Source organism: Toxotes jaculatrix, chromosome 13 (assembly GCF_017976425.1).
Source record: "Toxotes jaculatrix isolate fToxJac2 chromosome 13, fToxJac2.pri, whole genome shotgun sequence".
Classification (NCBI taxonomy): Eukaryota; Metazoa; Chordata; class Actinopteri; family Toxotidae; genus Toxotes; species Toxotes jaculatrix.
Window position 1 is genome coordinate 24,904,964 of NC_054406.1, and position 144,179 is coordinate 25,049,142.

The 144,179-nt window shown below is 41.2% G+C and overlaps 3 protein-coding genes, 1 long non-coding RNA gene and 1 pseudogene across 4 annotated transcripts; 4 read left to right on the forward strand and 1 right to left on the reverse strand.

Moving 5' to 3' along the window:
* Positions 1-1,007: 1,007 nt before the first annotated feature.
* On the forward strand, positions 1,008-62,127 carry LOC121191844 (protein NLRC3-like; the record flags this gene model as incomplete). The annotated part of the gene is made up of 8 exons (XM_041053296.1): positions 1,008-1,070; positions 1,304-1,453; positions 2,208-2,327; positions 3,338-4,654; positions 28,821-28,837; positions 48,602-48,611; positions 56,841-57,311; positions 61,932-62,127. Coding segments are annotated over exons 2-8 (2,262 nt in total), but the record flags the coding sequence as incomplete, so codon positions are not given.
* Positions 27,106-27,224, forward strand: LOC121192529 (annotated as a pseudogene).
* LOC121191872 lies at positions 50,475-55,500 on the forward strand. Its single transcript, XR_005895155.1, has 3 exons — positions 50,475-50,517; positions 54,173-54,295; positions 55,443-55,500. It is a non-coding gene; the product is annotated as an uncharacterized LOC121191872 (long non-coding RNA).
* Positions 62,128-91,044: 28,917 nt separating the features above from the next.
* On the forward strand, positions 91,045-92,820 carry LOC121191849 (protein NLRC3-like; the record flags this gene model as incomplete). Its single annotated transcript, XM_041053301.1, has 1 exon — positions 91,045-92,820. A coding segment is annotated over one exon (1,776 nt), but the record flags the coding sequence as incomplete, so codon positions are not given.
* A 35,535-nt stretch (positions 92,821-128,355) lies between these two features.
* On the reverse strand, positions 128,356-132,615 carry LOC121191510. Its single transcript, XM_041052676.1, has one exon. The coding sequence runs from the start codon at positions 132,613-132,615 to the stop codon at positions 128,536-128,538; it is 4,080 nt and encodes a 1,359-aa protein (XP_040908610.1). The 3' UTR covers positions 128,356-128,535.
* Positions 132,616-144,179: the final 11,564 nt, after the last annotated feature.

The following is a 144,179-nucleotide window of genomic DNA, read 5'->3' on the forward strand; positions in this document are numbered from 1 at the left end:
CATGAAAGAAATATGGATTCAGTTTCCATTTGAAGTGACAGAGAATTCAGAGTTTGACCTAAAAATTGAATTTGTCATTTCTGTGTTTAATGACTCTTTGTCTTTCACAGATGTTTTGTATTTCACAGTTAACACAATAATTATTACGCTTTTTGATTTGATTGTGATTCATGTGATTGAAGTGAATATTAGGCAGATTCACACTGACATGAACATCTGATTGTTTTCATGCTGCATCCACTAAGTCATGAACTTTTTTATGTTGAATACAACAGGTCAATCAATGGATCAGTCAGTCAGACTTTATTTGTGTAGCACTTCTCATACAAGCACCTTGTAACACAAAGTGAAATAAAAAATAAATCTAAGTGTAGAAACACTAAGAAAATGCTAAAAGAGAGAAAAAGAGCTGAAGTGAGTAAAACAATAAATCCCCAAAATTGTGGTCTGTATCAGAGGAAGGTTTGTGTGATGAAACACAATGAACAGAAAATATAAACACATCAGGTTCATAGCAACTACCAACATTTTAACTAGGCTTTGTTTACGTATACAGGGTTAACAGTAATGTTCACACACACACACACACACACACACACACACATGCACATGCACAAACACAAACGTACATACACAGACAGATAAGATAAGATAAGATAAGATAAGATAAGATAAACCTTTAATAGTCCCACAATGGGGAAATTGCACTGTTACAGCAGCAGAAAAAACACTCAGGATTTACACAATAATACACAATAATAATAAATACTATAAACAGTAAACAGTATGAAAAAAGAAGAAGAAGAAGGCTGCACATAAAGCACCAGTTTTTAAGTCCAGAACAGAGTATGTGTGCAAGTGGTTTGTGTGCATGTGGTTTGCTCAGCACAGCTGGTTGTACAGTCTAACAGCCGCAGGAAGGAAGGACCTGCGATAACGCAGACCATGTGACTTCCTGTATACGTGTATACGGAGAGGGGAGGAGCAGCTAAAACTGAAAGTATTCAGTTAGTTCAGACTCCATTTTAACTAAACAGATCAGGAGGAGGAAAACTGAAGGCTGAGGCAGGGTGAGTGTTAATAAGACATTATTATTATTTTACTGTCAAAGTCTCTGTCAGTTTTGTCCCTGTGAACTGTAGAGAGAAGAAGACTCAGGATGAAATTCTATCCACACAAAGAGACAGAAAAGGAGGATGAGAATGTTGAGTGTGTTACTTCCTGTTCTCTCAGTCTTGCATGCGACTCTTGATCAGACTTGTGTGTCTGAGTTCACAGTCTGTTTTACTGGTTTCCTTCTCAGACTGACTGAAGTCAAGAAGATGAGTGTTCGTGTGAAGCGAGAGGACAGAGCAGAGTGTCCAGGATCCAGCTGTCTGTCTATGAAGAGTGACTGGTCCAAACAGTTTAATCCTCCATTCTTCAGTATTGAACCTGGACCCTCAGACACAAAGTAAGAGAACTGCTACAAACCTGTGAACCTCCAAACTTTGGGCTATAACAGTGTTTAGTGTGTTGAGGTCCTGCAGTTGTCGTCTCTGTCTGTAACAGCTGCTGTAGTGTCGACAGAAAATCAGTTCTTCCTGGTTCTTCTGGCTCATCAGTGTATTAATACTGACTGCTGAGGCTGCTTGTTTCTTTTGAAATGATCTGATTAAAGAACATTTTTACTTTCACTGATTTTCCATATTGTTCTTACTACCAATAAATCCCATATGCAGAGTCAAACCCACACAGAATGTGTATCACAGCCTGATAGATCTGATTCCTCTGAGCCAGGAAATATTAAAACACATCAGTGAACCACACTGTTACACTGGGTGACATGTTCCTTCATGTTCGTGAACACACACACACACACACACACACACACACACACACACACAAACAGTCCCCAAGAAATGCAATATTTGCTCCTGTTTCTCTGATAAAAACTACAGACAACAGGTGTCTTAGGAAATTAATGAGCCTTTTTAAAAAATAGTATTTATAAAGATTTTCATCTTCAGTATGAACATTTAATGATCAATTGACACAACAGTGTTGTTTATGGATGCTGGTGTGTTGCCTCCATCCTTCAGTATAGTGTTCAGTGCTACAATGGTGACGCTGCAGGACGTCAGCTGAGAGTTCCCAGAATGACTTTGTCCTCAGACAATTTATCAGTGATTGATGTGATATGAATAAAAATGTGTTTGTGTTTTCAGAGGTCAGGACCACAGACTAAGAGCAGAGTCTCCAGGATCCAGCTGTCCTATGAAGGGGGACTGGTCCACAGACTTAAATCCTCTAGACATCAGTAATGAACCTGGACCCTCAGACACAAAGTAAGAGACTGTTTCTAGTGTAAACTGACCTGAAGATGATTCAGTTCTCAGACATATTTGAAGGAAACAGGGAGACACCAGGGGCCAGATCCATAAAACTCTGTGTCCACACAAAGACAGAAATATGCACACACACTCTTTTCACCAGATTTATAAAGCAGAGCTTTCTCATGTTACTGTTTTATCAGTCTCAGTCGGTGTGAGAGTTGGTGTATGAACATGAGCCTGATTGCCACTTCCAGAGTCTGTAGACCTGTCACTGAAAAGAAGGACAAAGAAGAAACACAGTGTCTCCAGGTTGGAGGTTCCACTTTAATGATTTACACGTCCGAGCCTTTAACAGCTTCCAGACATTGTGAACCAAATCTGGATATTTGTTCACAACAATCAACAGAACATTTAGTGTCAGCACAGGTCGTGCTGCTAAAATCATTTGTTGTCAGGTTTCTGGGATTTAATGACTGTTGGAAAGGAGCAGAATGTCCTCACACTGGACTGTAGCTCCCAAAAAAGTTTGATTAGACTGAAAAAGGAAACACTTGAGTTAAATGGCCAACATGACAACGAGCTAATAGGACTCAATACATCATCAAGATAAAATACATTATCAGAGCCTGAAAGAATCCCAACAATCTCACAGTAATCCACCCAAAACATCCAAGAGTATTTCAGCAAGTTCAAATATTTGTTGGAAAATGTATAAGATATAAAATCTGAGAGAAAGATCCAGAACAAGAGCTGGACTGCAGACAGTCAGTCAGAGCAGCACTGTACAAAGTAAGACTGTACATCTGTCTGCTCATGTCATCATCTCTGAAAACAGGACCTGTGCTTTGATAGAGAGTCATTTGTTCTATCATACAGCTTTGACATTTAAGATGATTATAAATACAACAAAATGAAAAAGCTTTTCTTTGCTTGTCTTTAGTTTTTATGCAGCTGATGAAAGAAATGAGCAGATTCTCAGATTCTCTTTCTTTACTCTGACATTATTTCTTCTGTGTCAGCAGATTTTCAGCAGATAGTGGTCTGCAGGAGGTTTTAGATGAACATAAGATCAGTCTGAGGAGGAGATGTGAACGTGTGACTGAAGGAACTGAAGGAGCAGGAAGTGAAACCCTCCTCAACAGGATCTACACTGAGCTCTACATCACAGAGGGACAGAGTGAAGAGGTTAATACCCAACATGAGGTGAGGCAGCTGGAGACAGCTTCCAAGATGAAAACCTTCCATGACGCTCCAGTCAAGTGCCACGACATCTTTAAAGCCTTACCTGACCAACAGAGACGCATCAGAGTCGTTCTGACGAATGGCGTCGCTGGTGTTGGAAAAACCTTCTCAGTGCAGAAGTTCACTCTGGACTGGGCAGAGGGCTCTGAAAACCAAGACGTCAGTCTGCTGGTTCTGCTTTCGTTCAGGGAGCTGAACCTGATCAAAGATGAGCAGTACAGTCTTCTCATGCTGCTCCATGTTTTCCATCCAACATTAAAGAAGCTCACAGCAGAGAAGCTCGCTGACTGTAAAGTGTTGTTCATCTTTGACGGCCTGGATGAAAGCAGACTTTCACTGGATTTCAGCAACAGGGAGGTCGTGTCTGATGTCTCACAGAAGTCATCTGTCAACGTGCTGCTGACAAACCTCATCCAGGGGAATCTGCTTCCCTCTGCTCTGGTCTGGATAACTTCCCGACCTGCGGCAGCCAATCAGATCCCTCCTGCATGTGTTGACAGGATAACAGAAGTACGAGGCTTCACTGATGCCCAGAAGGAGGAGTACTTCAGGAGGAGATTCAGTGATGAAGAGCTGTCCAGAAGAATCATCTCACACATCAAGACGTCCAGGAGCCTCCACATCATGTGTCAGATCCCAGTCTTCTGCTGGATCTCTGCTACAGTTCTGGAGCACATGTTGACCACAGAGCAGAAAGGAGAGCTGCCCAAGACCCTGACTGACCTGTACTCACACTTCCTGCTGGTTCAGACAAAGAGGAAGAAGCACAAGTATGATGAAGGACATGAGACGAGTCCACAGGAGCTGACGAAGGCTGACAGGGACATTCTTCTGAAGCTGGGGAGGCTGGCGTTTGAACATCTGGAGAAAGGAAACATCATGTTCTACCAAGAAGACCTGGACCAGTGTGGTCTTGGTGTCACAGAGGCCTTGGTTTACTCAGGAGTTTGTACAGAGATCTTTAAAAGAGAGAGTGTGATCTTCCAGAAAACAGTCTACTGCTTTGTTCATCTGAGCATTCAGGAGTTTCTGGCTGCAGTCTACATGTTCCACTGTCACACAGAGAGGAAGACAAGAGAGCTGAGGACTTTCCTGGGACAAGACGACGAACAACAGGACTCAGACTCTTTTAGCTCGTTGAGACATATGAGACGTAGGAGACATATGGACGAATATTACTATAACAGCCACTCATCACTCGATGTCCTCCTGAGAGATGCCATGCGGAAATCCCTCCAAAGTAAAAATGGCCACCTGGACCTGTTTGTTCGCTTCCTTCATGGCCTGTCTCTGGAGTCCAACCAGAGACTCTTAGGAGGCCTTGTGGGTCAGACAGAGAACAGACCAGAAATCATCCAGAGAGCCATCGAAAATCTGAAGGAGAGGAACAGAGGTGATTTCTCTCCTGACAGAAGCATCAACATCTTCCTCTGTCTGATGGAGATGAACGACCGCTCAGTACATCAGGAGATCCAAGAGTTCCTGAAGTCAGAGAACAGATCAGAGAAGAGACTCTCTGAGATCCACTGTTCAGCTCTGGCCTACGTTCTGCAGATGTCAGAGGAGGTTCTGGATGAATTGGACCTGAACAAATACAACACATCAGAGGAGGGTCGACAGAGACTGATCCCAGCTGTGTGGAACTGCAGAAAGGCTGTGTAAGTCCAGACAGGATCTTTAACATTATCAGTCAGTGTAGATTAGTAGTTTAATTTTTCTCATATATGCACAGTATGAAATTATTCTCATTATTCTCATAATAGTTTTATAATCTTTAGGTCAGCTGTGTGTTTTTCTGGAGCTGTTTGTCAAACGTAGATTTTTCAGTTGGTTGTGATTATTCTTGTTAAGTTTTTCTGTTTATTTTTAAAAAACAGTTACATTCTACATTAATTTGTTAATTTATTCATGTTATTTTCAGTCTTTTTGTTTTCATGTAAACCTGATAAATCAAATTCACATTTCAGGTGATTCAACTCTACTGAAAACATAATTATGAATATTATCTTCCATTTCTGCCAATAGATCCCCCTAAATCCTCCACACTGCTCCTTTAAAGTCTTTCCATATTTTGTGTTAAATCAAATCAAATCAAATCAGGCTTTATTGTCATTTTGCTGTACATACAACTGTAGTGCAGACAAAATGAGACAGTGTTTCCTGGGTTCAGGAGAGTGAAGTTAAAAAAAAAGTTGTAATAATAAATACTAAGTGTGCTGTCTTTAAAAGTTAAAAATAAAATCTAAAGTTCATAAGTTAAAAGTGTTAAAAAGTATAAAAATGGAAAATATGTATTTTTCTTTAGTTCATAGAAATTGTATTAGAGTGAGTGTTCTGTACTTTTCTTGGTTTTTGGAAACAGCGACAGAGTGAGCGCTCTTTCCGTTAATATTCTAACTCGGATCTTTGCCGCTCCGCTCCGCTCTGCTCCGTTACTTCAGTCAACAAGTTAAGTCAGTAACGTAGACACGTGCTCATAAAGTTGGTTAATGTGGTTGCACACGCTTCAGCCTGAGAACATTACAGTCTGTAAGTATTGTGTGTGTGTGTGTGTGTAGTTTCCAAAGTGATATGTTTATTGTGTTGTGTTGTTAGCATTCTATGTTAGCAGCTACCAACAAACAAGCTAACTTGCGTATTATCTAGGTGTTTGTTTGCTAGCCCATTATATTTTGTAGTGAACAGTAGTGTAGTGATGTTTAACAGTCACAGTGTGTCTGTGACTTAAGTAAAAGCAAGAAAAGTCACACCTCACATTCTTCATTGGAGGACAGACCTTATCTGGCTGTCTAGCCTCATAAGGGTACGCGTGGTGAAGGCAGGACACTAAGTAAATAGAAAAGAAAAACACACTCAATCCCTGTGAACAGCCCCCTCCCCCTGACCCTCCACCTTCAAGACCCCACCCCGACTCCCCACATACCTCCCCTTATACAGTCTATGCTCCCCAAATATACTGCAAGATGCCCATTGTGCAAGATTGTCAGTAAATGTCCACAGCAGCAGACTGTCATTAAAGTGCCAGTGCTGAGCATTAAAGAGGCCAGTGCTGTCTTTGGGTTAGTAATGGTGGATATGTCTGTGATTCAGCTGTTCAGTGCTCTAACAGCTTGTGGTAGGAAGCTGTTGATGAGTCTGGAGGTTCTGCCTTTTATGCTCCAAGACATGTGTGTTTTCTCTCCTGGTGTAGAGGAGAGTAGAATCAGGAAACACAAACCTTCAGCCAAGAACAGAGGTCTGAATATATCAGAGCAGAATGAGAGAATTCACTATTCTTCTACACATTTGTCTGAGTCAGACTGATGAAGCTTCATTCAGCTGCAGCTGAACTCATGAAGTCATTTCTTACAGTGTAGTTGTGTTAGGAGGAGACCACTTCACAGTCAGTGTGGACCACAGGAAGGACGACTGCCACCAAAGACTCTTTAAATCAATGTGTGACATCTTACTGTTGGTTGAAGTCAAGAAATGTGAATTTGTCCTTTAATGTTGTTTAATTACACAAAGTTCAGGAAGAAGAAGGTCATGTAAAACCTTCAATGATGAAGAGGATTTGAGTCCAACATGTCTGATTTGATCTTTATCTTCTAATTCCAGACTTGACTGAGCTCAGCAGCATGTTATGAATCTGTGTTGACATGAATAGTTGTATGAATGTTGTGGTGACATTTGGATAATGTGTGTAGAAGGCTGACATTATGATGATCCACAATAAGAGAAGGACAAAGTCCCTCTACTCATGTTAGTGAAAGCTCATTGATTAGGACATATCTGATTGGATTAGAAATGATTTTTATCCACATGATTTATTCTTTATTCAGTTTGAGTTCCTGCAGTTTGTCAGAGATCAGCTGTGCTTCTCTGGCCTCAGCTCTGAAGTCCAACCCCTCCCATCTGAGACACCTGGACCTGAGGGACAACAAGCTGCAGGATTCAGGAGTGAAGCTGCTGTGTGGTTCTCTGGAGAGTCCACACTGTAGACTGGAGACTCTGAGGTCAGACTGAGAGACAGAAAGAAATGTTTCTTCTCTCTTTGCTTTATGATCTGTGATGTTTATAGTGACTGAAGTTAGGGGTGTGCGATATGACGATTTTAGATCGGGAAGACGATCTTGATGTTGACGATCTGCCAGAGGAGAGAGATCGTATTATCGTCTATAGGACACATTCTATTAATTGCAGCTCTATGCTTGCGCACAGAAGCACGAAATTTTTTTTTTTCCTTGGGCAACTAACAGCCTGCTTCACGTGAACATGACCAACCAATCATGGCAAAGTACGAGCAGTGCAGATTTTTTTTTTTTTTTTTTTTTTTAACTAGCCTCGCTGTTTTAGTCAAGCTGTAGCGGGTAGCCATGGCCGACTACGAAAGGTAAAGCTTGGAGTTGGTCCCCAAAAAGAACTCCAGTCGTATGGACAGTGTTGGGGAGTAACATCGTTCATTTAGAGAATAAATATAAACTCGTGAAACAAAGAAGTATCGTCACGTAATCCATTGATTTCAACAATGTAACTGTATTCTGAATACTATCTATTTAAACTGTAACTGTAATGGAATACAGTTACTCATAATGTGTATTCTAAATACGTAACGCCGTTACATGTATTCCGTTACTCCTCAACACTGCGTATGGAACTGGTTTGGGTTTTCTCCAAACGACAAAGCGCAAACACAACGAACCTCTTTAACCACCTGAAGAGGCAGCATCCGGAACAATTAGCTGAGAGCCAAGCAGCGAGGCCAACTACACATCAGCCAGTGGTAACGGCTAAAGACAATACACAGAAACAACCAACTATAACACAAGCCTTTGATAAAAGCACGCTGTGTGAGAGAAGTAGCAAACGGTGGAAAGAGGTGACTTTTTTGCCTTTAAGTTTTTACAAAGAAAATAGTTTGGTTCTAAATTAACTTCATTGTAAAAATGAACTGTGATAAAATCGTGATCGTGATTTTACCATTAAAAAATCGTGATGTGATATTTTTGCCATATCACCCACCCCTAACTGAAGTTAATGAGAGCTGTGTTTGACTTTTAGTATCTGACTGTTTTTAAGCTGCATCCTGTTGGTTCAGGTGTTTGGAGTTTCCATTTTCCAAACTTGTACATTCTCAACCTTCTTCAGCTCTGAACAGATGATGAAACACTCGACGCTTTCAAGCAGGAACTTTGTCTCCTAAACTCACATCTTTTATTCTTTATTCAGGTTGAGGGGCTGCAGTTTGTCAGAGATCAGCTGTGCTTCTCTGGCCTCAGCTCTGAAGTCCAACCCCTCCCATCTGAGACACCTGGACCTGAGTGGAAACTGGAACCTGCAGGATTCAGGAGTGAAGGATCTGTGTGGTTTTCTGCAGAGTCCAGACTGTGGACTGGAGACTCTGAGGTCAGACTCCATTGTTTACTTGTGTGCTGAGATGAATATGATGTGAAAGTTGTGCTTTATTCAGTATTTATTAGGTCAAATCTCCTTCAGAATTTCTAACATTCAAAGTGTGAAATGGTTGAAAGGAAGTTGTGAAAGTGCTGACTCTGATTTTCAAAGTGATTTTTAAAGCTTTGAAAATGATTTGGATTCTGACTCTTACAGTCCACATTGACAGTGTCAGCAGTTTGACTGAGTTGAGCTTGTGTTATTCACAAAGTCTCATTGAGATCAGGATGTTTGACAAGAACTGATCTGTACAACACGTGTGAGCAGGTCTGAAGGCACAAGTGTTCATAGCTGCTCCCAATGGCCTCACTCACAGGCACAGTGAAAAGCCTGCTGTCACAGAGAGGACACGTCACCATGGTTTAAATACGGAGAGGACATTTTCACACGGTGTCTCCTGAAGACATTCATAGAGCTACACTCAGCTGCTGAGCTGAACAGGGACACAAATATTTGTGGAAGCAATGAAAACAGAGCAGAGAGAGAAGTTCAAACCCTGGCTCCTTTCTCAGCTCCACACAGCCGACCAATCACTGAGCCCACTGGGTGTCAACGTCCCACTGTGTCTTTGTCACAGGGACACAAACTGTGGGACCCCCCCTCTAAGCTGACAGCCACCAGGAAGGTGGGGCCAGGAATCCCAGAATGCAATGCTGGAACAGCAGATTCAAATGTGTGAGCAGAGAGTGTTGGATGAAGCTGAACTTGCTTTGGACCAAAGACACATGACTGGAATGTGATGAAATGTCTCATTCAACACACTGCACATGTGCTGAATGTCTGCAGCTTCTCAAACTCTCAACACAAACTTCAGTCACACTCAAAACATCAAAGGCTCAAACTATGATTTCACACAATATGAAAGATTTCATTTGAAACCTTAGTGAACACTTTGAAAACTTTCTTCCAAACTGTTAAACCTGAGTGTGAATGTGGGACTTTTTGAAGGAGATTTGAGCTCAGAGATTTGATGCTGATCCACACTGAGCATCTTGTTCAGCTTCATATTTCAAACTCATTGAATGAAGATTGAAAATCCAACACTTGCTAATTGACTCTTTACTTTGGAACAATTTCATCTTCACCTTCAGTTGACTTTTATATTTCTTCACATACAAAGCAAATATTCCACATTAAGACAGAAAGAAATGTTTCTTCACTCTTTGCTTTATGATCTGTGATGTTTATAGTGACTGAAGTTAATGAGAGCTGTGTTTGACTTTTAGTATCTGACTGTTTTTAAGCTGCATCCTGTTGGTTCAGGTGTTTGGAGTTTCCATTTTCCAAACTTGTACATTCTCAACCTTCTTCAGCTCTGAACAGATGATGAAACACTCAACGCTTTCAAGCAGGAACTTTGTCTCCTAAACTCACATCTTTTATTCTTTATTCAGGTTGATTTACTGCAGGTTGTCAGAGATCAGCTGTGCTTCTCTGGTCTCAACTCTGAAGTCCAACCCCTCCCATCTGAGACACCTGGACCTGAGTGCAAACAAGCTGCAGGATTCAGGAGTGAAGGATCTGTGTGGTTTTCTGCAGAGTCCAGACTGTGGACTGGAGACTCTGAGGTCAGACTCCATTGTTTACTTGTGTGCTGAGATGAATATGATGTGAAAGTTGTGCTGACAGTAAAGTGCAGACATCACACTGATATTATACTGATCCACACTGAGGATCTTCATGGTAAAGTCTGTTTTCTTCTTCTGTGGTTTAGTCCACTGACTGTGGCAGAGCAATGTTGAGCTACAGATTTCAAAGCTTCATTTAACAAGAAAAAAGCTTCACTCTTTAAATCACATCCAAGTTTTTTCCACACTCACATCAACAAATATATATTCAGTATTTTCTTCTTCCAACACGACTAGAAAGTGATGAGACTAAAGTCAAAGTGACTCAGAAACAGCTCTGGAAAAAACTGAGAGACCACTGCAAATTCTTCTGAAATCAATATCTCTACAGGTATGACAGCCATTCCATTCCTGTGTATGTTGAATTCCAACACAAGCACACCTCAGTCTACTTAATGAGGTACTGATTAGGTGATCACCTGAACCAAATCCTATTTAATGAGGAAAAGTATAAAAACCACTGCTGTGGTCATCACTATGCTCTTGCAATAGGACTGGATGGATGGCACAAACAGTGCTGGTAGTACCTCAAAAGTAATAGCAATCAAAAAAATAACTATTGACCATGGCAAAACAGTTGAAAAGAAAAGTTTTGTTTGAGGAAAAGAGAGAAAAAAGAGGAAAATTCTGGCTTTACTGGCAGAGGGATACAGTGAGCGTCAGGTTGCTTCCATCCTTTAAATTTCTAAGTTGACTGTTCATAAGGACAAGGTCAAGCAGCAGACACTGGGGACAACAAAGCTACCGAGCTGAAGTCACTATGTCTTTATTGAAGCAGCAGCATGTTGTCATTAATATTAATGAGAGCTGTGTTTGACTTTTAGTATCTGACTGTTTTTAAGCTGCATCCTGTTGGTTCAGGTGTTTGGAGTTTCCATTTTCCAAACTTGTACATTCTCAACCTTCTTCAGCTCTGAACAGATGATGAAACACTCAACGCTTTCAAGCAGGAACTTTGTCTCCTAAACTCACATCTTTTATTCTTTATTCAGGTTGAGGGGCTGCAGTTTGTCAGAGATCATCTGTGCTTCTCTGGCCTCAGCTCTGAAGTCCAACCCCTCCCATCTGAGACACCTGGACCTGAGTGGAAACAAGCTGCAGGATTCAGGACTGAAGGATCTGTCTGATCTTGTGCAGAGTCCAGACTGTGGACTGGAGACTCTGAGGTCAGTAGAGGGTTGGAGTCAGTCCATGCTGCTTTCATCAGTATTGTACTAAACACAGTTCGTATCAAAGCAAAGATCCAGTGTCTCCTGTAAACCTCCAACCTTCTCAGTGGCTGCTTTCCTCATTGAAGCTGTGAGAGGAGAACGGGGACAGGCCTCAGGATGGGACAGAAAGACAGAGACACAGAGGACAGTCAGCCAATCACAGCAGCCACAAGCTAATTGTGATCTGTTGTTGTGTTCATGTCAACAGGAAATAAAGCTGGATCACAGCTGACAGCCTCACAGGATGTGTAGAGACAGTTGTCCTCATTGGTCCAACTGTCCTACCATCACATCTAATCTGAGACTGTTTGTTGTCTCATTTCAACACTAAAGAAGTGATGAGTTTGATCTTTGTCACAGCTCTGAGATCAGTCTGACTGCAGTCTGCAAATCACTGGCTCTGATTTCAGAGAAGCATCATGACATGTTGTCAGCATGTGGTCTGATACAGAGCAGAACCTCTGCTGAAGTCCAGTGATCACATCTGTATATCTGTCCATCTGTCAGATACTTTCAGTGACAGCCTCCATGTTTATTTGTCAGCTGATATTTCAGAAGCAGATCAGATGTTCATCAACACACAGAGACTCTTTCTTTAAATGGAACATGAGTTGACATGTAACAGCAGTGAATCCATCACTAAACTGTTTGTGCAGTAATGAAGCTTCATGACTCAGCAGTTTATTTCCACTGTGGACTTGAGTGAAATGTTCAGAGTAAACAGACTTGATGCTAAAAGTCTCTGCAGGTGTGTGAGCTTCCAGCTCAGTGTCTTCACTCCAATACGTTAACATGAGAGCTGAGAGGAAGCTGCTACACTACACAGCTGCTCCACTTCTGCTCTGAACAGGACTGAAGTCCCTGCTGCTCTTTATACTGGATGTGCTGCATCAGTGACTGACAGCTGATGAAGTGAGTCTCTGTAAACACTGATTTATCACCTCTGTTGTCTGTCTTCTTCTCTCAACAGATGGTGGTAATGATCTTTCCTAAAGGAGAGAGTGAAGAGGACGGTGTGTGTGTTGAGAGAGGACGAGCTGTGTCCTGATGATCCAGAGAGGTTGAAGCAGCAGCAGCTCTGATTGGTCCATGTTACTGGGAGGTAGAGTGGAGAGGAGAGCTTCATCCAGCAGTGACTGACAGAGGAACCAGAAGAAGTGGAGAAGACTCTCAGTGCTGCAGTCTGAACTGCTCTGAGAACAGCTCCACTGTCAAGTCCACCATCATCCCTGTGTGTTCCTCTGGATCTGAAAGAGAATCATCAGTGTATCTGGACTGCTCTGCTGCTGCTCTGTCCTTCTACACAGTCTCTGCAGACACACTGAGACTCCTCCACCTCCTCCACCCTCCACCTGGACTCTGTCTTTTTTTATTCACTCACAGATGCTGAACCCAAAGTGATAAATCAGATTAATCAGCTCCATCATGTGGTGTGATGGAGCAGATCTTGGAGGTTCATAGTTATGCAGTAAGTTGAGGCATCATTATGTGTCTGCTGTACAAAGTACACAAGACATATATTATTATTCACCATACTTCTTCTTCTTTAGTCCTGATGAACGTTCTAATGAAATATGTTTCAGTCTCTTTACCTTGCTCTGACTGACAGGCATTATGTTGGACCCGTGTGATGAACAAATGTCATGTAAACTGTCTTTTACATTACTGTTAGCAGCTGATGTTACTTCAGTGAAAGTCTGTAGCATTGTCAGCAAAATGTTCTTTAATTATCAAAGTAAAAGTAGGTAATGTGAAGGCAGCATTTAAATATTTTATTCAGCTGCATAGAACTATTTTTACTCATTTTATAAACTGCAAGGTGTTTTGTATAAATGTTAAAACTTCGTTTGTATATATCTTAATTTACTTGTAAAATACATATCAAAAGTCCTTGCGACTCAAATGTCTTCACAACAACAGTTAGCTGTTGAAAATGTATTCATGTGTGCACAAATGTGTTATATTAAAAATGTCTTCACTTATTTATGGATTTTATTCTGAATACTGAGACACTATGTTGTTAAAACAGAGAGAAGTCACATCTGTCCCAGAATGATTTTAGATCCCAGAGCTTCCACTTTGACTTCCTGGTATCATGTTGTTGAATGTGACAGACATCACTCACCTGTACTGATATGATATGATATGATATGATATGATATGATATGATATGCATCAGTGTTGGAAAGAAAGAGCTGCAGGTTAATGTAATAGAAACACATGTTTTTCTGTATGGTCCAGTCATTATTTGCATCTGTCACTGTAGCTTTTTTAGACCCATGGTGATAACTGACTTTTGTATGAATAAATCTGAAATAATGAGCTTACAGTGGGTATGGAAAGTATTCAGACCCCCTTAGATTTTTCACTCTTTGTTGCCATTAGCTCAAAAGCGTGCTTCTGCTAAATACTGAGCAAAGGGTCTGAATACTTATGGCCGTGTGATATTTCAGTTTTTCTTTTTTAATAAATCTGCAAAAAATTCCACAATTTTGTGTTTCTCTGTCAATATGGGGGCCTGTGTGTACATTAATGAGGGAAAAAAATGATGACCATGCTAATGATTTTAGCAAGTGGCTGCAATTTAACAAAGAGTAAAAAATATAAGGGGTTTTGAACACTTTCCGTACCCACTGTATGTTTTTATTGTCCTTGTTTCAGATCAGTGACTTCCAGGTGTTGGCTTTTAACTCTGAGGAAGCAAAAATGAAGGTTTCCAAGAAAAGATGAGAGAGAACGACTGAAACAGGAAAACAGAGTGGGTATTAACTGCAAGTCTCTGAAACGAATAGAACTATTTTCAATCATTTAAACCCACTGAGATTTAAAATCCCTTCTTTTTTTTTTTTTTTAGCAAGCAGAGCAATAAAGTGAACAATACAGGAAGTTACAGATGGACTGGTTGTTTATAACAAAAATAAACATACAATGTATATATGGGATATTGAATAGATTTAGGAGATCAGCTTGTGTAAAAAAATAAAAAAGTGAAATGTTGACTACACTTGATCAAACTATTGTATAAACTATTAGTAAACAAGTCAAATGAGAGACAGCAACAACAGGAAAAATACACATACAGGTAGACGCCTGTGCAACAGCTTCAAAAATGATGGTACTCATTCACATTTAATGGGATGAAAGTGTTGTGGCGAAGTGGGAAGCAACCGTGTTAACCAGGAAGGACCCAAATGCAGGACTCTGAGACAATGAAGTGCAGAGTTCACTTTTATTGAGAAAATGGCGTGGTGGGGAAGTGAGGCTGCTCTCGGCTGAGGCAAGGCAAAGTCCGTTGCAGGTAGAAGGTAATGGGTGGAATGGTTGATGGAGCGGGGGGAGCAGGTGTCCGGGAATGATTATCCTGGCAGTGGAGAATGGACAGGTGATCCTACAGGAACAGAGGGAGGACAAGATGAGTACAAGAATCAGAACAGCTGTGTCAATTACTGGTTGAGAACGTGACGTCCCCACGCTCAATCCTGGCAAGAGAGCCACACACACACACACACACACACACCACCGACCAAACAGACAAACGAGGACAAACAATACACACAAGGCAGGGGACATACAGGATACAAAAGGAAGGAGGAGGGAAACCTGAACTAGCCCTGAACAGAAAGGTGACAAATAAAAAATTCGGACTATGCTGTGTTAAAAAATGAGCCTTGTGTCCATATAGTACAAGAAAAAGAGACAAGCTGGAAACTTTTAAGGCTGAACTGCCAACCAGGCCAAGCAGGCTGCCCTATAGGTCCTCAGACCCTGAAACCCCCTTGTTTTGAAATGTGTGTCTCAGTTTTATAAATATCAAATGAAATGATGAGAGAGAGCCTCTCTATCATCTCTCTCTTTTTTGTAATGATCTTAAACTAACACACATCAAACCTGGGGCTTTGTAGTTTTCCATCATAAGATCACTAGTTGGTGTAGGACATATAGAGTGAGGTAAAGAGGACTCAGGTGGGGCCACACATCATTTTTGTCCCCACTGCCCAGAGTGACTTTATCCAGCCATGATCTCCCTTGATCTTCTTTGCAGGATAAACTTACCAGGAACATCACAGCCTCAGGTATTTAGTTTTTTAGTCAGGGTTACAGTCACTGTGCATGGTAAAGCCTTTAATGTGCCTCTGCATGAGCTGCTATGGTTGCTGTAAATTCACACAGAGTAATGGAACAAAAGTATCCTCCACAATCTGTTGTGTTACAGAAGCTCAGCATCATTTTATTGAACAAAGTCAAATCCATTGTTTTCTTTATACAAAGTTCCACACCACTTTTTTCTTTCCTTCATGTTTTAGTGCAAATCAATAGCGTAAGATGCAAAGCAAAAAAATCATTCAAACCCAATCAAAGCATAATATTCATTTCTTTTATTGAATTAAATGTAACCTTCAGACAGAAGTAACCCTGCCCAGCTGTCAACCTGCTTTTAAAGCAAACACATTCAGTGTTAGCTTGTTTAAGCTTCTTAGGGAAAAATCAGATCTTGCATATTGCACAGGTTTGCATTCATCCTCCACCTTCAGTAAATTGCTGCTTTTAAAGATACAGTAGTTTCCACTTTGAGCCGGACATTTTTCTGTAGATGAACCCACATTCATTATTTTATTGGCCAGTGTATAAGTGATGACTTTTTATGTTCTTGTTGTTTCTGTACTGTCAAGTTTTAATGTGACATTACAGCAATGAATAAAGAAATAAGCAGATAAATTAGGAAAGGAAAGAGAAAAAAAAGGGACATTTCCACACAGAGTAGAAAAATGTTTTTCTAATGAAGGGAAACATCAGTGAGCTCAGCAGGTTGAAGGGAGAAACACATTTATTGAGTGTTGAGTCAAAAATATGAGTTAAGCAGAGCCCCATCCTAAACTCTGTGTTAATGCTTCCAGATGTGTGCACCTGTCTTCAGTTTCTCTGGTTGTCCTGCAGACAGCTGTCCCACTGATTGTTTGTCCTCCTGATGCTGAACGGTTGTGCTGAGCGTGCATTTGGTTGGTCCTCAGTTGGTGCTTTATGCTAAGTGAACAGTAAGTTTGATGAGTGGCTGCTGTTCAGAGACCAGTGGGAGTGGTTGTATGTTGATGAGAGCTGTGGATGGTGGAAGTGTGGAGTGGAGGTGTGTGCTGGAGTGTTACATGTGTGATTTCCTTGGCTGTTGCTGTGAATGGGGGCTTTGTGGAGTGGGCTGTAGCAGGGCATTGTTTGGCCGAGGTGGTAAACCTCACTCGGTCTCATCTGGCGATCGAGCGAGTCAGTATTTGTCGTCCTGAGCAGCATCCACACTTGTTAAATATGTGGCGTTTGCTGTGTGTAACAGCACCTCTGCTCTTTTTCCTCAGAGCTTCGTGTTGAATCCACTGATGTTACAGCAGCAGTCTGAGAGGACTTTAAGTCAACTAGTTTGACCTGGACCTTGACTTTCTCGCTGTGTCCATCTCTGTAACAGGCTGCTGTATGCAGGAGGAGACCAAGGGAGCAGGAGACCAGCTCCAGAGCCCTCAGCAAGAAGACGCCATGAGACTCCTGCTGTCCTGTTGGACCAGAGCCCCAGCCCTCCACCTCTGCTCCACAGACCATACCAGACAGTGTCCCGCAGGACGTCAGTGCTCTAAATGTATAGACAAGTGTTGGTTTTCACCTGCCTCCTGTCTTTGTGTTGGTCAGAAGCATTTTATCCTGGCTCAGTGGTCACCACACTCATTTGTCCCACTTTGCTGCAGCAGTCTAAAGGGTGTAGCTGATCCAGTCTGACCTTCCTTCTCCTCCACTCTCTGTCTCTGTAAAATGATCCAGCCCAGAGTCCTCCCACAGCCTGTGGTCCACGTTCAGCAGGATGACGTCATGCACTTGTCCCTCTGGCCCGTCCCCCAGCCTGGTGCTCACCGTCCCTCTGCTTTTGATGCACTGGAGTTTCTCTCTTTTAGTATTTAAAAGTAATGTTTTTTTTCCAACTCCTTCTTTCAAACTTTCATTTTCTTCTACACTTTCCTAAAAAAAAAAAAGTGTATATGTTTATTGCATGTTAGTACATAGATGTAGTAGTAAGTTATGACTTTTTACTCTTTTTACTGTTTAGATAAGTTTCTAGTCTGTTTAGTGTGTAAGATACATTTTAACTCTTAATTGTATTTAATAACGCTTAATAAAAAAAGTCATGGTAAGTATTTACCCTGACTCTTTTTCCAAGTCCTTCCTTCAAACTTTGATTTTCTTCTAAAGTCAAAAAAAAAGGAAAAATGAATTAGCATTTAGCTGGTTGAAATACTTTGCTAAATACTTTGGGACTTATGTACTAAGATGCACAAAACCTGTATAAGTCCCAAAGTATTTAGAAAAGTATTTCAACCATTGAAAACATTTCTAAATGTAATAATTCTGTCGATTGAGACCAAATTGACTTCCATGACAGAGGTAAAAGGCAGTTCATATGTCAGTATAATGACAGAACATACACAACAGAAAATACTAATCAAAAGTACAATGCTTTTTTTGGGGATGATTTTTTATTCTTTTCTGACCTAATTTTTACTTTATCTAAAGAATTTTTCTTTTTCTTCATTTTCCTTTAAATTAATGTTTAAAATTCTAATGTACATTTATTAAGTGATGAATAAATTCAAACGTGCATTAGGTGTGTTATGTGAGAGCATGTCACACTGACTCCAGCCACTAGAGGTCAGGAGTGCACAGATTTAAAGTGCTCTGATTATGTCAGTTTCTGAGTCTCACAGTCTGAATTAATGTGAGTGATTTACAACCCAAACCTTCACATCTCCTGAGCTCTGGAGCCTGAAACCAGTGGAACACACATTCATTTAGCTGTCAGATGAATAAACAATGCAAGTGGTAACTGTAAGTGGTAACAGTTGGTCTAATGTCTGTAGTGATATTTCAGTATTTCAGCAGCTTTAGCAGCAGTTCTGTTTTTTCATCCATCACTGTGCTCACTTTTTCTCTTAAGTTTCCACAGACAGTTGAACCTGTTCAGCTCGTTGGAGTCTTATCTTCACCTAAACAGGGAGACTCAACTATTCTGAGCATCTGAACCTCGTAGACGGTCGGTCAGATTATCTATCACACACTCAGAGGAAAGATCCAGTGAAGCTGTTTAATTCTCTCTTGTCTCTCTTCTCAGATACACCATCACACACCAGCCTGATTCAGCATCACATGGATGTGGGGGATGCTCAGTATATTAACCACGTTCCTACTGGATGCTGGTAGGAAAGAGTCAACAGAGGGAAGAGCAGAGAGACGACATGTTAGAACATTTGATAGCTGAACCAGTGCTCTGCTGCGTCTGTCCATATCTGATGGTAGATAAGGCTGATGTGTCAGATAGGTAGATAGATAGGTAGATAGATAGATAGATAGATAGATAGACATCAGCTGGCTGCAGTGTCATGTACTGATAACCTCTTCATTCGTTTTTGTTTCCAGGTACAGAAAGGTCCCATTTTCTTCTTCTGTATCTTGAACAGGTGAGGAATCCCCTGAAGATGAGTTCATGCAGCTCCCACTCTGTCTGTGAGAAGCAGTGTTGGAGCTGGTCTGAGGAAGCACTCACTCAGCTCTCAGACTGCTTCTCACAGACAGAGTGGGAGCTCCTCAAACACGAGGACCTGGCTGAACACACAGAAGCTGTACTGAACTACATCAGGTTCTCTGTGGAACATGTGACAACAAAAAGACTCATCCAGGACTTCTCCAATCAGAAAGCCTGGATGAACACCCACATCTGGTCACTCCTCAGAGTCCCTGACTCCACCTTCAGGTCAGGTGATAGGGCATGGTACAGTGCCACTAGAGCTGACCTGAAGAGGGGGATTGATGTGGATTTTTCTGGTCAGGCTGTGGACCCCGCCAAGGGCCAGTTGAAGCTGAGTCCAAGTCTGGCCGAGTCCCCACACCTTACTCTTTTACTCTTCATTCTCTAAATCGTTTTCTTCCAAAAACTTCTAAGTATTCAAGTCTTCTGCTGAGAAAAAATTCACAAAGTCAATCAAATACAGGATTCATTTCTTTTTCAGTCTATTTACACGAAATTATCTAATCACTCAAAGGGCCTTACACTTAGGCCAGTTGCGTGTGGCAACTCTGGCATTGAGGCAGGGCTCCAATTCCTTAAAGATGGAGCATTATTTCTCACAGGACTAAGGTTAGAGGATTGAGATTTGGTCCTTGCTTTGTGGACTTTTCTTTTTGTCCTTCTTCTTTTTTTTGTGGGTTTTCTCCCACAGGGTTTCACACAATCAGCTAGAGGTCCAGTGTCAGTCCACAGTTGGTGGAGTCACAGACACAGACCAACAACAGGAGAACCTGGAGCTCCAGGAGTCATTAAGATCAGAGTGTAATAGTATCTGTGACTTTATGCATGTGAGTGACAATAATATTAACCAGTAACTGTGTGGTGGAATCTTTTCAAACTTCCAGTCTCTTCATACTCTTTAATCACAGTCATCTCTGCTGGTCTTGAAGTAAGAATTTGCTCCACATTCTCAAAAAGAAAACATTATAAACACATTTACAACTACACTTAGATCTATGTTGTAAGTAAATACATTCATCTAATACCTATTACATACATATTACTTGCATTTTTTAGGAATTATTTCAAATAATGATTAAAATCTAGCTGTATACAAGTTGGAAAACAATTGAATTTTTTGCAAGCACACTGTCCATCAAAGGCTGGCATCCAGAATCACTTGTGTCTCTGCTTAAAGTGCTTGAGACTGACAGTGTATCTGTCAGACTTGGAGAGGAGGAGCCTTCACACCCTTGCTGCAGGACACTTAGATCTGAAGATCACACACACACAAGTATAAGGCAAATAAAATCTAAAGTCCAGCACATTAAAACTATATCACAGACCTGGCTGGATATTACCTGTCTCAAGACAAAACATTACCATTACCTATAACTCTGCTTACCACAAGTAGTGAGGGTCACATATTCTGTCAGGTCTGAACCATCAGCCAGGTTCATAGATGCTTCAGTAGATGGGAGGTCTGAAATGCAGACAACACATACAGCTTAATATGAACTGATTAAATACTGTACTTTGGAATTCTTATCATCCACTTCTCACAATCACATATTTTTGTCTCTGTCAAGATACAAATCTCTCAAAATATAAGTGCAGCAAAATATGAATTTTTAAATGTCCTACCATCATCACTGTAGATGAAAAACACAGATCTTTGAAACATCCTCATCCACCTCTGCTCCCTGTTGATCTGTGACTTTCAGTGTTGTAGTCTCTGGGATAAGAAACTTCTGCTGGACTTCACCATAACAACTCCACGTTACAACATGTTTACATCTTTATTCATTTAATACTAAACATCTGACTGACCTGCACCGAGAAAATCTGAGAAGCAAGCCTCTTCCAGTTTAATGTACTTCTTCTTCCCTCCATGTTGTACTTTGATCAACATGTTGGTTTGACATAAATGAAGAAAATGTCATATGTCTGAGAATAACATGTTCAAATTAAAGTTTATCCAAACTACACACTGTTAAAATACACGTTTCTCACCGCTGTTCAAAACAGCAAGGCTAAATTATTCTCTTAAAACACCAACATGCGGTTGCATTGTTGGATGATTATTTCCAAAACAGTATTAATTACCTTCAAGATGCGCGTCGTCATTAATTTGTGAAGCTTATCAAACAGTTTGTCATTACCGTCATACAGACACATCACACGCCACAGACAGTATGGCCGACATTAACGTTTGAGTGAAAGCTAACAGCTCCACAATGGCAGCTAAGGACAGTTAGCTAACTAATGCTGTGGGAGCTACTTGCTCTAAATAATGGAGTAAAAGCAATGGGGTTACGTTCAACATCAAGTTCGCAGTCATTAGCGGTACTATGTAAGTAGATAAAGTGAGAACAATGACAAAATATCACACATTTAAAGTACTTTTTGATAAAAATCATGCTCTTACCAGCCTTGTGACGACGTTCCTTGTGCTGCTCATGCCGCGATAAAACGCGTCGTGAATTCCAGGGACAGAGTTAAAACCAGATCCTGAACACCAGGGAATAAACTCCAAAATTCAGCTCGGCCTGGGTGTACACCTTAACACAAACTGTAGTCAGAGTTATAAAATAAACTCCAGAAATGTAACTCTTTCACACTTTTTTGCCTGACTCCAGATTTTAGTACTTTGTGAATTTGCTGTGTGTTAGTACATGTAGTTGTGTACAGTTCAGCTGCTGCTGTCCTTGGTGCTGAATTCACCAACCCAGCTGAATGGTCCTGAGTGCTTATTGTTGTAATTCATTTGGTATTTTTGAGAAGATTGAATATCATTAGTATGGGTTATGTTTTGGTTAGTGTTAGGCTTCCAGTTATGATGTGTCCTCATAACTATATTAAGACAATGTGTGTGTGTGTGTGTGTGTGTGTGAGAGAGAGAGAGACTGTTTGTGTGTTTGTCCTTTGATGTCTTTGATGTATCAACATTCTACAGTCTGATGTCACAGGCTGCAGTAAGTGGACACACAGCCAGAGACAAGTTCAGAAGTCAAACAGGAGCAGAAACAGTTGGACTGGACAGGACTTGCTCATGATTTAGGAAGAAAGAAGCACTCAGATATTTCTGCACAATTATTGACAAGGAAGGGAGGAGCTACTGCTGTTACAAGGACAAGAGGAAACTACAGGAAAGTCCAGATCACCTCCAAGGTTTTCAGTAAGTCAGTACATGTTAGTAGTTCATGTCAGTGTCTAGTTTAGAAGTTAATGTTTTGAAATGTTTTGTCCAAATGATATGTTTGTGAAACTGTGACGGCAAGTAATCATACCCATACGCCCAGTGGTTTGATTGTGTGCTTATCATTCATGGACAATATTGTTTTTTTTTAATGCTGATCATGACTGTAAGATATTCTCATGGTTGCTCAACTTCTTAACTTTGTTTTGGTGTGATGCTCTGTAGTTTGTGTTAAAGGAAAGGATTTGTAGGAAGTCTGTACTGTCTGCAACAAGATCCTTTCTAAAGAAATTCTAATGGAAATGATGGAGTTGGATGTCACAGCACAAAGTGGAGAGTGCTGTGTGTTATTTTAGGAAGTTACGTCAATGTACTGTAGGTCAGGTCTGTGATGTATTATGATACTTGATGGAGGACTTCACTTTAAGTGCTGTGAACAGGAAACAGTTTGATGTGTTGGTAAAATCTTCTTATTTTCAATGTGTGAATCACTTTCATCATCTCTCAAGATTTGGCCCAAAAACAAAGAAGCACAGTTTAAGACTCAGGAGGAATAATCTCCCAGTCCAATGCAAACTAACCAGCACACACTGTTTCCACTTCTACAATCATCTACTTATTATTGTGCTTTAAAGTTTCAGCCTTCTTACATTTACCTATCACTGAGTCCACTTGTGTCTTATACTGAACACTAGGTTCAAATCTCCTTTTGGCTTTGAGCCTTGATTTTTAGTTCATTTCCAGTGCAATACAATTATGTCCTGTAGTAAATCTGCAGAATGAGTCGTAGGACTTAAAGCTGGATCAGCTGTTGCATGAAGTGTTTCAGGCTGTGTTCATGTTCACCCTCTTTGGTTAAGGGACAGTTAAACAATCAGTGATTTCCTCACTGTGGAGGAAATTTAGGCTGCTGAGAATTCTTCCTGCCTTTAAAACCTTAGTCCTGAAACTGGAATCTAAAATATGTTGATGTGTTTGAGGTGGCATGTGATGCATTTGCAGTGTTTTGAGTGTAGGAGGAAAACTGTTGATGACTGTGAGGACAGAATAAGTTTGGAAGTTTAACTCTGCCACTTTAGACTCTCAGCTCTGATTCTTGTTTTCTGCTCCATGCAGCTCATCTACAGGACTGTATTAAGTCCTAGTTGTTGAAGGATCTTAATCATTAAGCAGTGAAACTATTTCAAATGAGGAAATGGTACATTCATTTTTTGAAATGTTTGCTTTCTTCTGTTTCCTTGTCTTTTGATGATGGTCACTAAGCTCCAAATCTTGTAGCTGTTCAAAATTCAGCCCCCTATATTTTCCATGATGGTGTGTGTGTGTGTGATGGGAAAAGAAGGATGAAGGAAAAGTTCTCACTGCAGCAGCTGTAGAGTTTTATTATTATAACCACAATTACACCACAAGAGCCAGTTTGACTCTGTCATTTACAGGCTCTGTGTTTCCAGTTTACTATTAAACAAAATGATGTACTTTATTTCTTCATGATGACTCTTGAAAGTTTTTGAAGAGAGAGGAGAAATTTTCTTCTGTCATTTTTGCCTTTTTTTTCTCACAAAACTCGTTTTAAAGATTTTCATGATTTGAAGAAAAACACATTTTCTTGGTGGTCGGAGAAAATGAGGAACTGTTCCATCATTTATCCAGAAGTTTCTATAGTAATGTGATCATTATTCTGTGACTGTGACAGGAGGAGTTCAGTGAATTGATGTGACTCGTCTGTGCTCTTTCACTGCTCATTTTAATGAAGTATATATTCCCTTTCTGTATTATGATATTGGATTGTAACTCAGCTTTACCACAACACTGTCATTGTACACCTGTATGTTTTGTTCACCGTGTTGATCCATCTGTCTTCCTGTATTCATTCTCTCATGCCCTCGCTCACTACAACCACATACACTAAATACACTAAACTGTAGTAAACTGTGGAAAAGCAAATCCATTATGTGTGAAACATAATGTGGCTGGATGATGTTCAGAGGAAACAGAAGTTTATTAACAGCAGTGGAGGTGGGAGACTGGGGTTTGTATCCAGAGTCCACTCTGTGGTTAGGTTTGGTATTTACAGCTATTTAACAATACACACAAGCTAACTTGCATACGGCCTGATACAAATGTCACACACACACACATTTCATCAGAGAGAGCAGCTCTCAGAAATAAGTCCAGCAGTGGAGACAGTCCAACAGGCTCCACATGTTTCTGTGCTGAGAGGAGACTGTACTGAAGCTGTCAGCTGTACCATCAGCCTCTGTGTCACACACTGCTACTGTACATGAAGACTGCTGTCAGCTCGGCTCAGCTCCACTCATCACTAACTTCATTTAGAGCAAACAGAGCTCTGCTGTAACAGGAAGCAGCAGAAAGTCAGAGGCTTCGCCGTGAGGAGCGCAGACCTCTCTGTCATGTCAGGTGTTTTCAGGAAGGGACGTCACTTCACACACCTTCACAACTCGAGTCAGCATCAGACGGACACAGGAAAAACGCCAGGACATGAAATGAAAAGAGTCAAATGATCCTTTGCCTTGAAATCCAAAGAGGAAAGCGACGGCGGGGATCCACACGGTGTGTATCCAGAAGTAAAGCATGGTGTCATTTAATCAGGGGCAAAAGCTCCGCGCTCTTCCCGACGAAGCTCCGTGTCCAGCGGTTCATTTCCAGAAGAGAAAGCGCTGCAGATGAAGCCGAGCGGAGGAAGAAATCCCAGTGTGAACGCTGCTGATGAACACAAGAGCTGGAGACTCTGTCGCTGCTTCTTCTGCTGCTTTCACACGGACGGAACTTTTATCCAGAGAGGAAGAGACTGTGTGTGAGTCCTCTGTCTCTGTCTCTGTGTGTGTGCTCAGTATGTTGCTACTAAGGCAGCGTTTCATGGTTCAGGACTCACAGTGTGATAGATTGAAGATTTTTTTGATTGTCCATTCAGTGAGTACAGAAGCTCATTAAGCATTTAAACTGTTATTTAAAATTTCATTAAAATAGACAGTGACAGAAAATTCATTTATGATAATTCATGGCTATAAAGGTAAAAATGTCCTATTAAAAACGCAAAGTCATGTAGAAAAAGAGTGCAAATGGGTAAAAAAATGTAAAAATCCTGCAAAAGGGTTTAAAATGCTAAAAACAGTTCATGTGGATTTCAAAAACATGTAAAAAGGTTTAAGTATACCTACATTTACTGAATTAATCCATGATCGACTTGTTGATCCTTTGGGATTAAAAATCTGTTGTTGATTAGTTACGTCTGCGAGGTCCGACAGGGGGAGCTCTCGCCACGATGCTTCATTCTCGATCCTGCTGCCAGAGAGGAAGTTTCGTGTTTGAGAGTGTTTATAAGTATCTCCCCTTTTCAGGTAAAAAAAAATGAGTATTAATCCTCCCGAACTTTGACATATGTTTGCTGACACATATTTCTGATGTTCTCTTAGCCAGTTTGAGTGTTTGACTGTTAATTGAGGTACGGTGAGCAGGCAGCTAATTTCCGTTTCTGCAGTAGCTAGCACCGGAAGGCACGTGATTAGCACCGCTACAGCATATATTGTGCGCTGTTTGATTGTGCTCGACTTGATCTAGAGCATTAAGGTTAGTGTGTGGATAGTTTTTTAATCTTTGTGTGTTTTGAATATAGTATGCTCATTGTTCAAATGTGTAGCTGTGATAAGGAGCATATAGAAAACACACTATTGCAGATGTTTTATAGAATATTATTTTTTTTATCATTATTTGCAATACAGTAGAGTTTGATGGTGTCAGCTTATGTTTATTTGATTATAGATTCATTTTATAAATATTGACCTAGTGTTTTTTCCTGTTGAAAAGAAAGAGAAATGTTATTATATATGTTCTTTACTTACCTGTAAAAGCAATCTGGAAGAAAATAAGATTAAAAGAAAAGGTTAAATTTGAAATCATTGTAGAACTGTAAAGGAAACTGATAATTTTATTGTAATATGTAATATGTTGCATCTAAAGAGATCTTGTAACTTTGTGAACAATTTTGAAAACAATACAATTCTCGATCCTGCTGCCAGAGAGGAAGCTTCATGTTTGAGAGTCTTTATTAATATCTCCCCTTTTCAGGGTGTAACATAAGCACACGAGATCACGATGTTCAGCCCAAAAGTGTTTGGGCACACACACAAAAAGTAGCTGTTTTTAATATTTCCATCTTATCTGGAAAAAGGAGAACAGGGTAGAGCCTGGTTAGTACTTGGATGAGAGACCTCCTGGGAATACCAGGTGCTGTAAGCCTTTTACCTCCATCTTTGATTCAGAATAATCAAAAACCATCATCCCTAAACTAGTGTGGTTCATTTATGTCTTACTCAATGTTGGACAGGAATGGACCTATAAGTGATCAGACTCAGTAACATCCTTTATCAGACGATAGATAGTCAGAAAATTCTCGTCAGGTGGATAAGGTCATTTTTGATTGCTTCTTGTGCTTGTATTTGTAGAGAAATCCAGATGGTTAAACACTGGATTTGTTAGTGGCGTTTTAGCATGTATAAAGAGACTTTTTATATGGATTGGTGTTGCTTACGGCCATACCACCCTGGGCACACCTGATCTCGTCTGATCTCAGAAGATAAGTAGAGTAGGGCCTGGTTAGAACTTGGATGGGAGACCGCCTGGGAATACTAGGTTCTGTAAGCCTTTTATCTCCATTTTTGATTCAGAATAAACAAAAAACATCATCCCTAAACTAGTGTGGTTCTTTGTTTTTTCTCAGATCTTTCAGATAAACTGTGGCAGCATTTTAGTTTGAACTGAATCAGCTCAGTTGTCCCAAAATTCAGAGAAAAACACTGATGTTCATAATGATGCTTTTAATGTGAAAGGACAAGATCATGATTTGAATCTTAAAAAGTAAAAGTCAGCAACATTTTTCTCCTGTAATAATCGTAGCTTCCATCTTTAAAGGACTGGAAGAGGAAGAAGTTTACAAGGAATCATTTAGAAGAGTCTAACAAATAAACTGCTTTAATACATGAATCTGAAAAGGTGTGTGCGAGTGAAAGAGACAGACATGTACAGACTGAACTATCTGTTCAACAGTGAGAGAGTTTCTCTAACAGGAGGACACTCTCTCTGCTACACTCTACACAGAGACACTGAGGAACCAGATGACCAGAACCTGAACCCAAACCCAGGATACAGAGGTTCAGTGAATGTGCTGTTGAAGGTGTAGAGGTGGATCAGTGAGTCAGAGGAGACTCTGTAGAAGGACAGAGAGCCAGCAGGACAGTCCACATACACTGCAACTCGATGCGAGACAGAGGAAGATGATGAAGAGGAGGAGACAGGTGTCTCTCTGTTATTGTGCCAAACAGATTAACTACCATCAGAGCAGTACAGTCTCCAGGACTGATCGTTCCATCCAAACAAACAGTTTTCTCTGCCTCCTTTCCTTCTGATTCCTCTGTAACTCACTGATATATAAACTCCTCCTCTCCACTCGACCTCCCAGTAACAGCGACCAGTCAGACCATTACTACAGAGCAGCTGAGGCCACTGGTCAAATCTGTGGATGATCAGGATATGACTGATCCTCCTCCACATGTGTCACCTTCCTGTTGTTGTCAGACAGTTTGATCTTTCTGTTTACTGTGTTTGTGTCGATGGTGAGTTCACAGAAATCTGATGGAGAGAAGAAGACACAACACAGCTGCAGTTATTGATCTATCACCTGATCATTGATTGACACTTTGAAGATGGTTGAATGTGAGCTGCTTTGTTTTCAGGAATCAAATGAAAACCACACTTACACTTCCTCAGACCTGGTCTCAACCATCGGACTCCACCAGGCTCCACCCTGAAAGGAGGAGGGGGGTCAGACCAGCACGTTCTCTTTCGACATGCAAACATGGACATTACATGGCTCTCATACACAGATGGTTTGATTATTCTGTTCATTCAGCAAAGAGACAAAGTCCCTGGAGTCCTTATCTTGGAATTATACAGAGCAGGGAGGTGACATGGAGGAAAGATTTCATCATTTGTCTTCTCCATTTGATATCACTTTTGGTGTCAGACACAACAAAAGATCTCACAATGACAAGATCAGGATCTCAGAGAGGTTCAACTGATTATTGATCATGGATATTTTATATGACAGAGACATGATCAGAGACCTGATTTCATTTCCTCATTGGTTTGAGACACTGGCAGATGAATGTCTCTGAGCAGTGTAGTTGGTCTTATTATTGTTGGGATGTTATTATTAGTGTGTCAGGACTGAACATGTATCTAAAGTCTTTGGGGTTGTTGTGGTGAAAGCACTCTGAGTGCTCAAAGTGGCTCTGTTGGTTCAGGAGCAGTTCAACCAGCTGCAGCTCAAATGTTTCCATGCTGACTTTGTGCTGATGCAGCATGAAATCCAGTCTGAGAAAGTCCTGCTCAGGTCACAGAAAACAGCTGACCACACCTGATTTAATGATTGTCACATATTTTCTCTTATATATGACACAGTGAGTCATGATGAGATACTGAAGTCAGAATTAGAGAAAACCCCTCTTTGTGTTGTTGTTGAATTCAAAGTACTTCTGTAGAGATCTGTCATCAGCTGTGACACACTAAGTGTTCCCAGCTCTTCCTCCTCTATCACACACTGTCTCAGGCTGCAGCAGGCCTCTCCATACCTGAGGGTGTCCAGTCTCCAGCGTGGATCCTTCAGTCCAGCAGACAGCAGCTTCACTCTTGAGGCTCCTGGATGATTGTAGCTCAGGTCCAGCTCTCTCAGATGGGAGAGGTTGGAGCTCAGAGCTGAGGCCAGAGAAGCACAGCCTTCCTCTGTGATCAGACATCCTGACAGCCTGCAGACACACACAACATCACACAGGAACCCTTTGTCAACACCTGCTGATCTGTTTTGTTGTTCTTTTTTGTTCGTGTTTTTGTATTTGGCTCTAGTCCATTTTGGTCCAGGTTCAATGTATTTAAGACAAATTCCTTAAACATCATCGGTAGGATTAAAAAAAATCAACTGAATTGAAAACAAGAAAAAATGATGTATTCTGAGTCCAGAAAGTTCCCATCAACTTTAGTAAAATTTTCTTTGAACAAACCTACACAAGTTGGCTGTTTATATAAATCATATATGAGCAAATCATCAGCTAAAAAGGTTGATGGATCCTGACCTGAGAGTCTCCAGAGTACAGTGTGGACTCTTCAGTCCAGCAGACAGAAGCTTCATCCCTGAATCCTGCAGGTCATTGTTACTCAGGTCCAGGTGTCTCAGACTACAGGACTGGGAGCTGAGAACTGAGGACAGAGCTTTACAGCTTCTCTCTGAGAGGTTACAGGTGCTCAGTCTGAAGAGGAAACAATGAAGAAAAAGTCAAATAACATTTGTGTTGAAAGGACAATCAAAGGAACAAAACTCTGTTTGCTCTGCAGCTCACACCATCTTCTAGTTAAGCTGCTATAGGCTTAGACTGCCAGGGGACATCCCATCATGCACCAAGTTCCTCCCTCTCTCTCTCTCTCTCTATCTGTACTCATTCATTTACTCCCGTTAACACATGTTACTAACTCAACTTCTTCCCTTTTCTGTAGTTTTGTTCTTTCTATCCTCTCTTCTGCTGTCGCTCTCTGCAGGTTCATCTGCCCTCGGAGCTGTAGAGCCTGGATCTGCTGCTGTCTTTGCAATTTCAAGAGTGCTGTATCCCTCTGAAAGACTTTTTACAATTTTTGACTTTTCAGAGTCAGTTAAAGTTCTTTTTTGGCACAGTTTGCCTGAGGAAAAGAAGCAGCCTAATTAGTATGCACACCTTGATATAGGGTGCTGATCTGCTTAGGCCACACCCTCCCTCATTATACAAATACACATCAGCTGATATGCTTAAATCCAGTAATAATTTAAGTTTATACAGCTTGGAGTTGGAACATATGCATAAAACAGATGATATGGTCAAAAAACGCACTTGCCTAATAATTGTGCACACAGTGTAGTTCTTTTGTTGTTGTTGTTTGTATTACTAATAGTGCTGTTACTAATCATGCTATTGTTGTCTTATAAATTTTAATCTTGCTGTCTTCATGAAACTTGCATTGTCCTATGTTCTCTTTCCTCCCCTCCATCCTTCTTTCTCTCTCTCTTTCTCGACCCAACCTGTTCCTTTAATCCCAATGACATGTTCCAATCTTTGTAATAGAATATTGTGATCAATAGTGTCAAATGTAGCACTGAGATCAAGTAAATCTTACACTAAATATAAAATCTGTTTGTTATCTGAGTTTGTTTCACTTCATGTGTATTTGTCCAGTTACTTTTGAACCACTAAAAGGGCTGAATCTCTCATACAGTTCTTTCTATACTGATGTCAACCTGCTCACATTAAAGCTGAGACTTGGCTCTTTAATGTAGGATCCATTATTTTAATTCAGATTCAATGTGATGAAGCTCAGAGATGATGATAAGGAATTAAAGAAGAGAGGAATTTATTTTCCCTCCTGCTGAATAAAATACCAGAGTATATAATCATGAATCCAACTATCTATACACTTACAGAGCTTTGTTAGAGGCTTTGACAACTGGCAGCAGCTTCAGAAGAGCATCCTCTGAAGCAGAGTATTTCTTCAGGTCAAACACGTGCAGATCTTTTTCTGATGACAGTAAGATGAAGACCAGAGCTGACCATTGAGCAGGAGACAGTTTATCTGTGGAGAGACGTCCTGAACTCAGGGACCGTTGGATCTGCTCCACTAGAGAACAGTCATTCAGTTCATTCAGACAGTGGAACAGGTTGATGCTTTGCTCTGCAGAGGGAGTCTCTTCAATCTTCTTCTTGATGTACTGGACTGTTTGCTGATTGGTCTGTGAGCCACTTCCTGTCTGTGTCAGCAGACCTCGTAGGAGAGTCTGATTGGTCTGCAGTGAAAGACCCAGGAGGAAGCGGAGGAACAAGTCCAGGTGTCCATTTAGACTCTGTAAGGCCTTGTCCACAGCCCTCTGGTAGAGCTGAGTTGGATCAGGTTGGTATCTGAACAGTTTAGACCTGCTGAAGTTTGACTGTTCTTCTGACAGCAGATTGACTCCAGAGTTGATGAAGGTCAGATGGACATGAAGAGCAGCCAGAAACTCCTGAAGACTCAGATGGACGAAGCAGAACACCTTGTCCTGGTACAGTCCTCTCTCTTCTTTAAAGACCTGTGTGAACACTCCTGTGTACACTGAGGCTGCTCTGATATTGATGCCACACTCTGTCAGGTCTGATTCATAGAAGATCAGGTTTCCTTTCTGCAGCTGCTCAAAAGCCAGTTTTCCCAGGGACTCAATCATCTTCCTGGTCTCTGGACTCCAGTGTGGATCTGTCTCAGCTCCTCCATCATACTTGACGTTTTTCAGTTTGGACTGAACCACCAGGAAGTGGATGTACATCTCAGTCAGGGTCTTGGGCAGCCCTCCTCCCTCTCTGGTTTTCAACACATCCTCCAGAACTGTAGCAGTGATCCAGCAGAAGACCGGGATGTGGCACATGATGTGGAGGCTTCGTGAAGTCTTGATGTGGGAGATGATCCTTCTGGTCTGCTCCTCCTCTCTGAACCTCTTCCTGAAGTACTCCTCCTTCTGTGGGTCAGTGAACCCTCTGACCTCTGTCATCCTGTCAACACACTCAGGAGGGATCTGATTGGCTGCTGCAGGTCGAGTGGTTATCCAGAGGCGAGCAGAGGGAAGCAGTTTCCCCCTGATGAGGTTTGTCAGCAGCACATCCACTGAGGTGGACTCTGTAACATCAGTCAGGATCTCAGTGTTGTGGAAGTCCAGAGGAAGTCGACACTCATCCAGACCATCAAAGATGAACAGAACCTGGACCTCTTCAAACCTGCAGAGTCCTGCTTCTTTGGTTTCAGTAAAGAAGTGATAAACAAGTTCCACCAAGCTGAACTTTTTCTCTTTCAGCACATTCAGCTCTCTGAACGTGAATGGAAATGTGAAGTGTATGTCCTGATTGGCTTTGTCTTCAGCCCAGTCCAGAGTCAATTTCTGTGTTAAGACAGTTTTCCCAATGCCAGCCACTCCCTTTGTCATCACTGTTCTGATTGGTCCATCTCTTCCAGGTGAGACTTTAAAGATGTCTTCTCGTCTGATGCTTGTTTCTGGTCTGGCTGGTTTCCTGGATGCTGTTTCAATCTGTCTGACCTCATGTTCATCATTGACCTCTCCAGTCCCTCCCTCTGTGATGTAGAGCTCTGTGTAGATCTGATTCAGAAGGGTTGGGTTTCCTGCTTTAGAGATCCCCTCAAACACACACTGGAACTTCTTCTTCAGAGTAGATTTTAGTTTATGTTGACAAACTGGAGCAACATGTCCTGAATGAACAAACAAAAAACAACATCAATGACTGATTCATAAAGAAAACATGACATGTTCATCCCCCTAAAGAACACACATGAACATATTTCCCTCCATGTCTTGAGACGTTAATAAATGTCCCATTTGTCCATCATGTTGAATCTTTAGAGAAATCCTCTTACTGTACAGACAGTCAGCCAGCTCCTCCTGCTTCATTCTCCTCAGGAAGTTCACTGTGATCTTCACAAAAGCCTCTCTGCTGCTCCTCCTCTGCTCTTCATCCTCACCGTCCAACACATCCTCATCCTCCCTCTGACTCTGTGAGCATTCTGGGTAATCTGGACTCACAACCTTCTGAATCTTCTTCAGCTCCTTCTTCACAAAAGTGACAATGTTCTCCTCCAGCAGCTGAAACAGAAAACTATATGAATGACACAATCAAAGTAAAACCATGGAGCCAAACATCAGATCCATGTTGGACACACTGACAATCCACTGCTCTAAAAAGTGCAGCATGGAGATTATTGTCAACACAACAGATGTCAAAGTAGTTGTTGTCCATGTACAGACCATAAATATGGAGTCCAGGTGTGTTTGATGCTGCTGGGCAGACTGAGCACTGGGAACCTCTGAGCTCTCCTGGTCCACTCTGTGGAGGAATCATGAAGAATTAGCTCACATTATGTTTGCAGCATCTGTGAATGTTTTATGCTTTGTACACAAACAACAGCTGCTTTTATGTTCTGTGGTGACTGTCCTGATTAAAGCAAACACTACTGTGCTGTGACATTCTCAATGAGAGGAAACAAGCAATCAGTTCTGTACCTCATGACCTAGAGTCATCACAACAAGTCCACCTTTTAAATGATGAGTTTTAAGGACTCACACTGGGTTTGACAGAAGTCTCACCTCTGCTACAGGACACTAACACAAACACTGGAACTGGATAGGTGCTGAGTTACAGGGAGTTTTAGTTCTGATCTGAATGACACATATAAGAACATAAGAAGTGCTTTTCTTGAAAAGAGAAACATCAACTTTGCCACTAAAGCCTGTGTTTCAGCCTGATCATGTTCATATACTGTGTCATTCATGAAGCCTGGAGACAAAACACAATCACTTCATCTTTCATAGAAGACCAGTTATACAGGACAGCTGTCTGATACATTTTAAACTCAGCTGCAGCTCACTTCTTTGCAGCAGAGGGAGGCTGTCCTTTGAAATTAATGACATGATCCTTTGACCTGTCACTCTTCATGGACACACAGCTGGGTTCAGGTCCAGGGAAATCAGGTCTCTGATGGATCCTGGTGGACACAGAAATTAAGACCATCAGGGACATAGGGACAGGGACAACATATCTATTATTCATACAGTGTTCTCATAGTAAAGAAGAAAACATGTAGTCAGTTGCAGCTCACTTCTTTGCAGCAGAGGGAGGCTGTCCTTTGAAATTAATGAGGCCACCCTTTGACCTGTCACTCTTCATGGACACACAGCTGGGCTCAGGTCCATGTTCAGGTCCAGGTCCAGCAGAGTCTGGTGTGTGCTGCTGCTCTGGCCTTCAACACAACACACACAGAGCTTTGAGTGTGAATAATGATGGTGCAGTGATGTGAGTGCTGAGCTCTGACATGGAGAAGAGTCATGGACAGTTAGAGATCCTCATCTCACCTCTGAGCTTTGGTCTGGATCTCATGGTCCCCACACAGACTGCTTTTAGGGGGAGGGGCTCCCTCCTCTCTGTCCTCACACTGATTCATGATGCTGAATTCACATCCACATCAGCTCACACACACTTTCTACCTTCATCTGGAGAGAAAACACAAATCATTCATCTGCACATCAGCTGAAATCATCCTCTCCATCATTTGTCCTGTAGAAATATCAGCTGCTCCTCCACTGATTGGCTTTTCTTTCCTCTTTCATATCTTTCACACATGATTCAGAGGCGACCATTTCCATTTACTGACACACAGATGGACTGAGATCCACTGATTTTATCTGACAATCTGTTTGTCTGCAGTGTTTCTGTAGAAAATGACTTGATGAAACAAGCTGCAGGTGATTATTCCACACAAAACAACTGAGACTCAGTTCATTTCTCCTCAATATTATTCCAGGGGCCCTTTAAGTTGGGGCCCCTGGCACTTTCCTGCCTTTTCTAATTTAAATGTCTGAACAATATGAAGCAGCAACAACAAACCAAACCAGACCAAACAGCAGAGACACAGACAGACATCAATAAAAACAGCAAATATGTCCTGACAGACAGTTTCTCTGTTTGTACTGTGACCAGCCACAGAGATATAATCACCTATCAGAGTCGCTGAGATGCTTTATTGTGAGAGTATTTATGGATTTGGGTCTTTATCATCTAATTGATCAGGTAGAGTTTGTCCTGATAGGACCAGGAGGCCTCTGACTCTGTGGATGGAGTGTTAACTGTCTCTCTGAAAATCACATAGAGCCTGAAAAACCCTGTCAGCTCCTCTGAGCTCAGTCCCGTAGAGTTCATCTAATGACAGAGAAAGTCAGAGCTGTTCTCCAGCCGCTGTCCGGCCGAGCTCAGACCGCATTCAGCGGCTCAGACTGCGGGAGAGCAGCGGCTCAGGTCCGCCTCCTCCACAGGCTGATTCAGGCAGGAAAAGCTGCCTTCAGTCAGCAGTAAGTGGAGCCACAGACTAACAAAGGCTCCGTGTTCAGCTACTGACCATCAGCTCACTCTGCTTCTACTCTGACTCTTCTTCTTCTACTGCAAATATCCACACAACATGGTGGATTATGACGGCCCTCCTCCTGCCTCATTTACAGTGACAACTGAGTCTACGCAACTAAACACCACAACGCAGGATAAAAAAAACAAAACAAAACAATAAAACACTAAAAATTCGAACATCAAATAATTCCGGTAACTACAGAAAGTTCTGACGAGTAAAACATTAAAAGTGCATACATTTACCTTCAGACAGAACTCTGCACCACAAACGTCAGCGAAAGTGAAAGTAAATTTGCAGCAACCGTGGAGTACAGTGACGGGAATTCCGACTCTTTTCAGAGAGCCGGTTCTTGTGGCTCGGTTCACTTAAAAGAGCCGACTCTTTTGCATCAATGTGGCTCCTCAGTGTTTTTTTTATTTATTTATTTATTTAGCTGCCTAAATGAATTTATTACTAAAATAATGTAAAATTATGTGTAAAATGAATTAGTAATGTACAAAACATACATTATATCAAAAGTTTATTATTTATATGGCTTATTATACTCAAGCTACACAACAGAGCGCAACAAGAAATACATTTTAAGTACAAAAGCAAATCCCCATCTCAATTTGACAAAAAGATCCAATCTCTCCACAGAACCACAGAAGAAAATATGTATATATCAGCAACCAACAGTTTTAGCTTGTCTTTAGAGAAGATTGGCATTAAGAAAACTCTTCCCCTCCTGCTCTGTGCGGACACACAGACACCACCAGACATCATGTACTTGACCAATCACTTGCAGATTGAACAGAAAAAAAAAAAAAAAAAAAGCAGCTCCGGCTCCCAGGCAGGAGTCGGCTCCAGTTAACTTAAAAGATCGGGCTCTAAGAGCCATCACTGCTTCCTAACACTCACCTTCTTAAGAGCACTGTCTCATGTCTTTTGTCTTCGGATGTCAAAGCAGATAAGGACTGCATCAGTGTCAGAGTAGGACAGAGGACACACATTGTCATAGTTTCTTCAACTAAAGAAACATCAAGAAACATAAAGTCAGTTTATTTACTTTCTAGAAACATTGTTCCTCAGTGTAATCGAGGCATCATTCAGAGAAGTGACTCTAAAGTTTTTTTTCCTCATTCATTAGCACTTCAGCAGACTCAAACATTACTGTGATGTATGTGACAACATGGTAAAATCAGTCAGGGAAAACTGAACTGGATGTTGTGTCACACTCTAACCTCCACTCCTGTGTCTACTATAGTGGTGCTGGATTAACAAAGTCATTAGGATTCATCCTGCTGGGAAGGAAAATGTCTTCACCAAATTCTGTGACAATACATTGAATAGATGTGAAGATATGTGACTGGACAAACAAAACATTTGACCTACTAATGGCAGAGGAAACAGCAGAGTCATCAGGATTTATCCTCTAGAGACTATGAAAGAACAAACTTTGATGGAAATCCATCAGTTTAGCTATTTCATTCTGACTGACAGAGCAAGCAACACTGCCAACCCTCCAGCCTCACTGCCAGTGTCAATACCAACCACAGAAGAAGAGATATCACACCTACACCACTATGAGCACAGCTGCACCCACACACACCTGAGGAACAATGAGCCACAGTGAGGACCAAAGGGAAGTGGCTGCCACATGTATTCACTGTATATGAGCAGGGGCTGATTCATAGCACTGTCTCCTCTTAGCTGCAGAAATCAGACTGGTCATACATCCAGTCCTCCATGGAAAACCACCTCTCTCTGCTCCACAATGCTCACAACATCTTTGTTGCTCCAAAACATGGCTAGGATTACCTTCTGACACAACAGATCAGACTACAGACAGATCACTACAGGAAGCTGTACAGGACAAACCAAACTACCTGGAAAACTTTAGTATGAGTATTTAGTAAAAGGATAGGCCTGTTGTGAGTGACAGGGATCAGGAAAGTTGGATGTAAAGCAACAATCTAATAATAATACACCTCAGCCACCTGGAGGGGGGGTAGCTGCAGCCTCACCACCCCTACTTTTGGCCTCTGCTCAGACTGAGGAGCAGCTGTGTCTGACGTGCATCAACAAACAGTGAAAACTTTCCTCAGTGCTCCTGAAGGTTTTTCACATTCTGCAGTGAACACACAGACTGTTAATGTATCTCATTTTCTTCTTTTACTTGAAAAGTCATTTTGGGAGGTGTAGGGGTGTAATGGGGGGCACACAATGCTCCAATTCCAATCTGATTTGTTTATTGATGCTTCTCAGTCTTTAGTGTTGACTGAACAGGAGTCTTCTGCCCTCCAGTGGTCACTGTCAGTAACTACAACTCTGCACACAGCACTGACTGATACTGATGTTCACACTGACATTATTCCACATTTACTGACTTATTTTAGCTCTAATGTTCATCAGTCTGATAATGACTCTCTGTATGTGAACACACATATTATTACACTGCTATAAATACTAATGTCTGACTGATGGACAAATAATCAGAGAGGTTACTGCCCTCCAGTGGTCACACTGACAAGTGTCCAACAGGACTCACACTGATTATTAGGATCAATATGTACCAATCAGTATTGATGACATCAGCAGGAAGATGAGGACTGGTCATAGTTTGAATAATGTTCCATGTATCATTCCATCCATGTTTTCAGTACAAGCAGATACACTGTAAAAATGTGACAACTAAAATGATAAATAGGAGATGCACTGTCAAAAATTTTAACATTGATTATCAGGAAAGAATTTGTGTTGTAGAAGAATTTAATGAAGGCTGTGCACTGTGTAAAATGGAAACAAAGGTGACACAGGATACATCAAATAAAAAATTATGGTCATAGATGAGCTCTGGACTAACTTACAACCAGAGGATGAACTGTAAAATATTACAACAGTGTTATGAACATGTAAAAAATAAAAAGCAGCAGATGTATTGTGAAGTGGAAGTTAGGCTGCACTGTTAAAAACACAACAACCAGGGTGACAACATGGAAAACATCACAAGGGAAAGGACTGTCAGAAATATGTGATGCAGTGTGAAAATGAAAACAACAAATGAAAACATCAGCAGTAAAAGTACACAAGCAGGGACGGGCTGGGGTTGAAATTCAGCCTGGGAGCTTGGTTTGGAGAGGCCTTTTATCCGATTGCATGACGGACGCAAGCAGAACTGTGATTTTAACATGAATGCAGTATAAAAGTAATCGAATGATATACATGATATACAGTCAATAGAGTGTACTAAAGTAAGCTATATATGCTCACACATGCTATGCATATTCAAACACTAATTAAAACTACTGTGTGTGTGTGTGTGTGTGTGTGCAGAGAACAGAGGAAAAAAAAATTGGCAAAACTTTGTTCAATTTCTGCTTTATTTGGCAGCATGAAAACATGGAGAAGAAGATGCTCATTGACATTGGAAAGAATGTCTAATTCAGAAAGCCACTGACATCACTGCAGGAGTGGATAGGCTTATTGTTCTGTGTGACTGGAGTTGGAGCACCAACATATGACATCTTAATATCATTCTATGCAATGACCTACTGTATGGCCAACCCACTCCTGCACACTGCACCTGTACCTGTCACTGTTTTTTGGTGGTTCCTGCTCCACTTCCCTCCTTCTCCTTCTCCTCCTCCTCTTCCATCTCCTCCTCCTCCTTCTTCTGTCCCTCCTCCACCGTCTCCTCCTGACTGGCCTGTCCCTCTGCATCCACTACACTGGCCTTGTCAGTAATTAACAATTACAGCAACAATGATACATTTTTCTTGAGCTGGTACAAATGGCTTGTTGTATCCATATACTGAAACTACACCACAACACGGCCATATATTAATGTACAGACAGAGCAGGAGTACAGGATATGTAGCCTATATATTCAAATATGATCTTTTTAACTTTGAAACCAGACTCTCTCCTGAAATATGTTTTCTTTTACAATAAAGAAAAGTGTGTTTCTTTTGGTCAGCCACTATGGATTTTATTTTTAATTGATAAAGCAGATTAATGATTTATTCATGTATGGTGTATCATTGCTGAGAGGCTACCTTTAATGTTCTGTGTTTCCTAAACACATCAAGTCTGGGATGATAGGAACATGTGGGCAGTCCTTGATAACCTTCTGTGGCCATGCTGATCAGTTCTGCCACGGAAAAGCTCCGTCAATTTAGCGCGTTTGGCTGCAACCTGCGCTAACTGTTTTTTCTTTTTAGACCTGATTTTTTCAGCTCCATATTTCTGGCTTCTTTCTTAATTAACCCCATCTTTCTTGTTTTCTTTTGACAGTTTGATGACTGACTGAGCGGCTGAGCCAATCACATTTCAGTAGAAACAGGGATCAGCTCAAATTAGGAGGGGCCGCTCGTATCCCCCCTTAATATGCAAAATATTAGTTTGACCCAGTCCAGCGGTGCGGAATCATCCCGGTCTAACGTTAAGTTCCACTCTGTGCCACCGAGGACAAGCTGCTGCTTTACACTGATGCTGCATTTTAAGGGGTAAAAAAAGTTCCGACCACTGGCCGGGTCTCATTGAGACCTTCAAAGCAGCAGAAATTTTTTTGTACCCTTCCCCAGATTTGTGCCTCGAGACAATCCTGTCTCGGAGGTCTACAGACAATTCCTTTGTCTTCGTGCTTGGTTTGTGCTCTGACATGCACTGTCAACTGTGGGACAGGTGTGTGCCATTCCAAATCGTGTCCATTCAACTACCACAGGTGGACTCAAGTTAAGCTGTAGTAACATCTCAAGGATGATCAGTGGAAACAGGATAAACCTGAGCTCAATTTTGAGCTTTATGGCAAAGGCTGTGAATACTTGTGTACATGTGATTTCTTGATTTTTAATTTTTAATAAATTTGCAAACATTTCCAAAAAGTCTGTTTTCACATTGTCATTATGGGGTGGTGTGTGTAGAATTTTGTAGGAAAAAATGAATTTAATCCATTTTGGAATAAGGCTTTAACATAACGAAATGTGGAAAAAGTGAAGCGCTGTGATGCACTGTATCTCTTCCAGCACACTTACAATAACAACAACATCAAATATCATGATCAAACAGACGTTCACTTAACCTTACTTTAAAAACACCTGTTTTTTTTTTTTTAAACAAGATACTTACACTGGTCATTCCACTGCAAAAGACAAAACACCCCTCCCACTCTACCACACTTGGCTTCTTTCCTATTTAACCACTCCAGGTTTGGCTGGAGTGCACTAGAGACACACTAGAGTGGCCCCCTGCCAATAGAGACGCTGTGGCAGGGGGGTGCCTAGAAGGAGCCCGGGGAGCTGGGGTAGAACAGTGCCTTGCTCATGGCCACCACGCCATGGTCACAGAGGCGGGGGTTCTCCTTCAGCACCATCCATATCCAAGGAATCGAACCGGCGACCCTCCGATCTCCAGGCGGTCCAAAGTCCAAAGCAGCACGCTTAACTTGCTGCGCCATGGCCGCAAATTGAACTAAATACGGGATCGACATTCTGATAAAAAGAGCGAGAAAGACTGTGTAGAGTGCATGTGCCGTACTTTAGGGCACGGGGTCTCCCCATGACAACATTTTTAACACTAAACTCTTTCTAAATAATTTACATTTACTGCATGCACACATGCTAAACCTTACTTTATCTATACTGCATTGTTTATAAGTTTTTCATGTTCTTCACAGACATGACATTTTCTTCACCCTCAAAATTGCCATCAATGAACCACCCACATGTACAGGAAATCCGACAGGCTCTGCAGCTACTATATGTAAGTGCTTTCCTGTTTCTGCAGACTGATAAACTAGAACTATGACCCTTTCCTTGACACTTCTTCTAACTAATATTTGTTTGCTCCCAGGACACTGCATGTGACCCCCAGGTCTTTGAGCCTGAACTACAGAACAACATATACCAAACCTCAACTGATGTCATAAACAGCACAATCAGGCAGGCACAACTATTCACAGCACTATTCCTTTAGAAATGGAGGAAGACACACCAATGGACATGCCACATGCTGGAGAAAATGCCACTTCCACTGCAACAACCCACAGAAGGTAGAGTGGACTTGTGCTTTCTCCATTAAGATTAACATTAACATAAACAAAAATACTGTCACTCCAAACTCATGACCAACATCTCATCTGTCTAATTTTCCTTATAACCCACATCCTGAGATACACACACACTCATCTTCATCTCTCTCTGCTCTCTGTGCTTTGCACCACCTACATTACAACTTTGAGAAGAGTTTTTGTCCATCACATCTTTGTTTTTTGATCAATACAGTAACGTGCTCTTTCCTCACACTCTGGTTTTCCTGTGACTTTGCAGTAGACATTATTTTCTGTCTTCACCTCTTTATTGAAAGTGAGGAGTGATATTCACTATCTCTCCATTGCCACAGACAGTTTTAGTTGTTGTTTCTGCAACAGATCAGCTGCTGCACAGAGAATCATTTTGACTCATGTTTCTTTTAGATCTCGTTCAACTTATCTTGTGCTGTTAGACCTTAAATCCACAGAGTCCTGCTGTATGTTGGTCTCTTCTCTGCATCACACTGAGATAACAGTTACACCTGTCACCTGAATCAAGAAGGAAGCTGATGGTGAAAGTTAAAGCTGACACTATATCATCATGTTCTGGGAGTAGAAGCTGTAAAATAACCAGGCTGGATGGAAGGAGGAAGCATTTTTTTTCCTCCAACATTATTTCATCATTATTTTCAGTTACTGGTATTTTCTCAGTCTGGGTCCAGAAACAAAACTTTCTTTGTTTACTACAATGACTTTAAGGTGATTCTTCATCTGTTTGTAAGTTTGTGTTTTAATTGTATTTCTTTTATTTCTCTCTCTTCTGTTGTGGGGCTCCTGTCTCCTGATCTCCTTCATCCTGGATCTTCTTCTTCAGATCCTAAAACAATGACTTATTTTTATGCTGGTGTGAGAGTTTACATGCAAGTGTGTTTGTTAACTGTGAATCACATTGTGGTTAAGTTTGTGTTTGGGAGATTTCCTCCATGTGTTTATGGAAACAGATGAAGGTATCAGGTCATTCCATTATTTGATGATCTCTACCTGTTAAACCATCCAAAGCAGCTCTGCAGTGTTTCCATCTGTGTTCATGTTGCTGTTTGAGGGTTAAGACTTGGTTTCAGGGTTAGAATTGGGTTTTGGTTAGAGTTAGGGTAAGGAATGCATTATGTCAGCAAGTGTCCTCACAAAGACATAAGTACCAGTATGTGTGCATGAGTGTGTGTGTGTGTGTGTTTGTCCTTTGATGCCTTTGATGTTTCCATCTCTGCTCATGTTGATGGTATGGAGTGTCATGAATTGATGTAGTGTCAGTTAAACCTTGCTGAAAATCGTGCTGAGTTTAACATTGAGGAAACTTGATTTCACTTCAGCCCTGGTGGTACAACACTCTGCATTTTCAGCATATGAGGTAACTTCTAATAATAATAAGCAATATATATCTATCTATGTATATGTATATGTATATGTGTGTGTGTGTTTGTCCTTTGATGCCTTTGATGTATCAACATTCTACAGTCTGATGTCACAGGCTGCAGTAAGTGGACACACAGCCAGAGACAAGTTCACAAGTCAAACAGGAGCAGAAACAGTTGGACTGGACAGGACTTGCTCATGATTTAGGAAGAAAGAAGCACTCAGATATTTCTGCACAATTATTGACAAGGAAGGGAGGAGCTACTGCTGTTACAAGGACAAGAGGAAACTACAGGAAAGTCCTGATCACCTCCAAGGTTTTCAGTAAGTCAGTACATGTTAGTAGTTCATGTCAGTGTCTAGTTTAGAAGTTAATGTTTTGAAATGTTTTGTCCAAATGATATGTTTGTGAAACTGTGACGACAAGTAATCATACCCATAAGCCCAGTGGTTTGATTGTGTGCTTATCATTCATGGACAATATGGAGTTTTTTTTTTTAATGCTGATCATGATTGTGAGATATTGTCATGGTTGCTCAACTTCTTAACTTTGTTTTGGTGTGATGCACTGTAGTTTGTGTTAAAGGAAAGGATTTGTAGGAAGTCTGTACTGTCTGCAACAAGATCCTTTCTAAAGAAATTCTAATGGAAATGATAGAGTTGGATGTCATAGCACAAAGTGGAGTGTGCTGTGTGTTATTTTAGGAAGTTACGTCAATGTACTGTAGGTCAGGTCTGTGATGTATGATGATACTTGATGGAGGACTTCACTTTAAGTGCTGTGAACAGGAAACAGTTTGATGTGTTGGTAAAATCTTCTTATTTCCAATGTGTGAATCACTTTCATCATCTCTCAAGATTTGGCCCAAAAACAAAGAAGCACAGTTTAAGACTCAGGAGAAATAATCTCCCAGTCCAATGCAAACTAACCAGCACACACTGTTTCCACTTCTACAATCATCTACTTATTATTGTGCTTTAAAGTTTCAGCCTTCTTACATTTACCTATCACTGAGTCCACTTGTGTCTTATACTGAACACTAGGTTCAAATGTCCTTTTGGCTTTGAGCCTTGATTTTTAGTTCATTTCCAGTGCAATACAATTATGTCCTGTAGTAAATCTCCAGAATGAGTCATAGGACTTAAAGCTGGATCAGCTGTTGCATGAAGAGTTTCAGGCTGTGTTCATGTTTACCCTCTTTGGTTAAGGGACAGTAAAACAATCAGTGATTTCCTCACTGTGGAGTAAATTTAGGCTGCTGAGAATTCTTCCTGCCTTGAAAACCTTAGTCCTGAAACTGGAATCTAAAATATGCTGATGTGTTTGAGGTGGCATGTGATGCATTTGGATGAGTGTTCATTTGCAGTGTTTTGAGTGTAGGAGGAAAACTGTTGATGACTGTGAGGGCAGAATAAGTTTGGAAGTTTAACTCTGCCACTTTAGACTCTCAGCTCTGATTCTTGTTTTCTGCTCCATGCAGCTCACACAGCAAAAACTGGAGAGTTAAAATTTCAGGGTTAAACATTTAGGAGTTGATTTTAACTCCTAAAGTGTAATTTCAACACATTCAGAGTTAAACTACAACTTAATTAGTGAAGAGTTAACTTTAACAGTATTTCGCATGTAAGCTTAAAATGATAAAGAACTAAGGTTTATATATGCGATATCTTTGCTCAGTCACACCACAGACAAGTCTCTGATTTTCCAGAAGATGAGAAAGACCTTTCATTACTGTCAGAAGCTTGTTAGTGACCCAGGCAGAAGTGATGATATTCTCTCCACCTCCACCTTCTGAGGTTCCTGGATATCAAAGGATTGGTAAGTTTGGTGAGATGCTTAGAATGGCTTCAAATTTGAAAGCATTTTGGTAGTAATAATTTAATCATAAAGGTGGATCAAGACTTCACTCTCCTATTTGATGACAAGACGTCCGCCAGGCTGCTTCAGAAATGGGATGTGTTTTTCAAGTCATAAAAGAGGCTAAGCAGCTGACTTCCACACCAGAGCTGCGTTGCTTGGTGCAGTCAGCAGAAAGTCCCATAGGATGTGATCTTGACGAGGCATCAAGTGAGTTGTTGTTTAACTACTGTTTTAAATATGAACAATAGGTGGATGACTGTGTAAAACTATCTCACAATTTCTCCTTGTTCTCATTCAAACTTAAAATGTGTTATAGTTACAGTTTTCAGTTCATTCTTGTGACTCTTTGTTAAAAGCTTATGACCAAGAAATGGCCTCCCTGTTATTGCTGCTACATCTTCTGCCACCATCACCAGGGGGATCGAAGTCTCCAAAAATCAGTGCGTGCGATGCAACTGAGAGACTTGTAGTCTTTCATAAGGTAATTGTATTATGGTGATAATAATTTGCCACCTTCTTAGCTACAACTGTTGTTAAAAAGTTGATGAAATTAAAATGTCTTAATTAAATTAAAGACATTCTCCTCTTGCACGGAGAAGATGTTTGAATAGTCACTTCTTTGGTCTAATGTAGTTTTCCCTGTTGCTGCACATTATCATTATGTCTGATGTTGGGTTTCTTTATCTCAGTCCTAGTCATGCTGCAGTTTGGAGGAGCATCTCCGCAACCAGCAGAGTCGGTAGCTGTTGGACGTCAGAAGAACAAGATTGACAGCTTCTACATCACCATGGATAAGCACCTCATCCCATGCCAGGCAAACTGCTCCCTTGGGGCATGTGATAGGATAGGAACTTTATTGTCACTTGCACAGAAGTACAGGCGAAATTTCGTTAAGGAGTATAGCCTCCGGGCCGCAGCAAAATGTTTGCGCCGCCACACGCTTTCCTGAAAGTTAATTTGCAAGTTGCAATACATACATTTGACACACAGTCACATCATACATTATGACTTTTGTACACAGTACACGTGGAAACATGCTGGAATTTTTTCATGGACACATAGGGAGGGGAGGGGGGGGGGGGTTACAAAAGATAAGGTGCAGAGGCAGACGGTAGATGGGGGTGGGTAGGGCGGGGGAGTGTGTGTGCATCAGTCTATGAGAAGTGTTTGCGATTTGTATGACCTAGACTGCCAGGATGTTTACAGGTCAGTTCATCAGTTGTCCTTGAAGGGAGATACGAGCTGCTCATCATCCCCTGCAGATGCATGGAGTAGCTTCGACATCTCCTCAAGCTTGACAGACAGTCCCTTCACCGATCTCAACAGGTGTTCGGACTGTCTTCCGATGTTATCACTCCGTCTCTGTTCCTCCTCAGATCGGGCTGAGATGTCACTGATCAGTCCTTCGATCCGAGCTATCTTCTGATGGAATTCCGTCAGCCGAGTATCCATGAACCCGAGGTGCTGTTTTATCTCCGTGCTTAGCGGTAGTGCCAATCTGCCAGCAGCGGTTTTTCCAATTCTCCGATAGATCAGGGCAATACCCAGGCCAATCAGTAGTATCCCTGCTATCAATGTTCATTAAATAAATAGATCCTCCACGTCTTCCAGGGACAGCGCTTCCACGCATACCAGACGCCAGGAGTCCCAAGCATCTCGGACATACCCCGCAGCGAATGTCCCCTCAGGGCAGAGTGGTTCTCCCGGTGATTCTTTTCTTTGTGGGAAAATTTTGTCCAATGCACTGAGTGACCAGTTAATAAGCTCCATCTCAAAAAAATATATCCCAAGAGTAGCAGAGCAGGGTGCTCAGGAAAGAAAATCACAAAGACGAGGCAAGTTGCACTTGTGAATTTTTACACATTCCTACAGACAACAGTGTATAACATTGATGTGGGGAAAATGAAGGAGTCGCCCAGAGTTAGAGATGTGAGAGCCAGACTTCTTAGCCAGCCAGTTGCACTCTCACACTCTGAGTAGGAGGCTAAAATAATGCTGACCTGTTTCATGTGTCAGAAATTGTATCCCAGCAGTTGATTGTACATTTAAGGGTTGAACATGGTTACTATCCTGGACCCAAGTTCAAATTGTTAGATCGTTTGTTCTCAGCAAGGTTGTAGGCATCAGTTCCTAACATATGCAGGTTTTCGTAAGCAGGCACAAATCAGGCACATGCTGTGGAGGACAGGTTTATTCCACCAGATCCATGTAGCTCTTCTAGTACTTGTTCTGAGAGCAATGATTCAGGAGTTAGAAAAGATCCAGCTAAAGAAATGTGTGCATCTATTGTGGCCAAATTACAGGGTAGTGGGATTTCTAACAGTTTGGTGTCATTAATTGTTGGAGATTTGGAGGAACTAACAAGTGAGCTTTGCTCACAAGCAAAGCATACTGCTGTCTCAGCTTTATATGTAACTGACCCTAATACATCTGTGATAAATGAATCTTTTGAACATTTTGAAAACCCCTTCACAAATCTCAATACAGAATGGAAGCGAAATAAATACTTCACCCAAAAATGGTGAATTGTCGAGCCAGTAGAAATAACACTGGGCGTGAGATATGACAACAGGAGAAATAAAAAATCCAGTACTTATGATCAAGTATCTGTGAAGGATACTTTTGTATATGTGCCTATTTTGGAAACATTGAAGTTCATGTGCAGAAATCCAGACATTTGTGATTATCTAAAGAAAGAATGTAGATCAGAGCCTGACATTTACACTGACTTTTTTGATGGAAGTTATTGTTATGATTAGTCAAATTGTCTCGGCCTGGACCCAAAAGCAGACGAAGAGAGACTTAGCGATGAAAAAACAGTTTATTCTCAACGTTCAAACTAAATCAAAGAGGAGACAGAGGACAGGAGGAGTTCCAGGGCGGCGTGGTGGAGTCGGATGAAGCAGTGATGGTTGAGACGCTGGATGGGGAAACAGTGCGAGTCCGCAGGAGATGAGAGCACGGTGGTTAGTAGGTTCAGGTAATAATAATCCTCTAGAAAATCAGGCTAAGGCTACACAAGAGCAAAGCACTAGGAGCACAGAGTACTAGTCACCACCACTTTTCTGTCAACCCTCGCCAGATTGTTCCGTCATCTCAGACGGAACGATCTGGTGAGGGTTGACAGAAAAGCTGAGCCTCTTACACTCTTGTTGGGGAAGTAGATTGCTGCCAGACTGCACACAGGTGAGAGGAATCATCCTGATGAGGATGAGGGAGGAGCCGCCCTGGAATCCACACACCCACACAGAACACACACACCAACATGCCCACAGGAAGACAGCATGCAAACCCCAGAGGCAGCAGAGCTGCCTCATGACAGTTATTTTAAAACCCATCCTTTGTTTTCAACAAGAAGACATGCAATCCCAAGCCAATCCCCTTGGCTCCAAACGAGGAATTCACAAAATTGTCTTTATTTTGTAATAAGAAACTTGCCCCCAAAGTTTAATTCAGTTTTGATGAACATTCATTTGGTATCCCTTTTTCACACACAAGATCTGCACAAATATGGTTTTGATGTTATACTGGAGCCACTAATAAATGATGTGAGTAAACTGGAGAGCTAAGGGCTAAGTCTTCCATTTTCTGATGCACAGGTATATGGTACAATCTCACAGATCACCGGAGATAATCTAGGGATGCACACAATTCTTGGTTTTAATGAGTCATTCAGTAGCCAGTAGTCTGTCACCTTTGATTGAGAAGATAGATTCTCAAACCATATACAAGTCTGTATATGGTTTGAAAAAAAAAATCAACACTTAATTCACTGAAGTATTTCCATGTTAGTAATAACTATTCATTTGATATCATGCATGATCTTCTTGAGGGTGTGGCTCAGTATGAGATCAGATTGCTTTTTGGATATCTCACTCAGCACTTTATTTCAGAACAGGATTTGCTTTCCAATATTTATTTGCTTTGTGACATTATTCCTGCAGGAAACGAAAACTGGAATTTGTTACTGTTGTTACTTCAAATAATGAACATTGTGTTTTCACCTACTCTCACTCATGGTATGACAATATATTTAAAGCATTTGATTGCTGACCATCACAAACTGTTTAAACACTTATATCCACACAGAAATTTGATACCTAAACATCATTTTATGATCCATTACCCGTCTTGTATAAGCAACATTGGCCCCTTATTACATATGTGGTCTATGAAGTTTGAAGCAAAACAAAGTGTTTAAAGATTTTTTTTTTTTAAATTTCAAAAACATAACAAAATCACTTGCTAAGAAGCATCAGATGGCCATTGCATATTACTGGGAAACCTTCACTCGCAAAAAAACTGAGTACGGGCCAATGAAATCTTTTTCCCTCAGAGATGAGAATGTAGTCAACAATGAAGTGTTTCACATGATCTTATCATCAACAGAGGTTTTCTCATCGAGCTGGGCTAAAATCGATAGTGTAGAATATAGAGCTGGACTTGCCATATATAGTGCATTAGAAGAAGATATGCCAGTCTTTTGTCAAGTAATTGATGTACTTTTGGTTGAAGATCACATTTTTTTCTGACAAACAAACTATTCACAGAGAATTTTGATGACTATCATCACGCATTCAGAGTATTATGAAGTGAGGAAAGGTGTTTAATAAAAATATCTGCGCTTAAAATTCATAAACCATTTGATATTCAAAGCTCATACTGTGTTTCAGATGAATGTTTGTACATTATTCCTTTGTTCACAATGTATTAATTCAGTTGTGTCCAGGACTGCAAGGGAGAAAATAAATGTTATTAGTAAAGAATATTTGGTTGAACTCATTATTATTATTTTATATATTATTTTATATATTCATATGTTAACACTTTTGCAGTGTTAATAGCTTGCCAATTTCAGGAGTGAAATCAAACACTACCCAAATAGTGAAAAATGTAACTCTGACCAGGGTTATATGTCAAATCCCTGACAGAGTGTTGAATGTTTAACTATTTTGAAAGTGTTAATCTAACTCCAGAAAGTGTGGAGCCATATAAACCCTGGAAAAGTGTTGAAATCAACTCTGTGGGAGTTAATTTGACACTGGACTTTTTGCTGTGGAGGGTCAGAGGCTGAGATGAAAGGTTGTTCACCTTAATCCACTGTCACCTGTCCCACAGACAGATCCAAATCCACTGGATCAGCTGGGATCTTCTCTCCTATAATAGTGATAATAAACATCATTTATATTGTTTATTTTATAGTAAGTCTGTAAAAACACTAAGTTAAATCTGATTTAGTTGAAAGCACATGAAACATGATTTTTAACAAACAGAAATTACAACAAAGTGAAACACGTTCTAAACTTGTAAACAACACAGAAACACACACACAGACACAATGAAACACAGTGAACAGAAAACACATCAGGTTCATGGCAACTACCAACATTTAACCATAACTAGGCTTTGTTGATAATGTATACAGGGTTAACAGTAATGGTGATCTAAGGTTTGACACACACACATGCACATACACATACACACACACACACACACACACACATATACACACACACACACACACACAGACCATGTGACTTCCTGTAAATGGAGAGGAGAGGAGCAGGTGAAACTGAAAGTATTCAGTCAGTTCAGACTCCATTTTAACTGAACAGAGCAGGAGGAGGAAAACTGAAGGCTGAGGCAGGGTGAGTGTTAATACAACATTATTATTATTTTACTGTCAAAGTCTCTGTCAGATTTCTCCCTGTGTACTGTTTCAAACAAAGCAGGACTGTGGTTATGAGGTGGTTTTCAATTCATCACTTTTATTCTTGAAAGGAATCTTGATCCTGTTTGTTCCTTTTTCTTTGTCCTCTGAGATTTTAAACAGACTTGTTTAGCCCAGGGGATGTCAGACTGGAGTATATTCTCACACTGAACAATAGAGAGAGAATACAAATATATAGCTATATATTTTGTCTGTGTGTGTGAGGATAAGATGGCTGATGTGTGATTGGCCTCGCTGCTCACCAAATTGTTCCACGAAAACAAACGGAAATAAACGAGCTATTCGCCTGATCAGTCGGTCAGAATGGAGTCGGACGAGGAGCAGCAGGAGGGAGAGTTTGAGCCGCAGCCGGTAAAACAGAGCCGGGACAGGAATGCGTTGGCCAAGACAGAAACGAATACGTAACGCCGTTACATGTCTTCCGTTACTCCCCAACACTGTCCATACGACTGCAGTGGAGTTCTTTTTGGGGACCAACTCCAAGCTTTCACTTTCGTTGTCGGCCATGGCTACCCGCTACAGCTTGACTAAAACAGCGAGGCTAGTAAAAAAAAAAAAAAAAATCAGCACTGCTCGTACTTCGCCATGATTGGTTGGTCATGTTCACGTGAAGCGGGCTGTTAATTGCCCAAGGAAAAAAAAACCTTCTCGTGCGTCTGTGCGCAAGCATAGAGCTGCAATTAATAGAATGTGTCCTATAGACGATAATACGATCTCTCTCCTCTGGCAGATCAACATTTTCTAATCCTTCACGATCTAATATCGTCATATTGCACACCCCTAGTTCATATTAACAGAAATTCTTACCACGGGTGCCCAAACATTTGCATGCCACTGTATATATACATATGAAGAGAGTCAAAAAAAGGAAGGCAGGAAGCACTGTGTTGACTTGAAAGGGATGAAGTTTTGTTTTTTGTTTTTTTCTTTTTTGTTTTTCTTTTTTGGACAATGTGATCATATTATTGGTGAGAAAAGGATCAACAACTGTTACTGTTGTTTTTTTCTAATAAAAACCAGAATTGTGACACTGTGTAGTTCACTGTAGGAACATTACTTATGTCAGTACATTCACATTCCCACTTTACTGACATTATTACAACCCCAGCTCAGGGGGTGGGAACACAGGAGTAAACAGAGCCTGCTGGCTGAGAGGGACAGTGAGGAGGAGGGGAAGGAGGACGAGGAGGAGGAGGAGGAGGAGGAGGAGGAGGAAGGAGGAAGGAGCTTTCGTAGGTGGATCATGTGCTGCTGGTTGTATAGGAGGAGCTGGGTGACTGGGAGCTTCCTGACACAAGGAACAAAACAGGAGATACACAAACCACTACACAGACCATGATTAACATTTATAGCTGTAATTTGTCAACATGATTCCACTAAACTGGTACAAAGAATAAAGAGCCTTGGTTTGTTTTAATGTTTTGAATCAAATAGGTAACAAATTTCTGGCTCAATGAGATGAAACTCATGACTCATGAGACAAAAAAAAAAATCACATCAGCTGTAAAAGCTTCACAAACAGTGTGCCATTATTAAGATACACATTATTCGTTGTGTCCAACATTATACATGAGATTCAACATGTTGTAGCATGAAAGAAATATGGATTTTATTTCCATTTGAAGTGACAGAGAATTCAGAGTTTGACCTAAAAATCCATTTCAATCATCCAACAAAACCGAGAACTTCCTACATTTAGGATCATTTGAATTTGTCATTTCTGTGTTTTATGACTCTTTGTCTTTCAAACTCAGCAGATGTTTTGTATTTCACGGTTCAGTTAACACAATAATTATTATGCTTTTTGATTTGATTGTGATTCATGTGATTAAAGTGAATATTAGGCAGATTCACACTGACATGAACATCTGATTGTTTTCATGCTGCATCCACCAAGTCATGAACTTTTTCATGTTGAATACAAAAGGTCAATCAATGGATCAGTCAGACTTTATTTGTGTAGCACTTCTCATGCAAGCACTTTGTAACACAAAGTGAAATAAAAAATAAATCTAAGTGTGGAAACACTAAGAAAATGCTAAAAGAGAGAAAAAGAGCTGAAGTGAGTAAAATCATAAATCCCCAAAATTGTGGTCTGTATCAGAGGAAGGTTTGTGTGATGAAACACAATGAACAGAAAATATAAACACATCAGGTTCATAGCAACTACCAACATTTTAACTAGGCTTTGTTTACGTATACAGGGTTAACAGTAATGTTCACACACATACACACACACACGCACATGTACAAACACAAACGTACATACACAGACCATGTGACTTCCTGTATACGTGTATACGGAGAGGGGAGGAGCAGCTAAAACTGAAAGTATTTAGTCAGTTCAGATTCCATTTTAACTAAACAGAGCAGGAGGAGGAAAACTGAATGCTGAGGCAGGGTGAGTGTTAATAAGACATTATTATTATTTTACTGTCAAAGTCTCTGTCAGTTTTGTCCCTGTGGGCTGTAGAGAGAAGAAGACTCAGGATAAAATTCTATCCACACAAAGAGACAGAAAAGGAGGATGAGAATGTTGAGTGTGTTACTTCCTGTTCTCTCAAGCTTGCATGTGTCTCTTGATCAGACTTGTGTGTCCTGATTCTTTGTGTGTCTGAGCTCACAGTCTGTTTTACTGGTTTCCTTCTCAGACTGACTGAAGTCAAGAAGATGAGTGTTTGTGTGAAGCGAGAGGACAGAGCAGACTCTCCAGGATTCAGCTGTCTGTCTATGAATAGTGACAGCTCCAAAGAGAGAAATCCTCCAAAGTTCAGTAATGAACCTGGACCCTCAGACACAAAGTAAGAGAACTGCTACAAACCTGTGAACCTCCAAACTTTGGGCTATAACAGTGTTTAGAGTGTTGAGGTCCTGCAGTTGTCGTCTCTGCCTGTAACAGCTGCCGTAGTGTCGACAGAAAATCAATTCTTCCTGGTTCTTCTGGCTCATCAGTGTATTAATACTGACTGCTGAGGCTGCTTGTTTCTTTGTTTTCTTTGTTTCTGACTAAAGAACATTTTTACTTTCACTGATTTTCCATATTTTTCTTATTACCAATAAATCCCATGTGCAGAGTCAAACCCACAGAATGTGTATCACAGCCTGATAGATCTGATTCCTCTGAACCAGGAAATATTAAAACACATCAGTGAACCACACTGTTACACTGGGTGACATGATCCTTCATCTCCATCAACATATACACCTACACCTACACCTACACACACACACACACACACACACACACAAAACAGTCCCCAAGAAATGCAATATTTTCTCCTGTTTCTCTGATAAAAACTACAGACAACAGGTGTCTTAGGAAATTAATGAGCCTTTTTAAAAAATAGTATTTATAAAGATTTTCATCTTCAGTATGAACATTTAATGATCAACTGACACAACAGTGTTGTTTATGGATGCTGGTGTGTTGCCTCCATCCTTCAGTATAGTGTTCAGTGCTACATGGTAACGTTGCTGCAGGACGTCAGCTGAGAGTTCCCAGAATGACTTTGTCCTCAGACAATTTATCAGTGATTGATGTGATATGAATAAAAATGTGTTTGTGTTTTCAGAGGTCAGGACCACAGACTGAGAGCAGAGTCTCCAGGATCCAGCTGTCTGTCTGTGAAGGGGGACTGGTCCACAGAATTAAATCCTCTAGACTTCAGTAATGAACCTGGACCCTCAGACACAAAGTAAGAGACTGTTTCTAGTGTAAACTGATCTGAGGATGATTCAGTTCTCAGACATATTTGAAGGAAACAGGGGGACACCAGGGGCCAGATCCATAAAACTCTGTGTCCACACAAAGACAGAAATATGCACACACACTCTTTTCAGCAGATTTATAAAACAGAGCTTTCTCATGTTACTGTTTTATCAGTCTCAGTCGGTGTGAGAGTTGGTGTATGAACATGAGCCTGATTATCACTTCCAGAGTCTGTAGACCTGTCAATGAAAAGAAGGACAAAGAAGAAAGTGTCTCCATGTTGGAGGTTCCACTTTAATGATTTACACATCTGAGCCTTTAACAGCTTCTAGACATTGTGAACCAAATCTGGATATTTGTTCACAACAATCAACAGAACATTTAGTCTCAGCACAGGTCGTGCTGCTAAAATCATTTGTTGTCAGGTTTCTGGGATTTAATGACTGTTGGAAAGGAGCAGAATGTCCTCACACTGGACTGAAGCTCCCAAAAAAGTTTGATCAGACTGAAAAAGGAAACACTTGAGTTAAATGGCCAACATGACAACGAGCTAATAGGGCTCAATACATCATCAAGATAAAATACATTAACAGAGCCTGAAAGAATCCCAACAATCTCACAGTAATCCACCCAAAACATCCAAGAGTATCTCAGTAAGTTCAAATATTTGTTGGAAAATGTATAAGATATAAAATCTGAGAGAAAGATCCAGAACAAGAGCTGGACTGCAGACAGTCAGTCAGAGCAGCACTGTACAAAGTAAGATTGTACATCTGTCTGCTCATGGGAAGGAGTTTTTCCTTGCCACTGTCGCCTTAAGTACTTGCTCTGGGGTCAGGCTCTGGGTCTCTGTAAAGTGCTTTGAGACAATTTTGATTGTGGAAGGAGCTATATAAATAAAATTGAATTGAACTGAATTGAATCATGTCATCATCTCTGAAAACAGGACCTGTTGTTTGATACACAGTCATTTGTTCTATCATACAGCTTTGGCATTTAAGATGATTAGAAATAGCACAAAATGAAAAAGCTTTTCTTTGCTTGTCTTTAGTTTTTATGCAGCTGATGAAAGAAATGAGCAGATTCTCAGATTCTCTTTCTTTAGTCTGACATTATTTCTTCTGTGTCAGCAGATTTTCAGCAGATAGTGGTCTGCAGGAGGTTTTAGGTGAACATAAGATCAGTCTGAGGAGGAGATGTGAACGTGTGACTGAAGGAACTGATGGAACAGGAAGTGAAACCCTCCTCAACAGGATCTACACTGAGCTCTACATCACAGAGGGACAGAGTGAAGAGGTTAATACCCAACATGAGGTGAGGCTGCTCTAGACAGCTTCCAAGATGGAGACCCTCCATGACGCTCCAATCAAGTGCCACGACATCTTTAAAGCCTTACCTGACCAACAGAGACGCATCAGAGTCGTTCTGACAAACGGCGTCGCTGGCGTTGGAAAAACCTTCTCAGTGCAGAAGTTCACTCTGGACTGGGCAGAGGGCTCTGAAAACCAAGACGTCAGTCTGCTGGTTCTGCTTTCGTTCAGGGAGCTGAACCTGATCAAAGATGAGCAGTACAGTCTTCTCATGCTGCTCCACGTTTTCCATCCAACATTAAAGAAGGTCACAGCAGAGAAGCTCGCTGTCTGTAAAGTGTTGTTCATCTTTGACGGCCTGGATGAAAGCAGACTTTCACTGGATTTCAGCAACAGGGAGGTCGTGTCTGATGTCTCACAGAAGTCATCTGTCAATGTTCTGCTGACAAACCTCATCCAGGGGAAACTGCTTCCCTCTGCTCTGGTCTGGATAACCTCCCGACCTGCAGCAGCCAATCAGATCCCTCGTGCATGTGTTGACAGGGTAACAGAAGTACGAGGCTTCACTGACGCCCAGAAGGAGGAGTACTTCAGGAGGAGATCCAGTGATGAAGAGCTGTCCAGAAGAATCATCTCACACATCAAGACATCCAGGAGCCTCCACATCATGTGTCAGATCCCAGTCTTCTGCTGGATCTCTGCTACAGTTCTGGAGCACATGTTGACCACAGAGCAGAGAGGAGAGCTGCCCAAGACCCTGACTGACCTGTACTCACACTTCCTACTGGTTCAGACAAAGAGGAAGAAGCACAAGTATGATGAGGGACATGAGACGAGTCCACAGGAGCTGATGAAGTCTGACAGGGAAGTTCTTCTGAAGCTGGGGAGGCTGGCGTTTGAACATCTGGAGAAAGGAAACATCATGTTCTACCAAGAAGACCTGGAGCGTTGTGGTCTTGATGTCACAGAGGCCTTGGTTTACTCAGGAGTTTGTACAGAGATCTTTAAAAGAGAGAGTGTGATCTTCCAGAAAACAGTCTACTGCTTTGTTCATCTGAGCATTCAGGAGTTTCTGGCTGCAGTCTACATGTTCCACTGTCACACAGAGAGGGAGACAAGAGGCCTGAGGACTTTCCTGGGACAAGACTACAAACACTGGGACTCAGACCCTTTAATCTTGAGTCTCTCATTGATACATAGGGACAAATATAACTATAGCAGCCACTCATCACTCGATGTCCTCCTCAGTGATGCCATGGAGAAATCCCTCCAAAGTAAAAATGGCCACCTGGACCTGTTTGTTCGCTTCCTTCATGGCCTGTCTCTGGAATCCAACCAGAGACTCCTGGGAGGCCTTCTGGGTCAGACAGAGAACAGACCAGAAATCATCCAGAGAGCCATCAACAACCTGAAGAAGATGAACATAAATTATATCTCTCCTGACAGAAGCATCAACATCTTCCACTGTCTGATGGAGATGAACGACCGCTCAGTACATCAGGAGATCCAAGAGTTCCTGAAGTCAGAGAACAGATCAGAGAAGAGACTCTCTGAGTTCCACTGTTCAGCTCTGGCCTACGTTCTGCAGATGTCAGAGGAGGTTCTGGATGAGTTGGACCTGAACAAGTACGACACATCAGAGGAGGGACGACGGAGACTGATCCCAGCTGTGGGGAACTGCAGAAAGGCTGTGTAAGTCCAGACATGATCTTTAACATTATCACTCAGTGTAGATTAGTAGTTTAGTTTTTTTCAAATATACACAGTATGAAATTATTCTCATTATTCTTAAATAATTTTATAATCTTTAGGTCAGCTGTGTGTTTTTCTGGAGATGTTTTAAATGTTGTGTTTGTCAAATGTAGATTTTTCAGTTATGATTATTGCTGTTAAGTTTTTCTGTTAATTTATTAGTAACTGTTACATTCTACATTCATTTGTTAATGTATTCATGTTATTTTCAGTCTTTTTGTTTTCATGTAAACCTGATAAATCAAATTCACATTTCAGGTGATTCAACTCTACTGAAAACATAATTATGAATATTATCTTCTATTTCTGCCAACAGATCCCCCTAAATCCTCCACACTGCTCCTTTAAAGTCTTTCCATATTTTGTGTTAAATCAAATCAAATCAGGCTTTATTGTCACTTTTCTGTACATACAACTGCAGTGCAGACAAAATGAGACAGTGTTTCCTGGGTTCAGGAGAGTGAAGTTAAAAAAAAAAAAAAAGTTGTAACAATAAATACTAAGTGTGCTGTCTTTAAAATATAAAAATAAAATCTAAAGTAAATAATTTAAAAGTGTTAAAAGGCATAAAAATGGAAAATATGTATTTTTCTTTAGTTCATAGAAATTGTATCAGAGTGAGTGTTCTGTACTTTTCTTGGTTTTTGGAAACAGCGACAGAGTGAGCGCTCTTTCCGTTAATATTCTAACTCGGATCTTTGCCGCTCCGCTCTGCTCCGTTATTTCAGTCAACAAGTCAGTAATGATGTGGTTGCACACGTTTCAGCCTGGGAACACAACAGTCTGTAAGTATTGCGTGTGTGTAGTTTCCAAAGTGATATGTTTATTGTGTTGTGTTGTTAGCATTCTATGTTAGCAGCTACCATACAAACAAGCTAACTTGCGTAGAGTGTGTATGTGACTTAAGTAAAAGCAAGAAGAGTCACGCCTCGCATTCTTCATTGGAGGACAGACCTTATCTGGCTGTCTAGTTTTGTAAGAGTACGCGTGGTGAGGGCAGGACACTAAGTAAATACAAAAGAAAAAAACAAACACTCAATCCCTGCAAACAGCCCCCTCCCCCTGACCCTCCACCTCCAAGACCCCATCCTCCACTCCCCACATATGTCCCCAAACATACTGCAAGATGCCCATTGTGAGAGATTGTCAGTAAATGTCCACAGCAGCAGACTGTCATTAAAGTGCCAGTGCTGAGCATTAAAGAGGCCAGTGCTGTCTTTGGGTTAGTAATGGTGGATATGTCTGTGATTCAGCTGTGCAGTGCTCTAACAGCTTGTGGTAGGAAGCTGTTGATGAGTCTGGAGGTTCTGCCTTTTATGCTCCGAGACATAAGACAGAAGCAGGTGTTTTCTCTCCTGGTGTAGAGGAGAGTAGAATCAGGAATCAGAGGTCTGAATATATCAGAGCAGAATGGGAGAATTCAGTATTCTTCTACACATTCGTCTGAGTCAGACTGAAGCTTCATTCAGCTACAGCTGAACTCATGAAGTCATTTCTTACAGTGTAGTTGTGTTAAGAGGAGACCACTTCAGTCAGTGTGGACACAGGAAGGACGACTGCCACCAAAGACTCTGTAAATCAATGTGTGACATCTGACTTTTGGTTGAAGTCAAGAAATGTGAATTTGTCCTTTAATGTTGTTTAATTACACAAAGTTCAGGAAGAAGAAGGTCATGTAAAAACTTCAATGATGAAGAGGATTTGAGTCCAACATGTCTGATTTGATCTTTATCTTCTAATTCCAGACTTGACTGAGCTCAGCAGCATGTTCTGAATCTGTGTTGACATGAATAGTTGTATGAATGTTGTGGTGACATTTGGATGATGTGTGTAGAAGGCTGACATTATGATGATCCACAATAAGAGAAGGACAAAGTCCCTCTACTCATGTTAGTGAAAGCTCATTGATTAGGACATATCTGATTGGATTAGAAATGATTTTTATCAACATGAAACGGTGGAAAGAGGTGACTCTTTTATCTTTAGGGCTAAGTTTTTACATAGAGAATAGTTTGGTTCTACATTAACTTCACTGTAAAAATGAACTGTGATAAAATCGTGATTGTGATTTTACCATTAAAAAATCGTGATGTGATATTTTTGCCATATCACCCACCCCTAACTGAAGTTAATGAGAGCTGTGTTTGACTTTTAGTATCTGACTGTTTTTAAGCTGCATCCTGTTGGTTCAGGTGTTTGGAGTTTCCATTTTCCAAACTTGTACATTCTCAACCTTCTTCAGCTCTGAACAGATGATGAAACACTCAACGCTTCCAAGCAGGAACTTTGTCTCCTAAACTCACATCTTTTATTCTTTATTCAGGTTGAGTTACTGCAGTTTGTCAGAGATCAGCTGTGCTTCTCTGGCCTCAGCTCTGAAGTCCAACCCCTCCCATCTGAGAGACCTGGACCTGAGCTACAACAACAAGCTGCAGGATTCAGGAGTGAAGCTGCTGTGTGGTTCTCTGGAGAGTCCAGACTGTAGACTGGAGACTCTGAGGTCAGACTGAGAGACAGAAAGAAATGTTTCTTCACTCTTTGCTTTATGATCTGTGATGTTTATAGTGACTGAAGTTAGGGGTGTGCGATATGACGATATTAGATCGTGAAGACGATCTTGATGTTGACGATCTGCCAGAGGACAGAGATCGTATTATCGTCTATAGGGCACATTCTATTAATTGCAGCTCTATGTTTGCACACAGAAGCACGAAAAGTTTTTTTTTTCCTTGGGCAACTAACAGCCCACTTCACGTGAACATGACCAACCAATCATGGCGAAGTACGAGCAGTGCAGATTTTTTTTTTTTTTTTAACTAGCCTCGCTGTTTTAGTCAAGGTGTAGCAGGTAGCCATGGCCGACTACGAAAGGTAAAGCTTGGAGTTGGTCCCCAAAAAGAACTCCACTGCAGTCGTATGGACAGTGTTGGGGAGTAACATCGTTCATTTAGAGAATAAATATAAACTCGTGAAACAGAGAAGTATCGTCACGTAATCCATTGATTTCAACAATGTAACTGTATTCTGAATACTATCTATTTAAACTGTAACTGTAATGGAATACAGTTACTCATAATGTGTATTCTGAATACGTAACGTCGTTACATGTATTCCGTTACTCCCCAACACTGCGTATGGAACTGGTTTGGGTTTTCTCCAAACAACAAAGCGCAAACACAACGAACCTCTTTAACCACCTGAAGAGGCAGCATCCGAAACTATTAGCTGAGAGCCAAGCAGCGAGGCCAACCACACATCAGCCAGTGGTAACGGCTAAAGACATTACACAGAAACAACCAACTATAACACAAGCCTTTGATAAAAGCACGCTGTGTGAGAGAAGGAGCAAACGGTGGAAAGAGGTGACTCTTTTATATTTAGGGCTAAGTTTTTACATAGAGAATAGTTTGGTTCTAAATTAACTTCACTGTAAAAATGAACTGTGATAAAATCGTGATTGTGATTTTGTGAAAATCACAATCAGTGAAAAGCCTGCTGTCACAGAGAGGACACGTCACCATGGTTTAAATATGGAGAGGACATTTTCACACAGTGTCTCCTGAAGACATTCATAGAGCTACACTCAGCTGCTGAGCTGAACAGGGACACAAATATTTGTGGAAGCAATGAAAACAGAGCAGAGAGAGAAGTTCAAACCCTGGCTCCTTTCTCAGCTCCACACAGCCGACCAATCACTGAGCCCACTGGGTGTCAACGTCCCACTGTGTCTTTGTCACAGGGACACAAACTGTGGGACACAGACCCCCCCTAAGCTGACAGCCACCAGGAAGGTGGGGCCAGGAATCCCAGAATGCAATGCTGGAACAGCAGATTCAAATGTGTGAGCAGAGAGTGTTGGATGAAGCTGAACTTGCTTTGGACCAAAGACACATGACTGGAATGTGATGAAATGTCTCATTCAACACACTGCACATGTGCTGAATGTCTGCAGCTTCTCAAACTCTCAACACAAACTTCAGTCACACTCAAAACATCAAAGGCTCAAACTATGATTTCACACAATATGAAAGATTTCATTTGAAACCTTAGTGAACACTTTGAAAACTTTCTTCCAAACTGTTAAACCTGAGTGTGAATGTGGGACTTTTTGAAGGAGATTTGAGCTCAGAGATTTGATGCTGATCCACACTGAGCATCTTGTTCAGCTTCATATTTCAAACTCATTGAATGAAGATTCAAAATCCAACACTTGCTAATTGACTCTTTACTTTGGAACAATTTCATCTTCACCTTCAGTTGACTTTTATATTTCTTCACATACAAAGCAAATATTCCACATTAAGACAGAAAGAAATGTTTCTTCACTCTTTGCTTTATGATCTGTGATGTTTATAGTGACTGAAGTTAATGAGAGCTGTGTTTGACTTTTAGTATCTGACTGTTTTTAAGCTGCATCCTGTTGGTTCAGGTGTTTGGAGTTTCCATTTTCCAAACTTGTACATTCTCAACCTTCTTCAGCTCTGAACAGATGATGAAACACTCAACGCTTTCAAGCAGGAACTTTGTCTCCTAAACTCACATCTTTTATTCTTTATTCAGGTTGAGGGGCTGCAGTTTGTCAGAGATCAGCTGTGCTTCTCTGGCCTCAGCTCTGAAGTCCAACCCCTCCCATCTGAGACACCTGGACCTGAGTAAAAACAACCTGCAGGATTCAGGAGTGAAGCATCTGTGTGGTTTTCTGCAGAGTCCAGACTGTGGACTGGAGACTCTGAGGTCAGACTCCATTGTTTACTTGTGTGCTGAGATGAATATGATGTGAAAGTTGTGCTTTATTCAGTATTTATTAGGTCAAATCTCCTTCAGAATTTCTAACATTCAAAGTGTGAAATGGTTGAAAGGAAGTTGTGAAAGTGCTGACTCTGATTTTCAAAGTGATTTTTAAAGCTTTGAAAATGATTTGGATTCTGACTCTTACAGTCCACATTGACAGTGTCAGCAGTTTGACTGAGTTGAGCTTGTGTTATTCACAAAGTCTCATTGAGATCAGGATGTTTGACAAGAACTGATCTGTACAACATGTGTGAGCAGGTCTGAAGGCACAAGTGTTCATAGCTGCTCCCAATGGCCTCACTCACAGGCACAGTGAAAAGCCTGCTGTCACAGAGAGGACACGTCACCATGGTTTAAATACGGAGAGGACATTTTCACACAGTGTCTCCTGAAGACATTCATAGAGCTACACTCAGCTGCTGAGCTGAACAGGGACACAAATATTTGTGGAACCAATGAAAACAGAGCAGAGAGAGAAGTTCAAACCCTGGCTCCTTTCTCAGCTCCACACAGCCGACCAATCACTGAGCCCACTGGGTGTCAACGTCCCACTGTGTCTTTGTCTCACCGACACAAACTGTGGGACACAGACCCCCCCTAAGCTGACAACCACCAGGAAGGTGGGGCCAGGAATCCCAGAATGCAATGCTGGAACAGCAGATTCAAATGTGTGAGCAGAGAGTGTTGGATGAAGCTGAACTTGCTTTGGACCAAAGACACATGACTGGAATGTGATGAAATGTCTCATTCAACACACTGCACATGTGCTGAATGTCTGCAGCTTCTCAAACTCTCAACACAAACTTCAGTCACACTCAAAACATCAAAGGCTCAAACTATGATTTCACACAATATGAAAGATTTCATTTGAAACCTTAGTGAACACTTTGAAAACTTTCTTCCAAACTGTTAAACCTGAGTGTGAATGTGGGACTTTTTGAAGGAGATTTGAGCTCAGAGATTTGATGCTGATCCACACTGAGCATCTTGTTCAGCTTCATATTTCAAACTCATTGAATGAAGATTCAAAATCCAACACTTGCTAATTGACTCTTTACTTTGGAACAATTTCATCTTCACCTTCAGTTGACTTTTATATTTCTTCACATACAAAGCAAATATTCCACATTAAGACAGAAAGAAATGTTTCTTCACTCTTTGCTTTATGATCTGTGATGTTTATAGTGACTGAAGTTAATGAGAGCTGTGTTTGACTTTTAGTATCTGACTGTTTTTAAGCTGCATCCTGTTGGTTCAGGTGTTTGGAGTTTCCATTTTCCAAACTTGTACATTCTCAACCTTCTTCAGCTCTGAACAGATGATGAAACACTCAACGCTTTCAAGCAGGAACTTTGTCTCCTAAACTCACATCTTTTATTCTTTATTCAGTTTGAGTCGCTGCAGTTTGTCAGAGATCAGCTGTGCTTCTCTGGCCTCAGCTCTGAAGTCCAACCCCTCCCATCTGAGAGACCTGGACCTGAGTGGAAACGACCTGCAGGATTCAGGAGTGAAGGATCTGTGTGGTTTTCTGCAGAGTCCAGACTGTGGACTGGAGACTCTGAGGTCAGACTCCATTGTTTACTTGTGTGCTGAGATGAATATGATGTGAAAGTTGTACTTTATTCAGTATTTATTAGGTCAAATCTCCTTCAGAATTTCTAACATTCAAAGTGTGAAATGGTTGAAAGGAAGTTGTGAAAGTGCTGACTCTGATTTTCAAAGTGATTTTTAAAGCTTTGAAAATGATTTGGATTCTGACTCTTACAGTCCACATTGACAGTGTCAGCAGTTTGACTGAGTTGAGCTTGTGTTATTCACAAAGTCTCATTGAGATCAGGATGTTTGACAAGAACTGATCTGTACAACACGTGTGAGCAGGTCTGAAGGTACAAGTGTTCATAGCTGCTCCCAATGGCCTCACTCACAGGCACAGTGAAAAGCCTGCTGTCACAGAGAGGACACGTGAGCATGGTTTAAATACGGAGAGGACATTTTCACATAGTGTCTCCTGAAGACATTCATAGAGCTACACTCAGCTGCTGAGCTGAACAGGGACACAAATATTTGTGGAACCAATGAAAACAGAGCAGAGAGAGAAGTTCAAACCCTGGCTCCTTTCTCAGCTCCACACAGCCGACCAATCACTGAGCCCACTGGGTGTCAACGTCCCACTGTGTCTTTGTCACAGGGACACAAACTGTGGGACACAGACCGCCCCCCCTAAGCTGACAACCACCAGGAAGGTGGGGCCAGGAATCCCAGAATGCAATGCTGGAACAGCAGATTCAAATGTGTGAGCAGAGAGTGTTGGATGAAGCTGAACTTGCTTTGGACCAAAGACACATGACTGGAATGTGATGAAATGTCTCATTCAACACACTGCACATGTGCTGAATGTCTGCAGCTTCTCAAACTCTCAACACAAACTTCAGTCACACTCAAAACATCAAAGGCTCAAACTATGATTTCACACAATATGAAAGATTTCATTTGAAACCTTAGTGAACACTTTGAAAACTTTCTTCCAAACTGTTAAACCTGAGTGTGAATGTGGGACTTTTTGAAGGAGATTTGAGCTCAGAGATTTGATGCTGATCCACACTGAGCATCTTGTTCAGCTTCATATTTCAAACTCATTGAATGAAGATTGAAAATCCAACACTTGCTAATTGACTCTTTACTTTGGAACAATTTCATCTTCACCTTCAGTTGACTTTTATATTTCTTCACATACAAAGCAAATATTCCACATTAAGACAGAAAGAAATGTTTCTTCACTCTTTGCTTTATGATCTGTGATGTTTATAGTGACTGAAGTTAATGAGAGCTGTGTTTGACTTTTAGTATCTGACTGTTTTTAAGCTGCATCCTGTTGGTTCAGGTGTTTGGAGTTTCCATTTTCCAAACTTGTACATTCTCAACCTTCTTCAGCTCTGAACAGATGATGAAACACTCAACGCTTTCAAGCAGGAACTTTGTCTCCTAAACTCACATCTTTTATTCTTTATTCAGGTTGAGTCACTGCAGTTTGTCAGAGATCAGCTGTGCTTCTCTGGCCTCAGCTCTGAAGTCCAACCCCTCCCATCTGAGACACCTGGACCTGTGGGGAAACAACCTGCAGGATTCAGGAGTGAAGGATCTGTGTGGTTTTCTGCAGAGTCCAGACTGTGGACTGGAGACTCTGAGGTCAGACTCCATTGTTTACTTGTGTGCTGAGATGAATATGATGTGAAAGTTGTGCTTTATTCAGTATTTATTAGGTCAAATCTCCTTCAGAATTTCTAACATTCAAAGTGTGAAATGGTTGAAAGGAAGTTGTGAAAGTGCTTACTCTGATTTTCAAAGTGATTTTTAAAGCTTTGAAAATGATTTGGATTCTGACTCTTACAGTCCACATTGACAGTGTCAGCAGTTTGACTGAGTTGAGCTTGTGTTATTCACAAAGTCTCATTGAGATCAGGATGTTTGACAAGAACTTATCTGTACAACACGTGTGAGCAGGTCTGAAGGCACAAGTGTTCATAGCTGCTCCCAATGGCCTCACTCACAGGCACAGTGAAAAGCCTGCTGTCACAGAGAGGACACGTCACCATGGTTTAAATACGGAGAGGACATTTTCACACAGTGTCTCCTGAAGACATTCATAGAGCTACACTCAGCTGCTGAGCTGAACAGGGACACAAATATTTGTGGAACCAATGAAAACAGAGCAGAGAGAGAAGTTCAAACCCTGGCTCCTTTCTCAGCTCCACACAGCCGACCAATCACTGAGCCCACTGGGTGTCAACGTCCCACTGTGTCTTTGTCTCACCGACACAAACTGTGGGACACAGACCCCCCCTAAGCTGACAACCACCAGGAAGGTGGGGCCAGGAATCCCAGAATGCAATGCTGGAACAGCAGATTCAAATGTGTGAGCAGAGAGTGTTGGATGAAGCTGAACTTGCTTTGGACCAAAGACACATGACTGGAATGTGATGAAATGTCTCATTCAACTCACTGCACATGTGCTGAATGTCTGCAGCTTCTCAAACTCTCAACACAAACTTCAGTCACACTCAAAACATCAAAGGCTCAAACTATTATTTCACACAATATGAAAGATTTCATTTGAAACCTTAGTGAACACTTTGAAAACTTTCTTCCAAACTGTTAAACCTGAGTGTGAATGTGGGACTTTTTGAAGGAGATTTGAGCTCAGAGATTTGATGCTGATCCACACTGAGCATCTTGTTCAGCTTCATATTTCAAACTCATTGAATGAAGATTCAAAATCCAACACTTGCTAATTGACTCTTTACTTTGGAACAATTTCATCTTCACCTTCAGTTGACTTTTATATTTCTTCACATACAAAGCAAATATTCCACATTAAGACAGAAAGAAATGTTTCTTCACTCTTTGCTTTATGATCTGTGATGTTTATAGTGACTGAAGTTAATGAGAGCTGTGTTTGACTTTTAGTATCTGACTGTTTTTAAGCTGCATCCTGTTGGTTCAGGTGTTTGGAGTTTCCATTTTCCAAACTTGTACATTCTCAACCTTCTTCAGCTCTGAACAGATGATGAAACACTCAACGCTTTCAAGCAGGAACTTTGTCTCCTAAACTCACATCTTTTATTCTTTATTCAGGTTGATAAACTGCAGTTTGTCAGAGATCAGCTGTGCTTCTCTGGCCTCAGCTCTGAAGTCCAACCCCTCCCATCTGAGACACCTGAACCTGAGTGGAAACTACCTGCAGGATTCAGGAGTGAAGGATCTGTCTGATCTTGTGGAGAGTCCAGACTGTGGACTGGAGACTCTGAGGTCAGTAGAGGGTTGGAGTCAGTCCATGCTGCTTTCATCAGTATTGTACTAAACACAGTTTGTATCAAAGCAAAGATCCAGTGTCTCCTGTAAACCTCCAACCTTCTCAGTGGCTGCTTTCCTCATTGAAGCTGTGAGAGGAGAACGGGGACAGGCCTCAAGATGGGACAGAAAGACAGAGACACAGAGGACAGTCAGCCAATCACAGCAGCCACAAGCTAATTGTGATCTGTTGTTGTGTTCATGTCAACAGGAAATAAAGCTGGATCACAGCTGACAGCCTCACAGGATGTGTAGAGACAGTTGTCCTCATTGGTCCAACTGTCCTACCATCACATCTAATCTGAGACTGTTTGTTGTCTCATTTCAACAGTAAAGAATTGATGAGTTTGATCTTTGTCACAGCTCTGAGATCAGTCTGACTGCAGCCTGCAAATCACTGGCTCTGATTTCAGAGAAGCATCATGACATTTTGTCAGCATGTGGTCTGATACAGAGCAGAACCTCTGCTGAAGTCCAGTGATCACATCTGTATATCTGTCCATCTGTCAGATACTTTCAGTGACAGCCTCCATGTTTATTTGTCAGCTGATATTTCAGAAGCAGATCAGATGTTCATCAACACACAGAGACTCTTTCTTTAAATGGAACATGAGTTGACATGTAACAGCAGTGAATCCATCACTAAACTGTTTGTGCAGTAATGAAGCTTCATGACTCAGCAGTTTATTTCCACTGTGGACTTGAGTGAAATGTTCAGAGTAAACAGACTTGATGCTAAAAGTCTCTGCAGGTGTGTGAGCTTCCAGCTCAGTGTCTTCACTCCAATACGTTAACATGAGAGCTGAGAGGAAGCTGCTACACTACACAGCTGCTCCACTTCTGCTCTGAACAGGACTGAAGTCCCTGCTGCTCTTTATACTGGATGTGCTGCATCAGTGACTGACAGCTGATGAAGTGAGTCTCTGTAAACACTGATTTATCACCTCTGTTGTCTGTCTTCTTCTCTCAACAGATGGAGACTGTGATCTTTCTAAGGGACAGAGTGAAGAGGACAGTGTGTGTGCTGAGAGAGGACGAGCTGTGTCCTGATGATCCAGAGAGGTTGAAGCAGCAGCAGCTCTGATTGGTCCATGTTACTGGGAGGTAGAGTGGAGAGGAGAGCTTCATCCAGCAGTGACTGACAGAGGAACCAGAAGAAGTGGAGAAGACTCTCAGTGCTGCAGTCTGAACTGCTCTGAGAACAGCTCCACTGTCAAGTCCACCATCATCCCTGTGTGTTCCTCTGGATCTGAAAGAGAATCATCAGTGTATCTGGACTGCTCTGCTGCTGCTCTGTCCTTCTACACAGTCTCTGCAGACACACTGAGACTCCTCCACCTCCTCCACCCTCCACCTGAACCCAAAGTAATAAATCAGATTAATCAGCTCCATCATGTGGTGTGATGGAGCAGATCTTGGAGGTTCATAGTTATGCAGTAAGTTGAAGCATCATTATGTGTCTGCTGTACAAAGTACACAAGACATATATTATTATTCACCATACTTCTTCTTCTTTAGTCCTGATGAACGTTCTAATGAAATATGTTTCAGTCTCTTTACCTTGCTCTGACTGACAGGCATTATGTTGGACCTGTGTGATGAACAAATGTCATGTAAACTGTCTTTTACATTACTGTTAGCAGCTGATGTTACTTCAGTGAAAGTCTGTAGCATTGTCAGCAAAATGTTCTTTAATTATCAAAGTAAAAGTAGGTAATGTGAAGGCAGCATTTAAATATTTTATTCAGCTGCATAGAACTATTTTTACTCATTTTATAAACTGCAAGGTGTTTTGTATAAATGTTAATACTTCGTTTGTATATATCTTAATTTACTTGTAAAATACATATCAAAGTCCTTGCGACTCAAATGTCTTCACAACAACAGTTAGCTGTTGAAAATATCTTCATTTATTTATGGATTTTATTCTGAACACTGGGACATTATGTTGTTGAAACTAACAGAGAGAAGTCACATCTGTCCCAGAATGATTTTAGATCCCAGTGCTTCCACTTTGACTTCCTGGTATCATGTTGCTGAACGCGACAGACATCACTCACCTGTACTGATATGATATGATATGATATGATATGATATGATATATGATATGCATCAGTGTTGGAAAGAAAGAGCTCCAGGTTAATGTGATAGAAACACATGTTTTTCTGTATGGTCCACTCATTATTTGCATGTGTCACTGTAGCTTTTTTAGACCCATGGTGATAACTGACTTTTGTATGAATAAATCTGAAATAATGAGCTTACAGTGGGTATGGAAAGTATTCAGACCCCCTTAGATTTTTCACTCTTTGTTGCCATTAGCTCAAAAGCGTGCTTCTGCTAAATACTGAGCAAAGGGTCTGAATACTTATGGCCGTGTGATATTTCAGTTTTTCTTTTTTAATAAATCTGCAAAAAATTCCACAATGTTGTGTTTCTCTGTCAATATGGGGGCCTGTGTGTACATTAATGAGGGGAAAAAAATGATGACCATGCTAATGATTTTAGCAAGTGGCTGCAATTTAACAAAGAGTGAAAAATATAAGGGGTTTTGAACACTTTCCGTACCCACTGTATGTTTTTATTGTCCTTGTTTCAGATCAGTGAGGCACTAAAGAGTGACTTCCAGGTGTTGGCTTTTAACTCTGAGGAAGCAAAAATGAAGGTTTCCAAGAAAAGATGAGAGAGAACGACTGAAACAGCAAAACAGAGTGGGTATTAACTGCAAGTCTCTGAAACTAATAGAACTATTTTCAATCATTTGAACCCACTGAGATTTAAAATCCCTTCTTTTTCTTTTTTTTTTTTTAGCAAGCAGAGCAATAAAGTGAACAATACAGGAAGTTACAGATGGACTGGTTGTTTATAACAAAAATAAACATACAATGTATATATGGGATATTGAATAGATTTAGGAGATCAGCTTGTGCATAAAAATAAAAAAGTGAAATGTTGACTACACTTGATCAAACTATTGTATAAACTATTAGTAAACAAGTCAAATGAGAGACAGCAACAACAGGAAAAATACACATACAGGTAGACACCTGTGCAACAGCTTCAAAAATGATGGTACTCATTCACATTTAATGGGATGAAAGTGTTAACCAGGAAGGACCCAAATGCAGGACTCTGAGACAATGAAGTGCAGAGTTGACTTTTATTGAGAAAATGGCGTGGTGGGGAAGTGAGGCTGCTCTCGGCTGAGGCAAGGCAAAGTCCGTTGCAGGTAGAAGGTAATGGGTGGAATGGTTGATGGAGCGGGGGGAGCAGGTGTCCGGGAATGATTATCCTGGCAGTGGAGAATGGACAGGTGATCCTACAGGAACAGAGGGAGGACAAGGTGAGTACAAGAATCAGAACAGCTGTGTCAATTACTGGTTGAGAACGTGACGTCCCCACGCTCAATCCTGGCAAGAGAGCCACACACACACACACACACACACACCACCGACCAAACAGACAAACGAGGACAAACAATACACACAAGGCAGGGGACATACAGGATACAAAAGGAAGGAGGAGGGAAACCTGAACTAGCCCTGAACAGAAAGGTGACAAATAAAAAATTCGGACTATGCTGTGTTAAAAAATGAGCCTTGTGTCCATATAGTACAAGAAAAAGAGACAAACTGGAAACTTTCAAGGCTGAACTGCCAACCAGGCCAAGCAGGCTGCCCTATAGGTCCTATGACCCTGAAACCCCCTTGTTCTGAAATGTGTGTCTCAGTTTTATAAATATCAAATGAAATGATGAGAGAGAGCCTCTCTATCATCTCTCTCTTTTTTGTAATGATCTTAAACTAACACACATCAAACCTGGGGCTTTGTAGTTTTCCATCATAGGATCACTAGTTGGTGTAGGACATATAGAGTGAGGTAAAGAGCACTCAGGTGGGGCCACACATCATTTTTGCCCCCACTGCCCAGAGTGACTTTATCCAGCCATGATCTCCCTTGATCTTCTTTGCAGGATAAACTTACCAGGAACATCACAGCCTCAGGTATTTAGTTTTTTAGTCAGGGTTACAGTCACTGTGCATGGTAAAGCCTTTAATGTGCCTCTGCATGAGCTGCTATGGTTGCTGTAAATTCACACAGAGTAATGGAACAAAAGTATCCTCCACAATCTGTTGTGTTACAGAAGCTCAGCATCATTTTATTGAACAAAGTCAAATCCATTGTTTTCTTTATACAAAGCTCCACACTACTTTTTTCTTTCCTTCATGTTTTACTGCAATCAAAGCATAATATTCATTTCTTTTATTGAATTAAATGTAACTTTCAGACAGAAGTAACCCTGCCCAGCTGTCAACCTGCTTTTAAAGCAAACACATTCAGTGTTAGCTTGTTTAAGCTTCTTAGGGAAAAATCAGATCTTGCATATTGCACAGGTTTGCATTCATCCTCCACCTTCAGTAACTTGCTGCTTTTAAAGATACAGTAGTTTCCACTTTGAGCAGGACATTTTTCTGTAGATGAACCCACATTCATTATTTTATTGGCCAGTGTATAAGTGATGACTTTTTATGTTGTTGTTGTTTCTGTACTGTCAAGTTTTAATGTGACATTACAGCAATGAATAAAGAAATAAGCAGATAAATTAGGAAAGGAAAGAGAAAAAAAAGGGACATTTCCACACAGAGTAGAAAAATGTTTTTCTAATGAAGGGAAACATCAGTGAGCTCAGCAGGTTGAAGGGAGAAACACATTTATTGAGTGTTGAGTCAAAAATATGAGTTAAGCAGAGCTCCATCCTAAACTCTGTGTTAATGCTTCCAGATGTGTGATCTGCCTTCTCACCTCCGTGACCACAGCTGCTGGAGGAGAGAGTCCACCAGGAGCCAGATGAGCACCGGCACCAACAGGGTGAGACTCCTTTCTTTTACTGTCTGGGCAAAAATGTGGATCCTGTTAGATTTGTTATGAGCTTGTGCTGATTTGAAATAATCAGATTTTGAAGATTATCTTTAGTTTGATTTAGTGCTTTAATACCTAATGTTTTTAAATGAGCATAATTGTCATTAACCTCAGTGATTCCACTGGTTACATATTATAAAATGTTCATGTAAGATTGAAGGGAAACCAACACTCACGAACACATGTGGCATGAAACTATAAATAGTTTTATGATTAGTTGAAAAATACAAAATAATTATTAATCATCAACCCATCAAGTTCTACACTAATACAATCACACAGTTATGACCCTCAAGAAAAGACAAAGACGTTGTGTAGACAATGGACTTGTTTTGCTGGTGTACATTATTTTCATTTTGATTTTAAATTTGTTTCTAGTTTGATTTTAATTCTGAACAAATGGTCACTACTGAAGCTGAACTATGAGAGATTAATGGAAAAAAATGTGATTTTTCCTTTATTACTATACATGAAAGAATTTATTTGCATTTAGTTTGAAGGGAGTCAGTGGAGATATTAGATAGTAAAACGTTACAGACTGGCGATGCCTCCCACCTCCAGGACTGACATCCTGTCAGTTTAACTTGGTCCTGTCCAGTGTTGCCATGGCTGCCAGTCACATCATATCCCCACGTTGCTGAGATGTGGTTTTGCCTGTAAAGTCCAGATGTGGGCCTCTGTCCCTCTGCTGGGAGCAGCAGAAACACCTGTCTTCAGTTTCTCTGGTTGTCCTGCAGACAGCCGTCCCACTGATTGTTTGTCCTCCTGACGCTGAACGGTTGTGCTGAGCGTGCATTTGGTTGGGCCTCAGTTGGTGCTTTATGCTAAGTGATCAGTAAGTTTGATGTGTGGCTGCTGTTCAGAGACCAGTGGGAGTGGTTGTATGTTGATGAAAGCTGTGGATGGTGGAAGTGTGGAGTGGAGGTGTGTGCTGGAGTGTTACATATGTGATTTCCGTGGCTGTTGCTGTGAATGGGGGCTTTGTGGAGTGGGCTGTAGCAGCTCATTGTTTGGCCGAGGTTGTAAACCACACTCGGTCTCATCAAGCGATCAAGCGAGTCAGTGTTTGTCGTCCTGAGCAGCATCCACACTTGTTAAATATGTGGCGTTTGCTGTGTGTAACAGCACCTCTGCTCTGTTTCCTCAGAGCTTCGTGTTGAATCCACTGATGTTACAGCAGCAGTCTGAGAGGACGTTAAGTCAACTAGTTTGACCTGGACCTTGACTTTCTCGCTGTGTCCATCTCTGTAACAGGCTGCTGTATGCAGGAGGAGACAGAGGGAGCAGGAGACCAGCTCCAGAGCCCTCAGCAAGAAGATGCCATGAGACTCCTGCTGTCCTGTTGGACCAGAGCCCCAGCCCTCCACCTCTGCTCCACAGACCATACCAGACAGTGTCCCGCAGGACGTCAGTGCTCTAAATGTATAGACAAGTGTTGGTTTTCACCTGCCTCCTGTCTTTGTGTTGGTCAGAAGCATTTTATCCTGGCTCAGTGGTCACTCATTTGTCCCACTTTGCTGCAGCAGTCTAAAGGGTGTAGCTGATCCAGTCTGACCTTCCTTCTCCTCCACTCTCTGTCTCTGTAAAATGATCCAGCCCAGAGTCCTCCCACAGCCTGTGGTCCACGTTCAGCAGGATGACGTCATGCACTTGTCCCTCTGGCCCGTCCCCCAGCCTGGTGCTCACCGTCCCTCTGCTTTTGATGCACTGGAGTTTCTCTCTTTTAGTATTTAAAAGTAATGTTTTTTTTTTCAACTCCTTCTTTCAAACTTTCATTTTCTTCTACACTTTCCTAAAAAAAAAAAAGTGTATATGTTTATTGCATGTTAGTACATAGATGTAGTAGTAAGTTATGACTTTTTACTCTTTTTACTGTTTAGATAAGTTTCTAGTCTGTTTAGTGTGTAAGATACATTTGAACTCTTAATTGTATTTAATAACGTTTAATAAAAAAAGTCATGGTAAGTATTTACCCTGACTCTTTTTCCAAGTCCTTCCTTCAAACTTAGATTTTCTTCTAAAGTCAAAAAAAAAAAGGAAAAATGAATTAGCATTTAGCTGGTTGAAATACTTTGCTAAATGTAATAATTCTGTCGATTGAGACCAAATTGACTTCCATGACAGAGGTAAAAGGCAGTTCATATGTCAGTATAATGACAGAACATACACAACAGAAAATACTAATCAAAAGTACAATGCTTTTTTTTTGGGATGATTTTTTATTCTTTTCTGACCTAATTTTTACTTTATCTAAAGAATTTTTCTTTTTCTTCATTTTCCTTTAAATTAATGTTTAAAATTCTAATGTACATTTATTAAGTGATGAATAAATTCAAACGTGCATTAGGTGTGTTATGTGAGAGCATGTCACACTGACTCCAGCCACTAGAGGTCAGGAGTGCACAGATTTAAAGTGCTCTGATTATGTCAGTTTCTGAGTCTCACAGTCTGAATTAATGTGAGTGATTTACAACCCAAACTTTCACATCTCCTGAGCTCTGGAGCCTGAAACCAGTGGAACACACATTCATTTAGCTGTCAGATGAATAAACAATGCAAGTGGTAACTGTAAGTGGTAACAGTTGGTCTAATGACTGTAGTGATATTTCAGTATTTCAGCAGCTTTAGCAGCAGTTCTGTTTTTTCATCCATCACTGTGTTCACTTTTTCTCTGAAGTTTCCACAGACAGTTGAACCTGTTCAGCTCGTTGGAGTCTTATCTTCACCTAAACAGAGAAACTCAACTATTCTGAGCATCTGAACCTCGTAGACGCTCGGTCAGATTATCTATCACACACTCAGAGGAAAGATCCAGTGAAGCTGTTTAATTCTCTCTTGTCTCTCTTCTCAGATACACCATCACACACCAGCCTGATTCAGCATCACATGGATGTGGGGGATGCTCAGTATATTAACCACGTTCCTACTGGATGCTGGTAGGAAAGAGTCAAGATGGAAGAGTAGAGAGACGACATGTTAGAACATTTGATAGCTGAACCAGTAGATGAACCAGATAAGGCTGATGTGTCAGATAGATAGATAGATAGATAGATAGATAGACATCAGCTGGCTGCAGTGTCATGTACTAATAACCTCTTCATTCGTTTTTGTTTCCAGGTACAGAAAGGTCCCATTCTCTTCTTCTGTATCTTGAACAGGTGAGGAATCCCCTGAAGATGAGTTCATGCAGCTCCCACTCTGTCTGTGAGAAGCAGTGTTGGAGCTGGTCTGAGGAAGCACTCACTCAGCTCCAACACTGCTTCTCACAGACAGAGTGGGAGCTCCTCAAACACGAGGACCTGGCTGAACACACAGAAGCTGTACTGAACTATATCAGGTTCTCTGTGGAACATGTGACAACAAAAAGACTCATCCAGGACTTCTCCAATCAGAAAGCCTGGATGAACACCCACATCTGGTCACTCCTCAGAGTCCCTGACTCCACCTTCAGGTCAGGTGATAGGGCATGGTACAGCGCCACTAGAGCTGACCTAAAGAGGGGGATTGATGTGGATTTTTCTGGCCAGGCTGTGGACCCCGCCAAGGGCCAGTTGAAGCTGAGTCCAAGTCTGGCCGAGTCCCCACACCTTACTCTTTTACTCTTCATTCTCTAAATTGTTTTCTTCCAAAAACTTCTAAGTATTCAAGTCTTCTGCTGAGAAAAAATTCACAAAGTCAATCAAATACAGGATTCATTTCTTTTTCAATCTATTTACACGAAATGATCTAATCACTCAAAGGGCCTTACACTTAGGCCAGTTGCGTGTGGCAACTTTGGCATTGAGGCAGGGCTCCAATTCCTTAAAGATGGAGCATTATTTCTCACAGGAGTAAGGTTAGAGGATTGAGATTTGGTCCTTGCTTTGTGGACTTTTCTTTTTCTCATTTTTCTTTTTTTTTGTGGGTTTTCTCCCACAGGGTTTCACACAATCAGCTAGAGGTCCAGTGTCAGTCCACTGTTGGTGGAGTCACAGACACAGACCAACAACAGGAGAACCTGGAGCTCCAGGAGTCATTAAGATCAGAGTGTAATAGTATCTGAGACTTTATGCATGTGAGTGTCAATAATATTAACCAGTAACTGTGTGGTGGAATCTTTTCAACTTCCAGTCTCTTCATACTCTTTAATCACAGTCATCTCTGCTGGTTTTGAAGTAAGAATTTGCTCCACATTCTCAAAAAGAAAACATTATAAACACATTTACAACTACACTTAGATCTATGTTGTAAGCAAATACATTCATCTAATACCTATTACATACATATTACTTGCATTTTTTAGGAATTATTTCAAATAATGATTAAAATCTAGTTGTATACAAGTTGGAAAACAATTGAATTTTTTGCAAGGACACTGTCCATCAAAGGCTGGCATCCAGAATCACTTGTGTCTCTGCTTAAAGTGCTTGAGACTGACAGTGTATCTGTCAGACTTGGAGAGGAGGAGCCTTCACACCCTTGCTGCAGGACACTTAGATCTGAAGATCACACACACACAAGTATAAGGCAAATAAAATCTAAAGTCCAGCACATTAAAACTATATCACATACCTGGCTGGATATTACCTGTCTCAAGACAAAACATTACCATTACCTATAACTCTGCTTACCACAAGTAGTGAGGGTCACATATTCTGTCAGGTCTGAACGATCAGCCAGGTTCATAGATGCTTCAGTAGATGGGAGGTCTGAAATGCAGACAACACATACAGCTTAATATGAACTGATTAAATACTGTACTTTGCAATTCTTATCATCCACTTCTCACAATCACATATTTTTGTCTGTGTCAAGATACAAATCTCTCAAAATATAAGTGCAGCACAATATGAATTTTTAAATGTCCTACCATCATCACTGTAGATGAAAAACACAGATCTTTGAAACATCCTCATCCACCTCTGCTCCCTGTTGATCTGTGACTTTCAGTGTTGTAGTCTCTGGGATAAGAAACTTCTGCTGGACTATACCATAACAACTCCACGTTACAACATGTTTACATCTTTATTAATTAATACTAAACCTCTGACTGACCTGCACTGAGAAAATCTGAGAAGCAAGCCTCTTCCAGTTTAATGTCCTTCTTCTTCCCTCCATGTTGTACTTTGATCAACATGTTGGTTTGACATAAATGAAGAAAATGTCATATGTCTGAGAATAACATGTTCAAGTTAAAGTTTATCCCAACTACACACTGTTAAAATACACGTTTCTCACCGCTGTTCAAAACAGCAAGGCTACAGTTTATAAGCTCAACTGTTAGCATGCTAGCCAAACCTGACTTTTCAGCTGCGTCTGCGCCGTTGAGCCGGAAATTATTCTCTTAAAACACCGACATGCGGTTGCATTGTTGGATGGTTATTTCCAAAACAGTATTAATTACCTTCAAGATGCGCGTCGTCATTAATTTGTGAAGCTTATCAAACAGTTTGTCATTACCGTCATACAGACACATCACACGCCACAGACAGTATGGCCGACATTAACGTTTGAGTGAAAGCTAACAGCTCCACAATGGCAGCTAAGGACAGTTAGCTAACTAATGCTGCGGGAGCTACTTGCTCTAAATAATGGAGTAAAAGCAATGGGGTTACGTTCAACATCAAGTTCGCAGTCATTAGCGGTACTATGTAAGTAGATAAAGTGAGAACAATGACAAAATATCACACATTTAAAGTACTTTCTGATAAAAATCATGTTCTTACCAGCCTTGTGACGACGTTCCTTGTGCTGCTCATGCCGCGATAAAATGCGTCGTGAACTCCAGGGACAGAGTTAAAACCAGATCCTGAACACCAGGGAATAAACTCCAAAATTCAACTCGGCCTGGGTGTACACCTTAACACAAGCTGTAGTCAGAGTTATAAAATAAACTCCAGAAATGTAACTCTTTCACACTTTTTTGCCTGACTCCAGATTTTAGTACTTTGTGAATTTGCTGTGTGTTAGTACATGTAGTTGTGTACAGTTCAGCTGCTGCTGTCCTTGGTGCTGAATTCACCAACCCAGCTGAATGGTCCTGAGTGCTTATTGTTGTAATTCATTTGGTATTTTGGAGAAGATTGAATATCATTACTATGGGTTATGTTTTGGTTAGAGTTAGGCTTTCAGTTATGATGGTTAAGGTTAGGTTAGGTTAGGTTAAGGGGCAAGAGAATGCGTTATGGCAACGTGTCCTCACAACTATAGTAAGACAAGAAGTGCGTGCGTGTGTGTGTGTCCTTTGATGCCTTTGATGTATCAACATTCTACAGTCTTAATAATAATAATAATTATATAATAGGAATAATAATTATAAAATAATAGGAATAATAATAAATTATTAAAATAATAGGAATAATTTCTGCACAATTATTGACAAGGAAGGGAGGAGCTACTGCTGTTACAAGGACAAGAGGAAGCTACAGGAAAATCCGGATCACTTCTTATGGTTGCTTTCCTTGTCTACCAGACATTATGGTTTGTGTTTATAGTTTGTACTTTGAGATCTCAGCCTGATCTCGTGGTTTACTGATTATTTTCAGTCTGTATAAGAGGTGTGTGATGTTACTGCCAGTGCAAACCAAACATTTTCTGCTGTTGCTTCTTCATGTTAAAAGTTTTCCACTGGAAAATCAGATGCTGCATTAGCTGTGAAAAAGTTAGTGTTTTGTTTTGTTTTTTTTCTTTTTTTTATGGTTCATATCATGACTTCATCTTTCTGTCCTCTTTAAAGTTTCTGATCTTGACATTAAGACAGAATGTTTATCAGAACAATTGTGATTAACACACTCATTATTTTTCCCACCTGCTTGTTCACTGTCAACTCTGAACTCCTTCACCACCAGATTCCTCATTGTTCTTGGCAAAACTTCATACCCACACAAATGAGGTGTGAATGTGTGAGGATCAGGTGCTACAGACAGGTGTCCTGTTGGACTGAAAGAATTCTTTTTTCTTTGTCAGTAACAACACTGAAATCCATCCCTGCCTGACTGTTCACATTGTTCCAAACCAGTTTTACACCAACAATTAGTAGATTTTCTGCCATTAAACCCTGCTGGTTCAGCTGGTTATGGAGTCCAAAACAACTTTATTCAGCCTATTTAAACACAGGTTACACTTCAACTACTAAATTCTCACACACAATCAAATATAGCAACACATTTCCTACTTCTGCTCCAGGAAGCCTGAACTCCTCATTGCTCCTCTTCAGAAATGAAACTAGTTTCAAAGCTTTTATAATCAAACATGACAGGAATTTTTCACACTGACATCTGGAGGAAAGAAACACTGTGATCTGGACATTCATTAGAAATCAAGACACTGAGAGGTCAGGAGCTTTCAACTTAGTGTTCAGTATGAAACATGAGTGGATGCACTGTGTGAAATGAATGAGAACTTTCTCACTAATGAGGGAACGTAATGAGGAGGACTTGTTTTTTCCTACAGTGATGAGACTCTATTAGCAGAAGTATAAAACCCAGGAACTGCATGCACTTAGACATTTCACTGAACTGGCAGTTGTAAATCTTTTGTCTTGTGATGTAAAATGTCTTTTGATGTTGGAAAAACCTTAATATTCTGTAAAAAATCATCTTTACATTCAGTGAAAGTGTTTTTGACTGAAGTTTTACCATCGAAAAATCCTGTAATTAGGTTCAAATAATTGAATATAAGCTTTTTTTTACAGTGATGGTACAGGTTCAGTGAATAACTGACCCAGTAATTTGGGATTTCTTCAAGGAAAAACTCACAAGAAATCAACTAGACTCTCTTTGAACTGCAGCAGATACTCGAGCACAGAGACTCTATAAATCCTGTTTCAGCTCTGAGGTGACTCTGGCATAAAAACATTCATTCATTATCATTTGGTGCTGTGTCATGTAGCATACAATGGCTGGAGAGATATGTCATCATATTCAGTGCTGTTGGCCAAACATGATAGAGATGAAGGACTTTGCTTGTGTATATAATGTGAAAATATCAGACATGATTCATCTTCAGTAACAAAGTCTGAGGCTTGAGAACAGTTTGATATTTGTTTTAATCTTCATCATCAGATCACTTCTTTAATACAAAGCAGTGATCCTTCCATATTCTGGAGAAAAAGGACCACGTGGTCCAGTGGACCATGAAACCACCAAACCTCTGTGACTTCATTTCACTTAAACACTTTATACAGCTTTGCTCAGTGTCAGTGCTGAATGTGTGGAGTGTAAAACCAAAGGTCACTTGCTGGTTTTAATGGTTGAGTGGTGAAGTTGGCCTTGCTGCTCTGCTCTGTTTCTGTCTGATTGCTATGGTCTGAGGATCAGACGTGATTTGTGCTGCTTCAAAGATTCTTGTAATACTGTGTGAGCAGAGTAAGAGGGAGCCAAAGTATCACTGGTAATCTGAATGTCCTCTGTGTAAAGTAGCTTTAGCTGCTTGTCAGTACAGGATGGTAACAATTTGTTGGCCTTCTTGGCGACTGCTGTGGTGTTTTTGGTCGATGGATGGGGGGAGGCAGTCTTTGATGTGGTGGAGGATCAGCTGCTTGAAGCACTTCATAATGATGGGAGTGAGTGCCACTGGGCGATAGTCACTGAGGCTGTCTGGGGTTGATTTCTTGGGGACGATGGTGGCTGGCTTTAGGCAGGCAGGGATGCTGGTCTGTGACAGGGACAGGTTGAAGATGGTGGTGAAGACCGGTGCCAGCTGAGCAGTGCAGACCTAGAGCACCTTCCCAGGTACTCCACCTGGACCTGCAACCTTATTGGGATTCAGGCTCATGAGCACCTGTCTCACCTCATATTCCTGTACAGGCAGTGGATCACTGTGGGGTTGGGGGGTGAGATGATGGAGCTGTGGTCCCTGCAGTCGTCTCAAAGTGAGCAAAAAAGCTGTTTAGTTGTTCTGCTAGTGAGATGCTTGTTTCTGCAGTGGTCACCCCACGCCCCCTGTAGTTCATCAGGTTCTGTATGTCCTGCCACACCTGCCGTGGGTTATTTGCAGAGAGGTGGTCCTCTATTTTCCTCTTGTAGTCCACCTTTCCCTCTTTGATCCCCCTCTTCAGGTCAGGTCTAGCAGCGCTGTACCATGCCCTATCACCTGACCTGAAGGTGGAGTTGTGGACTCTGAGGAGTGACCGGACGTAGCTGTTCATCCAGGCTTTCTGACTGAAGAAGTCCAGGATGAGTCTTTTTGTTGTCACATTTTCCACAAAGAACCTGATGTAGTTCAGTACAGCTTCTGTGTGTTCAGCCAGGTCCTCATGTTTGAAGAGCTCCCACTCTGTTTGTGAGAAGCAGTCTGGCCCTGGCCCTCCCTAACTCTAACCCTGTGACAGTGTTCCATCCAAATACATGTCTCCTATTGTTCATTCTGCAGTGTTTCTATCCAACTCTTCATAATTCAATATATTTAGACAGAACCAAATCATTCTGATATCACTTACAAACATTATGAGACTGAATGTTTAGACAATACTTTTCACATCTTCTGAAGTCAATGATGTTTGAACTGTAGCAAAAAAAGGATTTCAATGGAACAATGTCTACAGAGCCTCTTACAGCTCTTTGCTTCTTCTACACAGTCATTATGACAAGTTCACCACAGAAAGCGATAAAAAATATGCACTCAACGTAGAAAAAAAAGCCAAAAAACTCCACCTCTGTAAGACTGTTAATACATTTTACATTTTAGAAAAAAAAAAAAACGTCATTAGTTTGGCTGATAAAAGGATTTAGTCAAATGAAATTAACTTAAAAAACACATTAAGAAAAACTACTTCTCCATCTATGAGGTGTTAATAATTTGATCACATCTGACACAGCAGCTGCTACTGTTAAAAATCCAAGCTCTTTATAACTGTAGCAGGTTTTTAAGATATTTAATAGATGATTTATTTAGATTATTAATATGTTTTATAGATCCTGTTTAATATTTAGCACTGCTGTTTCTGACACAACTACCAAAGTATTATTAAACTGATGAATGAATGAATGGAGTTGTACCTACTGTAACATGTTCACCTCTGCTGAACACTTTATAATATAACAGGTCTTTAGGAGGGTCTACCCCACCCTAACCCAAACCTTCTGACAATGTTCCATCCAAACTTCCTCCTCTTCATATTGAAATGTTCATTGTAATATTCATACTTGTTGCATTGTTTATTCATCTGACAGCTAAATGAATGTGTGTTCCACTGGTTTCAGGCTCCAGAGCTCAGGAGATGTGAAAGTTTGGGTTGTAAATCACTCACATTAATTCAGACTGTGAGACTCAGAAACTGACATAATCAGAGCACTTTAAATCTGTGCACTCCTGACCTCTAGTGGCTGGAGTCAGTGTGACATGCTCTCACATAGCACACCTTCTAATGCATGTTTGAACTTATTCATCACTTAATAAATGTACGTTATAATTTTAAACATTAATTTAAAGGAAAATGGGAAATTTATCAAACAAAAAATTCTTTAGATTAAAAAAAATCATCAAAAAAAAAAAACAAAAAACAAAACAAAACAAAACATTGTACTTTTGATTGGTATTTTGTGTTGTGTATGTTCTGTCATTATACTGACATATGAACTGTGGGAAGAACATGTTGGGATGGAATATTGTCTGTAGACCCTCCAAAAGCCTTTTACCTCTGTCATCGAAGTTATGCCAATTTGGTCTCAATCGACAGAATTATTACATTTAAAAATGTTTTAAATGGTTGAAATACTGAGCTCAATACTTTGGGACTTATGTACTAAGATGCACTAAACCTATATACATAGTAAGGTGAATTTATTTTTTCCTTCTTTTTTTGACTGCAGATGAAAATGAAAGTTTGAAGGAAGGAGTTGGAAAAAAAGACTTACCAATACTTTTTTCTCTTTTAAAAGTTTTTAAAGAAAGTGCTATTAAATAATATTCTAGATGATGGAAAACTACAAAGCCCCAGGTTTGATGTCTGTTTAAGATCATTACACAAAAGAGAGAGATGATAAAGAGGCTCTCTCTCATTTCATTTGATATTTATAAAACTGAGATACACATTTCCAAACAAGGGGGTTTGTACCCACTCTGTTTTGCTGTTTCAGTTGTTCTCTCTCATCTTTTCTTGTAAACCTTCATTTTTGCATCCTCAGAGTTAAAAGCCAACACCTGGAAGTCACTGATCTGAAACAAGGACAATAAAAACATAAGCTGATTATTTAGGATTTATTCATACAAAAGTCAGTTATCACCATGGGTCTAAAAAAGCTACAGTGACAGATGCAAATAATGAGTGGACCATACAGAAAAACATGTTTCTATCACATTAACCTGTAGCTCTTTCTTTCCAACACTGATGCATATCATATCATATCATATCATATCATATCAGTATAGGTGAGTGATGTCTGTCGCGTTCAACAACATGATACTAGGAAGTCAAAGTGGAAGCACTGGGATCTGAAATCATTCTGGGACGGATGTGACTTCTCTCTGTTATTTTTAACAACATAATGTCCCAGTATTTAGAATACAATCCATAAATAAATGAAGATATTTCTGATATAACACATTTGTGCACACACGAAGACATTTTCAACAGCTGTTGTTGTGAAGACATTTGAGTCGCAAGGACTTTTGATATGTATTTTACAAGTAAATGAATGTTTATACAAACAGACAAACCATTAGTATTTATACAAAACACAGATCAATTTATAAAATGAGTAAAAATAGTTCTATGCAGCTGAATAAAATATTTAAATGCTGCCTTCACATTGCTACTTTTACTTTGATAATTAAAGAACATTTTGCTGACAATGCTACAGACTTTTACTGAAGTAACATCAGCTAACAGTCATGTAAAAGACAGTTTACATGACATTTGTTCCTCACACAGGTGACACAGGTCCAACATGAAGCCTGTCAGTCAGAGCAAGGTAAAGAGACTGAAACATATTTAATTAGAAACATGGCACAGTTTTCATGCTGTTTATATTGGGATTTTTACTCGTCCTCTCTCCTTTCAACTCGGTGACAGATGACAATTCATTTGTTGACTGACTTTAACAATACTAACCACGTGTCACGTTCTGCTCCAGCAACGTTATCAAAGCTTAAACTGACCTGAAATGATGACGTATCGACGTCCGCTGACCAGGAGCGACTCCAAACCACCAACTCCCTCTTGTGGTGAAACTACACCATTACAATGCCTGTACTATTTATAATAGGCCACACCACTTAGTTATAAATAAATGAACAGCTGAGCAAACTAAACTATTAACAAGCAGTAAATATGTAGAAGAGGGTTCAGGAAACAGACACACTCTGTAATTTTAAAATTAGGTTTAATCTTTTTGTTTGACAAAGGATGTAAGAGGAGACAGTGCTAGGAATCAGCCCCTGCTCATATACAGTGAATACATGTGGCAGTCACTTCCCTTTGGTCCTCACTGTGGCTCATTGTTCCTCAGGTGTGTGTGGGTGCAGCTGTGCTCATAGTGGTGTAGGAGTGATATCTCTTCTTCTGTGGTTGGTATTGACACTGGCAGTGAGGCTGGAGGGTTGGCAGTGTTGCTTGCTCTGTCAGTCAGAATGAAATAGTTAAACTGATGGATTTCCATCAAAGTTTGTTCTTTCATAGTCTGTAGAGGATCAATCCTGATGACTCTGCTGTTTCCTCTGCCATTAGTAGGTCAAATGTTTTGTTTGTCCAGTCAAATATCTTCACATCTATTCAATGTATTGTCACAGAATTTGGTGAAGACATTTTCCTTCCCAGCAGGATGAATCCTAATGACTTTGTTAATCCAGCTCCACTGTAGTAGACACAGGAGTGGAGGTTAGAGTGTGACACAACATCCAGTTCAGTTATCCCTGACTGATTTTACCATGTTGCCACATACATCACAGTAATGTTTGAGTCTGCTGAAGTGCTAATGAATGAGGGAAATCCTCTCACAATCAACTTTAGAGTCACTTCTCTGAATGATGCCTCGATTACACTGAGGAACAATGTTTCTAGAAAGTAAATCAACTGACCTGTAGATGTTTCTTCAACCCTTATATGGTGTTCAGGTCTGTGGATCTGTGGGACCCATTTTCATTTTTTATCAAAAGAAGAATGAAAAGTGATTTTTCAAACTCACTCATTTTCTGTGAAGAACATATATCAGAATACATTTTCAATGACCACAAACTGTACACACCATATTACATACAGGATGTTCGGGTCCACTGGACCCGGGGCTAATGAAAGAGTGGAAACTGTAGGTCCTGTGTACCTTCACTATGTCCTCCACCTGTCTGGGCCTGTTAGTGTGTGTTTGGGTTTTGTGTGTCTGCCCAAGCTAGCTGCCATCAGGACAGTGTGGGACAAGTGGGTGCACCGCCTCCCCCTGGCCTAATGTCACCATTGATGAGCAGCTATTTAGGGACTCAGTATATGGTGTCCTCATATGCTTGGAACTTACAAGTCATGTGATGCCACTTCCTCATATGCTTGGAACTTACAAGTCATGTGATGCCACTTCCTCATATGCTTGGAACTTACAAGTCATGTGATGCCACTTCCTCATATGCTTGCAACTTACAAGTCATGTGATGCCACTTCCTCATATGCTTGCAACTTACAAGTCATGTGATGCCACTTCCTCATTTGCTTGCAACTTACAAGTCATGTGATGTCACTTCCTCATATGCTTGGAACTTACTTAAGTCATGTCATCATCTGCCTGGGTCCAGGCCCAGGTCTCAGGACCCTGAGAGATTAAGTCTCGCGCTCTACCAACTGAGCTAACAGGCGGCTGAACTTACAGGTCTACACAGGGAAACCTGATGGAGGAGCCCCTGAGAAAAATCAAGAGTTGTTCTGAAAAACCTTGTTTCATTTGTAACATGACAAAAATATGACACCACACAAGGGTTAATTGAAGGAACTATGACAATGTGTGTCCTCTGTCCTACATTGACACTGATGCAGTCCTCATCTACTTTGACATCAGCAGACAAGAGACATGAGACAGTGCTCTTAAGAAGGTGAGTGTTAGGAAGCAGTGATGTGTCGGAGGCGAATGAAACGGTTCTTAGAACCGGATCTGCTGCTTTTTTTTGTGTGTGTGAGTTCAAGCTGCAAGTGATTGGTCAGCTACATGATGTGTGGTGGCATCTGTGTGTCCACACTGAGCAGGAGGGGGAGGGAGGAGTTACAGACACAGCACACACAGGATCAACCCCTCAAATCTGAGACATTTGGTTTTTCTTAATGTCAATCTTATCTAAAGACGAGCTGAAACTGTTACCTGGATGCTATTTTACTTTTGTTTTACACATTTTCGTTTATATTTTCTTGTGTGATTCTCTAAGCTTCTCTGTGTTGTTTCACTGTAAACAGTTAAAAATTTCTTAAAATGTATTTTTTGTAGTGCTGTGTTCCATGTTGAGTATAATAAGACAAATAATACATTTTTGATACAATGTATGTTTTTTACATTTGTTATTTATTTACACACAATTTTACATTATTTTAGTAATAAAATCATTTAAGCAGCCAAAATAAATAAATCAAATAAATCTGAGAAGCGACTTGGAGGGGAAAGAGTCGGCTCTTTTTATATTTTATTTTTCACCTTATTTATTTTAGATACATCTTTTCTCTGTGTACACACTTCTCTGTGCAATTTGTCTTCTTAATTTTCAATTGGGAGTTTGTCCGTAACCAAAGAATTTCGCGACGTAGATTAATTAAGTTTTTCTAAATCTGATTCTGAGCCATAAGAACCTGCTCTCTGAAAAGAGTCGGATTTCCCATCACTGTACTCCAGGGTTCCTAAAAGTTTACTTTCACTTTGACTGAAGTTTGAGGCGCAGACGATTTTCTTTGTCTGAAGGTAAATGTCCGCACTTTTGTTTTACTCGTCAACACTTCCTGTAGTTACCTGAATTACTTGATGTTCGAGTTTTTTGGATGTTGTTTTTTTTTATACTGCGTTGTGGTGTTTAGTTGTGTGGACTCGTGAGTTGTCAATGTAAAGTCGGGATGAGGCAGGAAAAGGGCCGTCGTTATGCGCCCATGTTGTGTGGATATTTGCAGTAGAAGCGGTGGAGTCAGAGTAGAAGCAGAGTGAGCTGATGGTCAGTAGCTGAACACGGAGCCTTTGTTAGTCTGTGGCTCCACTTACTGCTGACTGAAGGCAGCTTTTCCTGCCTGAATCAGCCTGTGGAGGAGGCGGACCTGAGCCGCTGCTCTCCCGCAGTCTGAGCCGCTAAATGCGGTCTGAGCTCGGCAGGACAGCGGCTGGAGAACAGCTCTGACTTTCTCTGTCATTAGATGAACTCTACGGGACTGAGCTCAGAGGGACTGACAGGGTTTTTCAGGCTCTATGTGATTTTCAGAGAGACAGTTAACACTCCATCCACAGAGTCAGAGGCCTCCTGGTCCTATCAGGACAAACTCTACCTGATGAATTAGATGATAAAGACCCAAATCCATAAATACTGTCACAATAAAGCATCTCAGCAGCTCTGATAGGTGATTATATCTCTGTGGCTGGTCACAGTACAAACAAAAAAACTGTCTGTCAGGACATATTTGCTGTTTTTATTGATCTATCTGTGTCTCTGCTGTTTGGTTTGGTTTTGGTTTGTTGTTGCTGCTTCATATAGTTCAGACTTTACCATTAGAAAAGGCAGGAAAGTGCAGGGGCCCAAACTAAAAGGGCCCCTGGAATAATATTGAGGAGAAATGAACTGAGTCTCAGTTGTTTTGTGTGGAATAATCACCTGCAGCTTGTTTCATCAAGTCATTTTCTACAGAAACACTGCAGACAAACAGATTGTCAGATAAAATCAGTGGATCTCAGTCCATCTGTGTGTCAGTGAATGGAAATGGTCGTCTCTGAATCGTGTGTGAAAGATATGAAAGAGGAAAGAAGAGCCAATCAGTGGAGGAGCAGCTGATATTTCTACAGGACAAATGATGGAGAAAAGAGCAGGGACATAAAGGTCTGGACAGATGAGTCGGTGCTCTGTCTCCAGGGATGTTTTCACTGCACAGTCCTGTGGGGATGATTTGGACTCATTGGTGGATACAACAAACCATGATTTACCAAATCAGTCAAAGCAGGATTACAAATCAAAACTGGAAAACAAGATGGCAGCAAACAAACTTGGTTCAGCCTGGGCAAGCATGAAAACTACTGCAGGCCTTCAGAGCACAGAGCTCAGTACTGGTGTCTTTTTAGATGGTTGGAACTCGGACTCAGAGCTGGATAATGCTCTGAATTGTTTTTATTGTCATTTTGATTCCTTTGGTTTTAGCACAGAAACTCAGGAACTGAAACATAAACTTAAAGACACTGTGCACTTTAACATTGAGCTGTGTGATTCTGTGCAGTAAAAGTGAACAAAGGTCACGGCCCCGATAATATATGTGGATGTTTAGTGAAGTCCTGTGCACATGAGCTGAGTCCTGTGTTTCAATATATTTTTAATAAGTCCTTACAGACACAACATGTCCCTAAGCTCTGGAAAGATGCTGTGGTTTCTGTCCCAAAACACTGAATGATGTTAGAGCAGTCGCTCTGACTCCAATTTGAATGAAAACCATTGAGAAACTGGTCAGATCTGAGGTCCTGAAGCAAACTGAACATGCACTGGATCCTCTGCAGTTTGCATACAGGCCTCACAGAGAAGTGGAGGATGCTACAGTGACTCTGCTCAACATGCTTTTTAAACATCTGGATTTTAATGGGACACACACCAGGCTTTTATTTGTGGACTTGTCTTCTGCTTTTAATACAATCCAACCTCACATTTGAATTGAAAGGCTCCTACAACAGTTTGATTTAAATAATAATCTGGTGGGTTGGATTCTGGATGTTTTAACCAACAGGACACAGAGAGTGAGGGTCAATAGTACATTGTCTGACCAAAGGTGTTCTTCCACTGTTTCTCCTCAAGGGTGTGTGTTGTCACCACTACTGTTCATTTTATACACAAACATGTGTCAGAGCAGACATGACAGCAGAAGCATCATAAAGTGCTGATGACGCAGTTATTGTTAGTCTCCTCCAGGACGGTGAGAGCAGCCATGGACCAGTCATTGATGATTTAGTTCAGTGGTGTGAGGAATCCTACCTGCAGCTAAATGCTACAACAACCAAAGATATGCTCATTGATTTTAGGAGGAAACCCCACAGGCACCAAGTCACTTTAATTAAAGGTCAGACCATTGAGTATGTGCAGTCTTACAAATATCTTGGGACTATCATTGACAGCAAATTGACTTTTTGAAGAAAATTGTGAAGTGGTTTGTAAAAAGGCTCAGAAACATTTACACTGTTTAAGGAAACTTGCACATTTTCACATTGACTGAACCATAATGAGCCTGTTCTCTCTCTTTTATAGAATCCATTTTATCATTTTCTTTAGTGTCATGGTTCAGTCAGACAACTTTAAAACAGAGGAACAAATCTACCTACAGATACAAATAAAGTAACATGAACCTGAGGATGATTTCAGTTGATGTGCAGATGAATGATTTGTGTTTTCTCTCCACATGAAGGTAGAAAGTGTGTGTGAGCTGATGTGGATGTGAATTCAGCATCATGAATCAGTGTGAGGACAGAGAGGAGGGAGCCCCTCCCCCTAAAAGCAGTCTGTGTGGGGACCATGAGATCCAGACCAAAGCTCAGAGGTGAGATGAGGATCTCTAACTGTCCATGACTCTTCTCCATGTCAGAGCTCAGCACTCACATCACTGCACCATCATTATTCACACTCAAAGCTCTGTGTGTGTTGTGTTGAAGGCCAGAGCAGCAGCACACACCAGACTCTGCTGGACCTGGACCTGGACCTGAACATGGACCTGAGCCCAGCTGTGTGTCCATGAAGAGTGACAGGTCAAAGGATCACCTCATTGATTTCAAAAGACAGCCTCCCTCTGCTGCAAAGAAGTGAGCTGCAGCTGAGTTTAAAATGTATCAGACAGCTGTCCTGTATAACTGGTCTTCTATGAAAGATGAAGTGACTGTGTTTTGTCTCCAGGCTTCATGAATGACATAGTATATGAACATGATCAGGCTGAAACACAGGCTTTAGTGGCAAAGTTGATGTTTCTCTTTTCAAGAAAAGCACTTCTTATGTTCTTCTATGTGTCATTCAGATCAGAACTAAAACTCTCTGTAACTCAGCACCTATCCAGTTCCAGTGTTTGTGTTAGTGTCCTGTAGCAGAGGTGAGACTTCTGTCAAACCCAGTGTGAGTCCTTAAAACTCATCATTTAAAAGGTGGACTTGTTGTGATGACTCTAGGTCATGAGGTACAGAACTGATTGCTTGTTTCCTCTCATTGAGAATGTCACAGCACAGTAGTGTTTGCTTTAATCAGGACAGTCACCACAGAACATAAAAGCAGCTGTTGTTTGTGTACAAAGCATAAAACACTCACAGATGCTGCAAACATAATGTGAGCTAATTCTTCATGATTCCTCCACAGAGTGGACCAGGAGAGCTCAGAGGTTCCCAGTGCTCAGTCTGCCCAGCAGCATCAAACACACCTGGACTCCATATTTATGGTCTGTACATGGACAACAACTACTTTGACATCTGTTGTGTTGACAATAATCTCCATGCTGCACTTTTTAGAGCAATGGATTGTCAGTGTGTCCAACATGGATCTGATGTTCGGCTCCATGGTTTTACTTTGATTGTGTCATTCATACAGTTTTCTGTTCCAGCTGCTGGAGGAGAACATTGTCACTTTTGTGAAGAGGGAGCTGAAGAAGATCCAGAAGGTTGTGAGTCCAGATTACCCAGAATGCTCAGAGAGTCAGAGGGAGGATGAGGAGGTGTTGGACAGTGAGGATGAAGAGCAGAGGAGGAGCAGCAGAGAGGCTTTTGTGAAGATCACAGTGAACTTCCTGAGGAGAATGAAGCAGGAGGAGCTGGCTGACTGTCTGCACAGCAGTAAGAGGATTTCTCTAAAGATTCAACATGATGGACAAATGGGAAATTTACTAACATCTCAAGACATGGAGGGAAATCTGTTCATGTGTGTTCTTTAGGGGGATGAACATGTCATGTTTTCTTTATGAATCAGTCATTGATTTCTCTTGTTTGTTCATTCAGGACATGATGCTGCAGTTTGTCAACGTAAACTTAAATCTACTCTGAAGAAGAAGTTCCAGTGTGTGTTTGAGGGGATCTCTAAAGCAGGAAACCCAACCCTTCTGAATCAGATCTACACAGAGCTCTACATCACAGAGGGAGGGACTGGAGAGGTCAATGATGAACATGAGGTCAGACAGATTGAAACAGCATCCAGGAAACCAGCCAGACCAGAAACAAGCATCAGACAAGAAGACATCTTTAAAGCCTCACCTGGAAGAGACGGACCAATCAGAACAGTGATGACAAAGGGAGTGGCTGGCATTGGGAAAACAGTCCTAACACAGAAGTTGACTCTGGACTGGGCTGAAGACAAAGCCAACCAGGACATACACTTCACATTTCCATTCACGTTCAGAGAGCTGAATGTGCTGAAAGAGAAAAAGTTCAGCTTGGTGGAACTTGTTCATCACTTCTTTACTGAAACCAAAGAAGCAGGACTCTGCAGGTTTGAAGAGGTCCAGGTTCTGTTCATCTTTGACGGTCTGGATGAGTGTCGACTTCCTCTGGACTTCCACAACACTGAGGTCCTGACTGATGTTACAGAGTCCACCTCAGTGGATGTGCTGCTGACAAACCTCATCAGGGGGAAACTGCTTCCCTCTGCTCACCTCTGGATAACCACACGACCTGCAGCAGCCAATCAGATCCCTCCTGAGTGTGTTGACATGGTGACAGAGGTCAGAGGGTTCACTGACCCACAGAAGGAGGAGTACTTCAGGAAGAGGTTCAGAGAGGAGGAGCAGGTCAGAAGGATCATCTCCCACATCAAGACTTCACGAAGCCTCCACATCATGTGCCACATCCCGGTCTTCTGCTGGATCACTGCTACAGTTCTGGAGGATGTGTTGAAAACCAGAGGGGGAGGAGGGCTGCCCAAGACCCTGACTGAGATGTACATCCACTTCCTGGTGGTTCAGTCCAAACTGAAGAATGTTAAGTATGATGGAGGAGCTGAGACAGATCCACACTGGAGTCCAGAGACCAGGAAGATGATTAAATCTCTGGGAAAACTGGCTTTTGAGCAGCTGCAGAAAGGAAACCTGATCTTCTATGAATCAGACCTGACAGAGTGTGGCATCGATATCAGAGCAGCCTCAGTGTACTCAGGAGTGTTCACACAGGTCTTTAAAGAGGAGAGAGGACTGTACCAGGACAAGGTGTTCTGCTTCGTCCATCTGAGTCTTCAGGAGTTTCTGGCTGCTCTTCATGTCCATCTGACCTTCATCAACTCTGGAGTCAATCTGCTGTCAGAAGAACAATCAACCTCCCTGTGGTCTAAACTGTTCAGAGACAAACCTGATCCAACACAGCTCTACCAGAGGGCTGTGGACAAGGCCTTACAGAGTCCAAATGGACATCTGGACTTGTTCCTCCGCTTCCTCCTGGGTCTTTCACTGCAGACCAATCAGACTCTCCTGCGAGGTCTGCTGACACAGACAGGAAGTGTCTCACAGACCAATCAGGAAACGGTCCAGTACATCAAGAAGAAGATTGAAGAGACTCCCTCTGCAGAGCAAAGCATCAACCTGTTCCACTGTCTGAATGAACTGAATGATCGTTCTCTAGTGGAGCAGATCCAACAGTCCCTGAGTTCAGGACGTCTCTCCACAGATAAACTGTCTCCTGCTCAGTGGTCAGCTCTGGTCTTCATCTTACTGTCATCAGAAAAAGATCTGGACGTGTTTGACCTGAAGAAATACTCTGCTTCAGAGGAGGCTCTTCTGAAGCTGCTGCCAGTTGTCAAAGCCTCTAACAAAGCTCTGTAAGTGTATAGATAGTTGGATTTATTCATCATTATATAAAGACTCTGCTGTTTTATTCAGCAGGAGGGAAAATAAATTCCTCTCTGCTTTAATTCCTTATCATCATCTCTGAGCTCTGAGCTTCATCACATTGAATCTGAATTAAAATAATGGATCCTACATTAAAGAGCCAAGTCTCAGCTTTAATTTGAGCAGGTTGACATCAGTATAGAAAGAACTGTGTGGGAGATTCAGCCCTTTTAGTGCTTCAAAAGTAACTGGACAAATACACATGAAACAAACTCATTAGTTTAATATTTATTGTAAAATCCTTTGCAGTCATTGACTGTAGTATCCATTATTATATTTTAAAGTCAATGTGCTGAGATCCCAAATAACATATCATGTCTAACTGTCCAAATACTTACGGCCTTGACTGTACATGTCTGTTTATTACTGATTGTGTCATATATAACTGTCATGTCTCCAACTTGTTGAGTATAAAACAGAAAGGATTTGAATCAGAGTCAATGAAAGATGATCATCAATGTAGAAACTCCTCATTGGTTAGCAGGTGGATAAAGAGCTGATATTTCTGCTTCACTCAACAAATCTGTGTTTGATGTTTGGCCCAGTTTTCAAATGCAGGTCTGTTAGTTTGCTGTGAGCTGCAGAACAAACTGAGAGTTTTGTTCCTTTGATTGTCCTTTCAACACAAATGTTATTTGACATTTTCTTCATTGTTTCCTCTTCAGACTGAGCAAGTGTAACCTCTCAGAGAGAAGCTGTGAAGCTCTGTCCTCAGTTCTCAGCTCCCAGTCCTCTAGTCTGAGACACCTGGACCTGAGCTACAACAAGCTGCAGGATTCAGGGGTAAAGCTTCTGTCTGCTGGATTGAAGAGTCCACACTGTAGACTGGAGACTCTGAGGTCAGTTCACTGTCTGTTACTGTTGTAGATCTTATATCTTTAATCCACAACTGAACCTGATTTATCTTCATCCAGAACTTGAATCCATTCATCTTGAATGAATGAGATTTGAAACAGTTGTTGTTCCATATTGTGACTTTTCTCAGACTAAGAATTATTCCTTCAGTTTCACTTCATTTCAGTCAGTTGTCATGAATAACGTCTGTTGACTTCAATGAAACCTTCAGAACTCACACACTTGTATTTGTCACAGTCAGCAGACTAATGTTTTCTAAATGAAGTGTAGAAAATGTCCAGTGTGAGTTGTTCAAAGTCCATTTTTATCACAACAATATACAGAAGATCTTCACAACTGATATTTGTGCCAATCAATTGAAAAACACTTGAAGTTCATTCAGTGATTCAGTGTGTGTGTGTGTGTGTGTGTGTGTGTGTGTGTGTGCGTGCGTTTTGATATTTAACACAAGTGTGGTAAATTGTGGTCTTTTCTCATTGAGTTGAAATGACTTGATAAACGTGTTAAGGAGCAAAGACTTAAAGGACCACACTGTTGGTTTATAGATAGATAGATAGATAGATAGATAGATATACTTTATTCATCCCTCAGGGGGAAATTGTTGTTACAGCAGCAAGTAAAACAGTCACAAAAAGAAAGGAAAGGACAAGTTGACAGCTAACTGGCAGCACTTAGCAACTCTACAAAATACAGTGTAACAAGGTATAAAGACATAAAGAGTGAATGTGTATATATATCATATATGTGTATATATGTCATATATATATATATGACAAGAAAAATAACAATAATATTAATAATAAGATTTAAAAAAAATAACAGGGAGGAGAATAATATGTACAATAATATATACAATGTAAAAATATAACCTGTCAGGTGTGCAGTGTGTACATTTATAATAGAAAAATAGAGCCATGGTTCTCTAATGGTGGTATGTACAGTTGTGCAGCAGTGTATAGTTATGTACACATAATATACATATACTAGGGGTGTGCGATATGACGATATTAGATCGTGAAGGATTAGAAAGTGTACGATCTGCCAGAGGAGAGAGATCGTATTATCGTCTATAGGGCACATTCTATTAATTGCAGCTCTATGCTTGCGCACAGACGCACGAGAAGGTTTTTTTTTCCTTGGGCAACTAACAGCCCGCTTCACGTGAACATGACCAACCAATCATGGCGAAGTACGAGCAGTGCAGATTTTTTTTTTTTTTTTACTAGCCTCGCTGTTTTAGTCAAGGTGTAGCGGGTAGCCATGGCCGACAACGAAAGTGAAAGCTTGGAGTTGGTCCCCAAAAAGAACTCCAGTTCAGTCGTATGGACAGTGTTGGGGAGTAACGGAGTACATGTAACGGCGTTACGTATTCAGAATATGTAACGGTGTTTCTGTCTTGGCCAACGCATTCCTGTCCCGGCTCTGTTTTGCCGGCTGCGGCTCAAGCTCTCGCTCCTGCTGCTCCTCGTCCGACTCCATTCTGACCGACTGATCAGGCGAATAGCTCGTTTATTTCCGTTTGTTTTCGTGGAGCTGGGGCTTCTGGGAAACGCATCGGGTTGCCTTTGTTCATTTTAGAGAATAAATATAAACTCGTGAAACAGAGAAGTATCGTCACGTAATCCATTGATTTCAACAATGTAACTGTATTCTGAATACTATCTATTTAAACTGTAACTGTAATGGAATACAGTTACTCAGAATTTGTATTCTGAATACGTAACGCCGTTACATGTATTCCGTTACTCCCCAACACTCCGTATGAAACTGGTTTGGGTTTTCTCCAAACGACAAAGCGCAAACACAACGAACCTCTTTAACCACCTGAAGATGCAGCATCCAGAACAATTAGCCAAGCAGCGAGGCCAACCACACATCAGCCAGTGGTAACGGCTAAAGACATTACACAGAAACAACCAACTATAACACAAGCCTTTGATAAAAGCACGCTGTGTGAGAGAAGTAGCAAACGGTGGAAAGAGGTGACTCTTTTATCTTTAGGGCTAAGTTTTTACATAGAGAATAGTTTGGTTCTAAATTAACTTCACTGTAAAAATGAACTGTGATAAAATCATGATTGTGATTTTACCATTAAAAAATCGTGATGTGATATTTTTGCCATATCACCCACCCCTAACTGAAGTTAATGAGAGCTGTGTTTGACTTTTAGTATCTGACTGTTTTTAAGCTGCATCCTGTTGGTTCAGGTGTTTGGAGTTTCCATTTTCCAAACTTGTACATTCTCAACCTTCTTCAGCTCTGAACAGATGATGAAACACTCAACGCTTTCAAGCAGGAACTTTGTCTCCTAAACTCACATCTTTTATTCTTTATTCAGGTTGAGGGGCTGCAGTTTGTCAGAGATCAGCTGTGCTTCTCTGGCCTCAGCTCTGAAGTCCAACCCCTCCCATCTGAGACACCTGGACCTGAGTGAAAACAACCTGCAGGATTCAGGAGTGAAGCATCTGTGTGGTTTTCTGCAGAGTCCAGACTGTGGACTGGAGACTCTGGGGTCTGACTCCATTGTTTACTTGTGTGCTGAGATGAATGTGATGTGAAAGTTGTGCTTTATTCAGTGTTTATTAGGTCAAATCTCCTTCAGAATTTCTAACATTCAAAGTGTGAAATGGTTGAAAGGAAGTTGTGAAAGTGCTGACTCTGATTTTCAAAGTGATTTTTAAAGCTTTGAAAATGATTTGGATTCTGACTCTTACAGTCCACATTGACAGTGTCAGCAGTTTGACTGAGTTGAGCTTGTGTTATTCACAAAGTCTCATTGAGATCAGGATGTTTGACAAGAACTGATCTGTACAACACGTGTGAGCAGGTCTGAAGACACAAGTGTTCATAGCTGCTCCCAATGGCCTCACTCACAGGCACAGTGAAAAGCCTGCTGTCACAGAGAGGACACGTCACCATGGTTTAAATACGGAGAGGACATTTTCACACAGTGTCTCCTGAAGACATTCATAGAGCTACACTCAGCTGCTGAGCTGAACAGGGACACAAATATTTGTGGAAGCAATGAAAACAGAGCAGAGAGAGAAGTTCAAACCCTGGCTCCTTTCTCAGCTCCACACAGCCGACCAATCACTGAGCCCACTGGGTGTCAACGTCCCACTGTGTCTTTGTCACAGGGACACAAACTGTGGGACACAGAACCCCATAAGCTGACAGCCACCTGGAAGGTGGGGCCAGGAATCCCAGAATGCAATGCTGGAACAGCAGATTCAAATGTGTGAGCAGACAGTGTTGGATGAAGCTGAACTTGCTTTGGACCAAAGACACATGACTGGAATGTGATGAAATGTCTCATTCAACACACTGCACATGTGCTGAATGTCTGCAGCTTCTCAAACTCTCAACACAAACTTCAGTCACACTCAAAACATCAAAGGCTCAAACTATTATTTCACACAATATGAAAGATTTCATTTGAAACCTTAGTGAACACTTTGAAAACTTTCTTCCAAACTGTTAAACCTGAGTGTGAATGTGGGACTTTTTGAAGGAGATTTGAGCTCAGAGATTTGATGCTGATCCACACTGAGCATCTTGTTCAGCTTCATATTTCAAACTCATTGAATGAAGATTGAAAATCCAACACTTGCTAATTGACTCTTTACTTTGGAACAATTTCATCTTCACCTTCAGTTGACTTTTATATTTCTTCACATACAAAGCAAATATTCCACATTAAGACAGAAAGAAATGTTTCTTCACTCTTTGCTTTATGATCTGTGATGTTTATAGTGACTGAAGTTAATGAGAGCTGTGTTTGACTTTTAGTATCTAACTGTTTTTAAGCTGCATCCTGTTGGTTCAGGTGTTTGGAGTTTCCATTTTCCAAACTTGTACATTCTCAACCTTCTTCAGCTCTGAACAGATGATGAAACACTCAACGCTTTCAAGCAGGAACTTTGTCTCCTAAACTCACATCTTTTATTCTTTATTCAGGTTGAGTTGCTGCAGTTTGTCAGAGATCAGCTGTGCTTCTCTGGCCTCAGCTCTGAAGTCCAACCCCTCCCATCTGAGACACCTGGACCTGAGTGGAAACAACCTGCAGGATTCAGGAGTGAAGGATCTGTGTGGTTTTCTGCAGAGTCCAGACTGTGGACTGGAGACTCTGAGGTCAGACTCCATTGTTTACTTGTGTGCTGAGATGAATATGATGTGAAAGTTGTGCTGACAGTAAAGTGCAGACATCACACTGATATTATACTGATCCACACTGAGGATCTTCATGGTAAAGTCTGTTTTCTTCTTCTGTGGTTTAGTCCACTGACTGTGGCAGAGCAATGTTGAGCTACAGATTTCAAAGCTTCATTTAACAAGAAAAAAGCTTCACTCTTTAAATCACATCCAAGTTTTTTCCACACTCACATCAACAAATATATATTCAGTATTTTCTTCTTCCAACACGACTAGAAAGTGATGAGACTAAAGTCAAAGTGACTCAGATACAGCTCTGGAAAAAACTGAGAGACCACTGCAAATTCTTCTGAAATCAATATCTCTACAGGTATGACAGCCATTCCATTCCTGTGTATGTTGAATTCCAACACAAGCACACCTCAGTCTACTTAATGAGGTACTGATTAGGTGATCACCTGAACCAAATCCTATTTAATGAGGAAAAGTATAAAAACCACTGCTGTGGTCATCACTATGCTCTTGCAATAGGACTGGATGGATGGCACAAACAGTGCTGGTAGTACCTCAAAAGTAATAGCAATCAAAAAAATAACTATTGACCATGGCAAAACAGTTGAAAAGAAAAGTTTTGTTTGAGGAAAAGAGAGAAAAAAGAGGAAAATTCTGGCTTTACTGGCAGAGGGATACAGAGAGCGTCAGGTTGCTTCCATCCTTTAAATTTCTAAGTTGACTGTTCATAAGAACAAGGTCAAGCAGCAGACACTGGGGACAACAAAGCTACAGGCTGGCAGAGGGCGAAACCACTCTCCACTGACCAGGATGACCGTCAACTCATTCCAATGTCACTCAGCAACCGTAGGATGACATCAAGTAACCTACAAAAAGAATGTCAAATGGCAGCTGGGGTGAAGTGCACGGTGAGAACGGCTCGAAACGAGCTTCTAGGGGCAGAGCTCAAGTCGTGTAAAGCTAGAAATAAACCCTTCATCAATGAGAAGCAAAGAAGAGCCAGGCTGAAGTTTGCAAAAGACCATAAGGATTGGACCATAGAGGACTGGAGTAAGGTCACCCTCGCTGATGAGTCCAATTTTCAGCTTTGCCCAATACCTGGTCATCTAATGGTTAGACGGAGACCTGGAGAGGCCTACAAGCCACAGTGTTTCACACCCACTGTGAAATTTGGTGGAGGATGGGTGATGTGCTTCAGCAAGGCTGTAATCGGGCAGATTCGTCTTTGCGAAGGACGCATGAATCAAGCTACGTACAAGGTTATCTTGGAAGAAAACTGGCTTCCTTCTGCTCTGACAATGTTCCCCAACTCTGAGGATTGTATTTTCCAGCTGGACAATGCTCCATGCCACACAGCTTGGTCAATCAAGGTGTGGATGAAGGACCAGCCCAATCTCCAGACCTGAACCCAATTGCAAACCTCTGGAATGTGATCAAGAGGAGGATGGATGGTCACAAGCCATCAAATATACCTGAGCTGCTTGAATTTTTGCATCAGGAGTGGCATAAAGTCACACAACAGCAACGTGAAAGACTGGTGGAGAGCATGGCAAGATGCTTGAAAGATGTGATGGAAAATCGGGATTATTCCACCAAATATTGATTTCTGAACTCTTCCTAACTTAAAACATTAGTATTGTGTTGTTTAAAAATGAATATGAACTTGTTTTCTTTTCATTATGTGAGGTTTGAGAACACTGCATCTTTTTTGTTATTTTGACCATTTGTCATTTTCTGCAAATAAATGCTCTAAATGATCATATTTTTATTTGGAATTTGGGAGAAATGTTGTCAGTAGTTTATAGAATAAAACAAAAATGTGCTTTTTACTCAAACACATACCTATAAATAGTAACAACGGAGAAACTGATCATTTTGCAGTGGTCTCTTCATTTTTTCCAGAGCTGTATTCAGAACAAACTCAGCATGTTTGTTAAATGTCGTCACCGTTACATGAAGTGAAAATCTTTTCCATTTTGTCTCAATCATTTGTTGACTTTCCTCCAAACTTCAGCCTGACATGTTTGTTCTCTGTCAAAACTTTAGGATCTTTAGTAGAATCTGAAACAAATGTCAACAACATGAGTTTGTATAGATGGAGCCACTGGTGGAGCTGGAAGAGTTTAAGAGCTGAAGTCACTATGTCTTTATTGAAGCAGCAGCATGTTGTCATTAATATTAATGAGAGCTGTGTTTGACTTTTAGTATCTGACTGTTTTTAAGCTGCATCCTGTTGGTTCAGGTGTTTGGAGTTTCCATTTTCCAAACTTGTACATTCTCAACCTTCTTCAGCTCTGAACAGATGATGAAACACTCAACGCTTTCAAGCAGGAACTTTGTCTCCTAAACTCACATCTTTTATTCTTTATTCAGGTTGAGGGGCTGCAGTTTGTCAGAGATCAGCTGTGCTTCTCTGGCCTCAGCTCTGAAGTCCAACCCCTCCCATCTGAGACACCTGGACCTGAGTTACAACAACCTGCAGGATTCAGGAGTGAAGGATCTGTGTGGTTTTCTGCAGAGTCCAGACTGTGGACTGGAGACTCTGAGGTCAGACTCCATTGTTTACTTGTGTGCTGAGATGAATATGATGTGAAAGTTGTGCTTTATTCTGTATTTATTAGGTCAAATCTCCTTCAGAATTTCTAACATTCAAAGTGTGAAATGGTTGAAAGGAAGTTGTGAAAGTGCTGACTCTGATTTTCAAAGTGATTTTTAAAGCTTTGAAAATGATTTGGATTCTGACTCTTACAGTCCACATTGACAGTGTCAGCAGTTTGACTGAGTTGAGCTTGTGTTATTCACAAAGTCTCATTGAGATCAGGATGTTTGACAAGAACTGATCTGTACAACACGTGTGAGCAGGTCTGAAGGCACAAGTGTTCATAGCTGCTCCCAGTGGCCTCACTCACAGGCACAGTGAAAAGCCTGCTGTCACAGAGAGGACACGTCACCATGGTTTAAATATGGAGAGGACATTTTCACACAGTGTCTCCTGAAGACATTCATAGAGCTACACTCAGCTGCTGAGCTGAACAGGGACACAAATATTTGTGGAAGCAATGAAAACAGAGCAGAGAGAGAAGTTCAAACCCTGGCTCCTTTCTCAGCTCCACACAGCCGACCAATCACTGAGCCCACTGGGTGTCAACGTCCCACTGTGTCTTTGTCACAGGGACACAAACTGTGGGACGCTGACAGCCACCAGGAAGGTGGGGCCAGGAATCCCAGAATGCAATGCTGGAACAGCAGATTCAAATGTGTGAGCAGAGAGTGTTGGATGAAGCTGAACTTGCTTTGGACCAAAGACACATGACTGGAATGTGATGAAATGTCTCATTCAACACACTGCACATGTGCTGAATGTCTGCAGCTTCTCAAACTCTCAACACAAACTTCAGTCACACTCAAAACATCAAAGGCTCAAACTATGATTTCACACAATATGAAAGATTTCATTTGAAACCTTAGTGAACACTTTGAAAACTTTCTTCCAAACTGTTAAACCTGAGTGTGAATGTGGGACTTTTTGAAGGAGATTTGAGCTCAGAGATTTGATGCTGATCCACACTGAGCATCTTGTTCAGCTTCATATTTCAAACTCATTGAATGAAGATTGAAAATCCAACACTTGCTAATTGACTCTTTACTTTGGAACAATTTCATCTTCACCTTCAGTTGACTTTTATATTTCTTCACATACAAAGCAAATATTCCACATTAAGACAGAAAGAAATGTTTCTTCACTCTTTGCTTTATGATCTGTGATGTTTATAGTGACTGAAGTTAATGAGAGCTGTGTTTGACTTTTAGTATCTGACTGTTTTTAAGCTGCATCCTGTTGGTTCAGGTGTTTGGAGTTTCCATTTTCCAAACTTGTACATTCTCAACCTTCTTCAGCTCTGAACAGATGATGAAACACTCAACGCTTTCAAGCAGGAACTTTGTCTCCTAAACTCACATCTTTATTCTTTATTCAGGTTGAGGGGCTGCAGTTTGTCAGAGATCAGCTGTGCTTCTCTGGCCTCAGCTCTGAAGTCCAACCCCTCCCATCTGAGACACCTGGACCTGAGTATAAACAGGGACCTGCAGGATTCAGGACTGAATCATCTGTGTGGTTTTCTGCAGAGTCCAGACTGTGGACTGGAGACTCTGAGGTCAGACTCCATTGTTTACTTGTGTGCTGAGATGAATATGATGTGAAAGTTGTGCTGACAGTAAAGTGCAGACATCACACTGATATTATACTGATCCACACTGAGGATCTTCATGGTAAAGTCTGTTTTCTTCTTCTGTGGTTTAGTCCACTGACTGTGGCAGAGCAATGTTGAGCTACAGATTTCAAAGCTTCATTTAACAAGAAAAAAGCTTCACTCTTTAAATCACATCCAAGTTTTTTCCACACTCACATCAACAAATATATATTCAGTATTTTCTTCTTCCAACACGACTAGAAAGTGATGAGACTAAAGTCAAAGTGACTCAGATACAGCTCTGGAAAAAACTGAGAGACCACTGCAAATTCTTCTGAAATCAATATCTCTACAGGTATGACAGCCATTCCATTCCTGTGTATGTTGAATTCCAACACAAGCACACCTCAGTCTACTTAATGAGGTACTGATTAGGTGATCACCTGAACCAAATCCTATTTAATGAGGAAAAGTATAAAAACCACTGCTGTGGTCATCACTATGCTCTTGCAATAGGACTGGATGGATGGCACAAACAGTGCTGGTAGTACCTCAAAAGTAATAGCAATCAAAAAAATAACTATTGACCATGGCAAAACAGTTGAAAAGAAAAGTTTTTTTTGAGGAAAAGAGAGAAAAAAGAGGAAAATTCTGGCTTTACTGGCAGAGGGATACAGTGAGCGTCAGGTTGCTTCCATCCTTTAAATTTCTAAGTTGACTGTTCATAAGGACAAGGTCAAGCAGCAGACACTGGGGACAACAAAGCTACCGAGCTGAAGTCACTATGTCTTTATTCAAGCAGCAGCATGTTGTCATTAATATTAATGAGAGCTGTGTTTGACTTTTAGTATCTGACTGTTTTTAAGCTGCATCCTGTTGGTTCAGGTGTTTGGAGTTTCCATTTTCCAAACTTGTACATTCTCAACCTTCTTCAGCTCTGAACAGATGATGAAACACTCAACGCTTCCAAGCAGGAACTTTGTCTCCTAAACTCACATCTTTTATTCTTTATTCAGTTTGAGTCGCTGCAGTTTGTCAGAGATCAGCTGTGCTTCTCTGGCCTCAGCTCTGAAGTCCAACCCCTCCCATCTGAGACACCTGGACCTGAGTTACAACAACCTGCAGGATTCAGGAGTGAAGCATCTGTGTGGTTTTCTGCAGAGTCCAGACTGTGGACTGGAGACTCTGAGGTCAGACTCCATTGTTTACTTGTGTGCTGAGATGAATATGATGTGAAAGTTGTGCTTTATTCAGTATTTATTAGGTCAAATCTCCTTCAGAATTTCTAACATTCAAAGTGTGAAATGGTTGAAAGGAAGTTGTGAAAGTGCTGACTCTGATTTTCAAAGTGATTTTTAAAGCTTTGAAAATGATTTGGATTCTGACTCTTACAGTCCACATTGACAGTGTCAGCAGTTTGACTGAGTTGAGCTTGTGTTATTCACAAAGTCTCATTGAGATCAGGATGTTTGACAAGAACTGATCTGTACAACACGTGTGAGCAGGTCTGAAGGCACAAGTGTTCATAGCTGCTCCCAGTGGCCTCACTCACAGGCACAGAGAAAAGCCTGCTGTCACAGAGAGGACACGTCACCATGGTTTAAATACGGAGAGGACATTTTCACACAGTGTCTCCTGAAGACATTCATAGAGCTACACTCAGCTGCTGAGCTGAACAGGGACACAAATATTTGTGGAACCAATGAAAACAGAGCAGAGAGAGAAGTTCAAACCCTGGCTCCTTTCTCAGCTCCACACAGCCGACCAATCACTGAGCCCACTGGGTGTCAACGTCCCACTGTGTCTTTGTCACAGGGACACAAACTGTGGGACACAGACCCCCCCCCTAAGCTGACAACCACCAGGAAGGTGGGGCCAGGAATCCCAGAATGCAATGCTGGAACAGCAGATTCAAATGTGTGAGCAGAGAGTGTTGGATGAAGCTGAACTTGCTTTGGACCAAAGACACATGACTGGAATGTGATGAAATGTCTCATTCAACACACTGCACATGTGCTGAATGTCTGCAGCTTCTCAAACTCTCAACACAAACTTCAGTCACACTCAAAACATCAAAGGCTCAAACTATTATTTCACACAATATGAAAGATTTGATTTGAAACCTTAGTGAACACTTTGAAAACTTTCTTCCAAACTGTTAAACCTGAGTGTGAATGTGGGACTTTTTGAAGGAGATTTGAGCTCAGAGATTTGATGCTGATCCACACTGAGCATCTTGTTCAGCTTCATATTTCAAACTCATTGAATGAAGATTGAAAATCCAACACTTGCTAATTGACTCTTTACTTTGGAACAATTTCATCTTCACCTTCAGTTGACTTTTATATTTCTTCACATACAAAGCAAATATTCCACATTAAGACAGAAAGAAATGTTTCTTCACTCTTTGCTTTATGATCTGTGATGTTTATAGTGACTGAAGTTAATGAGAGCTGTGTTTGACTTTTAGTATCTGACTGTTTTTAAGCTGCATCCTGTTGGTTCAGGTGTTTGGAGTTTCCATTTTCCAAACTTGTACATTCTCAACCTTCTTCAGCTCTGAACAGATGATGAAACACTCAACGCTTTCAAGCAGGAACTTTGTCTCCTAAACTCACATCTTTTATCCTTTATTCAGGTTGAGTTGCTGCAGGTTGTCAGAGATCAGCTGTGCTTCTCTGGCCTCAGCTCTGAAGTCCAACCCCTCCCATCTGAGACACCTGGACCTGAGTGGAAACAACCTGCAGGATTCAGGACTGAATTATCTGTGTGGTTTTCTGCAGAGTCCAGACTGTGGACTGGAGACTCTGAGGTCAGACTCCATTGTTTACTTGTGTGCTGAGATGAATATGATGTGAAAGTTGTGCTGACAGTAAAGTGCAGACATCACACTGATATTATACTGATCCACACTGAGGATCTTCATGGTAAAGTCTGTTTTCTTCTTCTGTGGTTTAGTCCACTGACTGTGGCAGAGCAATGTTGAGCTACAGATTTCAAAGCTTCATTTAACAAGAAAAAAGCTTCACTCTTTAAATCACATCCAAGTTTTTTCCACACTCACATCAACAAATATATATTCAGTATTTTCTTCTTCCAACACGACTAGAAAGTGATGAGACTAAAGTCAAAGTGACTCAGAAACAGCTCTGGAAAAAATTGAGAGACCACTGCAAATTCTTCTGAAATCAATATCTCTACAGGTATGACAGCCATTCCATTCCTGTGTATGTTGAATTCCAACACAAGCGCACCTCAGTCTACTTAATGAGGTACTGATTAGGTGATCACCTGAACCAAATCCTATTTAATGAGGAAAAGTATAAAAACCACTGCTGTGGTCATCACTATGCTCTTGCAATAGGACTGGATGGATGGCACAAACAGTGCTGGTAGTACCTCAAAAGTAATAGCAATCAAAAAAAGAACTATTGACCATGGCAAAACAGTTGAAAAGAAAAGTTTTGTTTGAGGAAAAGAGAGAAAAAAGAGGAAAATTCTGGCTTTACTGGCAGAGGGATACAGTGAGCGTCAGGTTGCTTCCATCCTTTAAATTTCTATGTTGGCTGTTAATAAGAACAAGGTCAAGCAGCAGACACTGGGGACAACAAAGCTACAGGCTGGCAGAGGGCGAAACGACTCTCCACTGACCAGGATGACCGTCAACTCATTCCAATGTCACTCAGCAACCGTAGGATGACATCAAGTAACCTACAAAAAGAATGGCAAATGGCAGCTGGGGTGAAGTGCACGGTGAGAACGGCTCGAAACAAGCTTCTAGGGGCAGAGCTCAAGTCGTGTAAAGCTAGAAATAAGCCCTTCATCAATGAGAAGCAAAGAAGAGCCAGGCTGAAGTTTGCAAAAGACCATAAGGATTGGACCATAGAGGACTGGAGTAAGGTCATCCTCGCTGATGAGTCCAATTTTCAGCTTTGCCCAATACCTGGTCATCTAATGGTTAGACGGAGACCTGGAGAGGCCTACAAGCCACAGTGTCTCGCACCCACTGTGAAATTTGGTGGAGGATGGGTGATGTGCTTCAGCAAGGCTGTAATCGGGCAGATTTGTCTTTGCAAAGGACGCATGAATCAAGCTACGTACAAGGTTATCTTGGAAGAAAACTGGCTTCCTTCTGCTCTGACAATGTTCCCCAACTCTGAGGATTGTATTTTCCAGCTGGACAATGCTCCATGCCACACAGCTTGGTCAATCAAGGTGTGGATGAAGGACCAGCCCAATCTCCAGACCTGAACCCAATTGCAAACCTCTGGAATGTGATCAAGAGGAGGATGGATGGTCACAAGCCATCAAATATACCTGAGCTGCTTGGATGTTTGCATCAGGAGCGGCATAAAGTCACACAACAGCAACGTGAAAGACTGGTGGAGAGCATGGCAAGATGCTTGAAAGATGTGATTGAAAATCGGGATTATTCCACCAAATATTAATTTCTGAACTCTTCCTAATTTAAAACATTAGTATTGTGTTGTTTAAAAATGAATATGAACTTGTTTTCTTTTCATTATGTGAGGTTTGAGAACACTGCATCTTTTTTGTTATTTTGACCATTTGTCATTTTCTGCAAATAAATGCTCTAAATGATCATATTTTTATTTGGAATTTGGGAGAAATGTTGTCAGTAGTTTATAGAATAAAACAAAAATGTTGTTTTTACTCAAACACATACCTATAAATAGTAACAACGGAGGAACTGATCATTTTGCAGTGGTCTCTTCATTTTTTCCAGAGCTGTATTCAGAACAAACTCAGCATGTTTGTTAAATGTCGTCACCGTTACATGAAGTGAAAATCTTTTCCATTTTGTCTCAATGATTTGTTGCCTTTCCTCCAAACTTCAGCCTGACATGTTTGTTCTCTGTCAAAACTTTAGGATCTTTAGTAGAATCTGAAACAAATGTCAACAACATGAGTTTGTATAGATGGAGCCACTGGTGGAGCTGGAAGAGTTTAAGAGCTGAAGTCACTATGTCTTTATTGAAGCAGCAGCATGTTGTCATTCATATTAATGAGAGCTGTGTTTGACTTTTAGTATCTGACTGTTTTTAAGCTGCATCCTGTTGGTTCAGGTGTTTGGAGTTTCCATTTTCCAAACTTGTACATTCTCAACCTTCTTCAGCTCTGAACAGATGATGAAACACTCAACGCTTTCAAGCAGGAACTTTGTCTCCTAAACTCACATCTTTTATTCTTTATTCAGGTTGAGTTACTGCAGTTTGTCAGAGATCAGCTGTGCTTCTCTGGCCTCAGCTCTGAAGTCCAACCCCTCCCATCTGAGAGACCTGGAGCTGAGTGGAAACGACCTGCAGGATTCAGGAGTGAAGGATCTGTGTGGTTTTCTGCAGAGTCCAGACTGTGGACTGGAGACTCTGAGGTCAGACTCCATTGTTTACTTGTGTGCTGAGATGAATATGATGTGAAAGTTGTGCTTTATTCAGTATTTATTAGGTCAAATCTCCTTCAGAATTTCTAACATTCAAAGTGTGAAATGGTTGAAAGGAAGTTGTGAAAGTGCTGACTCTGATTTTCAAAGTGATTTTTAAAGCTTTGAAAATGATTTGGATTCTGACTCTTACAGTCCACATTGACAGTGTCAGCAGTTTGACTGAGTTGAGCTTGTGTTATTCACAAAGTCTCATTGAGATCAGGATGTTTGACAAGAACTGATCTGTACAACACGTGTGAGCAGGTCTGAAGGCACAAGTGTTCATAGCTGCTCCCAATGGCCTCACTCACAGGCACAGTGAAAAGCCTGCTGTCACAGAGAGGACACGTCACCATGGTTTAAATACGGAGAGGACATTTTCACACAGTGTCTCCTGAAGACATTCATAGAGCTACACTCAGCTGCTGAGCTGAACAGGGACACAAATATTTGTGGAACCAATGAAAACAGAGCAGAGAGAGAAGTTCAAACCCTGGCTCCTTTCTCAGCTCCACACAGCCGACCAATCACTGAGCCCACTGGGTGTCAACGTCCCACTGTGTCTTTGTCACAGGGACACAAACTGTGGGACGCTGACAGCCACCAGGAAGGTGGGGCCAGGAATCCCAGAATGCAATGCTGGAACAGCAGATTCAAATGTGTGAGCAGAGAGTGTTGGATGAAGCTGAACTTGCTTTGGACCAAAGACACATGACTGGAATGTGATGAAATGTCTCATTCAACACACTGCACATGTGCTGAATGTCTGCAGCTTCTCAAACTCTCAACACAAACTTCAGTCACACTCAAAACATCAAAGGCTCAAACTATGATTTCACACAATATGAAAGATTTGATTTGAAACCTTAGTGAACACTTTGAAAACTTTCTTCCAAACTGTTAAACCTGAGTGTGAATGTGGGACTTTTTGAAGGAGATTTGAGCTCAGAGATTTGATGCTGATCCACACTGAGCATCTTGTTCAGCTTCATATTTCAAACTCATTGAATGAAGATTGAAAATCCAACACTTGCTAATTGACTCTTTACTTTGGAACAATTTCATCTTCACCTTCAGTTGACTTTTATATTTCTTCACATACAAAGCAAATATTCCACATTAAGACAGAAAGAAATGTTTCTTCACTCTTTGCTTTATGATCTGTGATGTTTATAGTGACTGAAGTTAATGAGAGCTGTGTTTGACTTTTAGTATCTGACTGTTTTTAAGCTGCATCCTGTTGGTTCAGGTGTTTGGAGTTTCCATTTTCCAAACTTGTACATTCTCAACCTTCTTCAGCTCTGAACAGATGATGAAACACTCAACGCTTTCAAGCAGGAAATTTGTCTCCTAAACTCACATCTTTTATTCTTTATTCAGGTTGAGTTACTGCAGTTTGTCAGAGATCAGCTGTGCTTCTCTGGCCTCAGCTCTGAAGTCCAACCCCTCCCATCTGAGACACCTGGACCTGTGGGGAAACAACCTGCAGGATTCAGGAGTGAAGGATCTGTATGATCTTGTGCAGAGTCCAGACTGTGGACTGGAGACTCTGAGGTCAGTAGAGGGTTGGAGTCAGTCCATGCTGCTTTCATCAGTATTGTACTAAACACAGTTTGTATCAAAGCAAAGATCCAGTGTCTCCTGTAAACCTCCAACCTTCTCAGTGGCTGCTTTCCTCATTGAAGCTGTGAGAGGAGAACGGGGACAGGCCTCAGGATGGGACAGAAAGACAGAGACACAGAGGACAGTCAGCCAATCACAGCAGCCACAAGCTAATTGTGATCTGTTGTTGTGTTCATGTCAACAGGAAATAAAGCTGGATCACAGCTGACAGCCTCACAGGATGTGTAGAGACAGTTGTCCTCATTGGTCCAACTGTCCTACCATCACATCTAATCTGAGACTGTTTCTTGTCTCATTTCAAAACTAAAGAATTGATGAGTTTGATCTTTGTCACAGCTCTGAGATCAGTCTGACTGCAGCCTGCAAATCACTGGCTCTGATTTCAGAGAAGCATCATGACATTTTGTCAGCATGTGGTCTGATACAGAGCAGAACCTCTGCTGAAGTCCAGTGATCACATCTGTATATCTGTCCATCTGTCAGATACTTTCAGTGACAGCCTCCATGTTTATTTGTCAGCTGATATTTCAGAAGCAGATCAGATGTTCATCAACACACAGAGACTCTTTCTTTAAATGGAACATGAGTTGACATGTAACAGCAGTGAATCCATCACTAAACTGTTTGTGCAGTAATGAAGCTTCATGACTCAGCAGTTTATTTCCACTGTGGACTTGAGTGAAATGTTCAGAGTAAACAGACTTGATGCTAAAAGTCTCTGCAGGTGTGTGAGCTTCCAGCTCAGTGTCTTCACTCCAATACGTTAACATGAGAGCTGAGAGGAAGCTGCTACACTACACAGCTGCTCCACTTCTGCTCTGAACAGGACTGAAGTCCCTGCTGCTCTTTATACTGGATGTGCTGCATCAGTGACTGACAGCTGATGAAGTGAGTCTCTGTAAACACTGATTTATCACCTCTGTTGTCTGTCTTCTTCTCTCAACAGATGGAAGTAGTGATCTTTCTAAAGGAGAGAGTGAAGAGGACAGTGTGTGTGTTGAGAGAGGACGAGCTGTGTCCTGATGATCCAGAGAGGTTGAAGCAGCAGCAGCTTGTGTGTAGAGAGGCTCTGATTGGTCCATGTTACTGGGAGGTAGAGTGGAGAGGAGAGCTTCATCCAGCAGTGACTGACAGAGGAACCAGAAGAAGTGGAGAAGACTCTCAGTGCTGCAGTCTGAACTGCTCTGAGAACAGCTCCACTGTCAAGTCCACCATCATCCCTGTGTGTTCCTCTGGATCTGAAAGAGAATCATCAGTGTATCTGGACTGTTCTGCTGCTGCTCTGTCCTTCTACACAGTCTCTGCAGACACACTGAGACTCCTCCACGTCCTCCACCCTCCACCTGGACTTTGTCTTTTTTTATTCATTCACAGATGCTGAACCCAAAGTGATAAATCAGATTAATCAGCTCCATCATGTGGTGTGATGGAGCAGATCTTGGAGGTTCATAGTTATGCAGTAAGTTGAGGCATCATTATGTGTCTGCTGTACAAAGTACACAAGACATATATTATTATTCACCATACTTCTTCTTCTTTAGTCCTGATGAACGTTCTAATTAAATATGTTTCAGTCTCTTTACCTTGCTCTGACTGACAGACATTATGTTGGACCTGTGTGATGAACAAATGTCATGTAAACTGTCTTTTACATTACTGTTAGCAGCTGATGTTACTTCAGTGAAAGTCTGTAGCATTGTCAGCAAAATGTTCTTTAATTATCAAAGTAAAAGTAGGTAATGTGAAGGCAGCATTTAAATATTTTATTCAGCTGCATAGAACTATTTTTACTCATTTTATAAACTGCACTGTGTTTTGTATAAATGTTAATACTTCGTTTGTATATATCTTAATTTACTTGTAAAATACATATCAAAGTCCTTGCGACTCAAATGTCTTCACAACAACAGTTAGCTGTTGAAAATATCTTCATTTATTTATAGATTTTATTCTGAACACTGGGACACTATGTTGTTGAAACTAACAGAGAGAAGTCACATCCGTCCCAGAATGATTTTAGATCCCAGTGCTTCCACTTTGACTTCCTGGTATCATGTTGTTGAATGTGACAGACCTCACTCACCTGTACTGATATGATATGATATGATATGATATGATATGCATCAGTGCTGGACAGCAAGAGCTACAGGTTAATGTGATAGAAACACATGTTTTTCTGTATGGTCCACTCATTATTTGCATCTGTCACTGTAGCTTTTTTAGACCCATGGTGATAACTGACTTTTGTATGAATAAATCTGAAATAATGAGCTTACAGTGGGTATGGAAAGTATTCAGACCCCCTTAGATTTTTCACTCTTTGTTGCCCTTAGCTCAAAAGCGTGCTTCTGCTAAATACTGAGCAAAGGGTCTGAATACTTATGGCCGTGTGATATTTCAGTTTTTCTTTTTTAATAAATCTGCAAAAATTTCCACAATGTTGTGTTTCTCTGTCAATATGGGGGCCTGTGTGTACATTAATGAGGGAAAAAATGATGACCATGCTAATGATTTTAGCAAGTGGCTGCAATTTAACAAAGAGTGAAAAATGTAAGGGGTTTTGAACACTTTCCGTACCCACTGTATGTTTTTATTGTCCTTGTTTCAGATCAGTGACTTCCAGGTGTTGGCTTTTAACTCTGAGGATGCAAAAATGAAGGTTTCCAAGAAAAGATGAGAGAGAACGACTGAAACAGGAAAACAGAGTGGGTATTAACTGCAAGTCTCTGAAACTAATAGAACTATTTTCAATCATTTAAACCCACTGAGATTTAAAATCCCTTCTTTTTTTTTTTTTTAGCAAGCAGAGCAATAAAGTGAACAATACAGGAAGCTACAGATGGACTGGTTGTTTATAACAAAAATAAACATACAATGTATATATGGGATATTGAATAGATTTAGGAGATCAGCTTGTGTAAAAAAATAAAAAAAGTGAAACGTTGACTACACTTGATCAAACTATTGTATAAACTATTAGTAAACAAGTCAAATGAGAGACAGCAACAACAGGAAAAATACACATACAGGTAGACACCTGTGCAACAGCTTCAAAAATGATGGTACTCATTCACATGTAATGGGATGAAAGTGTTGTGGCGAAGTGGGAAGCAACCGTGTTAACCACGAAGGACCCAAATGCAGGACTCTGAGACAATGAAGTGCAGAGTCCACTTTTATTGAGAAAATGGCGTGGTGGGGAAGTGAGGCTGCTCTCGGCTGAGGCAAGGCAAAGTCCGTTGCAGGTAGAAGGTAATGGGTGGAATGGTTGATGGAGCGGGGGGAGCAGGTGTCCGGGAATGATTATCCTGGCAGTGGAGAATGGACAGGTGATCCTACAGGAACAGAGGGAGGACAAGATGAGTACAAGAATCAGAACAGCTGTGTCAATTACTGGTTGAGAACGTGACGTCCCCACGCTCAATCCTGGCAAGAGAGCCACACACACACACCACCACCGACCAAACAGACAAACGAGGACAAACAATACACACAAGGCAGGGGACATACAGGATACAAAAGGAAGGGGGAGGGAAACCTGAACTAGCCCTGAACAGAAAGGTGACAAATAAAAAATTCGGACTATGCTGTGTTAAAAAATGAGCCTTGTGTCCATATAGTACAAGAAAAAGAGACAAACTGGAAACGTTCAAGGCTGAACTGCCAACCAGGCCAAGCAGGCTGCCCTATAGGTCCTCAGACCCTGAAACCCCCTTGTTTTGAAATGTGTGTCTCAGTTTTATAAATATCAAATGAAATGATGAGAGAGAGTCTCTCTATCATCTCTCTCTTTTTTGTAATGATCTTAAACTAACACACATCAAACCTGGGGCTTTGTAGTTTTCCATCATAAGATCACTAGTTGGTGTAGGACATATAGAGTGAGGTAAAGAGGACTCAGGTGGGGCCACACATCATTTTTGCCCCCACTGCCCAGAGTGACTTTATCCAGCCATGATCTCCCTTGATCTTCTTTGCAGGATAAACTTACCAGGAACATCACAGCCTCAGGTATTTAGTTTTTTAGTCAGGGTTACAGTCACTGTGCATGGTAAAGCCTTTAATGTGCCTCTGCATGAGCTGCTATGGTTGCTGTAAATTCACACAGAGTAATGGAACAAAAGTATCCTCCACAATCTGTTGTGTTACAGAAGCTCAGCATCATTTTATTGAACAAAGTCAAATCCATTGTGTTCTTTATACAAAGCTCCACACCACTGTTTTCTTTCCTTCATGTTTTAGTGCAAATCAATAGCGTTAGATGCAAAGCAAAAAAATCATTCAACCCCAATCAAAGCATAATATTCATTTCTTTTATTGAATTAAATGTAACTTTCAGACAGAAGTAACCCTGCCCAGCTGTCAACCTGCTTTTAAAGCAAACACATTCAGTGTTAGCTTGTTTAAACTTCTTAGGGAAAATTAAATCTTGCATATTGCACAGGTTTGCATTCATCCTCCACCTTCAGTAAATTGCTGCTTTTAAAGATACAGTAGTTTCCACTTTGAGCCGGACATTTTTCTGTAGATGAACCCACATTCATTATTTTATTGGCCAGTGTATAAGTGATGACTTTTTATGTTGTTGTTGTTTCTGTACTGTCAAGTTTTAATGTGACATTACAGCAATGAATAAAGAAATAAGCAGATAAATTAGGAAAGGAAAGAGAAAAAAAAGGGACATTTCCACACAGAGTAGAAAAATGTTTTTCTAATGAAGGGAAACATCAGTGAGCTCAGCAGGTTGAAGGGAGTAACACATTTATTGAGTGTTGAGTCAAAAATATGAGTTAAGCAGAGCTCCATCCTAAACTCTGTGTTAATGCTTCCAGATGTGTGATCTGCCTTCTCACCTCCGTGACCACAGCTACTGGAGGAGAGAGTCCACCAGGAGCCAGATGAGCACCGGCACCAACAGGGTGAGACTCCTTTCTTTTACTGTCTGGGCAAAAATATGGATCCTGTTAGATTTGTTATGAGCTTGTGCTGATTTGAAATAATCAGATTTTGAAGATTATCTTTAGTTTGATTTAGTGCTTTAATACCTAATGTTTTTAAATGAGCATAATTGTCATTAACCTCAGTGATTCCACTGGTTACATATTATAAAATGTTCATGTAAGATTGAAGGGAAACCAACAATCACGAGCACATGTGGCATAAAACTGTAAATAGTTTTATGATTAGTTGAAAAATACAAAATAATTATTAATCATCAACCCATCAAGTTCTACACTAATACAATCACACAGTTATGACCCTCAAGAAAAGACAAAGACGTTGTGTAGACAATGGACTTGTTTTGCTGGTGTACATTATTTTCATTTTGATTTTAAATCTGAACAAATGGTCACTACTGAAGCTGAACTGTGAGGGATTGATGGAAAAAATAGATTTTTCCTTTATTACTATACATGAAAGAGTTTATTTGCATTTAGTTTGAAGGGAGTCAGTGGAGATATTAGATAGTAAAACGTTACAGACTGGCGATGCCTCCCACCTCCAGGATTGACATCCTGTCAGTTTAACTTGGTCCTGTCCAGTGTTGCCATGGCTGCCAGTCACATCATATCCCCACGTTGCTGAGATGTGGCTTTGCCTGTAAAGTCCTGATATGGGCCTCTGTCCCTCTGCTGAGAGCAGCAGAAACACCTGTCTTCAGTTTCTCTGGTTGTCCTGCAGACAGCCGTCCCACTGATTGTTTGTCCTCCTGACGCTGAACGGTTGTGCTGAGCGTGCATTTGGTTGGGCCTCGGTCGGTGCTTTATGCTAAGTGAACAGTAAGTTTGATGAGTGGCTGCTGTTCAGAGACCAGTGGGAGTGGTTGTATGTTGATGAGAGCTGTGGATGGTGGAAGTGTGGAGTGGAGGTGTGTGCTGGAGTGTTACATGTGTGATTTCCTTGGCTGTTGCTGTGAATGGAGGCTTTGTGGAGTGGGCTGTAGCAGCTCATTGTTTGGCCGAGGTGGTAAACCACACTCGGTCTCATCTGTCGTCCTGAGCAGCATCCACACTCGTTAAATATGTGGCGTTTGCTGTGTGTAACAGCACCTCTGCTCTGTTTCCTCAGAGCTTCGTGTTGAATCCACTGATGTTACAGCAGCAGTCTGAGAGGACTTTAAGTCAACTAGTTTGACCTGGTCCTTGACTTTCTCTCTGTGTCCATCTCTGTAACAAGCTGCTGTATGCAGGAGGAGACAGAGGGAGCAGGAGACCAGCTCCAGAACCCTCGGCAAGAAGACACTTTGAGACTCCTGCTGTCCTGTTGGACCAGAGTCCCAGCACCCAGCCCTCCACCTCTGCTCCACAGACCATACCAGACAGTGTCCCGCAGGACATCAGTGCTCTAAATGTATAGACAAGTGTTGGTTTTCACCGGCCTCCTGTCTTTGTGTTGGTCAGAAGCATTTTATCGTGGCTCAGTGGTCACCACACACATTTGTCCCACTTTGCTGCAGCAGTCTAAAGGGTGTAGCTGATCCAGTCTGACCTTCCTTCTCCTCCACTGTCTCTGTAAAATGATCCAGCCTAGAGTCCTCCCACAGCCCGTGGCCCGTCCCCCAGCCTGGTGCTCACCGTCCCTCTGATTTTGATGCACTGAAGTTTTTCATGTCCTGGATATCTGACTCTTCATACAACAACCCAGAGATGTGAGACTCCAGCATGAAACAGGCCAGAGAGTACCACACACACACACACACACAGTTTTTGCTCTCTTCAGTATTTAGATAAGTTCTAACTCTTTTAGTATTTAAAAGTAATGGTAGGTTAGTAAATACATAGTTGTAGCAAGTTTCAACTCTTTTTCGTATGTAGATAAGTTTCTGCTCTCTTTAGTGTGTAAGATAAGTTTAACTGTAGTGTTTAGATAAGTTTGAACTCTATAGAATTTAATAGCACAAAGTATTGGTCAAAAAAAAAAGGAAAAATGAATTAGCCTTACTATGTATATAGGTTTAGTGCATCTTAGTACATAAGTCCCAAAGTATTGAGCTCAGTATTTCAACCATTTAAAACATTTATAAATTTAATAATTCTGTTGATTGAGACCAAAGTGGCATAACTTCCATAACAGAGGTAAAAGGCTTTAGGAGGGCCTACAGAAGGTGTGTAATGTGAGAGCATGTCACACTGACTCCAGCCACTAGAGGTCAGGAGTGCACAGTTTTAAAGTGCTCTGATTATGTCAGTTTCTGAGTCTCACAGTCTGAATGAATGTGAGTGATTTACAACCCAAACTTTCACATCTCCTGAGCTCTGGAGCCTGAAACCAGTGGAACACACATTCATTTAGCTGTCAGATGAATAATCAGTGCAACATGTATGAATATTACAATGAACATTTCAATATGAAGAGTAGGAAGAATAAGTTTGGATGGAACATTGTCAGAGGGTTTGGGTTAGGGTGGGGTAGACCCTCCTAAAGACCTGTTATATTATAAAGTGTTCAGCAGAGGTAGTAGTAAGTAAGTAAGTAAACTTTATTTATATAGCACTTTTCACAGATAAAAGATCACAAAGTGCTTTACAATAAAAGTGCAAAGTGCCATAAGATAAAAATTAAAATAGGACAATTAAAATAACACTACATAAATACAACTTAATAAAATAATGTAATGTAAAACCAAACCACTAAAAATAGCATAAAAACAAACCAATCAATTATATGTATATATATATATATACATACATACATACATACATACACATACAAACATATATAAGACAGCCACCCAATCAACTAAAAGCTTGTCTAAATAAAAGTGTTTTTAGCTGTTTTTTAAAAGAGTCAACAGATTCGGTCAGGCGCAGGGTTAACGGTAAAGAGTTCCATAGACGGGGAGCGACAGACTGGAACGCTAGGTCACCTCTGGTTTTGAAATGCGTCTTTGGCACCGACAGAAGGTTTTGATTTGAGGACCTGAGTGAACGACCCGCGGAGTATGGGGTTAAAAGATCACAAATATATTTAGGGGCTTGTCCATGTATTGCTCTAAAAGTCAGAACTAAAATCTTAAAATCAATACGAGATTTAACTGGTAGCCAGTGTAAACCGATTAAAATTGGGGTAATGTGGTCCCGCTTGCGAACTCCCATTAAAAGCCTGGCTGCAGCATTTTGAACAATTTGGAGCCGGTTTAAAGAGCCCTTGTTAAAACACATAAAAAGAGAATTACAATAATCTAAACGAGACGAAACAAAGGCATGAATAATCAACTCCAGATCAGGCTTTGATACAATGTTTTTAAGTTTCGCAATGTTCCTCAAATGAAAGAAGCAGCTTTTCACCAACGTCCCTGAATGCTTTTCCAGGGACATTGATTTGTCAAACAACACCCCAAGGTTTCTGATGCTCGACTGGACTGTGGAGCTCAGTGAACCAAGGTGTTGCTTAATATGAGGGATTTTCTCATCCGGTGCGATAATCAGTGTCTCAGTTTTTTTAGGGTTAAGCTGAAGGTAGTTGTTTGTTAACCATTTTCTGATGGCTGACAAACAATCTAACAGGTTTGATAACCTACCTATCTCAGATTCAGAAAAAGAACAATACAACTGAATATCATCCGCATAAAAGTGATAGGACACATTTTTGAACAGACTTATGCACCTTCCAAGAGGGAATATATATAACATAAATAGAATGGGACCTAACACTGAACCCTGAGGTACCCCACATGGCAGGTCATTTGGCTCAGACATAAAGTTGTTTACTGCAACTCTAAAAGTTCTGCCAGTGAAATAAGAAGCAAACCAATCTAGTACTGACCCAGAGAGCCCAAAATCATCATGTAAGCGATTTAAAAACACAGTATGATCAACAGTATCAAACACAGCTGTCAAGTCCAGCAGCACTAAGACTGTGTACTGGCCAGAGTCTGCGGCCATCAGTACATCATTTGAAACTTTTAGAAGTGCAGTCTCAGTGGAGTGAATTTTACGAAAGCCGGACTGAAAATCATCAAACAAGTCATGGTCCTCCAGAAAGGAGGTAAGTTGCTCAGCCACGACTTTTTCCAAAATTTTGGACATAAAAGGTAGTTTGGAAATGGGCCTAAGATTTTTTGGGTCAGATTGATCTAGATTTGGTTTTTTTAAAATGGGGTTTACAACTGCCTGTTTAAAAAAGCTGGGAACAGAGCCAGTTGTAAAGAAAGGTTAATGATCTCCACCAAGCAAGGGCCAATTTGATCAAACACTTTTAAAAACAGAGATGTGGGGATAAAATCTAGAGGACATGAAGAAGGTTTGATCTTTTTTATCAATGACTGAATATCCTCAAGCGTAACAGGTGAGAAAGTGGACCAAGTATGTAATGGAAGCAAAGAAATTCTGGGCTGGACATCCTCAGATGGGCAGATGTTGGCCCTTAAATCTTGAACCTTGTTCACAAAATAAAAAAGGAGTTTGTTGCAGTCCGATGCTGAGTCCACTTGAATTTGAGATGCTTGAGGTGAGACAATATTATTAATTGTCTCAAAAAGAAATTTTGGGTTATTTTTGTTAGATAGGACTAACCGTCGGAAATAAGCAGATCTGGCTTGTTTTATCATTTCGTTCAATGAGGAAACCAAGTCCTTAAGATGCAGTCTGTGTACTTCCAGCTTAGTAGATTTCCATAAACGCTCTGCTTTACGGCAAGTTCTTCTAAAAGAGCAAATGTCCTCCTGTATCCACGGGCATGATTTTTCTGGAGAGATAATACTCTGTTTAACAGGGGCTACCTTGTTTAAAAGTGACAGACAGTGATTATTAAAAGACAGAACGAATGATTCAACATCATTGCACTCGTTCACGAATGAGTCAGGATCAAATGACTCTGAAAACCTCTCAATGACAGACTGATTTATGATGCGTCGTTGAGAAACAATAGTACTTGACAGTGGTAAAAGTGGAAAAAGTACGTTAAATAATATACAGCAGTGATCACTCACAAGGCTGTCCTTAACATAAATCTGGTCAATACTCAGGCCTAAGGAGAAAACCAAGTCAAGAGTGTGGCCTTTCTCATGAGTGGGACCAGAAACATGTTGTGTCAAGTTTAAAGAATCAGTTAGGGTTATTAATTCTGAGGCAATATTACATGAGGGATTGTCAATATGAATGTTAAAATCACCAACTATTAGCACTGACTCCAGTTTGATAATAGAAGATAAAAATTCAGCAAATTCGTCTAAAAACACACGAGCAGGACCAGGAGGTCTGTAAATTAGGATACAATAAAAAGGGTGACTCGTTCCAACCTTTGTCATCTGGAGCTCAAACGAGCTGAAAGAGTCTTGGCTCGTTAGTCTACAGGGGAAACGATCCCGATGGACGAGAGCGAGTCCTCCTCCTCGGCGGCCGGAAGTACGAGCAGTGCCGAACACGGAGCAGTCCTGGGGGCACAGTTCGTTCAGAAGAGTATAATCCAATTCGCGCTGCCAGGTTTCAGTCAGGCACATGAAGTCCAAGCGCTCATTGCTAAAAATGTCGTTTAGAATAAAAGTCTTGTTCGCAATGGAACGAGCGTTCAGCAACGCAAAACGGAGCGGGTGCACGTCATCTCTGGCTGACTGAGGCATACGGGAAGCCCGCGGAGCCCGGCAAAGAGGCTGCAGGTTCTGGGGGTTTACTCCCCGCTGACGTGGTCGAGTGGAGCGGGGACGGCGTGGTCCAAACGGGGCATCCGGTCCGATGACAGGTACCAAACAGATGTTTGCAGACTCTAGTGAACTACCTGCGGCAGGGGAAAGGGGATGGAAGTCCATCAGCTCAGCCCTGGAGCTCACAGAGAGATGCCCCAACCAGGTCTTCAGCCTCACCAGTCTACCGCTTCGTTTCCCCCGGCGGCGATGGCGCTTTTTCCCTGTAGAAAAGGCCGCTGGGGTGCGGCAAAGGTGAGCTGGGATCCCGGAAAGAAATGGAGGCAGCGTATTTTGACCATCCTGATGAAACTCAGCCGAAATATCGGCATAAAGACGCAGATCCAGAAGCGTCTGGCGATCGTACACCAAAATGCAGTCTGCTTTTTGGATGACAATTGTAAAAAACAGCAAAAACACAAATAAAGTTTGCAGTGATCGACGGCCGGCCACACACACTGGCGCCATCTTGGTGAACATGTTACAATACAACAACAGTTAATTCATTCATCAGTAGGAGTAGTAGTAGCTTTATTTGTAGCAGCTTTAATAATACTTTGGTAGTTGTGTAAGAAACAGTGCTAAATATTAAACAGGATCTCCGGGCGGTCCAAAGTCCAAAGCTGCACATTTAACTTGCTGCGCCACGGCCGCCTCCATGGTGAGGCGTAATGGTATGCTAACACCTTTATGTTTCATTGTTTTGTGTGCAGTGTCAAGAATGTGAAAGTGTAAGCACAAATCTTCAGAAATGGCTCTGTAGATATTGTATTTCTAGATGAGAATATAGTTGTGTGGGAAAAATGCAAAGAAACTGCAGATTATTTATCTGAGGATCAGTGAAATTATATTTCAGCTTTGTGTTTTCACTGTGTTAGATGGCGGCCCATCTTCTAACCTTTTCGTCCTTTCTCTTTAGGTTTAACTGGTCCAACCTCATTTTGCAGTCTTATATAAAAAAGTCAGAATATATCTCAGCTGCAGAGAAGATGCTCTGATCCAGAGAAGTTTTCCAACCAGCTGGTGAAGAGGAAGCCCAGAATCATGCAGAGAAGCAGGTGATAGCAGCAGGAGTCCAGCCCTGTAGACATGAAGGTCACACTATGCTTTGTGATTTGCTTTTTGTTTTTCCAAGATAGTTTCAGTGAAGAATAGACCTATGTTCATGTTAAGCTTTGTAGAAGTTGCCACCCTAAGAGATGCATAGCAGACTATTTATAGGTCATTTCAAGCTGAGTTCAGGCAAACTGTATAACATCCTGTTAGACATATGTCGCATGGGTAAAGAAAGATTTTATTGTGTGTCTTTTAACTCCCAGTGTGTTTTTAATTTATATTCTTTGATTTTAGTGTGTGGTGTGTTTTATTGCATGTATTGCACACTGGTAGTGTATTGTGCTTTTATTCTGAAAAGCCCATGCGGATGTCACTCCCCACGGTGTAATCACCTGCACCTGTGGAGCTTAAGATTGGCGAGCGCTGATAAGTTCGGGAGGAAAGCGGAAGGGAGAAGGCGGCGGAGAGCACAGACGAGAGCGCGGAGAACACAGGGGACAGGCTGCAGGACCACGCCGGAGCTGCCGCTGACGGAGAAACCAGGGACGGATTGTTTGCAGGCTCCATGAAGAAGCGGGCAGAGTGTTACTCTGCCCAGCGGTGTGAGTAGCGATCTGCGGCGAAGCGTAACCTGTAGCGATACCTGTATGTGTTTAAAAGTGCAGTGACTGCTGTCCCGCTTTCCGTTGGTTCGAGGTCGGCGTTCCGAGGAGGACAAGGGCGCGGTGCAGCGGCGTGGTGGGATCGTGGTGCCGAACGGGTCGACGCTCCTGCGGTGACCGAGTCTTTTCCGCCAGCACCCGAGTGTGTGCGACAACCCCGGCCTCCACAGATAAGACTCTGGATTGCTCCATTGGACTCTCCCCCCATTCAGTTTTAGCCTCTCTCCTTTTAAAATACCTTTTTACCAACCCCGGTCTTACAGTCTTTTTAGGTTTTATTTGTGTTCTTATATTTTATCTTATTTTATGAATAAACACCCGTGTTCCTGTTAAGATCTGTGGTTTTCTTGGTTTTAGCAACTGCTCTCTCGCCTGATTTTTAAACTACATGCATTTTTAATACATTTTTATTAAAATACAGAAGGACACTTAACCCATCCACACTCTTTCCTCACACTCTGGTTTTCCTGTGACTTTAGAGTAAAGATTATTTTCTGTGTTCACCTCTTTATTGAAAGTGAGGAGTGATATTCACTATCTCTGCAGTGTTTCCATCTGTGTTCATGTTGGCTGTTTGAGGGTTTAGACTTGGTTTCAGGGTTAGGGTAAGGGCTAGGGAAGGCATTATGTCAGCAAGTGTCCCCAAAGACATAAGTACCAGTGTGTGTGTGTGTGTGTTTGTCCTTTGATGTATCAACATTCTACAGCCTGATGTCACAGGCTGCAGTAAGTGGACACACAGCCAGAGACAAGTTCAGAAGTCAAACAGGAGCAGAAACAGTTGGACTGGACAGGACTTGCTCATGATTTAGGAAGAAAGAAGCACTCAGATATTTCTGCACAATTATTGACAAGGAAGGGAGGAGCTACTGCTGTTACAAGGACAAGAGGAAACTACAGGAAAGTCCAGATCACCTCCAAGGTTTTCAGTAAGTCAGTACATGTTAGTAGTTCATGTCAGTGTTGAGTTTAGTTCATTTTGTGAAATGTTTTGTTCAGATGATTTGTTTGTTAACTTGATGTGATATTTAATCACACAAGATCAAGATGTTCAGCCCAAAAGTTTTTGGGCACACACACAATGATGGATATTAGCATAAAATAACACTATGTATACATAATCCTCAATGTTTGCTGCAGGGACAGGATTTGTATCCATTTGCACTCAGAGTGGACATGAAGCAACTCATGGATCCACAAAGCAACTTTTACATATTTATTTATTTATTTTATTTATACATTTTATTGATTGATAGGTGGATATGATGACAGACATTGTCTGAGGCTGGAGATAATGTTTGTCGTCACAACACTGTAGACTTATTTAAATAGAAATGATTTGTGGCTGAGACAGAATGAAATGTCCTGTAACACTTTATAAACATACATCAAAGAAGAAGGAAGGAAGGTTTGTGCTTTTACCTTCAGGCAGACAAAAGTTTAGGTCGACTCTTTTCTCTCTTTCAGTTTTTCTCTGGGACCAGGAAGGAAGCAACTTTGAGGAGGAACTCAAGGAAAATCAAGAAAGAGAAAGAAACATTCCCACAGTCTGTAATGATGAAATGTGTCCTCACAGAAAGATGAAGTACATGAAGGATGGACAGTATTTCAGAAATCATGGATCTGCAAGATCTGAGAACCTCGGCTACGCTCTTACTCCTAACAATCACCATCAAAGCCATAAAGACAAGATGTCCCTAAGGTAAAAAGTGAAGCATGAAAACAAAACCTGAGCAGCTCATTAGTTACACTTCACTTACACTGGAGATCCTGCATCAGAGCATGGAGCATCTCTAAGTGAAGAGAACAAACTGTCCATACAGAAACAGATACATGTATTAAACCAATATATTCTAAGACACGTTCAGATGGACTGAAGTGGTCCAACATGTCTGAATCTGGTCCATGACTCATTTCTCATAGCTGTGTTCTTCTCCAGATGTGCTGACAGATATGTTGTTGATGAGCTGACAGATGTTTCTTTGATAAACATCATTGCATCCTGAACATATTTGGTGTTGTACAAACCTAATGACCAAACCTGGAATTTCCACCTTAATCTGTAAAGTCTGCTCGTTAGCTCAGTAGAACTGAAGGTGTTTTAGATGCAGTTCTGCAGCTAAACAGAGGTTTAGCAAAGATCATAGTCTGGTTTAATACAGAAAGAGTTCACAGTGACTTCAGACACAGCAGCTGTATGACTACATTACAAGGTGAATGGAAATGAGGACAGAAGCCCAGAGGTGTGAACTCTGGGAAAAAAACAAAGATCCTGGAGCCACTTTAACACTTGAGCTGTATGTGGATTTGTTCAGTTACTCAAATCAACACATAAGAATAAAGTAACAAAAACAGAATAAATGGCTCATGAATTTTAAATGTTCCTTCACATTAATCAGTCACAGATTTTCAATCTCCTCAGCTCAACATCCAGTGAACAGCAGATGTGTGGTGCCTTCTGTTTATGAACTAGAGTACAACTATGACACGTGCTCATGTTCTCACACACAGTTTCAAAGGTTATGTATGTAACCACTGTTCATACACACATTAGTCAACTGTAACTGACACATGATCAAATGTTAGATTGACTTTATGAGTAGTTTCATCATGCTGAGAATATTACAGTCAGTCAAACATCTGGCTAAGTGGGATTAGATGATACCATGGATGTAGCATGTTGGAATTAGACTGGTGTTAAACAATATGAGCCAATGAACATAAGTAGTTTGTGTTTTGAATGATTTCATTATTTACTTGTGCCGAGCAAATGAGGACTGATTGGAAACATCCACTCTGAGGAAACGTTACAGTGCAGGCAGAGGTCAAGTTCATCTGATAGGCAGTGAAAACGGAGCTCAGTGAGGTTTGATCTCCAGCAGCTGTGGATGCAGCACAAGCTGAACAAGTTTAATAGACTGGCTCTGTAATGTTTCTGTGCAAATGCATCACAAATGAAGAAAGAGTCAGAAGAGTGAATGATGAATGAAGGGATGTTACGCTGCCTTTTCATCGTTACCTGTTACAATAACTAGGTAGAAAAAATAATTGAACTCACTGTGCTGCTCAAAGGCTACTGACAATTACCAGCAACTATTAAGGTGGAATGTTTTCTTGCATGTTACTCAATGCATGAGTTGATGTTATGGACCAATCAATACACCTTAAATGTCGATATGACAAATATGAGCATTGGATTTATTGGCTCTCTCCCAAGACTTTAGTAATGATTGTATAATAAATGTAAAGTAATGAACATAATACATGTAACTTTCAACTGGATCATGCAAACTGCAGATGTTGTGTGTTTTCACTTGGGAAACACCTTTGGTAAACAGGTAAACCTGACTGATGATGTGTCCTTTTCCCAAAGCTCATTACAGCTCCACTGAATCATCTGCAATCATCTGACCACTCACAGAGTCAAATAAGTAGCAGGGTGAATGATCCACACAGCAGAGACTTGGTCTGAGCTCAGTTCAGGTCTCAGAGGCAAATGCTGGCTCTTGATCCACAGGAATAATCACTAAATATAACTTTGTCACTGTGTTTAAGACGTCACAGGTAAATCTTTGTTTCTTTAAATATTTGGCTTTGACCCAGAGTATTTCTGGCCTTCAACTAAATTTTGGATGTAAGTGTGAAAATGTTCAGCTCATGTTGTGACAGTTGGTCTGTAAAGCTCTGATGATCCAGAGTTTACACTGTGATAAAAGCAGATTTCATTTGGGGCAGTTCATTTCTCTCTGTCTCGGACGATGCTGGGATTGAAAACAACACTTTGCTTATTCTTGGATCAAAGACAAAATAATTGAGGGAGAAGATGAAGAAACAATGTAACTACAGAAAGCAAGAGTTCAACAAAACAGCATCAGCAAACAAAGGTGAGAAATAGGAAAAACATCTGTAACAGCAAAAAGTTTGCTTTGCATTAGTAGTAACATAGCAGCTGTGATGTGGCTGAAAATGATCAGTAAACAGTGAAATAAGGCTGATATCTGAAAGTCCAAACTGGAACAGAGGAGTGAAAGTAAACCCCAGATCACAGAGGTTCAGGTAGAAGCTGCAAAAGTCTTGAGAGCTGAAAACAGAGAGAATTAAGAATAGAGCTTTCTCTCTAGTCTACAGCACAGACACACAGGAGTGTAGCGACTGCAGACACAGCTAAAGGCAGGAGAATGTCATAGGTTGGCAATGGTCAGCTCTGCTACCAAGCAGGACCAACACAGTGCAATTTGGCACAGCTACCCTGCTAACTCCTGTGAGGCTGTAATGGAAATGCATGTCATCACAGCTTATGTGCTAATGGAAAAAGCCCATAATATGCTACTTTTCAGGGCACCTCTGTAACAACCTTAAGCTTCTGAACATCTACCACAACATCTCTAATTCAGTTTCCACTGGAAACATTGATGCCTCTGCCTCCACCTGATTTCCTGTCATCTCTCTACTGTCCATAATAAAGGCATAAAAAACCCAAATCACTTAAAGATATACTCACATTCCCATTTCCACATTCAAAGCACTGATGTTTGATCCAATTCTTCCTGCTGTCCATACTGGCTGCCAGGAGATCCCTTCTTTAAACAATTTCTGTGGAAATGATAGGCCAGAAAATCCACAGTCCTATTTCTGTGCAAATAGTAATTCTAAAATTCATCAGCATTGTTAAACAAAATCAAGTGGGAATCTTCAAATGTTTGTCTTTTAGTGCAGAATGTCCTCTCTGTGTTTCCATCTCTCCACCACAGCTTTGCAAGGAAACATTAGGTGTAGAAACACAAAGAGGGGAATTTTGGACTAAAAATACCTGGAAGATAGAAACTTGATCTACTCAGACTGTTGAAGCCTCATGTTTGCTTCTTTTCAACTCTGGAAGTCAACTTTTCCACAGGACAGGGACTGTGGATTTTATGCTCCATCATTTCCATTAGAATTTCTTTAGAAAGGATCTTGTTGCAGACAGTACAGACTTCCTAGAAATCCTTTGCTTTAACACAAACTACAGTGCATCACACCAAAAAGAAGTTAAGAAGTTGAGCAGCCATGAGAATATCTCACAATCATGATGAGCATTAAAAAAAAAATCTAACATTGACTTACTGAAAACCTTGGAGGTGATCAGGACTTTCCTGTAGTTTCCTCTTGTCCTTGTAACAGCAGTAGCTCCTCCCTTCCTTGTCAATAATTGTGCAGAAATATCTGAGTGCTTCTTTCTTCCTAAATAATGAGCAAGTCCTGTCCAGTCCAACTGTTTCTGCTCCTGTTTGACTTCTGAACTTGTCTCTGGCTGTGTGTCCACTTACTGTAGCCTGTGACATCAGGCTGTAGAATGTTGATACATCAAAGACATCAAAGGACAAACACACACACACTCTCACACACACTCACACACACACACACACACACACACACACTCTCTCTCTCTCTCTCTCTCCAAAGTCAAACCTAAGGCTAAAACACTGAGATATGAACATCCAGCACCTACTACCAGTCCTACCAGTCTGCTAACACAGAGCCTCATCTGTCAACTACAACACAAGGTCAACATTGCTGGGTTCTGTTGTCAGGGAACTGTGAAAGCTATGAACCTATTCTCCTCCATGTTTGTGTGGAACACCAGATGAAATGTATCTGCAAAGAAAGTCTGTGTCCTACCATTATCATCTGAGCAGCAGCCCTCTTGATACACTTCTCTCATCATTGTAGGAACAAAGAATAACAAACCCACTAAATGCTGCTGAAGATAGTCGAGGATCTTTGGCTGAATCTGTTTCCCTGGTTCTTTTTTCTTCTGAAGGTCATTGGCAGCACTTACCTGAAAGAAAACAGAAAAGAAATCAAATGTTTTACTATTTCAACAGCAACACGATGTCTTCATCTCCTGCACTGAAACATTTGAATGAGTTATTTGCATCAGACTCTGAAAACTTTTTGCTCCAGTTTCAAATTTCCACATCAATCACACAACAGACATGATGACCTTGACAGCAGCTCACATCCATCTGTGATAGAAAGAGTCTCCAGTGCAAATTAGTGTGGTATAAATGTTTAAGTCTTTAAAGGAAAACTGGTCCATACAATATCTAATCAGCTTGTAGTCTACAGCCATGCAGGTGTTTCTAACTCAGCCTGACCTTCCTATTACACTTAAACATGCTGGAAAATGATGCTGATTTTCAACAGCACAAAAACCTGAGAGGGAGAATCAATTCTCATCAGATCCTGATCTTCATCTTTGAGTCTGGAAGACTTTAGTAATGGATGAGAACACAATTTATTTTCAATAATGTTTATAAAACGACAGCTAGAGTGAGAAAAGCCCAGTGCACAGAGAAACTGACAGGCAGTGTATTTGTGCTGCCCTCGCCAAGCGTAAGCCTGCTAGGCTAGACAGCCAGCTAACATTAAACAACGAGTGCGCCTGTTGTCGTTTTAAGACACACCGTCATTTATTTAATTTTGTAAAACTGAAATACAACAGAGAAAATAACGCAAATTAATATCCGCTCAAAACAACAAAAAACAGTACACATTTCACAGAGTAACGGAGCTAGCAAGCTAAACAATATATAAATTAGCCGCTAAATAAAATACTACACCAATAACACGCTAAATGCACAACTTAAAACTACACACAATAACACTTACAGACTGTAGCAGTCATAGGCCGAAGCGTGCGCAAACATCCACAAACTTTTAAGCTGCGACACTCCGTTCCTGTCTTAACTGCTCTCAACTGCTCTCACGTAGCGCCGCTGAGTGGAGCGTCCAAGATACTAGTCATCCTACCGTCAAGAGGAGCGCTTACTCCGATGCCATTTTCAAAACTCAAAAAAGGCACGCAAACACCCACTCCAACCCAAATTACCTGAACTAAAGAAACAATATAACTTTTACATTTTTACACTTATAAACTTCAACATTATTAATCTAAAGACAGCACACTCCCCGCTTGATATAATAGCATTATATCACTACATATACAACAACTTGAAGGGAAATGTCTTTTGACAACATTAAACTGTTATCTTTTCACTCAGTCTCTGAAAGAAGAACTACAATCTCTGAGATTGGCCTTTGGAGAACCTTAGCTGTTCCGTCTTTCACAATCCGCACTTCCACCTTGCGGACTTTCTTATCGCTGCTTGGCAAAACCTTGACAATCAGTCCCATTGGCCAGTCATTCCTCTGGGCCTGTCCATCCTTCAGTAAGACAACATCTCCTTCTTTGACATTTGGTTTGTCCTTTGTCCACTTCCTTCGGCTCTGAAGAGTGGCTAAATACTCTCCTTTCCATCTCTTCCAAAACGTGTCAGCAAGACACTGAACCTGCTTCCACTGCTTTCCATACAACTGAGCAGCTTCAAAACATCCAGAAGGTGCAGAGACTGCACTCATCTTCTGAGTAAGCAACATTGCTGGGGTGAGTATTGCTGGATTATCAGGATCAGTGGATATCGGTACAAGGGGTCTGGCATTCATGATTGCCATCACCTCTGCCATGAAAGTACTCAGGACTTCATGTGTTAGTCGCGTTGGTCCTGTCTGTAGCAGCATAGCGTCCAGAATCCGTCTAGCAACGCCAATGAGCCGTTCCCAGGAGCCACCCATGTGGGAAGCGTGAGGTGGATTAAACACCCAGGAACATCCTTTCTCCTGGAGGTACTTCCTGACTGTTGTGTTGTCTGTGTTTATTCCCAACTCCTTACAAGCCCCAACAAAGTTAGTTCCTCTGTCTGACCGCAGAAGTTTTGCTGGGCCACGAATGGAGAAAAACCTCCTCAGAGCATTAATAAAACTGTCAGTTGACATAGTTTCAATCAGTTCAATATGTACTGCTCTGGTTGACATACATGTGAAAAGCACAGCCCAGCGTTTGCTTGTTGCACTTCCTCCTCTTGTGCGGCGTGTCATGATGAACCATGGCCCAAAGACGTCAAGACCAACAGTGGTGAATGTAGGCTCAGGAGTGAGTCTGTCTGCAGGCAGGTCTGCCATTTTCTGTTCTTCCAGTCTACCTCGTAGTTTGCGACAGGTCACACACTTGTGAATAACAGAAGAAACCAGACGCTTGCTCCCAATTATCCAGTATCCTGCTGCTCGGATAGCTCCCTCTGTAATATGTCGTCCTTGGTGGGCTACTTGTTCATGGAAGTATCTCACGAGTAGTGTGGCAATGTGGTGAGTTCTTGGAATAATCAGTGGGTGCTTTTCTTCTTCTGAGAGGTCAGCAGAGGAAAGACGACCTCCAACCCGGAGCAGTCCATCTTTATCCACAACTGGATTGAGTTTCTTAAGCACATTTTGCTTCCAGCATGTCTGTTTTGCATCTTTCAGGCATTTAAAGTCCTCCTTAAATGCCTTGCGCTGTACGGTATGAACAATCACAACTTTAGCCTGTGAAAGCTCCTTCAGACTGGGCGTGTCTTTGAAAGATTTCCATCCTTTCTTTTCTCCATTGCTTGCTTTTTCTTTGAAAGATGCTGCAACATGAATGAGTCTGGCTATGGTTTCACATAGTGTTCTCCAGCTTGAGCATCGCTCGAAGTGCTGCGAGCCCAGTTGAGGCTGAGTTGCTTTAGTTGCCAGAGTAGTAACTTCACGTCGAATCTCATTGTCAGTTTCAGGTTCAACGAGGCTGAAGAGACTGGATTCAGGCATCTCTGCTGCTTTGTCACTGTAGTCTTCCTTCACGTGGACACTGTTTGGACATGGTTTGAGAAAAGATGTACGACCATTGTGCAGTGTGTTTGTTTTGTAGACGTTGATCTCTGATGGTTTGTGTGCTGTTCCCAAGCACACTTCTCCCACGATGACCCAGCCTAGGTCTAGCCGTTGAGCGTATGGTGCGTTGTGGGGCCCATTGATTTGCTCACGTACTTTGTGCACCTGAAGAATGTCTCTTCCTAAGAGCAGGAGAATCTGAGCATCTTGGTCTACAGGTTGAATCTTAGTAACAACTGGGAGCAGATGAGGGTGATGACGTGCAACCTCTGGAGAGGGTATTTCTGTCCTCTCATCCGGCACCATGTCACACTCTATCAAGGGCGGTAGAGGAAGCTGGAGTTTCCTATCCATGGATTCAATGATGAAATTGACAGCTCTTCTACCTGCTGTCTCTGATTTTCCAGAGCAGGTTTTCAGAGTGTATGGTGTGGGGCTACCTTTAACTTTAAAAAGGGTGAAGAACTCTGATTTGGCAAGAGACTTGTTACTTTGTTCGTCTAGCACTGCATACATTTTAACTGCCCTCTCTTCTTCACCTGCAGGATACACTTTAACTAGGCAGATTTTGGAACATGAGTGTGAATGGTCATTGTGTCCACATACCTCAGTACACTTTGATGTGACTGATGATGAGTTTCCATTTTGCTCCCCGCTGTCATCTTTAACAGCTGCAGCACTCTGTGTAGTTGCAGGAAGAGGATCTGGATGTAGTGCTGTAATGTGTTTATCACTGTTGCATTCAACACACTCGACAGCCACCTTACAGTCTTTTGCTATGTGTTGAACTGACCCACAACATCTATAGCAGATGCGGTTTTCTCTGAGATAAGCTTTGCGTTCTTCTAATGGTTTGCCCCTGAAAAGTTTACATTTTCTCAATGGATGTGGCTTCTTATGTATGGGACACTGATGATCTGGTTCTTCCAATTTCTTTGGCACACTACTGGTTTGCATTCCTGATGACTCTGCAGGGATGTCTGTTTTGTGCACCATCACAGAAGCTTTACGACTGAACTGTGAAGGCTTTTCTGACCTGGAAGGAACTTGACTGTTTGTAGCAGACATGGTGAAGCTTGGATCATTTTTTATCCTTGCCTGTTTTTGGACGAACTTGGAGAAGACGAAGAAGGGAGGAAAAGCCACTCCATGATCCTCCTTATACTGGCTTCCAACGCTTGCCCATTTCTCTTGCAGGTTAAAGGGAAGTTTTTCCACAATTTGTTTTACTCCACGAGCTGTGTCCAAATATGCAAGTCCTGGAAGAGAACCGTCTTCCTTAGCACATTCCAACTCAAGAAGAATGTCACTTAGCTCTCGTAGCTTAACATTATCTTTATTAGTCAGCCTTGGAAAATGTTCAATCTTTTTGAGCAGTGCGTCTTCAATGACCTCAGGTGTCCCGTAACACTCCTCAAGGCGCTGCCATACCATGCTGACACCTGCTGTAGGATTGAGGATGTGCACAGAACGAATTCTCTTTGCCTGTTCTGAGGATTCAACTCCAAGCCACTTTGTCAAAAGATCCAGCTCTTCTCTGGCTGAGAGATTCAAGTCCTTAGTAGCACTCAGAAAAGAAGTTTTCCAGGCCCAGTAATTTTCAGGTTTGTCATCAAATTGCAGGAGGCCAGCACTCACCATTTCTCTCCGCATGAGATATTTTGCAAAGTCTTCCTTTGTATCTTTAGGCTCTGGCAAAGATGTCTTTTCAGGAATGATTGCGTGTTTTGGAGAACTGTGAAGGTAAGTATTACTTGAACACCTGATTGCTGTTTGCTCCTGTTTTGTGTTTTTGTACACTGGCCGTGTTTTGTTTTGAATACCCTGAAGCACTGGCGGTTTGAAATCAGGTATTCTCAGTTCATCTATTTTTCCTGAATACGGCTCTTCTCTAAAGACCAACTCTGACTGTTGTTGGATGTAGTCATGAGTGCGCTGAAATGTACTGATGGGCTCCTCTGCAACAGGAGGATCAGACTTGAGCTCACCACTTTCAATTTCAGCTTCCATATAGGCCGTAGCTTCAGCTTCAGCTGCAGCAGCAGCTCTTTGACACTGCAGAAGATGGAGACTAGCGTCGAAGTCAGCCTGTTGTTTCAGCAGTTCTGCTCTCTGCTTCATCATGTCCGCCTCTCGTTCAGCATAAGCTAGTTGAGCCTTGGCAGCTTTTGCTTTAGCATATGCTTTAACAGCTGAAGAGGTTGTTGATGATGATCTCTGGGAGAGTCTAGTGGAGGCTTTAGATGACTGTGACCTCGCATCCAATGTTGGAAGAGGTGTCTGCCTTGTGGCTGCGTTAGCTGTAGCAACTTCTTCCTCTCCACAAGCTTCATTTTGCTGCATAGCGGCATAGTCTTTGAGATAGCCCTTTCCTGAGCGAAGACTCATGTTGATTGATGTTTATGATGCTTGAGCCCGCTGCGTTTCAGTCTTTTTACTGTGCTGCCCTCGCCAAGCGTAAGCCTGCTAGGCTAGACACCCAGCTAACATTAAACAACGAGTGCGCCTGTTGTCGTTTTAAGGCACACTGTCATTTATTTAATTTTGTAAAACTGAAATACAACAGAGAAAATAACGCAAATTAATATCCGCTCAAAACAACAAAAAACAGTACACATTTCACAGAGTAACGGAGCTAGCAAGCTAAACAATATATAAATTAGCCGCTAAATAAAATACTACACCAATAACACGCTAAATGCACAACTTAAAACTACACACAATAACACTTACAGACTGTAGCAGTCATAGGCCGAAGCGTGCGCAAACATCCACAAACTTTTAAGCTGCGACACTCCGTTCCTGTCTTAACTGCTCTCAACTGCTCTCACGTAGCGCCGCTGAGTGGAGCGTCCAAGATACTAGTCATCCTACCGTCAAGAGGAGCGCTTACTCCGATGCCATTTTCAAAACTCAAAAAAGGCACGCGAACACCCACTCCAACCCAAATTACCTGAACTAAAGAAACAATACAACTTTTACATTTTTACACTTATAAACTTCAACATTATTAATCTAAAGACAGCACAGTATTCATTTCACAGTTCAGACTCCACAGACATCAGACACAGACAGAGCCATTAGCCTGATGGAGGCATTTCATCACAAAGTATTAGAGCCATACAGAAGCTTTGTGTACTGTGTCTGCAGGTTATTACAGCTGTGCATCAGTCACCCACACCTGAAACACACTGAAGACTTTAAAGTGAATTTCTTAAACCTTTCTGAGGCTGAACTCAATCATGCCAAAGAACTGACTCATCAACTGATCAATAGAGGAACATTGCATTACATTACATTTCAAAACAGTAACACAACAGTGTGTTTTCACTGGAGAGTGGATTCTCCTGAACTGAGTACTGAAGACTGAGTCACTTAGGGTCACAGGCAGAGAGAGAGAGTCAGTTTTATAACATATGGTCAGACATAGACTCAGACTCAACATGGATGAATCAGCTTCACCTCACACACACTTCAAGAAAATAATATATAATATACAGCAGCTTTAAAACAACAGCAATAAATTATGGCAACACATCTGATTTAAATAATGAAACTTCTGTTTTGCCATAAGAAGACAACAATTCAAAATGTTTTCTTTAGCACAGAAATTGCATATGTATGAATATCCATCTACAAAATGTGCCAGGCCTGCAGAACAAATAGCAGCCAAACCTTCAGGGAATCAGCATGAGCACCAAACTGAGAAATGAATTCAAATTCACAGCATCCATGAAACCAAAACCCTGAGCAAATACTTTCTTCAAACTCTTTCTCCACAGCAGCGTCTTCTGTCACTCCAGGTAAAAAAAGCTACACAAACATTAGCATGATCTATTGATGGGTGAGAGGTGACTGTGGACATATGTGTCCCTGGCTTGTCCTGATGGAGGAGAGGTTCACGTCTGACCTCTGTGCTTGCTAACAAGGGTTTCTTCACCGAGTACTAAGTTGCATTTTGCTTGAGGATCAAATACTTTTTTTTTTGTTGATATTCTGTCTCTCCCTTTTCAAATAAACCTACCATAAAAATTATGGGCTGTTCATGTCTTAGTAAGGGGGTAAACTTACAAAATCTGTGTTCTTATTTTAAGTGTTCAACTTTACTCTATAATCTTAAATCAAGCACAACCTGATCTTTTTTTTATCTCAAATAAGCAGGAAATCTTAAAATGAGGTAAATAATAGATCCATTACATCTCTCACCCAAAGTCTCATCAAAATAATTATTATTTTAAGATTCAGTAACAAACTTAAGTTGCTTGATTCAAGAGTCAAACAAAAAGCATCTGAAAGAAAGAGTTTATTATTGCTCTGACTTCAAGAATGTTCAAACAATGTGGAAGAAATTATACAACCTTAACCACAGCTCATCATACAGTCCATGGCATTTTTTGATGACCAGTGTTTGTTAACAGGGCTGAAACAGGCAAACTTGATCACCCAATACATCAATGCATCCCTTATCAGCCATATTAATGTCTAGTTCTGTGGGCAATCATATCACAAAGGCTTTATTTTGTTGGCACAAACGTATGTTCTTTGAAACTAACTGAAAAATAGGAAATACAGTCAATTAGTTATATATTCTAAAAATAAAGACAGGTTTTAGGTTTTAAGGTTTAGTTTTAAGATGAAGTAAGCCTTGTTTCAAGATGAGCCAACTTGGATTAAGACAGAGCTTAGACATTCTTCACCAATACTGTATATTTTTTCTCTAAATTTAATTTAATATATACTTTTTTTTTTTACCAATCTTCAACTTAATTTGCTAAAAATAAGAAAACAAGTATGTATTAGCTTATATTTAGTATATTAAGTAGTTTTATTTAGTATAAAACCAGCATTTTCTGCTTATTTTAAGCCTTTTGAAAACATCTTTAGACATACTCATTTCTACATTTAACAATCTTAATTCAAGAAATCTTGTCAAGTGAAATTATCTTGCTGCATGGACAGATCATTTCACCTGTTTTGAGTACCTTTTCCCTCAGATTTAGTGTTTTTATCTTGTTTTTAGACACCCCTTTTTTGCAGTGTTGTTCTACTGCTGTACCTGTTCTGCTGTTTGTGGGGAGAATAAAAATCTATGAGTTGGTCCGACCATCACCTTGGAATTTGTTTTCCTGTAGCGTGTATCTGACATCACAAAGGCCATTCTAACACAGAGATTTCTGACTTTACAGGCATGTTGTCAGATTAATTATTGGATTTATTATTATTGTTAGGAATATTATATTGTTAGGAAACAGCCTTTAAACCATTCAATTCAATACACACAGGAAACAATACAGAAATTCAGAGGTTCTTTAAAACTCAGAGACACACTGCTGCATTTAAATAAATCAGAGAGTTCAGTATCAAATTGTCAGTCAAATCAATCACTGACATCAGAGTAACTGGTAGTGATTTAGCTTTATTGTTTATGTCATCTTGTTTATGTCATGGACTTGACAGTGGAGCTGTTCTCAGAGCAGTTCAGACTGCAGCACTGAGAGTCTTCTCCACTTCTTCTGGTTCCTCTGTCAGTCACTGCTGGATGAAGCTCTCCTCTCCACTCTACCTCCCAGTAACATGGACCAATCAGAGCCTCTCTACACACAAGCTGCTGCTGCTTCAACCTCTCTGGATCATCAGGACACAGCTCGTCCTCTCTCAACACACACACCGTCCTCTTCACTCTCACCTTTAGAACAGCCTCCATCTGTTGAGAGAAGAAGACAGACAACAGAGGTGATAAATCAGTGTTTACAGAGACTCACTTCATCAGCTGTCAGTCACTGATGCAGCACATCCAGTATAAAGAGCAGCAGGGACTTCAGTCCTGTTCAGAGCAGAAGTGGAGCAGCTGTGTAGTGTAGCAGCTTCCTCTCAGCTCTCATGTTAACGTATTGGAGTGAAGACACTGAGCTGGAAGCTCACACACCTGCAGAGACTTTTAGCATCAAGTCTGTTTACTCTGAAGATTTCACTCAAGTCCACAGTGGAAATAAACTGCTGAGTCATGAAGCTTCATTACTGCACAAACAGTTTAGTGATGGATTCACTGCTGTTACATGTCAACTCATGTTCCATTTAAAGAAAGAGTCTCTGTGTGTTGATGAACATCTGATCTGCTTCTGAAATATCAGCTGACAAATAAACATGGAGGCTGTCACTGAAAGTATCTGACAGATGGACAGATATACAGATGTGATCACTGGACTTCAGCAGAGGTTCTGCTCTGTATCAGACCACATGCTGACAAAATGTCATGATGCTTCTCTGAAATCAGAGCCAGTGATTTGCAGGCTGCAGTCAGACTGATCTCAGAGCTGTGACAAAGATCAAACTCATCACTTCTTTACTGTTGAAATGAGAGAACAAACAGTTTCACATCAGATTTCATGCAACAACATTTTGATGAATGAGGAACACTGTCTCTACACATCTTGTGAGGCTGTCAGCTGTAATCCAGCTCTACTTCCTGTAGACATGAACACAACAACAACAGTCGTCTTCACATCACCTCAAACGCACAATCACAATCAGGCTTGTGGCTGATCTGATTGGATGACTGCTCTCTGTCTCTCTGTTTTTCTGTCCCATCCTGAAGCCTGTCCCCGTTCTCCTCTCACAGCTTCAATGAGGAAAGCAGCCACTGAGAAGGTTGAAGGTTTACAGGAGACACTGGATCTTTGCTTTGATACAAACTGTGTTTAGGACAATACTGATGAAAGCAGCATGGACTGACTCCAACCCTCTACTGACCTCAGAGTCTGCAGTCTACAGTCTGGACTCTGCACAAGATCAGACAGATCCTTCACTCCTGAATCCTGCAGGTTGTTTCCCCACAGGTACAGGTCTCTCAGATGGGAGGGGTTGGACTTCAGAGCTGAGGCCAGAGAAGCACAGCTGATCTCTGACAAACTGCAGGAACTCAATCTGAATAAAGAATAAATCATGTGGATAAAAATCATTTCTAATCCAATCAGATATGTCCTAATCAATGAGCTTTCACTAACATGAATAGAGGGACTTTGTCCTTCTCTTATTGTGGATCATCATAATGTCAGCCTTCTACACACATCATCCAAATGTCACCACGACATTCATACAACTTTATACAACTGACTGTGACAAATATGAGTGTGTGAGTTCTGAAGGTTTCATTCAAGTCAACAGACATTAATCATGACAACTGACTGAAATGAACTGAAACTGAAGGAATAATTCTTAGTCTGAGATAAGAAAAAGTTGCAATATGGAACAACAACTATTTCAAATCTCATTCATTCATTCATCCATTCATTCATTCATTCATTCAAGATGAATGGATTCAAGTTCTGGATGAAGATAAACCAGGTTCAGTTATGGATTAAAGATCTAAGATCTACAACAGTAACAGACAGTGAACTGACCTCAGAGTCTCCAGTCTACAGTGTGGACTCTCCAGAAAACCACACAGCAGCTTCACTCCTGAATCCTGCAGCTTGTTGTTGTAGCTCAGGTCCAGGTGTCTCAGATGGGAGGGGTTGGACTTCAGAGCTGAGGCCAGAGAAGCACAGCTGATCTCTGACAAACTGCAGGAACTCAATCTGAATAAAGAATAAATCATGTGGATAAAAATCTGTCACAGTGAGGAAATAAGGTCTTGTTATGTTATGTTTTGTCCTGTGCTATGTTGTCTTGTGCATTCAGCTCTTATTTTGTAATCTGTTCTCCCTTTGTGTTCCAGGTAGCTTGCCCTTCCTGCCAGTCTGATTGTCTTCCCTGCCCTGATTGTTTCCACCTGTTCCCCATTACCTAGTGTCTATATATTGTCTGTGTCTCCCTTTGTTCTGTGCCAGTTTGTCCTGTCTTTTGATAGTAGAACCAGCGTTTTTCCTCAGCCTGCCAAGCCTTGATCACAGTTTACCCATTCTTGCCATTTGAATAGTTTTGTAGGTACGTTGTTTGGTTTATTTCATTATCAAGTATTTTCCTCGCTAAGAGTGATTGTGTTTTTTTTTAGTAGTCTTTAATTTTGTTTGTTGACTTTTGCCTCGCCACGAGAGAATTTTAGTTTGGAAATAAAGACTGTTATTTTGAACTCCTTGTTGAGTCATGCATTTGGGTTCATATCTTGCTCAGTCGTGACAAAAATCATTTCTAATCCAATCAGATATGTCCTAATCAATGAGCTTTCACTAACATGAGTAGAGGGACTTTGTCCTTCTCTTATTGTGGATCATCATAATGTCAGCCTTCTACACACATCATCCATCATCTGTATATTGTTGAGATAAAAATGGACTTTGAACAACTCACACTGGACATTTTCTACACTTCATTTAGAAAACAGTCTGCTGACTGAAAAATAGGAGTGTGTGAGTTCTGAAGGTTTCATTGAAGTCAACAGACATTATTCAGGACAACTGGATCTGGTGGTTTTGAGTCTTTGGAAGGAGTTCTGAGACTAATCAATATTTTTATCCAGTTTTAATCCACTTTTTATTCCTCAGGTTTTAGACTGGTGGTTTTACTAATCTGTTTAAATTAGGTCAAAAGATTTTGGTCAGCTGCTTTTTCATTTTCAAACTTGTTTTACTGTATGAATTTTATTCAACATGTTACACAGCCTGCCCATAACAAAGGCCACATTTTAGATCTATGTATTACCCACGGCCTGTCTGCTAATATTTCTTCAGTTGTGGATTCAGGCTTATCTGATCACTTCTGTGTTTTTTACTGCTCCTAATTGATAACTGAAAACCGATACAACCCAAATCCTTTTCTCAACCATGGATCATCTAATTCAGGGGTGGGCAAACTGTTCCACAAAGGGCCGGTGTGGCTGCAGGTTTTTGTTCCAACCAAGCAGCAGCACACCAGACTTGACTCATTTAATCAACTGATCTCAGTCTTCAGACAGTTGATTGGTCAAACTGTGTGCTCTTCATTGGTTGGAACAAAAACCTGCAGCCACACCGGCCCTTTGTGGAACAGTTTGCTCACCCCTGATCTAATTAATCCTGCCTTTATGAAGGCTGGCAGTCTAACAGCTTCAAATGTGAAGACTTTAGAGTCCACCTCAGAAATAAAACAGACTCTATCAGATGAATATGATCTCAGTGTAAGCATACAAATTCAATCACCACAGAACCTTGGTATGAGGAAACACTGGAGAAATTGGTCCAAAAAAGTTGATGCTGAGATGCTTGGTAAAGAAATTTCTCAATGAAAACCATCAACCTGCCACTTAGATCCCATACTTACATCCTTTTTTACAACCTTTTATAGCTTTTTTAATGAAGACCTTCTTAACATAGCAAATGATTCTCTTCAGATGAGTGTCTTCCCTGCTGCTCTTAAGACAGCAAGAGTCAAATCCCTTCTGAAGAGAAACAATTTAGATCCCTCCATAGTTAAAAATCACAGACCAGTATCCAATCTACCATTTTAAAGTAACATTTTGGAGAAGCTTGTTTTTAATCAGTTGAATAGTTTTTTTAAACTCTCACAGTATTTTTGGAAAATACCAATTTGTCTTTCGGACCAATCATAGTACTGAGACTGAACTAGTCAAGATTGTAAATGACCTCAGTGTGACGGGTATAGTATGAACCCAAGTGCAGTACAAAACAGGCAATGAACTGATGATCAGTTAATAGGTTTATTAACTGGCACACAAAACAGTTCACGGGCTGGGCAGGAGGCTTGGTCGAGGCAGGCAAAAGTTCAGTAACAGGGAGGCAGGCAGAATCAGGCCAACAGTCCAGAGAGAGTCAGGCTGAGCTCATGGTCAAAACAGAAGGAGGTAATTTACCGGGGGTCAGGCAAAACAGGCAGGTAAACGCTGGAAAGTCTTGCATTGCAGAGAACAATCTGGCACTGAGTGAGTGTGAGGCTGGAGAATATATACTGGTAGGTGAGCTGATTGGTGAGTGATTAGTGAGTGAGAGCAGGTGTGTGATCAGTGACTGAGAGTGGGTGTGGTGATCAGTGGGTGTGGTGTGAGCAGGGCAGTGGAAAAGTAGAGTCCATGGGCTGGAGCAGAGTGTGACAGAACCCCCCCCTCAAGGGACGGCTCCCGACGTCCCCAAAAGGTCCCATGAGCCAGGGCGGGAGGAGGGGGAAACTGGAAGGTGGGTTAGAATTCCTGAGAGGAGGACAAGGTCACCTGCAGATCTCCCGTCTGCGACAGGGAATCCTCCTCTGGCTCAGGAGCTAGAGCAGCAGTAGGGCCGACAGCACGCACCCCTCGACGAGGAAAGCCCCCGACCATGCTGTGAGAGGGCTGGTCTGGACGCTGCCGATGAAAGTCACTGAGGAGCTGTCGGTCCAAAATGTGACGAGCAGGAACCCAAGATCTTTCTTCTGGGCCATAACCCTCCCAGTCAACGAGATACTGAAGGCCTCTGCCACGTACACGGGAGCGGATGATGCGGCGCACAGCATAGGTGAGTCCCCCATCAATGAAGCGAGGAGGAGGCGGTGGAGGAGCAGCAGGCACCAGAGGGCTCTCCCGGACTGGCTTGACCTTGGACACATGGAAGGTTGGGTGAACCCTCATGGACCGGGGAAGCTTGAGCCTGACTGCCACAGGATTGATGACCGCAGTGGAAGGTCACGGGTGGAGAGCCAGACCTTCTGGCCCACCTGATATTCTGGAGCTTGGGAGCGACGACGGTTGGCAGCAGAGGAGTAACAGCCTGCAGCTTTCAGGAGGGAGGCTCTAGCTCTGGCCCAGGTCCGATGACAGCGATGGAGGAAGGCTTGAACTGAAGGGCAAGAGGCCTCCTTCTCCAGGGCTGGGAAGAGGGGTGGCTGATACCCATAGGCGCACTGGAAAGGAGACAGGCCTGTGGCAGAGCTTGTCAAAGTGTTGTGAGCATATTCCACCCACAACAGCTGCTGGGACCAGGAAGATGGGTTCTGGGACACAGTACACCGAAGGGCTGTTTCCATCTGTTGGTTCATTCTTTCAGTCTGGCCATTGGATTGAGGATGGAACCCTGATGACAGACTAGGTGTGGCTCCCAGCAAACTGCAGAACTCCTGCCAGAACACGGAAGAGAATTGGGGTCCCCTGTCTGAGACCACATCCACAGGAATCCCATGGAGACGAAAGACATGGTCAAGAAGTAGTTGGGCAGTCTCTTTAGCTGATGGAAGCTTGGGTAAGGGGAGGAAGTGGGCCATCTTAGAGAAGCGGTCCACAATCGTAAGTATGGCCGTCTTCCCCTCAGATGGTGGCAGACCAGTGACAAAGTCTATAGAAATGTGTGACGAGTCACGTGGGACCGCTGACCAAGATGGCAGCTTAAGCAGAGCCTCCTGTCAAACCCCTCGATCTCCCCTGAATTTCTTATGAATGCTGTTTGACTTTCTCTACCATAACAGTCTTATCATAGTGCCCTTATCTCCCTGACACGGGGTCCGTTAACGAGGCTGGAATATGTCAAGTTTAAATCCTAAAACAAGGTTGGCGAAACAGGCTGCTAGCGCTGCTAACGCGGCTAGCACTCACAGGTCAGCTAACACCGTTACGGATGAAGCACAGAGCCGAGAAGAGGGTCCGCCGAGCCCGGTGGCATTGAACGTCTTGACGGAGCTACAGTCTACTTTGGAGAACGCCATGCGGGAAATGGCTCAGGTGAGCAGCATTCTGCAGGACTTGCAAGCAGACGTTTCAATGGTGAAAACATCGCAAGCCAAAATGGTAACGGATGTTGCTGATCTTTATGATAAATTTGAGCAAGCGGAGGCGCGTATCATGGATTTAGAAGTGGAAAATGGACGGCTGGATAAAGAAGTGAATGAGAGAGTGCGACAGTATGAAGAGTTGCAGAGGGCAGTGCAGGACTTGGAGAACAGAGACAGGCGCGTAAACCTTCGACTGGTGGGAGTGAAAGAGCGATCTGAAAACGGCAAACCGAGGGAGCTGGTAAGAGCCATCATATCAGATGCACTGGGCATTGACTTGTCTGAGACTGAGTTGCAGCGGGTATACCGTTCCCCGGGGCCGTTACCGGATGAGGGGGACCACCGAGGCCGATTATTATACGCTTTCTTAACTATCTGGAGAGGGAGAGAGTCCTCGCAGCTGCAAGACAACATTTTCGGGACAAGGGTGGAATTATCTGGAACGACTGTAAGATCTCCTTCTTTCCTGACATGACAAAGGCAGTGGTGGAGAAGCGAAGGAAGTTTACTGAGGTCAGAAGGAAACTCCATGACCTTGATGTTAGATTTACATTGGCGTATCCTGCTACTCTCCGCTTTACGTGGAAAGGAGAGAAGAAAAGTTTTGAGGACCCCCGCAAGGCGATGGAGCTTATTACACAAAAGCCGTAAGAGTAAGAAGACACTGTTGCATCATATGGACATGTGACAGCTTTAGTTTTTACTTTACTGGGACAGTAAAGCTCCGATTACCAGGATTCACAGCCATTGGAACAGAGACAGTCTCGGCAATGGACTACAGTGGAAAACAGGTTTTATTTGTATGAAGGGGTTTTTTTTTGTTTTTTTTTCCAAATTCCTCACTCTTCTGTCCAGGGCTTGAGGCTAATTTCGGTTAAATGTTACAGCTAAGACTGGGAAGAGATAGTCGGAAGATATTTTGCAATGTGGAGATTTTGAGGGGATTGGGGGGAATGACCATTGGCAGTGCCCCACGGACCATTAGAGATAGAGAGGGGTTGGGGATAGTTGCTTCCTGGTATATGATTGGAAGTGGGGAAGGGTTGTTCATGTTGTTCTTTTATATTTGTTCATTTGTTTTGCAGAGTTTGGTTCTGTTTCTTTTTCAGGTTCAGCACAGACAAGAGTTCTCTAACAGTACACAATTATCTTTTACAGCAAGGGAGGTAATGATTCCTCATATACAAGGCCCACATGTGGGGCTCACATTTCTTTTAATGGACAGTTGAGGAGATAAGTATGGCAAAGAGTATGAAAATTGTCACCTGGAATGTTAATGGCCTATCTAATCCTGTTAAGAGGAAAAAATGTCTTGGCTATCTTAAATCTCAGAATGCAGACGTAGTATTCCTACAGGAGGTACATCTTATTGATAAAGAAGCTGTTAAACTTAAAAGTATGTGGGTAGGTCAAGTATTCTACAGCTGTTTTAATAGTCAGAAACAGGGAGTGGTGATCTTGGTCCACAAGAGGTTGATTTTTGTATGTTTGAACCAACATAAGGATGAGGAGGGGAGGTTCATTTGTGTAGAAGCTAAAATAAATGGGAGTAAAGTAAATTTATGTAATATTTATGCTCCGAATATAGAGGATCCAAATTTCTTTTACAAGATCAATAAACTTTTGGGTGGTCTTGGTGATGGGCAAACAGTGCTAGGAGGGGACTTTAATCAGGTGCAAGATGGTATACTGGATAAAACAAATTATGGCAATCGGATTCCAAGGGATCGGCAGGCAATTCACCAGCTAATAGATGATCTTGGCCTCACAGCAGTGGTGTCCAAACTGTTCCACAAAGGGCCGGTGTGGCTGCGGGTTTTTGTTCCAACCAATGAAGAGCACACAGTGTGACCAATCGACTGCCTGAAGACTGAGTTCAGTTGATTAAATGAGTCAAGTCTGGTGTGCTGCTGCTTGGTTGGAACAAAAACCTGCAGCCACACCGGCCCTTTGTGGAACAGTTTGGACACGTCTGCCTTACAGATATTTGGAGGCTGATTAATCCCAGAGAAAAAGAGTTTACCTTTTTCTCTCATAAACATAAATCTGCATCAAGAATTGATTACTTCCTAATCTCTAAAACTATGATTAACTCTTGTATTGATTGTAAAATTGGGGTAATCGCACTTACAGACCATGCTACTGGAACGTTAGATGTAATTCAGAATCAGAATCAGAATCAGATTTATTGGCCAAGTTTGTACATACAAGTTTGTACATACAAACAAGGAATTTGACTCCGGTTTTTCTTCTTCTCTTGCGGTACAACAACAGAAACAACAACA

Excerpts from the sequence above, each read along its gene's own strand:
- LOC121191510 (XM_041052676.1), bottom strand. The coding sequence starts at position 132,615 with ATGAGTCTTCGCTCAGGAAAGGGCTATCTCAAAGACTATGCCGCTATG.